This window comes from Dipodomys spectabilis, unplaced genomic scaffold (genome assembly GCF_019054845.1).
Source record: "Dipodomys spectabilis isolate Male_0828 unplaced genomic scaffold, ASM1905484v1 ptg000375l, whole genome shotgun sequence".
NCBI lineage: Eukaryota > Metazoa > Chordata > Mammalia > Rodentia > Heteromyidae > Dipodomys > Dipodomys spectabilis.
In genome coordinates, this window is record NW_024871052.1 from 976,129 (window position 1) to 1,077,803 (window position 101,675).

The window sequence follows — 101,675 nt, forward strand, 5'->3', positions numbered from 1 at the left end:
CAACCCAGGGAGACCCAGTGGGCATCCGAGGCTCGGCTGACGATAGTGGTTCCAAAACTGGTTCATGTGCAGGAGAGGATTTTGAGAGGAGCACAAAGGAACGTTAAAATAATAATAATAATAATAGCTGGTGCCCATGGCTCATGCCTGTCATCCTAGCTACTCAGGAGGCTGATATCTGAAGCTCAAGGTTGAAGGCCAGCCTGGGTAGGAAAAGCATCCTAGCTACTCAGGAGGCTGATATCTGAAGCTCAAGGTTGAAGGCCAGCCTGGGTAGGAAAAGCACATGAGACTCGTATCTCCAATTAATCAGCAAAAAGCTGGAAGTGGAGCTGGGGTCCAAGTGGTAGAGCAGCAGCAAAGGGACAGCACCTGAGTTCAAGCCCTACTACACATTGCGTGCACACACACACACACACACACACATAAAGACTTTACAAGGGTCAAGCTCTTGCTTAGCTGTTTCAGTCAATACAGGCTGCTCTACCACTTGAGTCTTACCTTCCACTTTAGCCTCAGTACTGGTAAACAAGCAAACTGATATAATAGCATATACCCATAGTCCCAGATACTCAAAAGGCTAAAACAGGAGGATTACTTGATCCCAAGACTTAAAGGCCACCCAGTGAGACCCTTTCTCAAAGGAAACAAAAAAGTACATTATATATTTATACTTATATATGTGTATGCAAAATAGCAGAATGAACTCATCAAAATTGTAAAAAAAAAAAAAAATGCCATCACTGGAAATGAATTTTTTTGGTGGTTTAAGAGGTCTCAATTCAGGGCTTCACACTTACTAAGCAACAACTCTACCACTTGAGCCACATCTCTGGCCCTGGAAATGATTTTTATTAAAACAACAATGACAGATGTATGTGTTAGCAAGTCAAAAGCTTTGGCCTGGCACAGGGTCAGGTGTGGTGAAGTGTCCTATAATACTAGCACTCAGGAGGCTGAAGCAGTAGGACTACAAGTTTGGGATATATAGCAATACCCTGTCACACTCTTACAAAAGAGAGACAGAGAGACACATACAGAAAACTTTAGGATGGTTAAAACAAGATTTCAATTTTTTTGTCAGTCATGGGGCTTGAACTCTGGGCTTGGGCACTGTCCCTGAGCTCTTCAGCTCAAGGCGAGTACTCTACCATTTGGACTACAGTGTCACTTCTGGTAAATTGGAGATAAGTCCCATGGACTATCCTGCCCAGGCTGGTTTTAAACCACAATCCTCAGATCTCAGCCTCCTGAGTAGCTAGGATTACAGGTGTGAGCCACTGGCACCCAGCTCCATTCATTTTTGAGAGTTAGGGTGTCCCCTGGAAGTTCTTCCCTAGATTGTAGACCAAAGTCAGAAGTTATGTCGTCATGAGTTGAGAGGAAGTTGCTGTCCTTGGTCCTGAATTGTAGTTACTGTTCCATGAACTATAGTAAACAACTCTTGGTGGTGGTTGTTGAAGTTCTCAGTATATTTGTCCCTATGAACCAATAGTTCTGTGAAACACATACAAAGGAAATTAACCATCTTTATCATATAGGTCAATTTTCTCTAAGTTCCAAAAAGTTACTGCTAAATTTTTTCATTCATTCTTTTGATGTTCCTTTCTTTTTTTTTCTCTTTTCTTTTTTTGTGTTGGTCATGGGGCTTGAACTCAGAGTCTGATTGCTGTCCCTGAGCTCCTTTGCTCAAGGCTAGTACTCTATCACTTTGAGCCACAATGCTGCTTTTTTTCTGGTGGTTAATTGGACTTTCCAGCCCACTGGCTTTGACCTATGATCCTCAGATTTCAGCCTCCTGAGTAGCTAGGATTATAGGTGTGTGCCACCAGTGTCCTTTCTTTCATTCTTTTTGGGGGCTAGTAGTGAACTCAGAGTCTAGATACTTAGCTTTTCCATTCAAGTTGGCCCTTTACTACTTGAGCCACAGCTCCACTTCCAGTTTTTGCTGGTTAATTGGAGATAAGAGTCTCAGGTGGCTCAGTGGTAGAGTGCTTGTCTTGCATACAGGAGACCCTGGGTTCAATTCCTCAGCACCACATAAATAGAAAAAGCCGGAAGTGGCACCATGTCTCAAGTGGTAGAGCAGTAACCTTGAGCTGAAGAGCTGAGGGACAGTGCCCAGGCCCAAAGTTCAAGACCCACGACTGACAAAAAAAAAAAAAAAGAGTCATAGATTTTCCTCCTGAGATCCTCATAGCTCAGCTTCCTGATTAGCTGGAATTATAGTCAGAAACCACCAGCTCCACAGCTTTTCAATTTCTGTATTTATCTTATTTCAGACATTAACACACTTCACGGTTCCATGTGCCAGTGGTCAGATTCCTACAAGAATCCTCTAAATGGACAAAAATAGCAAATGCTTAGGGGCTCTAGTGTACCCACGACTTCACAGCAATATTTCCATGCACATTAACTCAGACATTAGGCAGAAATGATATGCATTCTCAAGCTGCAAAAGTATTGAACTAGCCAGGGGCCGGTGGCTCACACCTGTCATCCTAGCTACTCAGGAGACTGAGATCTGAGGATTGCAGTTCAAAGCCAGTTCAGGCAGGAAAGTTTGTGAGACTTTTTTTTTTTTTTTTTGTCGGTCGTGGGGCTTGAACTCTGGGCCTGGGCGCTGTCCTTCAGCTCTTCAGCTCAAGGTGAGCACTCTACCACTTGAGCTACAGCGCCACTTCCGGTTTTCTGGTGGTTTATTGGAGATAGGAGTCTCACGGTCTCTCCTGCCCGGGCTGGCTTTGAACCGCGATCCTCAGATCTCAGCCTCCTGAGTAGCTAGGATTACAGGCGTGAGCCGCCAGCGCCCGGCTCTGTGAGACTTTTATCTCCAATTAAGCACAAAAAAAGTCTGGAAGTGGTGCTCAAGTGGTAGAGTGCTAGCCTTGAGCAACAGGAGCTTAGGGACAGCCCACAGTACCCAAAACCAGCAAAAAAAAAAAAAAAATGTACTAATGATAGAACAGCCTCTTTTTTTTTTTTTTTTAATCTCCCCTCACCCCAGTGGTGGGGTGAAACTCATGACTTCACACATACTAGACCATTACACTACACTCAGCTACATATTTCCAACCCTAGAACAGTCTGTTTTTGAGCGATGACAGGGCTGGAAACACAAGAGCAGTGAGCTCATCATACTTGGATTTTCCCAGTTGACAATGATCTCATTCCACAGGTTATAACCAAGACCACTGAAGGGAGCTGCCACTTGTGACATTTGATATTTCCTCATCTGTGGTTCATCCAAGACTCTGGCAGGCCTTGCACTAAATGCTGTGGCTGTTCTGGAAAATTCTCCTTTGGTCTGCCTCTTAGCCACCTGCCTAGGGTCCATTAATATTTTTCTTTGGAGGGGTGCCAGTACTGGCACTTAAACTCAGGGTCTGGTTGCTCTCTGTTAATTGTTTTTTTCTCCCTCAGCTCTTCAGCTCAAAGGCTAGCACTCAGGGCTGGGAAGGTGACTCAGTGGTAGAGCGCTTGCCTTGCATGCTTGAGGCCCTGGGTTTGATTCCTCAGCACCACATAAGCAAAAAGAAAAAAGCCGGAAGTGGCACTGTGGCTCAAGTGGTAGAGCGCTAGCCTTGAGCTGAAGAGCTGAGGGACAGCACCTAGGCCCAGAGTTCAGGCCCCACGACCAGACCCAAAAACAAAAACAAAACAATCAAAGGCTAGCACTCTACCACTTGAGCCACAGCACCACTTCTGGTTTTTTGGTGGTTCATTGGAGATAAGAGTCTCACAGACTTTCCTGCCCAGGCTGGCTTCGAACCATGATCCTCAGATCTCAGCCTCCTGAGTAGCTAGCATGACAGCACCTGGCTTTCCCTTGGTTTTATCACTCAAGGCTGGCAGTCTATCACTTGAACCACAGCTCTACTTCTACCTTTGTGGTTGATTAATTGGCCATAAAACTCTCGTGGTTTTGTCTTCCCAGGTTGGCTTCAAAACACAATCCTCTGATCTCAGCCTCTTGAGTAACTAGGATGACAGGCATGAGCCACCGGCACCCAGCTCTTACCGCACTCTTTTGATGTGGTGTCAGGCCTTCCTCTCATTTTGTATGGAGGTGGCCCTCTGCAGAGTGACAGTAATTCTAGCCTTGCCCTGAAGGAAGTCAGGAGAGGCATGTACAGTGTGTCTTTCATGGGATACTGCCATACCCTGGCACAAGACTTTACGCCGTGTCCAGGCCCTGACCAGTTGTCCTTCTCAGGAACTTGTTTATTCTGGCAGTTGCTCGCCTGGCTCTTATCTGACCTATGTTCTGTTTATTCCTACCAAGACAGCTGCAGGCTATGAGAGACCTGACTGGCAGCTTTTATCGTGGGATATGTTGTGGTTTGGACCACAGGGATGAGGAATAAGCAAACTGTATCATCAGCAACCGTACAGGGAGGGGATATTCTAATTAGGCCAAAGGTGACAAGAATCAACTGGGTTTCATATAGCTTACATCCCAGCTAAAAATAAATGCTGAGGGAATGACTTGATTAAACAACTTGTGACATCTGGTGTGGTTTGTACAAGTGTAGCCCATATTTGACAATTCATAGAAATATAAATGTTTGCACTTGTATGTATGTATTTTATTTAATTAATTTACTTTTTGTTGGTCATGTGGCTTGAACTTGGGACCTGGGTGCTGTCCCTGAGATCTTTTTTCCTCAGAGTTAGAGCTCTACCATTTTTGGGGGGGAGGGGGTCGGTCATGGGGCTTGAACTCTGGGCCTGGGCGCTGTCCCTCAGCTCTTCAGCTCAAGGTGAGCGCTCTACCACTTGAGCCACAGCACCACTTCTGCTTTTCTGGTGGTTCATTGGAGATAAAAGTCTTACAGACTTTCCTGCGTGGGCTGGATTTGAACTGTGATCCTCAGATCTCAGCTTCCTGAGCCTAGGTGCTGTCCCTCAGCTATTCAACTCAAACATTTTTTTTTGGGGGGGTGGGTCTTGGGGCCTGAACTCTGGGCCTGGGCATTGTCCCTCATGTGAAATTACTTTTTATCAAATATAATTTTGTTTTTTGTTATTAAGATGTTGTACAGAGAGGCTATCATTTCATAATGTTTGTGTAATTTTTCAGATTTTTTATTGTTAGTGTTAAAAAAAAAAAAAAAAAAGCTGGGCACTGGTGGCTCATGCCTGTAATCCTAGATACTCAGGAGGCTGAGATCTGAGGATCATGGTTCAAATCCAGCCCAGGCAGGAAAGTCCTTGAGACTCTTTTTTTTTTTTTTGGGGGGGGGTCTGGTCCTGGGGCCTGAACTCTGGGCCTGAGCGCTATCCCTCAGCTCTTCAGCTCAAGGCTAGCGCTCTACAACTTGAGCCACAGTGCCTCTTCCGGCTTTTTGCTTATGTGGTGCTGAGGAATGGAACCCAGGGCCTCAGGCATGTAAGGCAAGCACTCTACCACTGAGCCAACTTCCCAGCCCTCCTTGAGACTTATCTCGAATAAACCACTAGAAAACAGGAAGTGGTCTTTGGTTCAAGTGGTAGAGCGCTCGCCTTGAGCTGAAGAGTTGAGGGACAGCGCCCAGGCCCAGAGTTCAAGCCCCAGGACCAACAACAACAAAAAAGACAACTGACCAGGTGCTGGTAGCTCATACCTATAAACTGAGCTATTCAGGAGACTGAGATCTGAGGATCAAAGTTCAAAGCCAGACCAGTCAAGAAAATATGAGGTTTTTTTTTTTTTTGGTGGGGGGTTGGGTCGTGGGTCCTGACCTCTGGGCCTGGGTGATATCCCTCAACTCTTCAGCTCAAGGCCAGCACTCTATCACTTGAGCCACAGCGCCACTTCCGACTTTTTTTTTTTTTTGCTTATGTGGTGCTGAGGAATCGAACCCAGAGCCTCATGCATGCGAGGCAAGCACTCTACCACTGAGCCGCCACCTTCCCAGCCCCAATATGGGGTTCTTATCTCCAGAAAAAGCTAGAAGTGGGGCTGGGAAGGTGGCTCAGTGGTAGAGTGCTTGCCTCACATGCATGAGGCCCTGGGTTCAATTCCTCAGCACCACAAAAGCAGAAAAAGCTGAAAGTGGTGCTGTGGCTCAAGTGGTAGAGCACTAGACTTATCCACAGATGCCTAGGGACAGTGCCCAGGCCTTGAGTTCAAGCCCCAGGAGTGGCACAAAAAAAAAATTGAGAAAAACAAGTGATTTTTGTGTGTTGAATTTGTGTCTTGCCAGCTGTGTGTGTGTGTGTGTGTGTGTGTGTGTGTGTGTGTGTGTGTGTGTGTGTGTGTGTGTGTGTGTGTGTGTGTGTGTGCTGCTTGGCTGGAGATAGAATCTCAGGGAGTTTTGTGCTAAGGCTGGTTTTAAACATCCATTCTCAAGTGTCAGCTTCCTGAGTAGCTAGGACCTTAGGTATCAGCTACCAGGCTTAGTTGATTTTTTTTTTTATTATGGTAAAATCTTTACATTTCTTCTTCATTTCCTTTGTGTGTATTCATCATGGATTTCCTTTGTGGTTACCATGAGGATTACATTTAACATTCTAAAGTTATCACTCTGTATTAGAAATTGTAACACTTTATACCTCCAATAACAACAAAAACCTGCTCCTTTAATAGCTCTGTCCCCATACCCTACTCTAGTTGCTGTTACAAAATTACACTTCTATGCATTTTGTATAAAGTTAATAGGACCATTTTAAAAAGAGGAATTGGGGCTGGGAGTGTGGCTTAGTTGCCTAGCATGCGGGAAGCCCTGGGTTTGATTCCTCAAGACCACATAAAACAAAAAAGGCTGGAAGTGGCACTATTGCTCAAGTGATACAGCAAAAGAAGCTCAGGCCTTGAGTTCAAGCCCCAGGACTGGCCAAAAAACAAAAAAACCTATTAGCATGGTAGGGGGCTGGTAGTTCATTCTTCATTCCTGTCATCCTAGCTGTTCAGGAGACTGAAATTTGAGGATCATGGTTTGAAGCCAGCCTGGGCAGGAAAGTCCATGAGACGTTTATCTCCTAGTAACTACCAAAAAAGCTAGAAATTGCCGGGCGCCGGTGGCTCATGCCTGTAATCCTAGCTACTCAGGAGGCTGAGATCTAAGATCATGGTTCAAAGCCTGCCTGGGCAGGAAAGTCCCTGAGAGTCTTATCTCCAATAAACCACTAGAAAACTGGAAGTGGCACTGTGGCTCAAGCGGTAGAAAGCTTGCCTTGAACTGAAGAGCTGAGGAACAGCGCCCAAGCCCAGAGTTCAAGCCCCATGACTGACAAAAAAAAAAAAAGAAAAGAAGAGCTAGAAGTGGAGCTGTGGCTCAAGTGGTACGCTAACTTTGGACACAAACGAAAAACAAAAAACTCAAAACAGTGCCCAGACCATGAGCTCAAGCCCCAGAACCAAACACACACAGACACACACACACACACACACACACACACACAGACACACACACACACACACACACACACACACACACACACACACACACACACACACAGAACAGCTAGACTGAAACTCTGCTGAATGGGGGCCGGGGCAGCTAACCCCTAAGGTTACATATTATAGCTTTTCCATTTATGTAACATTGCCGAAAGAACACTAGGGAGGGAGAATACTGAAGACTGCTGGGAGTTAAGGGGGTAGGGGCATGGAAAAGTGGGCGTGGCTACAAAAGAACAATATAAGAAACACAGGATGGATGGACACAGTCTCTGTCTATATTGTATCAATGTGAGCATCTTATCATTGGGAAATACCAGGCAATGGGAACCCTAGATCTCTGCAGTATCTCTGCATTGTTTCTTTCTTTCTTTTGCTTTTTTCTTGCCAATCCTGGGCCTGAGCCACAACTCTACTTCCAGCATTGCTTTTTAGTAGTTTTCTGGAAATAAGAATCTCAGGTTGGGCAGGGCACCAGTGGCTCATGCCCGTAATCCTAGCTACTCAGGAGGCTGAGATCTGAGGATCGCCGTTCAAAGCCAGCCCGGGCAGGAAAGTCCGTGAGACTTTTTTTTTTTTTGCTAGTCGTGGGGCCTGAACTCTGGGCACGGGTGCTGTCCCTTGGCTCTTTAGCTCATGGCTAGCGCTCTACCACTTGAGCCATAGTGCCACTTCTGGCTTTTTCTGCTTATGTGGTGCTGAGGAATCGAACCCAGGGCCTCATGCATGCAAGGCAAGCACTCTACCCCTGAGCCACCTTCCCAGCCCAGTTCGTGAGACTCTTATCTCCAATAAACCACTAGAAAACTGGAAGTGGTGCTGTGGCTCAAGCGGTAGGGTGCTTGCCTTGAGCTGAAAAGTGCAGGGACAGCGCCCAGGCCCAGAGTTCAAGCCCCATAAAAAAAAATAAAAGAATCTCAGGTCGGGCTGAGACTGTGGCTCAGTGGTAGAGTGCTTGCCTTGCATGCATGAGGCCCTGGGTTCGATTCCTCAGCACCACTTAAGCAGAAAAAGCCCGAAGTGGCACTGTGGCTCAAGTGGTAGAACATTAGCCTTGAGCTGAAGAGGTTAGGGACAGCACCAAGGCCCAGAGTTCAAGCCCCATGACCAACCAAAAAAAAAAAAAAAAGAATCTCAGGTCTAGTCAGGCACTGCTAGTGGCTCACGCCTGTAATCCCAGCTACTCAGGAGGCTAAAATCTGAGGATTGTGGTTCAAAGCCAGCCTGAGCAGGAAAGTCCGTGAGTCTCTTATTTACAATCAACCACCCCAGAACCAGAAGTGGCACTGTGGCTCAAGTGGTAAAGCGCTAGACTTGAGGTGAATAGCTCTGAGACAGCACCCAGGACCTAAGTTCAAGCCCCACAACTGACCAAAAAAAAAATAAAAGAATCTCAAGTCTGAGCTGGCTTCAGACTCAATCCTGAAGTCTCAAACTTCTGAGTAGCTAGGATGATAGCCCTGAGCCACCAATGTCTGCCTCCCCCCTGTCTCCCTCCCTCCGTCCCTGCCTCCCTTCCTCCCTCCCTCCCTTCTTTCCTTCCTTCCTTCTTTCTTTCCTTAGTCCTGGGGCTTGTATGAACTCAGGGCCTGGGCACTGTCCCTGAGCTGCTTTTGCTCAAGGCAAGCACTCTACCACTTGAGTCAGAGCACCACTTCTGGCTTTTTCTCTTTATGCGATACTGAAAAATTGAACCCGGGGCTTTGTGTATGCTAGGCTGAAGAGCTAAGGGTTAGCGCCCAGATCCATAGTTCAAGCCACACAACCAACAACAACAACAAACCTAGGTAGAAGGGTTCCTATGACTCATGCCTATAATCCTAGCTACTCAGGAGTCTGAAGCCAGCCCGGGCAGGAGAATCTATGAGACTTAGTCTAATTCAACACCACAAAAGCCAGAAGTGGTGCTGTAGCTCAAGTGGAAGTGTGCCAGCTTTGAGCAGAAAAGCTCAAAGACAGTGCCCAGGCCCCTTAGTTCAAGCCCCAGAAACACACACACACACACACACACACACAAACAAACAAAAATGAGGTAAAGTTTTTCTGTTGAAGGACAACGTAAGAAATTTCTATTAAATTTCCCACCTTAGGACCAAATGAAAACAAAGAAGTCCAAAAATGAAGAAGAAGAAGAAGAAGAAGAAGAAGAAGAAGAAGAAGAAGAAGAAGAAGAAGAAGAAGAAGAAGAAGAAGAAGAAGAGGTGGAGGAGGAGGAGGAGGAGGAGGAAGAGGAGGAAAGAGCCTCCTCCATCTCCTTTTTTCTTTTTTTTCTTTTTTTTTAACTCCAAGACAGGACTCGAACTCAGTACCTACTGATTTTACTCATTGGTTAGTGCTCTACCAACTGAGCCACACCTCCAACCCCTAAGTCTCATTTCTCTCTCTCTCTCTCTTTCTTTCTTTCTTTCTTTCTTTCTTTCTTTCTTTCTTTCTTTCTTTCTTTCTTTTTGCCAGTCCTGGGCCTTGAACTCAGGGCCTGGGCTCTGTCCCTGAGCCTTTTTCTCCTCAATGCTAGCACTCTACCAATTGAGCCACAGCACCATTTCTGGCTTTTTCTGTTTATATGGTACTGAGGAATTGAACTCAGGGCTTCATTCATGTTAGGCAAGCACTCTACCACTAAGCCGCATTCCCAGCCCTAAGTCTCCTTCCTTTATGGTCATAACCATAAAGCACTAACTTAGGCAAACGACCCAAGCGCCTTGCAATTTGAATTAAATCCAGGAAGGATTTAATTAAATTAATTAAATCCAGGAAGGAGAAGAGAGGCAGACCCAGACTCCTGCTGATTCCATGCAAATGCTGAGTTCTCCAAATCTCCGGGTGACCACCTGTCAAAGCTCCGAACTTGTTTGGGATGTAGCCATCGGGGTACTGGACATCGGTCAGAAACAAACCACTAGGGCTGGAGCAGAGTGCATGCTGATGTCTGTGTGGGAGGTAGCCCTGCATGCCAGGGAGAAAATGGATTTGCAAGAGCATGGGAGGGGGGCAAAGGGGGGGCTGGGGGGGGGGGGTTGAAAATCATTAAATGGTGAAGGAAAGCCTTGGCTTTTTGAATCTATGCCACACAGTTATTAAAGGGTTGGGTTGTTGTTTTTTGTTTGTTTGTTTTTAACTGCCTGCTGCCCAGTTGTTGGTGGTTCACGTGTTATCCTAGCTACTTAGGAGACTGAGATTGAGAGGATCTTGTTTTGAGGCCAGCCTGGGCAGCAAAAAAAAAAAAAAAAAAAAAAATCCACTAGACTCCCTCGCAGCCAAGCCACCTGGGTGTGGTGTCACCCCGGCTACACTGGGAAGCAGAAAAACAGGACCACCGGGTGTCCCAGAAAGGAGCTAGATTCTTATCTGCAAAACAGCCAAAACAACAACAACCCAGCAGTAGGTGTGGCTCAGTGACAAGGCCCCGGCCTCAGCCACACAGATCCCGCCAACAGGGAAACCCGGCTACACCATCAATGGGAGATGCTCCTCGGAGACATGTCCAGGTTACTTCTGCCACCTGAAACGATCTGCCTCAGTTTCCCTATCTGGCAACCCACCCTCAAGCGGCCCGCTAAGCTTAACAAAGGAAAGACACTTCCCATTTCGACGGCCCCCAATTTGGTGCCAGGGAGAAGCCGGGCCCCAATCAGGTACTGACGCGCGGTGGCCGCGGGGGCATCCTGGGATTTGTAGTCCACCAAGTAGAACTCGTGTTCCCGGCAGACACAGCGGCGGCGGCGGCGGCGGCGGCGGCGGCGACTGGGCGACGTGGCTCGGCCGGCTGCGCATGCGCGGGGGTAGGAGGCGGCGGGGCAAGATGGCTGCCGAGGAAGGCGTGCGGGTCGTCGGGATCCGACCGGGCACCGGGCTGGGGAAACTGATGCGGGCCCTGACGCTGCTGCTCTGGTTTGCCACCCGCGGCAACGCACTGTACTTCCACATCGGGGAGACGGAGAAGAAGTGCTTTATCGAGGAGATTCCGGACGAGACCATGGTCATCGGTGCGCGGGCGACGGGCAGAGTTGGGGACGGGATCGGGGGGTGGGTGGGCGGGAGGGCCCGGGGGGAGGGCTGGCGGCTCGGGGGGGGGGGGACCCGGGACGATCGGGTCTCTCGGTGCCGTGTCCGTCCGCCGCGCACCCCGCAGCTCCTTCTGATCGGAGCTCCGCCCCGGCCTCGCCCCAGGGAACTACCGGACGCAGCTGTACGACAAGCAGCGCGAGGAGTACCAGCCGGCCACCCCGGGGCTCGGCATGTTCGTGGAGGTGAAGGACCCCGAGGACAAGGTGAGCCCGGCCCCGCCGGCCAGCCAGCCAGCCGGCCCCGCTACTTCCGCCGTGCGTGCGGAAGTGCCAGACACCCCGTCAGTGGGTGGTGTGGGAAGATGCCGGGATTTCCAGTGCAGGCCCCCCCCCCCCCAACTTGTGTGGACGAGGCTCCTCCCGGCCTCCCACCACTTCTGGGGGGTGGACGAGGGGCCAGGGCACGACGAGGAGGAGGAGGAGGCAGTTACTTCCACCTAAGCCGTATCCCTGGGTATTTACGTGTGATGGGATGGGTGGATTCCTGGAGATGGGAGACCTGGAAAGCTGTGGCGGGTCCCACTGCTTTCCGGGAAGGATGAGCAGCTTTTTTCATTTTGACAGATAAGGATAGGAAAAGAAAAATAAAAAAACAAAACCCAGCCTTTGCTGTCACCTGTCACCTTTTTTTTTTCCATCAATGGTTGGAGCTCTACCCCTCAAGGCAAGACTTCCCCTACCAGCTTTCTGCTGGTGGGACAGAAGAGGGTCACTTGATTTCCCTACCCCAGCTGGCTTTAGAACCTCGATCCTCATGTCTCGGGCCTCCTGAGTAGCTAGGATGACAGGCGTGAGCCACCAGTGCCCATTTCATTTCTTTGTTTTTTTTTTTTTTTTTTTTTTTGGGTCTGGTGGTGGGGCCTGAACTCTGGGCCTGGGCGCTGTACCTCAGCTCTTCAGCTCAAGGCTAGCGCTCTACCACTTGAGCCACAGCGCCACTTCCGCCTTTTTTCTTTTTGCTTATGTGGTGCTGAGGAATCGAATCCAGGGCCTCAGGCATGCAAGACAAGTACTCTACCACTGAGCCACCTTCCTAGCCCCTGCCCATTTCATTTCTTAAAACAACTCACATCAAAAAAATTGAAAGTCTTTCTTCCCAAGAGTGGTCTCTTGTCAGCTTCAAGAGCTCCTGATAGTTTTCACTAAGCATTAGCCATTTTTTTTTGCTGGGTATCTTCTTTTAGTGTTGTGAGGTACCTAAGGCTCTTCTGTCAACTTCCGTGGTACTTAGAGACTTAAGCATCCCCCAGTAACATTGAGTGAGGCCTCTCTCCTGTCTCCAGGTCATCCTGGCCCGGCAATATGGCTCTGAGGGCAGGTTCACCTTCACCTCCCACACCCCTGGTGAGCACCAGATCTGTCTTCACTCCAATTCCACCAAGTTCTCCCTCTTCGCTGGAGGCATGCTGGTAAGTGGACCCGTGTGAAACTTGAAGCCTTTGACCTCTCTCCAGGTCAGGACTGGAGACTGTTGTTCCTCTGGTATGAGGTAAATGGTCGTGTCTTCTAAGACCGCTGGCTTTCCAGGATGACTGATTCCTCATATAATTAATTCATTCCAAGTCATCTGTAGATGTTTTATAATCTTAACAACTGGTAAATACTGTGTAAGTAGTTGTAAAGTAGTGTTTAGGGAAAGACAACCAGAAATTATCTGTATATGTTCAGTACAGATATAGGGCTTTACATATAAATGCATGTGCAGGCTGGGAATGTGGCTTAGTGGTAGAGTGCTTGCCTAGCATGCGTGAAGCCCTGGATTCAATTCTTCAGTACCACATACACAGAAGAAAAAGCCAGAGGGCTGGGAAGGTGGCTCAGTGGTAGAGTGCTTGCCTTGCATGCATGAGGCCCTGGGTTCGATTCCTCAGCACCACATAAGCAAAAAGAAAAAAGCCGGAAGTGGCGCTGTGGCTCAAGTGGTAGAGTGCTAGCCTTGAGCTGAAGAGCTGAGGGACAGCGCCCAGGCCCAGAGTTCAGGCCCCACAACTGGACCAAAAAAAGAAAAAACCAGAAGTGGCACTGTGGCTCTTGTGGTAGAGTGCTGGCCTTGAGCAAAAGAAGCTCAGAGACAGTGCCCAGGCCCTGGGTTCAAGCCTCAGGACTAACAAAAAACCAAAACAAAACAACGCATATGTGTGAATATACATGTATACGTGTGTGTACACATATGTATGAAGTTGTGTGAGTGTGTTAGGTGTGGAACCCACAGACTGGAGAACGGTGTATGTGCATCAGGCAGAATATCAGCCAGGCTTGTTGTCCCCTCTTATTTGCCTAGAGCCCCATAGTGCTGGATACTGAGGAGGCCTCAATCTATTGCCTGGATGAGCACATGAAGGGAAGTGGAGAGGTTCTTTGTCAGTCTGTAGTAGGGCGATGGATCAGGGCTACCTGATTCCCATGACTCCTTTTGTCTGTCCCCAGAGAGTTCACCTGGACATCCAGGTGGGCGAGCATGCCAACGACTATGCAGAAATTGCTGCTAAAGACAAGCTGAGTGAGTTACAGCTACGAGTGCGACAGCTGGTGGAACAGGTGGAGCAGATCCAAAAAGAGCAGAACTATCAGCGGGTGAGTGCTCCGGCGAGGTCAGCCAGGAGGTGCCTTGTTCATTTTCTAGACACTCGGGTGGCTTACTTATGCTGCATTGCAGGTGGGGTGGGAATTACTAAGTCCAGTGGTTGATACCAGCACCATGGGTGTCAATTCAAGCGTTCTGGGTAGTGACCCTCCTACATAGGAAGAGCTACTGCTCAGTGTCAGCCCTGGGTTTTCAGCTCCTCTACTTTCGTTTTTCTTTTTTTTTTTGTCGGTCGTGGGGCTTGAACTCTGGGCCTGGGCGCTATCCCTCAGCTCTTCAGCTCAAGGCAAGCGTTCTACTACTTGAGCCACAGTGCCACTTCCAGTTTTCTAGTGGTTTATTGGAGATAAGAGTCTCACGGACCTTCCTGCCTGGGCTGGCTTTGAACCGTGATCCTCAGATCTCAGCCACCTGAGTAGCTAGGATGATAGGTGTGAGCCACTGGTGCCCAGCTTTCCTCTACTTTCTTTGCAAGAAGAGTTAGAGGTAAAAGTAAGGCTCCAAGCCAGGCGCTGGTGGCTCACGCCTGTCATCCTAGTTACTCAGGTGGCTAAGATCTGAGGATCGTAGCTCAAAGCCAGCCTAGGCAGGAAAGTCTATGAGACTCTTATCTCCAATAAACCACTAGAAAACAGGAAGTGGCGTGTAGCTCGCCTTGAGCTGAAGAGCTGAGTGACAGCGCCCAGGCCTGGAGTTCAAGCCCCAAGTCTGACCTCCCCCCCCCCCCCCAAAAAAAAAAAATAAGGCTCTAAGCCACCATATGGTAACCAGTTCCAATTATCTTAGGAGAGATGTGGACAGAGGGCTAAATGTCAGCCTGCTCCTGAGTGCTCCATGGAATGGCTGTCCAGTGGTGATTCCACCGCTACCTTATCCCCGCCAGACATCGGGGAGGCCTGGGTGAAGGCTTTACCTGACACATGAGGAAACAGACTTGGGAGAGATCATCAGGTTGCCTGCAGTCATCTGGCCATTCCCCAGTAGTCTTTGCGGGCACTTGGCTGGAATCCGTGGCAGAGCAGCGTGCCAGGGCTGGGGCATCCTGGTGATTGGGAGCCCAGCAGCCTGAGTCCCATCCAGCTCACCCTCGCTCTCCCTTCTCCCCCACAGTGGCGAGAAGAGCGCTTCCGGCAAACCAGCGAGAGCACAAACCAGCGGGTGCTGTGGTGGTCCATTCTGCAGACCCTCATCCTGGTGGCCATTGGCGTCTGGCAGATGCGGCACCTCAAGAGCTTCTTTGAAGCCAAGAAGCTGGTGTAGCCGTCCCAGGCCTCACAGACCACCTTCCTTCCTAGGCTTGGGAGAAAAAGGCCCTCCTGGAACTGATCACTTCTCTGGAGGGAGGACTGCTTCTCAGCCACGGACGATCTGAAGGGGAGAGGGGCTGCGAGGACCCCCAGGCACAAGCTTGAGAACAGTGGCTGAGCAGGGGGTGGGCAAGCACCAGCCCTCCCCCTCCAGCCTCTGAACCTTTTGCAGTAATCTCTTGGGTTGGTGACACCACTAGGAGCCCCATTGGCACCTTAGAATCTCACTGTTGCTGATTAAGGGATGTAAGGCTGCCTTCTGTCTGGGGTGGATTTTGGGGGGCGGGGGGAGCGGGTGGGTGAGCAAGCCAATCTTCCTTCGGTCTTCCTGTGCTAATATGGTATTTCAAGCAGGGTGGTATGTGGCTGTGATTCTTCGCAGCCCTAAGAACCTTGCTCTTCTTTCCTTTGGCCTAGACCCTGCCTGCTGATCCAGGGTGTCAGGGGAGGGGAGGGTGAAGGGGGTGGCAGTACAGAGAAGCAGCCCCAAGGTTGACCCTGGTTTCCTGATATGGTTGTCTTTCTGGGGCTTGAGGAATTGGTGTCAGGCCAAACAGAGGCCTTGGTGCTGGCTGGGGATGGGGCCTGCAGTCTTAGTTACTGATTTCATTTTCAATGAGTTTGTTACATTGGTTTCCCAATTAAAAAGAAAAAATTGATTTGTGCAGTTACTCTCCAGTGGGCATGACACTGTATGGTACTTCAGAGAATGTCAGTTCTTCCAGTGGGCAAAATAGTTGACATTCCACCGAAGATCTCCACCTAGGAATTGCACCCCTGCATCTTCTCAGTGATTTCTTATTCTTTTTCTTTTTTTGGTCAGTCGTAGGGCTTGAGCTTTGGGCCTCGGCTCTGTCCCTGATCTCTTCAGCTCAAACCACAGTGCCATTTCCAGTTTTCTGTTAGTTAATTGGAGAGTAGAGTCTCACAGCCCTGCCCGGGGACTGGTTGTGAACCTTCATCTTCAGATCTCAGTCTCCTGAGTAGCTAGGATTATAGACGTGTGCCACTGGCACCCGGCTCTCAATGCCTTCTTATAGCAGGGGGTAGTGAATTTGTTTCACGCCATCCAGCAAGCAAATTGTGAGGTGAGGACTCAAGTCAACTCTGGTCTTAGCCAGGCGCCGGTGGCTCACGCCTGTAATCCTAGCTACTCAGGAGACTGAGATCTGAGGATCTCAGTTCAAAGCCAGCCTGGGCAGAAAAGTTCGTGAGACTCTTATCTCCAATAAACCGCTAGAAAATTGGAAGTGGTGCTGTGGCTCAAGCGGTAGAGTGCTCACCTTGAACTGAAGAGCACAAGGACAGCGCCCAAGCCCAGAGTTCAAGCCCTACAACCGACAAAAAAAACCAACAAAACAACTCTGGTCTTCTCTGTCAACTCCCTGTGAAGTGCTCTCCTTTTCCAGAGTAGCTGGGCAAAATTTTCATGGGTGTTGCAAAAGTGGTTGGCATTCCAGAGAGGAGGAGTTCTACAGATGTGGAAAGCAAGTTCCTGGGCTGGTAGAGACAAGCATATTAATGTCTTTAATTGAAAGTGATTTCTCTGAGGACCATTAAGGGGGAAGGATTCTGAGGAAAGGGGAAGCCAGGCCATAAGTGGTTGGGAGAGGAGGCAAACTGCTTGTATGGGCATGGACAGATTTTCTGTTTGGTTTTTTTTTGCTTATGTGGTGCTGAGGAATCGAACCCAGGGCCTCAGGCATGCAAGGCAAGCGCTCTACCACTGAGCCACCTTCCCAGCCCATGGACAGATTTTCTTTTGGTGTTGGTCTGGGGCTTGAACTCAGGGCTTTGAGGTTTGTTGCCCAAGGTTAATGCTCTACCGCTTGAGTCACAGCTCCACTTTTGGCTTTTTCGGTGGCTAATTGATGATAAAGTCTCATGGACTTTCCTGCCTGGGCTGGTTTTGAACCATGATCCTCCGATCTGGGCCTCCTGAATAGCTAGGATTATAGGTGTGAGCCACCAGCGCCCTATCAGATGCTACATTTCAAAATGAGTTGATTTGGATTTTTATGTGAAATGGTTTCTTATGATAGTAAGATCTGACACCATTGGGACGTTTATCTAAAGGGCTGTCCCCTTTAGGTGGCTTCAGCTCTCCATGTCACGTGGTCTCACATCCCAGCTTCCATTCTTAGCCTTTCCTGAGTGGACTTGGCAGGTGGTCGGCTGGATGAGCTAAATTTTGGTGTGTGGTGTGGCCTACACCAAAGAATCAACTGGATGGAGGAGTGCAAACCTCAGAGTTTAAAGGGAAAATTAGTGGGATAGATTGACCACTGAGAACCTCAGTTCACTCATTTGGGGAAAAAAAAATAACCAGTATTAAGGAATTTAGCATAATGACTGGCACAGAGTGGAACTTAGAGATGTCAGATGTTTGTTCAGAAACTAGAACTTGGCCTGAAAGAGCAAAAATAACAAGCCACTTTGCCCAGGTGGAAGGCTGGCCGGAGGGACAGCAAGATGAGAGGGCACAGAGGGAAAAGCCACCCATTCCCATTTGGTTTTCATCTCCCTATTCCCAAGATGTGCCCACATTTACATAGTGTTGAACGGGTTGGGCGCTGGCGGCATTTTCTCCTATGATCCTAATCGAGGGCCCGATCACAGGTCATGACTCTGCTCCCCAACCCTCAATCCGACTGTAGACACGGATATCAAACCTAACCCATCTGAAGAACCGGGGCTCCTAACCGATGTGGGTGGAGGGGAGCCCACGGACCCCCCAACACTGGCTCAGAGCCGGGTGGGCCTTGGCCCTCCAGATGGACCGTGGAGGAGAAATACACCGCTGGTGCCGACGGCGGGGAGGCCGCGACTCCCGGACGGGGAGAGGGATGCCCTTGTCCCCGCGGGCTGTGAGTCCACATCCGGCCCCGCCGCGACTCCCGGAGGCCGTGGGAACGCAGCGCCGCCGCGGCGGAAGCGCCCACGTGTCCCTCCGCACGCGGAACCTTGGCGCCGGCGGCTGCGCGGCGCGGCCGGACCTGGAGGACCGCGGGACCCGGAGGGCGGACCCCAGAGGCCGCCGGACCGGAGGGCGGGGCTGGAGGCGGGGACGCCGCGTAGGCCCCGGAGGCCGGGCCCCGGCGGGCTGCAGCTCGGGCCCCATGCGCCGCCGCCGACGCCCTCACCATGTTCCCGTCGCGGAGGAAAGCGGCGCAGCTGCCCTGGGAGGACGGCAGGTGAGCGGCGGCGGCGGCCGGGCCCGGGCCCGCTCCTCTCCGGGCCGCCCCGCGCAGGGCGCGGCCCGCGGCGCCGTCTCTGCGGGCCCGGGTCGGGCCCGGGCGCTCTGTGGGGACTCAGCCGTCGGTCTCCACCGGTGTCACCCCTCCCGTCCCCCCCCCCCCGGACCTCCTTTTGTGTCTCTGTGCCTCACACGACTGTCTTTTTATTTTGATTTCTTGCGTCTATTTTTCTCCTCCCCCCCCCCCCCCCCCCCCCCATCAGGGCTCGGACTCCTTGCCGGGCATCTCAGTCTTGCAATCGCTAAACCTCTGAGGGTCTTCATTCCCTCTGGGCTCAGTTCTCCCGGCCCCGCGGCACAACCAGGCGTCCTCGAACCCTATACCTTTTTCCTTAGAGTATGCTTCTCCGTAGTTTGCCTCTGACCCAGAAAAACACACCACCCGACCGAAGTTTCCCTATGCTCTGTCTGCTCAGCCACCAGTCTGGCTTGTACCCCGCCCTCCATAAACACCCATTAGTTCATTTCCTAAGGGGCCTGCTGCGTGGGTTAGGAGTGAGCCAGCCTTGAGGTAAGGATTTTTTTTTTTTTTCTAGAGAAGGATGAGCAAAAGCCAGTGCTGGTGGCTCAGGCCAGTAATCCTAGCCACTCACGAGGCTGACATCTGAGGATCAGGGTTCGAAGCCAGCTCGGGCAGGAAAACCAGGGAGACGCTGATCTCCAATTAACCAGCAAATAGCTGGAAGTGGAGCTGTGGTTCGAGTGGTAGTGCACCAGCCTTGAGCGAAGAAACCTGAGAGTGCCCGGGCCCTGAGTTCAAGCCCTCAGCACTGGCACACATGCAAAAGAAAAGTTATTTTCATGACTAGATTTGGTCTTTATAGCTTTTTGTTTTCCCCAGAGCTGAGGACTGAACCCAGGGCCTTGCGCTAGCCAGGTGGGCGCCTTTCCGCTAAGCTAAACCCTCAGCCCCTCATGACTAGATTTGGGAGGACAGCCACCCTTGAGGTCTGAGAGATTTGCAGGGCCCAAATGCTACCTACAGGCCACATGATAGTGGTTCTTTAACCCAGTGAGTGACACATCATTCTTTTTATCTCTTACGTTGGTCAAACCTCTTAAGGGATAGTTCTTTCTTTTAGAGTGTTTTTTTTCAGATGATGTGGAAATGCAAAGACAAATATCTCTAGTGGCTCATGCCTATAATCCTAGCTATTCAGGAGGCTGGGATCTAAGAATTGTTGGTTTGGAGCTAGGAGGAGCTGACAAATCTTAGAGACTCTTTTTTTTTTTTTTTTTGTCGGCTGTGGGGCCTGAACTCTGGGCCTGGGTGCTGGGTGCTGTCCCTCAGCTCTTCAGCTCAAGGCGAGCACTCTACCACTTGCGCTACAGCACCACTTCCGGTTTTCTAGTGGTTTATTGGAGATAGGAGTCTCACGGTCTCTCCTGCCCGGGCTGGCTTTGAACCGCGATCCTCAGATCTCAGCCTCCTGAGTAGCTAGGATTACAGGCGTGAGCCACCAGCGCCCGGCTTTCTTAAAGACTCTTATCTCCAAGTAACCAGCAAGAAGCTGGAAGTGCAGGTGTGGCTTAAGTTGTAGAGCTTAAAAAAAAAAGGAAGGTAGAAATATATTAGACTGTATGGTCTATAGAAATGGAGTCAGGCCTGTACAAGAGTCCTGTTTAATAGCCAGGTAACTGGAAACAGATCACTTAATGTTCTGACCTCAGTCTTCCATCTCTGAAATGGGACTTAGACTACCCAAAGGGGTATTTGGAGATAACAGGAGATCCTATACTAAGATCTTTGGCACTGTGCCTGGCCCAGATAAGGTAACTGGATTCTCAGAAAAGAATGTCCTGCCATCCTAGCTACTCAGGAAGGTTAGATCTGAGGATTGAGGTTCAAAGCAAGCCCCAACAGGAAAGATCATGAGATTCTTATCTCCAGTCAACCACCAGAAAACCAGAAGTGGTGCTGTAGTTCAAGTGGTGGAGTGCTAGCCTTGAGCTGAAGAGCTCAGAGACAGCGCCCAGGCCCAGAGTTCAAGCCCCATGACAGACCAAAAAAAAAAAAGGTCCTGTTATCCATCTGTGGTTTTCACATAGGAATACAAAGATCCATGCAGTAAGTGCAGGCTAGTGTTGTATTTGATTATTGCCTGCTTGGGTTTGAAGCTGCTTCTTACTAGCCTTGGGCTGTGGTTGATGAAGGCCAGAAAGGCTTCTAGATTGCCCCCACTGAGCCAGAGTAGCCAGGGATTTTGGGAGCAGCTGGTACTGCAGTCTGGAACTTGCCACCAGGTAGAACCAAGAACAGTTGTTGTCTGTGTCTGTTGTCCAGAACATTTGAGACTTAGTAGTCTGGGCCGTTAGAGAGAGCACAGAGTGAGCGTGTACATGGAGATACACACTGGTAGGAAGGGCAAATGGGATGGAAGGAACAGCATGGGGAAGAGCATGGACTGGATAGTCCTTGGTTATCCACCACCTAGATAATGCACTGCTTCTTCCCCTAAAGGAGGGATGTGACCCCGGGTCCATTGTCCCAGTCTCTACTCCGCCCCCAGAAAGTACCCAGAGCTCAAGAGAGACTCTGTAGAGGTCCCAGCCTTCCCAGGCCACTCGCAGAGCTGGGCTCCGCCATTCCTCAGCGGAAGCCACCACCACAGGACAGTAGGGGGTAAGTCAGAAGCCCTTCAAGGGTGTCCTCACCTCTCAGCTGTGTGTGGAAACCCGGGCCTGGCTTCAGGGCTGCTGGCTTCTCACTTGGCAGTTGTATCTCTAGAGCAAAGTGTAGGCACTGATCTGGCTTTAGTGTGTGGCTTGAAGCATGCCTTGCCTGCTTTAACCCTTCTTCCCACTGACTACAAGCCCCTGCCTTGTCTGACCTGGGCTGGGGCCACAAATAGGAGTCGGACACGGTCTAACAGGCAGGGTCACCATGGGTCATCCCAAGGAAGGGTTTTAGGGAGGAAGTGCCAGATGACTTAGAAACGCAAAGGAGGAAATGTGGTGAGAAGATTCCAGGAGGGGGAACTGTAGCTGTGGCTTTGGTGTTTGGCTGTGAAGGATCAGCAGGGAACTTTGAGGCAAGTAGAATAAAGCAGGGCGTGTCAGGCGGGTGGAACAATCTGGGTGAGGAAGGGCTACCAGGGGGAGGCGTGTGGGAGGGGAGAGGTCCTGGTCACCCAGGGCGAGGGGAATGGTGGTGGGAAGGGATGGATTGGACCCAGACAGGGAGGGCCTTTAACTGTTAGGACCTGGAGTCTGGCTTTCCATCTTGTAGAGGGAGGAGGATCATCTGTAATATTGAAGCGGTCAGAGTAGGGCAAGGACCAGGTGAGTGGAGATCACTTGGGGACTTAGGAAGAGGGGTCTATAAGACCTGGTAGCAAATCTCAGACTCTTGGAGGCTGTAAAGTTGATGCTTTCTTTTGATTATTATAGAGGAAGCTTTTTTTTTTTTCTTGTCAGTCATGGGGTTTGAACTCGGCCTGGGCGCTGTCCCTCAGCTCTTCAGCTCAAGGCAAGCGCTCTACCACTTGAGCCACAGCGCCACTTCTTGTTTTCTGAGTGGTTTATTGGAGATAAGAGTCTCAGACTTTCCTGCCCAGGCTGGCTTTGAACCTTGAGCCTTACATCTCAGTCTCCTGAGTAGCTAGGATTACAGGTGTGAGCACCTTGAGCTGAAGAGCTGAGGGACAGCGCCCAAGCCCAGAGTTCAAGCCCCACTACGGACCAAAAAAAAAAAAAAAAAAAAAAATCCAGTGGATTTTCCTGGCTTTGAACTATAATTCTTAGCTCTCAGCCTCCTCAATAGCTAGGATGACAGGCATGAGCCACTAGCACTCCACTTGTTTCTTCTTCTTTTTCTTCCTCCTCCTCCTCCTCCTCCTCCTGCTGCTCCTCCTCCTCCTGCTCCTCTTCTTCTTCTTCTTTTTTTTCTTCTTCTCTTCCTCTTCCTCTTCTTCCTCTTCTGCTGCTGCTGCTGCCGCCACCACTGCCGTGTAGCTCAGGCTATCTTCAAACACTCAATCTTCTTACCTTAGCTTCTAAAGTGTTGTGATCATAAGCATGTACCACCAGGCCTGGCTTATAAACCTGTTTCTCATACTTGGTAGCCTAAAGAGCAGTCAGTGCATCTCTGAGCATTGCCCCAATGTATAAGGCATTCAGTGGTTTGTCTAGTTTCTGAAGTGAGCCTGGCTGCTACACCCTGTACTTGTGTCTTTTTCCCTGCCTCCTCTTCTGTCTCTCAACCCAGGTTTCATGGGCTACCTCTGGGACGGAGGTTTGAGACAACCCAGTAAACAGCCACTGTTTGTTTGGGCTTGGCGTTGATCTGGGAGCAGACCCGAGCTCCCCAGATTGAACATGGGTGGTTTCACCTGGAACTCATGGTAGCACTCACCCCTATCTTGAAGGGATTTTCTAGTTACCCCAAGAAGAGAATGAAGCCAAGGATGCTGCATGGGTCAGCCTCTTGGGGTGCAAGTCAGGAAGGCAGTGGGTGGCATTTCTGTAGAGTGGGGCTCCTGCCATTGGCTCAGGACACTGAGCCCCAGTTTCAAGGAGGGGCACGTACAAGAGGCAAGAGGCCCTGACCTGCCGCTCTGAGCAGCTCATTGTCTGAGCAGGATTCACACACACAAGTAAAACAGCCTCAGCCAGGTGCCGGTGGCTCACGCTGATCATCCTAGCTACTCAGGAGGCTGAGACCTGAGGATCGTGGTTCAAAGCCAGCAGGGAAGTCTGTGAGACTGTTTATCACCAGTTAACCACCAAAAAGCCAGAAATGGAGTTATGACTGAAGTGGTAAAATGCTAGCCTTGAGCAAAAAAAACTCAGGGACAATGCTCAGGCCCTGGCTTCAAGCCCCCAGGATTGGCACCAGAAGAAAGAGGGAGGGAGGGAGGGAGAGGGGTGCAAGCAGGAGTCGAACAGATGGTGGTAGCGTGAGAGAAAACAAGTTGCTGTGCACTAATTACCAGGTGCTTGGGGCAGCGGCCTCGTCATGCTGTTGGGGGTGCGGGGCTGGAGAGGAGATGAGTCAGAAGCCCCCACTCGGCCATAGCCTTCTGACCCCATCCCTGCCTCATCCCAGGTCCAGGCTGCTTCCTGGTGGATTTCCCCGGAAATGCTCTGTCTTCCACCTCTTCGTTGCCTGTCTTTTCCTGGGCTTCTTCTCCCTGCTCTGGCTACAGCTCAGCTGCTCTGGTGATGTGGCCCAGCCGGCCAAGGGACAAGGAGGCCAGGAGACCCCCGGGCCACCCCGGGCCTGCCCCCCAGAGCCACCCCCTGAGCACTGGGAAGAAGATGCATCCTGGGGTCCCCACCGCCTGGCCGTGCTGGTGCCTTTCCGCGAACGCTTCGAGGAGCTGCTGGTGTTTGTGCCCCACATGCATCGCTTCCTGAGCCGGAAGAAGATCCAGCACCACATCTACGTGCTCAACCAGGTGGATCACCTCCGGTAGGGACCATGCTCCGTGCTGGCCCTCAGCGCCCAGAGCCAGGCCCTTGGCAGGGGAAGATGGGGAGATGGTGGTGGTATGAATCTTGTCCTTGGGGTGGGCTCTGATCTACTTTCCATCCTAGAAAGATTTATTTTTGGTCGGTTGTGGGACTAGAACTCTGGACCTGGATGCTGTCCCTGAGCATTTCAGCTCAAAGCAAGAGCTCTACCACTTGAGCCACAGCACCACTTCCAGTTTTCTGATAGTTTATTGGAGATAAGAGTGTCATGGACTTTCTTGCCTGGGCTGGCTTTGAGCCACGATCCTCAGATCTCAGCGTCCTGAGTAGCTAGGATTACTGGGCATGGGCTACCGCCCCCCCCCCCCCCCCATTTCTCCCTCAAGCAATCATGTAGGGCTTTGGGCACACCCTAGTGGTGAACAGATTTGCCACCCCTGCCTCCTGAGCCTCACCCACCCTGTACAGGTTCAACCGGGCGGCGCTCATCAACGTGGGCTTCCTGGAGAGCAGCAACAGTACTGACTACATTGCCATGCACGACGTGGACCTGCTCCCTCTCAACGAGGAGTTGGACTATGGCTTCCCCGAGGCCGGCCCCTTTCACGTGGCCTCCCCGGAGCTCCACCCGCTCTACCACTACAAGACCTACGTGGGGGGCATCCTCCTGCTTTCCAAACAGCATTACCAGCTGGTGAGGCCTGGCATGCCCCGGGCCCCGCACCCCATGCCCCGCCATGTGCTGCTCAGAGCAGGCTGCTCCCCAGACCCGGGGAAGACAGCTGGTAGGACAGCAGCCCGTTCAGATTCCCTGCAGATGTAGTTCCACCCTGCCAGTGGAATACAGAAACAAGGGCGAGGAACAGGACGGAGCAGGTCCGCAGCCCACAAGCTGCAGAATGGGATGTGAGCCGGACGCCCATGACTCACGCCTGTAATCCCAGCTACTCAGGAGGCTGACATCTGAGGATCGTGGTTCAGAGCCTGCCCAGGCAGGAAAGTCCTGTGAGACTCTGTCCCCTACTAAGCCCCCAAAAGCTGGAAGTGGAGCTGTGGTTCAAGTGGTAGAGCGCTAGCCTTGAGCAAAAGCTGGCAGACAGCGCACAGGTCCTTGAGTTCAAGTTCCAGGACTGGCACACAGGGAAAAGATTTCAGTGTGGAAGGGGGGAGGAAGGCATGGCCTCAGGTGCACCTCGCCTGGCTCTCGGCATTGTCCCCAGGATCCCCATTTCTCTTTCCATCTCTCAGCTCTGCTTTACCCTTGTTAGGTTGATTTTCAGACGTACCGTTCTGCAAAGAGGTCATCATAACTCCAGCCTGAATAACCCAGTCCCAGTCCTGGGGAAGATGGAGCCTTCCTTCCCCAACAAGTCCATAGAGAAGCCCCAGAACCAAGCCCCCTAAGACAGTCACTGGAGCTTCAAGGCATGATGTGGTTTAGGTCCAGAGCTCCTACTCTACTACTGTGTAGAGGCTGAAGCTCCTTTATAAATAAAAGCCATTGAGGCACATGCAAAAGCAGAAATTATCCCAGAACCCATGCGGCCCTCTCACACTCATACAGGAGAGCCCAGGGCAGAGCCACTTTTAGCATGAATGAAAGCAGAGAGGAGGGCAGATAGTAGTGTCCATGAGTGCTTTTGCTCCCCAGCTCCAAAGGAGGTCCCTGTGGCCAGTCACAGATTTTTTTTTATTGTGCTGTTCCTAGGGCTTGAACTCAGGGCCTGGGCACTGTCCTGGAGCCTTTGTGTTTCACACTAGTGCTCTATCACTTGAGCCTCAGTTCCACTTTGGGCTTTGTGTGGTTTATTAGAGATAAGAGTGTCCCAGACTTTCCTGCCTAGGGCTGGCTTTGAACTGGGGACCTCAGATCTCAGCCTCCTGAGCAGCTAGGATGACAGGTGTAGGTTACGGGCATTTTTGAGATCCTAATTGTCCCAAGTTTAAAGTTCCCCAGACCTGCAAGGACCTGGTGTTCACTGGGAACAGCTGGGGGGGGGGGGGGAGGTAGGGAAGGGGGGGGAAGGGCAGCCTGGCTTGTCCCACACACGCTGCGTTCTTGTGAGTGGAGCGGGTGCGTGACAGACGCTGCCTGTCTGTCTCTATCAGTGTAACGGTATGTCCAACCGCTTCTGGGGCTGGGGCCGCGAGGATGACGAATTCTACAGGCGCATCAAAGGAGCCGGGCTTCAGGTAAGGCTTGTCCCAGGGCGCTGCCACCCCTGCGAAGTTGGGGTTTGGCAGCATCCTCTCTGGTTACTTTTTTTTTTGTCGGTCGTGGGGCCTGAACTCTGGGCCTGGGTGCTGTCCCTCAGCTCTTCAGCTCAAGGCTAGCACCCTACCATTTAACCCACAGCGCCACTTCCAGCTTTTTTCTGCTTATGTGGTGCTGAGGAATCGAACCCAGGGCCTCATGTATGCAAGGCAAGCGATCTACCGCTGAGCCACCTTCCCAGCCCTCCTCTCGGGTTCTAACTCCACCCCTGACCCCAGGTTGCAGTCTTCTCTCCTGGGCCTTAGGCTCCCCTTCCTTAGGATCGGCCTCTAAGAGGCCCCCCGCTTTGGCCTCCAGGCAGGCAGAGGGACCTCACGAGAGCCTCATGGTGGGGCCGAGGCTCTAAGAGGAGCAGCCTGACCACCGCTTCCTTTGGTGTCCCTAGCTTTTCCGCCCCTCGGGAATCACCACTGGGTACAAGACGTTTCGCCATCTGCATGACCCAGCCTGGCGGAAGAGGGACCAGAAGCGCATCGCAGCTCAAAAACAGGTGCTGGCCGCCGTCCTCACCAGGGCTGCCTAGGTGGTGATGTGGGGGAGCTCATGTCACCAAGTCCTCCTTGGGCCCCGCCGTGGCCCCGGCCGCCCAGCTGGGCCCAGGTCAGTGGATGGGCACTGCCTGCTCGTGGTGGCTGCCGTGTGCACTCTGGGCACCGAGTGGGTCAGTGCCGGCCCCCAGGGGCCACGCAGGCTGCGGGCGGGGGGGGGGTGGGGAGAACCCCAGTGAGACCTGGTGCAGGGTCCCCGTCCTTCCCCTGGGCACTTGGCTGAGATCTGTGCACAGAAGCACCTGCTCTCCTGCCCACCAGCCGGGTGCAGCCTCGGGCAGAAGACGAATCTGCCGGGCTTTGGGGCTCTCCTCTGTTCGTGGGGGAGGGATCACGGTACCTTCAGTGACAGGAGTCACGAGAGGTGACTGGACAGCAGGCAGCCTGTGCATCCTAAGCCCGTGCCCTCCGCGTCCTCTCCAGGAGCAATTCAAGGTGGACCGAGAAGGCGGCCTGAGCACTGTGAAGTACCGAGTAGACTCCCGCACCGCCCTGTCGGTGGGCGGGGCCCCCTGCACTGTTCTCAACATCCTATTGGACTGTGACAAGGCTGCCACACCTTGGTGTTCGTTCAGCTAAGTCGGCTAGACAGTAGGGAAGCAATAGGCCACACTGCGGCTCAGGCTCAAGAGCGAACCTCAGGCCTTGGGCCAGGCTCCAGCAGGGTGTGGCGTGGCCTGAAGAAACAGCTGTAATTTGCGGATGCCCGCTCTACCCACCCATGGACGCAGGCCACAGCCAGGACAGACACCCGAGGTGCTGGGGATACTGCTGGCAGTGGACCGTGATCAGAGAGAGGCTGGAAAGGGACTTGGGCTTGGCACTGTCCACCTGCCTTCCTGCCTGCCTGCCTGCCTTCACACGTGGAGGCCCGTCGGCACCAAGGAGCCTAGAACAGGACAGCCTGGAACCAGCCTCGCGTTCCTCAGCTCCCACTGGGCGGCCTCATGATAGTTCAGATGTGAGAGGTGGCGGTGGGAAACGTTCACAAGCCCCACAGAAAGAGGCAGCTGACCAGTAAAGCCTGATGGTCACCGCACAGGACTGTGGGCCGGCGATCGCCAGGTGTCCTGATTTTGCAAGAGAAACAAGAATGCTGGGTTTTTAAGTGTTCTGATTTATTCATTTATTTATTTGGTGCTGGTCCTGGGGCTGGCACTCGGGCGCTGTCCCTGAGCTGCTTTTGCTCTAGGCTAGAACTCTACTGCTTGAGCCACAGCTCCATTTCCAGCTTCTTTTTTTTTTTTTTTTTCCCGGCTGGCTTTTTTGGAGATAAGTGTTTCGTGGACTTTCCTGGCTCAGGCTGGCTTCAAACTGTGATCCTCAGATCTCAGCCACCAGAGTAACTAGAGGAGGTGATCCACTGCGCCTAAGTTAATTTTTTTTTGTACTTATGGAAACTTTAAACAACAAAACAAAACTGTGGCAGGCTTAACAAACGTTATGTGAACCATTGGTTTCTCACCTTCGGCTGAGGGGAGAAGGGAGGGGCCAAACAATGACAACTGGTAAGGAGAGGAGTGGAGTAGGCGGGGTATGGCAGGTCTGAGTGGGCACAGGTTGCTAAGCTACTGGTCCCACCTCTTCCCCCAGGATTCCAGGACGCTCCCTCCGCGCCCATTGGACAGTCTGATCACCTTCAGGCTCCCATGGTTGGGAGCTATGCTTCATTCCGCCTCACCAAGACCAAAACACATCCTGGACTTAGGATAGTTAGGTACAGGTTGAGGCCTGAGGAGGGAAGATCATGTTTTTCAAGGTGGGCGAAGAAGATGGGGGAGGAAAGGAGAATTCCTGTAGTGTTCTCACAGCTAGAGGGGAGATTTCCAGCCATCTGCAAAGATCCTGGTTGAGAGAGGCGAAGGACAGAAGTGTAGGAGACCGGGGAATTGTGTTCAGAGAAGCCTGGGCTGAGGGTGCATGTGAAGGCCCTGTAGGGCACGGCGCTCCTTGAAGGTGTGTCACTGTCACAGGTTTGTGACAGAAGCCAGAGGCGACTGAAACACTTGGACACCTGAAGTTCATCGTAGCTACTACTCAGGAGGCTGAGATTTGAGGATCCCTGTTCAAAGCCTGCCTGGGAAGAAAAGTCCATGACACTCTTATCTCTAGTTAACCACCAAAAAGCCAGAAGTGGAGCTGAGTCTCAAGTGGTAGAGCACCAGCCTGGAGCACAAAAGCTCATAGACAATGCCCAGGCCCTGCTATTTAAGCCCTGGGACCAGCACACCCACACACCAACCAACCCTGCACCCCACATTTCCCCCATGGCTTCTGCCAGTACCTCTATCAACAATCTAATCTCCTGGCCATGGTGGGCCAGGAGAAGAAGCAGAGGGAGGACTTCCTCCTCAGTCCTCAGGTGCTTTGTGGACTGGAATCTGCTAATTTCCCTGCCTTGCTGGCTTGGGTGTGGATAAAACACCAGAATATGGTATTTGCCATGCATGGTGTTTGACACTGTGGTGTTGTAATGGCAACTACTTAATGAGCATGCGTCACAGCAGAGTTCTTCATACTTCATTACTCACAGAGACCTCTACCTAAAAGCTAAGTCCTTTTTGCTTCTTTTCTTTTTTATCTTTTTTTTTTTTTTTTTAACCAGTCCTAGGGCAGGGCCTCGGTGCTTTCCCTGAGTTTTTTGCTCAACGCTAGTTCTACCATGTGAGCCACATCTCCACTTCCAGGGTTTTTTGTTTGTGTTTTGGTCAGTCATGGGTCTTGAACTCTGGGCCTGGGCGCTGTCTCTCAGCTCTTCAGCTCAAGGCGAGTGCTCTACCACTTGAGCCACAGTTCCACTTCTGGTTTTCTAGTGGTTTATTGGAGGTAAGAGTCTTAAGGAGTTTCCTGCCTGGGCTGGCTTTGAACCATGATCCTCAGATCTCAGCCTCCTGAGTAGCTTGGATGACAGGTGTGAGCCACCCACCCCTGACAGTATTTCTAAAAGAAAGACTTAGGGTAGACTGTGGGATGGAGTCTGAGAAGGTGGATCCTAGTCCATAGAAGCCATGAAGCATTGAAGTGGGGAGCACTGTGGAGCCCCCAGAGATGGTAGAACTTTTGCATCTGTCCATGCACAGCCAGAACCAATTGTACTCGTAGAGGTTCACACCGGGTCGGCTTCGCCAGAGCCTGCTCCACCAGAGGCCAAATGGACACAGCCATTTTGCCATCCCAATCTCCATGCCTTGAGAGCATTAAGAGTCAGGACGGGAAGCCAGCACTGGTGGTTCACCCCTGTTATCCTAGCTACTCAGGAGGCTGAGATCTGAGAATCATATATATATATATACCGTATATATATACCAGAAAATTTGGAAGTGGGGTTGTGGCTCAAGTGATAGAGCACTGGCCTTGAGCAAATAGCCCAGGGACAGTGCCCAGGCCCTGAGTTCAAACCACAGTACTGGCACTTGCAAAAAGAAAAGAACATAAAAAGGAATGCTGAGAAGCAAGGAAAAAAAAAAAAAAAAAAGAAAAAAACAGACTGAAGAGGCAAAGCCAACGTCAGAACAGAGTTCAGTATGATACCAATTTTGGAATTACCAGAAAATTTAAAATAACTATGACTAATATGCTAAGAGCTGGTATGGAAAAAGTAGAAAACATGCAAGAACATATGGGTAAAAAAGCAGATGGAAACTCTTAAGAATCACAGGAGATGCTAGAAATAAATGCTGGGTATAACTTAAGTGGTAGAACACCTGCCTAGCAAGAGAACCCCTGAGTTCAAACCCCAGTGCCAGCATAGAAAGAACAAACCTGTAATCCTAGCTACTCATGAGGATGAGATCTGAGGATCATGGTCCAAAGGTAAGTAGCCCACGAAGAAAAGTCCTCATGAGATTCTTATCTCCAATAAACTACTCAAAAAAGCTGGAATTGGTGCTGTGGCTCAAGTGGTAGAGCACTAGCCTTGAGCATAAAGAGGCTTAGGGACAGTGCCCAGGCCCTGAGTTCAAGCCCCAGGACTGGCGGGTGGGGGGGGGGGGGAGAGGTGTTAAAAATAATAAGAGGTAAAAGTTGAATCTAGGAAATTTAGAGGTCATCAAGTAGGATGAAAAATGATGAAAAACAAAACAAAACCCACCCAAATCCAACTTCTAGACATACCCTAAAGATGGCTGAAGATGTACCAGAACGCTCTTTCTATGGCCGCCCATGTCACATGATGAATCTCCATTCTCTGCCCTTCCCATATCTCTATTTGGCAGATACGGGTAAGTGGCTGGACTTGACATGTGGGCATGGGATCTAAAACTCCAGATCCATTTCTGTTCATGAGTACCAGCGGTTGCCATGCTACCCGCCAGCCTTTAATCTGCCTCATTCAAGCTCATTTGCGCCAGTTCCCTTTGTCAGAAGAACCCCTGAGGAAACAGCACCTGTTCCGGGTGGATGGATTCCAGCTTCCTAATTAGCAAAGTGCAGAGTAAGGGAGCCACTGTCCAAATGGCAATTTCCTGCCCACCAGGAACTCCCTGGAGTGGAGCCCAGATCACAGGTCCAATGGTGGGTATTTCTTGGCAAGCTCTTTTGGTAGGACAAACTTAAGAGCAACTCAGAAATGCTTAGCATCTGTAGGGCAGGAGGTCAGGTGAACACACTGTGAAGACTCAGTTTTAAGCAGTTACCAAGCTGAGAGTGCTTACAATCATTTCAGCTATGGCATGGATATGGTTTGTGTGATTAGAGTTAGGTTCCCAGGCTGGGTGTCACTTGTATCATCCTAGCTATTGAGGAGGCTGAGATCTGAGGATCACGGTTCAAAGCCAGCCCAACAGGAAAGTCTGTGAGATTCTTTTCTTCAAATAACTACTAAAAAGCTGGACATGGCCAGCTGCCCACGGCTCATAACTATAATCCTAGCTACTCAGGAGGCTGAGGATTGCGGTTCAAAGCCAGCCCAGGCAGAAGAGTCGGTGAGACTCTTATCTCCAATTAACCTCTTAAAAGCCCGAAGTGGTGCTGTGGCTCAAATGATAGCCTTGAGCAAAAAAGATCAGGGAGAGCGCCCAGGGCCTGATTTCAGGCCCCAGGACTGGCACACACATGTACATACCCACACCCCACCACAGACCCAAAACCCACAACTTACTGAAAGGAATTTCCATGAAGTTCTCTGACTTTTGGCAACCCTTCACCTTCTAGAAGATAGAAGATCCCCAGCATGACCTTCCTCATTTACCTGCCAGTAGTCATGCTGTGCTTTCTCTACTTGGGGACCCTTGGCAATAGCTGAAGCCCCTATAGAGGGATGCTACTGCCATCTAGTGGATATGCTGAAAATGACGCTAAGCGCTCAAATTCTCACTGAGGTCTTGGTAGCGCTGAGACTGAGCAATCTGGCCCTGTGTTCACTATGTAACAAACCTGCTTTCCCTTCACTGAGCTCATGTTTATTTATTTGTAAAGGTAAATAACACAGTTGTAGCTATGAAGTACCTAATACATATAGTAAGTATTCAAATGAGTTAAGCCCTCCCCCCACCCCCCACCCATCTGCTCTGTATCTCAGTCCAGAGTGAAAGGTATTTGGGGACATTTTCATTTGTGGTCAATAGTGCAGATTTTTGTGCTTGTGTATGCTAGTCCTGGGGTCTGGGCTATTAGTTTCTTCACTCAAGGCTGGTGTCTACCACTGGGGCCAAACCTCCAGCCTTTTGCTGCTTAAGTGGAGATGAGTCTCATGGGCTTTCCTTCCAGGCTATTTGTTTTTGGGTTGTTCGTGGGGCTTGAACTCTGGGCCTGGGCGCTGTCCCTCAGCTCTTCAGCTCAAGGCGAGCGCTCTACCACTTGAGCCACAGCACTTTCAGTTTTTGAGTGGTTCATTGGCGATCAGAGTCTCCTGGGAAGCTGGACGCTGGTGGCTCACGCCTGGCATCCTAGCTACTCAGGAGGCTGAGATTTGAGTATCCCAGTTCAAAGCCAGCTCAGGCAGGAAAGTCCGTGAGACCCTTATCTCCAACGAACCACCAGAAAACCGGAAGTGGGGCTGTGGCTCAAGTGGTAGAGCGCTCGCCTTGAGCTGAAGAGCTGAGGGACAGTGCCCAGGCCCATTGTTCAAGACCCATGACTGACCAAAAAAAAAGAAAGAAAGAAAGAAAGAAAGAAAGAAAGAAAGAAAGAAAGAAAGAAAGAAAGAAAGAAAGAAAGGAAGAAAATAGTCTGCTGGCGACTTTCCTGCCCGGGCTGGCTTTGAACCGCGATCCTCGGATCTCAGCCTCCTGAGTAGCTAGGACGCCAGGCGTGAGCCACCGCCGCCCATGAGCCTCGTACTCTCGATTGGTGCTTGTGTTTTAAGTATCTTTTATCGCTGTGACACGGTGGTTCATTGCTCAGCCCTGTACATGAGGGAGCAACCCTTCTGACTTCCAAACCTCCGAGGCTCAGGGACCATGGCAGAAGACGGAGTGGAAGGGAGGGGGGCCGCAGGGAGGATAATCCCAGTTGAGGCCAAAGTAATGCCATTTGATGGCAGGCCCACCGTTTTAGCTCTGTGCACTTGAGGCTACAAGGTCCTTCCCAGGCCTGGTTTGCCTTCGGCCCTCCTTGTTGGCTCACCTTCTTCTGGGAATGGCAGCCGTGAGCAAAACGCAGGGCTTGCATTTAACCTAGTGACAAGCAGACGATACAACGGGCGCATATTAGTAACGAAGGACAAAGAGAAGAAGGGGAAGGAGTGCAGAGTGCTCGCAAGGTAGACAGAAGGGTTATGGAAGGCTCCAGCGGGGGAAAAAAAAAATCTCCTTGGAAAAAGAATGCGAAGCAAGCCTGGGAAGAAGGTACGCAGACTCAGCCCGAGCGGAACTCGGCCAGGGCGCCCGCGGCGTCGCCGCCTAGTGACGCACCTCCCCCGGCCAATGAGCGAAGCCGCAGGAATTACGGAACACCAGCGCCTGTCGCCGCGATCTCCATTTTTCTTTCTGGCATTAGAAGAGGATGCTCCCTCTCACGGGGGCTTCCTTTTACCACTCTTGACGGAGGAGACCGATTTTTTTCTCTTTCTAGAGGACAACGGAGGGGACCGTGCGTCAAAAAGCGGAGCAGTGAGAGCCCATCCGGATAGAGAAGGACCAGGCGTGCAGCTCTGCCCTCATCAATGATGGCGTCCGGGGAGCGGCGCGCGCAACTAGCACGCAGTCTGGGCCCCGCGCCGGGGGGCGTGGCTACCGTGGGCGGGGCTGAGGGGCTGCGGGGGGGGGGGGAGGACGCGCGCTCGGCGCCCGCGCCTGACGTCATCAGCGTCGCCACCGCCGCCGCCACCGCCGCCGCCGCCTTTTCCCGGCTGTGGAGAGAAGGATGGAGTCGGTGACGATGGCCTCCGACGGCGGGGACCGGCCTGGCGCCCCCGCGGGCGCGGGCCTGTCGGCTTCCCAGCGTCGGGCGGAGCTGCGGCGGAGAAAGCTGCTCATGAACTCCGAGCAGCGCATCAACCGGATCATGGGCTTCCACAGGCCCGGGGGCGGCGGCGCCGGTGAGAGCCTGCGGCTTGCCCCGCGGTCGTTTCTCCCTCGCCCGCTCCTCCGACCTTTGGCCTCGACCCCTGACGTCTGACCTCCCCGACCCCGCTTCCCGGCCTCTCCCCCGGTCTTCCCCCGGCTCCCCCGCGTCTATCCCGGCACGGCCCCGCTCGGTTCTCGCAGCTTCTTTCCGGGAGCCTCGCCCCGAGGGTCGCCCCCCGCCCCGGGCCCCGGGCCCCTGTGCCCGTTGTCTGCCTGGGTCCCCGAGCCCTCAGGGAGATTGATCTCCTTTCCACCGGGCCAAGTGCTTTTTCTTTCCAGCACCTTCCTTTGGCGTCTACCTCTGGCCTTTTACTGTCTCACGCCTGTCCGCCCACACCCACTGGTCTTCCCTCAACAGCCGGCCACCCCGGTCCTAGGTGGATCGGGGACCCCGCTAGAGCTGGCTGGGTGTGTCCGTCTCCGCCCCAACCCTGAGACCTGTGGATCTTCCAGAAGGGATAGATAGATGACAGACACATAGAGGGGTTGATATACAGATTCACCGATGAGTGAAGTGTATGTGTGTACGTGTGTGCTGGTCCTGGGGTTTGAACTCAGGGCCTGGGCGCTGTCCCTGAGTTTGTTCAAGGATACTGCGCTACCGCCTGAGCCACAGCTCCACTTCTGGCTGTTTGGTGGTTAATTGGAGCTAGGAGTCTCTCAGACTTTCCTACCCAGACTTTCTCTGGACCATGATCCTCAGATCTCAGCCTCCTACGTAGCTAGGATTACAGGTGTGAGTCACCCGGTGCCCGGCAATTTATTGTTATTATTTGTTTATTTTTGTTTTTAACTCTACAACATCTAAACACTGCTGAGTGCCCATTAATGGCGGCCTGACTACGTAAACAGTAGCAGCAATGCCACACCCTAGGCCGTGGGAGGTCCAGCTTCAGGAATTTAATTTTAAAATACAGGCTTTTAAAGAGCTTTAAGGTTTTCACAGTTTTAATCAAATAAACTAGTGCAAAAAGTGAAATCATACTGCTGGGATATATTTGTGAAAAGTTACTTTCTTAGTGATTGCTCATTCTTAACATCTTTCCCAGTTTGCTCTTAAGTCTTAAGCTCCTACCCCTTAAGTTCGGATTATTCCTCGGTCAGAATACTCTTTGGGGCACTCTATTTGGAGGGTGTAATTCCTGGTTTTCTTTTTGTTGTTGTTATTTTATGCAGGATACTGCATAAAATTAGTTGCATATTTTTAAATATTAATATGTAAGATGAAGCCCGGTGCCAGTGGCTTATGCCTGTAATCCTAGCTGCTCAGGTGGCTACGGTTTGAGGATTATGATTCCATGTCAGCACAGGCAGAAAAGTCTATGAGACTCTTTATCTCCAATTAGCCCTCAAAAAAAAAGCCAGAAGTGGAGCTGTGGCTTAAATAGTAGAGTACTATCCTTGAGCAGAAGAGCTCAGGGATAGCATCCAGGCCCTGAGTTCAAACACACACACACACACACACACACACACACACACACACACACACACACACACACACACACACACACACTAAAGTGCTAGTGTATAACATACAAGGGCTATGTTTTTATCTATTTAATTTTTTTTTTCGTAGAAGAAGACAGTCAAGCAAAATCAAAGCAGCAGGACAGTGACAAACTGAACTCCCTCAGCGTTCCTTCTGTTACAAAGCGAATAGTGCTGGGTGATTCAGTCGGTTCAGGAGCAACTGATGAGCAGGGTGGTATTGCAGAAGCTAAGGGTGCCCAGCTGGGAGAAAAACTGGACTCATTCCTTAAATCCCCCGAGTGCAGTAATGATGCCAACCTTGAACTCCCGCAGCGGAACAGAGGGGACGTGACAGGGGACACAGTCCAGCGGGCTTCCCACCACGGCCTGGAACAGTACCTGTCCAGATTCGAAGAAGCCATGAAGCTTCGGAAACAGCTGATCAGCGAAAAGCCCCACCATGAAGATGGAAACTCCCCAGAGGAATTTGACTCTTTCCGAATATTTAGATTGGTGGGCTGTGCCCTTCTCGCCCTTGGGGTCAGAGCTTTTGTTTGCAAATATTTGGTAAGAAAGATAGGTTAGCTGTTAAACTTATACTTGGGAAAATGCAAGTTGTTTATACTAACGGATACTTTCAATCTGTAGAATTTATTGTGGATATTAATAGCTGCCGGATCTCTTGGACATTTATCAACTTGGTGATTCATCGTAGTTACAGAACAGAGTCTACTAACAGTAATTACTAAAGTCTTGCTATGTATGTAGCTACTGTTAGGGCTTTTACCCTTCATATTTATACCCATTCTTATGAACTTGATGTCATTTGAGCCCATAAGGGAGTGATGACTCAGAGAGATTAAGTCATTTGCCCAATGTCACTTAGCAACTAAGTGACATTATATATTTATACATTTATATATTATTTAAACCTTTTTTTTTTGGTCGGTCATGAGGCCTGAACTCTGGGCCTGGGCGCTGTCCCTCAGCTCTTGAGCTCAAGGTGAGTGCTCTACCACTGGAGCCACAGTGCCACTTCCGGCTTTTTCCGCTTAGGTGGTGCTGAGGAATCAAACCCAGGGCCTCAGGCATGCGAGGCAAGCACTCTACCACTGAACCACTTTCCCAGCCCTTAAACTTCTTTTTTTTGTCGGTTATATGGCTTGAACTCAGATCCTGGGAACTGTCCCTGAGCTCTTTCATGTAAGGCTAGCTCTATACCACTTTGAGCCACAGTGCTGCTACTTCCAGTTTTCTGGTGGTTAATTGGAGATGAGAGTCTCACAGACTTTTTGCCCTGGCTAGCTTTGAACTGCAATCCTCAAATCTTCGCCTGCTGACTAGCTAGGATTACAGTCATGAGGCACCAGCACCTGGGCTATATATATATACATATATATATATATATATATATATACATATATACATATATACATATATATATATATACATATATATACACATATATATATATATATATATATACATATATACATGTATATATGTGTGTATATATATATATATATTTTTTTTTTTTTGGGTCCAGTCAGGGGGCCTGAACTCTGGGCCTGGGCGCTGTCCCTCAGCTCTTCAGCTCAACGCTAGCGCTCTACCACTTGAGCCACAGCGCCACTTCCGGCTTTTTTCTTTTTGCTTATGTGGTGCTGAGGAATCGAACCCAGGGCCTCTGGCTTGCAAGGCAAGCACTCTACCACTGAGCCACCTTCCCAGCCCTATATATATATTTTTTTTTGTCAGTCGTGGGGGGCTTGAACTCAGCCTGGGCGCTGTCCCTCAGCTCTTCAGCTCAAGGCGAGTGCTCTACCACTTGAGCCATAGCACATTTCCAGCTTTTTCTGCTTATGTGGTGCTAAGGAATATAACCCAGGGCCTCATGCATACAAGGCAAGCACTCTACTGGTGAGCCACCTTCCCAGCCCCGATATATTCTTTTCACATAGTTTGAAACCCAGTTTCTGGGGTCTTAAATAAAGGTGATGTTTTGTGTAGTTGGAAAGGTTTTAACAGCATTTTGCAATGCGGCTGCATTGTCTGTTTGCTGTGCCACAATGTCGTCCTCTCGTTTCACAGAATGCAAGAAAGGGTCGCCCACAATTCATTGTCTTGCTCTTCAAAGTAGACATTTTTTTTTTTGGGTCTGGTCTTGGGGCCTGAACTCTGGGCCTGGGCACTGTCCCTCAGCTCTTCAGCTCAAGGCTAGCACTCTACCACTTGAGCCACAGCGCCACTTCCGGCTTTTTTCTTTTTGCTTATGTGATGCTGAGGAATGGGACCCAGGGCCTCAGGCATGCAAGGCAAGCGCTCTACCACTGAGCCACCTTCCCAGCCCTTTTTTTTTTTTTTAAGGGGTCTTGGGGTTTGAACTCTGGGCTTGAGCGCTGCCCCTCAGTTCTTCAGCTCAAGGCGAGCGCTCTACCGTTTGAGCTACAGTACCACTTCCAGTTTTCTGAATGTTTATTGGAGATAAGAGTTTCACGGACTTTCCTGCCCGGGCTGGCTTTGAACCGTGATCCTCAGATCTCAGCCTCCTGAGTAGCTAGGATTATAGGCGTGAGCCACTGGTGCCCGGCCTGAAGTAGACATTTTAAGAATACCAAACATGTGCCCGGCACACAACATTTTCTAGAGAATTAATGTCCATATCATTAAGTAGGATAAGTTTTTAAATCTTTTTTTTTTTTTTTTTTCTTTTTTTTGCACTTCTAGTGTTTGAAGTCTCCTGTCAAGTTTGAACACAGGATCATGGCACTTGCCACACTCCTAGTCCTTTTTGTTTTACTTGTTTTTGGGATCGAGTCTGAAGTTTATACTTTGGCAGAACTGGACAGGACTTTGATCCTTATATTTATGCTGTGTGTGTGTGTGTGTGTGTGTGTGTGTGTGTGTGTGCGCGCGCGCGTGTGTGCGCGCGCGCATGCGTTTGTCCCTGAGCTTTTTTTGCTAGTGCTCTACCACTTGAGCCACAACTTTCAGCTTTTTTTTGGGTGGTTAATTGGAAATAAGGGTTTCACAGACTTTCCTGTCTGGGCTGGCTTTGAACTGGGATCCTCAGATCTCAGTCTCCACTGAGCATGTTGATGCTTTTTGAGTACTGGAATGACAGGCAGGTATCACCACACCAGGCTTTTTATTGGTTGAGACATGGGATCTTATGAGCTTTTTTCCTGGTCTGGCCTTAAGCTGTGGACCCAACCTATCTCAGCTTCCCCAGTAGCTGGGATTATAGGTGTGAACCACTGCACCTAATGTAAAATCTCCTTTTTTCTTTCTTTTTTTTTTTTGGTCGGTCGTGGGGCTTGAACTCTGGGCCTGGGCGCTGTCCCTCAGCTCTTCAGCTCAAGGCTAGCGCTCTACCGCTTGAGCTACAGCGCCACTTCCGGTTTTCTGGTGGTTTATTGGAGATAGGAGTCTCACGGTCTCTCCTGCCCGGGCTGGCTTTGAACCTCGATCCTCAGATCTCAGCCTCCTGAGTAGCTAGGATTACAGGTGTGAGCCACCAGCGCCCGGCAAATCTCCTTTTTTCTATGTATCAATCAGCATGCACTTATTCAATTTGCTTTCATGAATATGTTTTCAAATAGAATTTCTTAAATAGAATGTGGCATTTTTTTGCCCCTGATGATAAATTGTCAACATAGCAAAGATCAATAATTCTTTTTTGGGTGTGTTGGTACTCCGGCTTGAACTCAGGGCCTTTCTATTTTACTTGGCTTTTCTCATAGCAGTGCTATACTATTTGAATCGCACTTCCAGTCATTTGTATTTGCTTGCTTGCTGTTTGTGAGTGCTCTTACTGAGGCTTGAACTCAGGGCTTGTGCGCTCACTCTGCTCACAGTCAGACATGTTACTGATTCATTTGAAGGGGAATCTCTGATTTTTCTGCTTGATTTAGTGGTTTTGAATTGTGATCTCCCAGGTCTTAGCCTCCTGAGTTACTAGGATCACAGGTGTGTGCCATCAGAGCCTTCATACTTATAAAGCTATGCCCAGTAGAAAAAAATACTGCTTTTTTATTGGTTGGTTGTCAGGCTTGACCTCAGGGCCTGGGCGCTGTCCCTGAGCTTTTGTGCTGAAGGCTAGTTTTCTACTACTTTAAGCCACAGCTCTACTTCCATTTTTTTAGGTGGTTAATTAGAGTTAAGAATCTCCTAGACTTTCCTACCTGGGTTGGCTTTGAACCGTGTTTCTCAGATCTCAGTTTCCTGAGTAGTTAGGATTACAGATGTGAGCCATCAACGCCCATCAAGCTATGGCTATCTTTGTGACTTCCATGAGTATGCATGCAGGTGCCTGTGCCAGTCTTGGGGCTTGAACTCCGAGCCTGGGTGCTGTCTCTGAGCTTTTGTGTTCATGGCTAGCCAATTACCATTTCTGGCTTTTTGGATGGTTAATTGGAAATAAGTCTCACGGACTTTCCTGCCCAGTTTGTCTTGGAACTGTGATCTCAGATCTCAGCCTCCTGAGTAACTAGGTTTAGTCACAGCTCCTGGCCCCAACCATTTTATCAGTAGTAGAATAGCTTGTCATTTGAGGACCTGAAAGAGTAGCTGAATGAGTTAAGTCTTTTCCCAAACTGGAGCTCTGGCCCTTTATGTGCTTGAGGTTGTCAGCGCCCTCTTGGGGGAGGGGAATGCTACTGCCTGATTTATTATACACATCTATAACCTGATTTAAAGGAGAGATTTTTTGGATGAATATAGTAGTACACACCTGTCATCCCAGCGCTCAGGAAGCAAAGCAGAAGGAGTCTTGAGTTCAAGGCCAGCCTGGGCTGGGAGCAAGACCCTGTGCCACAAACAACAACAACAACAATAACAATAGAATCCTCCCCAAAACAAAAAACAAGATAAATTTTTATGGAAGAAACATTTTGGGGACATTGAAAGACTTGTTGACTTGAGAAATGTGTTTTACGGTTAGGAATTCCAAATAATTCCCTTTCTTCACTTTTTTGCAGAGCCAAGATTACTTTCAATTGACAAATTAAGCATATTACTATAGTGTCTTGCTTGGGATTTTGTAGCTTTTGTTAGTATGGCTCATCGTGACTTGAATTATTCTGTTGGAAAATTTTAATCCTGTCTTCTGTTTTCACAGTCCATATTTGCTCCATTTCTTACTTTGCAACTTGCGTACATGGGACTGTACAAATATTTTCCCAAGGTAAATAAAAATTCTTTTCTACATTATCTTCTATTTAGATTGATCTGACTAGCTAAATCTAAGAACAGTAACTTAGAAAAAAAATGATTCCTACTTGTTGGCCAGGCAAGGTAATGCACAGTACTAATCTTGTAGAAAGGAGAGGCAGAAGGATTAGAAGTTAAGGGCAGTTTGGTTTTATAGTGTGACAGTTAAAAAACAATAACAAAAAAAGTAATAACCTGGCCAAGCACTGGTGGCTCACACCTGTCATCCTAGCTACTCAGGAAACTGAGATCTCAGGATCGCGGTTCAAAGCCAGCCCAGGCAAGGCAAGTCGGTGAGATTCGTATCTTTAATAAACCATTAGAAAACTGGAAGTGGCGCTGTGGCTCAAGTGGTAGAACGCTGGCCTTGAGCTGAAGAGCTGAGGGACAGCGCCCAGGCCCAGAGTTCAAGCCCCATGACTGACAAAAAAAAAAGTGATAACCTTACTTGTGTGACTCAGTAGTCCAGCTGATTTGGAATTCGTGATTCTCCTGCCTCAGCCTCCAGGATGCTGGGGTTATTGAAGTATGCTACCATATATAACATGGGGTCAAGTTTTTGTTTACGTTTTCCTTGGAAAAAATGGCTCATTGTTTGCTTTGGTCATATGTGTTTATGACTTCGTGTGTGTACCGCAAGCTCTGCATGTGCTGGGCTCAAGTTTGTTTTTGTGCCAGTCCTGGGGCTTGAACTTGGGGCCTGGGCGTTGTCTCTGAGCTTTTGTGCTCAAATCTAGCACTCTACCACTTGAGCCACAGCACCACTTCTGACTTTTTGTAGTAAATTAGAGATGAGAGTCTCATGGCTTTTCCTGGACATACTGGCTTTGAACATTGATTTTGAGTCTCAGCTGCCTGAATAGCTAGGATTTACTGGTGTGAGCCACTGGTACCTGGCCTTGATGATTTTTTTGTTTTGTTTCGTGTTTTTGTTTTGCTTGTTCTGAGGCTTGAACTTTGGGCCTGGGCACTGTCCCTTTGGTTCAAGGCTAGCACTCTACCACTTGAGCCACAGTGCCACTTTCAGCTTTTCTGTGACTAATTAAAGAGTCTAATAGACTTTACTGACTGAGCTGGCTTTGAACTGTGTTCCTTAGATCTGAGCCACCTGAGTAGCTAGGATTACAGATGTGAGCCACCAGCACCTGGCCTTGATCATGTTTTTTTTTTGTTGTTGTTGTTGTCAGCTGTGGGCCTTGAACTCAAAGGGCTGGGTGCTGTTCCTGCACTTTTTCCCTCAAGGCGAGCGCTCTACCACTTGAGTCACAGCACCACTTCCAGTTTTTTGGTGGCTCATTGGAGATAAGTGTCTCATGGACTTTCCTGACCAGGCTGGCTTTGAACCACAATCCTCAGATCTCAAGCCTCCTGAGTAGTTAGGATGACAGGCGTGAGCCACTGCCACCTGGCTTTGATCATGTTTTAAAAAGAGCTTGTGTAGTTTCCTGAGAGCTGTATGATTATTTGACTTTTTCTCTGCAGGGTGAAAAGAAGATAAAGACGACGGTACTAACTGCTGCCCTTCTGTTATCTGGAATTCCTGCTGAAGTGATAAATCGGTCCATGGATACCTACAGCAAAATGGGTGAGGTCTTTACAGACCTCTGCGTCTATTTCTTCACTTTCGTCTTTTGTCATGAACTGCTTAATTACTGGGGCTCTGAAGTACCGTGAGGCCCGAAGAACTGGAAAGGAGAAGCCTGCAAAACAGAACACAACGAATCTTCCCTATTGCAGCGCCTCTAAAGGGGGCAAATTGGTTTACACCTTTAATTCTCTTTACAGACCTTGTAAAACCATTTGATTATAGTCCCAATGACAGATTCCCTGATTTTAAAGGGGTGAGTTTGTGTTAGTACTGGTATGAAGAATAGAATAACAATGTCATTACTGATTTCTCTTGTTTAATTAGAATCCCTAGTCTAAACCTCTCCCCTATCTTTGAGACTTGTAATTCCTCTTTTGGAGACTGAGCTAGTGCTTTTAGGGGAGCAGATACACACGGTGTCAGCCAGCCCCAAGGACTGCTTTCTTGTATTGTGTCGTTCTGTCTTGAGAAATGAAAACCATTCTAAAAATAAAATGATAGAAATTGAACTGATGGTTAGCCAGTACATTTTCACATAGGGGCTACATACATGTGTTATTTGCCTTTTTTGTTTTGTTTTAGTATCTTCATTTTTATTTAAATATTTAAGAGGAAAAATGGTTAACATTCACAGAAGTGGCTGATAGTGTAGGTCAGTGGCAGAGTGCTTGCCGTAGCATGTATGAGGCCTGGGGATGCAAATAGGGCTTATAGAGTCATGGGGCCTGAACTCTGGGCCTGGGCGCTGTCCCTCCCTCAGCTCTTCAGTTCAAGGCTAGCTCTCTACCACTTGAGCCATAGCACCTCTCTCTTCTGGTTGTCGTTCATTAGAGATGATAGTCTCACAGATGGTCCTGCCCGGGCTGGCTTTGAACCATGATCCTCAGATCTCAGCCTCCCTCCTAAGTAGCTAGGATTACAGGCATGAGCCACTAGCACCTGGCTTTTGTGAAGTTTTTAATCAACTGTATACCACACTTGGAAATTTTCCCTTTGACTTTTCAAATATCACAATATGGAATATTTGTTGATTTTGTTGTTGTTGTTGTTGTTTTTTTCTTTGCTGTGCTGATAACAAGCCTATGAAGGTCCTTATGCATGGTGCGTGGTAGACAAGTGCTGTTCCATTGAGTTCCAGTCATACATAATAGCATAATAGCCGGGTGCTGGTGGCTCACGCTTGTCATCCTAGCTACTCAGGAGGCTGAGATCTGAGGATCGCGGTTCAAAGCCACCCTAGGCAGAAAAGTCCATGAGATTCTCAAATGAACTGCCAGAAAACCGGAAATGGCATTGTGGCTCAAATGGTAGAGTGTTTGCGTTGAGCAAAAGAGCTCAGGGACAGCACCCAGGCCCTGAGTTCAAACCCCAGGACCAACAAAAATAAAAAACCCAGGATAAAACTGAAGTGTCTTACGGCTTGTCAAGTCCTTACAGATTTGGTTGATTTTTTTTTTTTAATTCAAAACAATTTTTGATTTATTTTTGGTCAGTCATGGAGCTTGAACTTGGGGCCTGGCCGCTGTCCCTGAGCTCTTTTGCTCAATGCTAATGGTCTACAACTTTGAGCCCCATCTCCACTTCTGATTTTTGAGTGGTTAATTGGAGATGAGTCTCCTGGGGACCTTTCTGCCTGGCTTGGCTTCAAACCACGATCCTCTCATATCTTAGCCTCCTGAGTACCTAGGGTAAGAGGCATGAGCTACCAGTGCTGTAGTTCCTTTTTCATATTTCCTACTTGAGTGTTTGTTTGGACTTGGATCACTTTCTACTGTCTCTGACAGGTGCATTCCACCACACCCAGCTTTCCTTTGCGATGGAATCTTTTTTTTTTTTGCCAGTCCTGGGGCTTGACCTCAGGGCCTGGGCACTGTCCCTGAGCTGCTTTTGCTCAAGGCTAGCACTCTACCACAGTGCCATTTCCGACTTTTTCTGTGTATGTGGTACTGAGGAATTGAACCCAGGGCTTCATGCATGCTAGGTGAGCACTCTACCACTGAGCCACATTGCAATCCGTACTATGGAAGCTTGTGTCCTTTTTAGATCAGGCTAGTCCTGATCTCAGCTTCTTACTTAACTAGGAACCTGCAAACGCATCTAGCTATTGGTTGATAATTATTCCTTCTCCCCTGGGCTGGCCTCAAACCATGACCCTCAGCCTCGTAGGTAGCTAGGATGACAGCTATTGAGCCACTAGCACTTAGCTGCAAGTCTGTTCTTTTGATTTGGGATTCAGATTACAAGCAAACACATTTCCCAAGTTCATAACTAACCCATGTTTAGAGTTGTCATTACTCCCTTAAGCCCTGGGTACACTAATTGTCTGGAATTGCATGTTCACCACTTTTGTCCTCTTAAGAAAAGTCTCAGGGCTGGGAAGGTGGCTCAGTGGTCGAGTGCTTACCTTGCATGCATGAGGCCCTGGGTTTGATTCCTCAGTACCACAGAAGCAGCAAAAGCCGGAAGTGGTGCTGTGGCTTAAGTGGTAGAGCGCTAGCCTTGAGCTGAACTGCTGAGAGACATTGCCCGGGCCCGGAGTTCAGGCCCCACAACTGACCAAAAAAAAAGAAAGAAAAAAGTTTCATTGGGGTAGGGAAGGTGGCTCAGTGGTACAGTGCTTGTCTAGCATGCATGAATTCCTGGGTTCAATTCCTCAGTACCACATAGAAAAAGCCAGAAGTGGCACTGTGGCTCAAGTGGTAGAATGCTAGCCTTGAGCCCCCCCCCAAAAAAAAAAAAGAGTCTCACAGATTTTCCTTGTCTGGGCTGGCTTTGAATCATGATCCTCAGATCTCAGCTTCCTGAGTAGTTAGGATTATAGGCATGAGTCACCAGCGCCCAGCATAGCCTTTATTCTTGAAAAAACTAAAAGACAGTGCCCTGGCTCAGTCAAAATCAAGAGAGGAAACAAAACAAAAGACTACATTATGATGTGTGTGTTTGCAGGAGACCATTCACCCTCATCCTCGACAGCATTTTGTAATCACTGGGAAGCTTAAAATTTCACAGTGCTGAACGAAGACCTCTAGAGAAATTACAGCATCCTTATTCTACCTGAACCTTCCCTGTGCATGCCATGTTGAGAACTGTTACAACCTTTTTAATTTGCTCTTTGTCTTTGCTATTAACTCCTATTGACTCTTCACTGTGTGTGTGTGTGTGTTGGTCTTGGGGCTTGAACTAAGGGCCTAGCCACTGTCCCTGAGCTTTTTTTTGCTCAAGGCCGGTGCTCTACCCACTTGAGCCACAGAGCCACGTCTTGGATTTTTGGTGGTTCATTGGGGGATAAGAATCTCATGGCCTTTCCTCCTCGGGCTGACTTCAAACGGCGATCTTCAGATCTCTGCCTCCAGAGTGGCTGGGATGACAGGTGTGAGCCTGGCAGCTCCTTCCTTGGGAGCTTGGCCCTCTCCCGTGTGGATTGTTCTCGTGCGAAGGCCATCTGCCCGCTGTGTTGTTTTCAGTCCATCACTAGACTGAGCAAATCTCCCAGGCAGGCCTGGCACGAGGGGACGCATGCCCAGATAAAGCTCGTGTGCAGAGACTAGGCAGTGTGATGTAGTGCAGATGAAGGCAGACAGGAGCACACGATCTGTAGCAAGGACTCTGGCAGGGCGAGCCAGGTCCACCATTCCATCCTTGCCACAAACCTGTTGGCCTTTGGGCTTGGCCATCGCTTTAAATGCAGCCTGCGCCCTGCGGCCTCCGACCTACAGGTGGCGCTCTAGGCGAAAGGCAGCGTGGCAGCGCGGACTCCGGCCGCTGGGGGTCGCTGTGGGTGGGGGGGGAAGAAGACAGCTTCCGACTGTCTGTTTCCGGCTTCCGGTGGGCGGGCGGGCGGCCGGCAGCGGCGCTTCCTGTTTTCGTTGGCCGCGCTGGGATGGCGGTCTCCACTGGCGCGGCCTCCGCCGTGGCCTCCGCGGCGTCTTAGGGCCGGGGTCGCTCGGCGCCCTCCCGCTCCCCCCTTGGTCGTGCCGTGCGCGCGCCCTGCTCCCCTCGGGGCCTCGGCAGCATGGGCCGGGAGTCGCGGTGAGTCGGGCGGGGAGGCAGCGGGCGTGAGGAGAGGCGGGAGCGGCGGCGGCGGGCCCGGCCCCACGTGCAGCGGCTCCGTGTGGGGAACGGCTGCTCAGTGCGGCCGGCGGCGCGCCCCACGCGCGGGCCCGGCGCCCCGACGTGTTCCCCCCCCCCCCCCCCGGAGGCGGCGGGAGCCAGGGTCCGGCATGTCGGAGGGAGGGCGCCGGGCCCGCCCCCGCCGGGGAGCCCCCCCCCCCGGGACCCCCGGCCGCGGGCCCGCCGGGGAGCAGCGCCCCGGGCCGCCGGGCCTCCGCGGGCTCCCCGTCCCCGATCTCCCGCCGCCGCCCTCCGCGTCCGAGCGGCTCGGTCCGCAGCCGCGCGTCGCCCTTCCCGCCCGGCGCTGGCGGCGGCCCTCAGCCCCGCGCGCTCGTGGGTTTTTGTTGGCGCGCTCGTGTTCTTCCTCCACTCGTTCGGGACGGTGTGGGCAGACTTTTTAGTTTTGTGCCAAACCCTGGGGTCTGAACTCGGGGGGACCCGGGCGCTGCTGCCTGTGAGCTTTTTCTGCTCAAGACTAGCCAGCTCCATCGTTCGGGTCACTTCGGGCTTTTTTTTTTTTTTTTTTTTGGGTTGATTGGGAGATAAAGAGTCTCGCGGGCTTTTTCTGCCCTTCCTGGCTTTGAACCACGGTCCTTAGATCCCAGCCTCCTGACTTGCTGGGGGTTACAGGCCCGAGTCAGCCGCACCCGGCTTTGCGCGGGTTTTTTTTTTTTTTTTTGTCGTCATGGTTCTTGAACTCTGGGCCTGGGTGCTGTCCCTCAGCTCTTCAGCTCAAGGCGAGCGCTCTACCACTTGAGCCACAGCGCCACTTCTGGTTTTCTGGTGGTTCATTGGAGAGAAGAGTCTCATGGACTTCCCTGCCCAGGCTGGCTTTGAACCTCAATCCTCAGATCTCAACCTCCTGAGTAGCTAGGATGACAGGTGTGAGTTACCATCGCCCAGCTTTTTTTTTTGTCAGTTGTGGGGCCTGAACTCTGGGCCTGGGTGCTGTCCCTGGACTCTTCAGCTCAAGGCTAGTGCTCTACCACTTGAGTCACAGCACCACTTCTGGCTTTTTTCTGCTTATGTGGTGCCGAGGAATCGAACCCAGGGCCTCATGCATGCAAGGCAAGCACTCTACCACTGAGCCACCTTCCCAACCCCTTGTATGGTTCATTTTCAGCATGCTTTCTTTTTAAAACTACACTAGGGACCTTTTTGGAATAATTTTTTTTGTTTGGTCGGTCGGTTGTGGGGCTGGAACTCTGGGCTTGGGCGTTGTCACTGCACTCTTCAGGACAAGGTGAGCTCTACCACTTGAGCCACAGTGCCACTTCCGGTTTTCTAGTGGGTTATTGGAGATAAGAGTCTCACTGCTCCGGTGGGCTTTGAACCGAGATCCTTAGATCTCAGCCTCCTGAGTAGCTAGGATTACAGGCGTGGGCCACTGACACCGGCTCTCTTTCTCTTTCTCTCTTTCTCTTTCTCTCTCTCTCTCTCTCAAATACATTTTTTATTGTGAAAATGTACAGAGGGATTACAGAAACATGGATAAAATTTCTTCAAAACTTTATTTGGATAACTAGGAACAGTCTTTGAGATTTCCTATCTTAAAAATAGATGTTTAGTGGTGTCTGAAAGATACTATAGGATACTATCAAGAGAGAGTAAAGATTTTGCTTTATTATTATTTTTGTGCAGGTTCTCTTGTTTGACTTCAGAGCCTTATGAGTTTTTGCTCAAGGCTGGCACTCTACCAGTTGAGCCATATCTCCATCTCTAGCTTTTTGCTGGTTAAGTGGAGATAAAAGACTCCAGTTTTTGTCTTTTGGGACTGGCTCTGAATTTCTAGCCTCAGATCTCAGTAGCTAGGGCTATAGACGTGAAGCAGCAGCACCCAGCTTTTTGGTATGTTTAATATGGTAACACACTTTATTGAGGTATAACTGTCACTTTTGGACATGAACTTAGTGTAAGAGTAGACTCTGCTGAAATTTAGCAAACATACAAATCATATAATCATCCTCTGGATAAAGAATTTTATCTTAATTATTGAAATTTTCTGTGAAATCTTTTTTGTGTCAGTCATGGGGCTTGAACTCTGGGCGCTGTCCCTCACCTCTTCAGTCAGTGCTCTACTGCTTTGAGCCACAGCCCCGCTTCAGGTTTTCTGAGTGATTTATTGGAGATAAGAGTCTCACAGAATTTCATGCCCAGGCTGGCTTTGAACCTCAGTCATCAGATCTCAGCTTCCTAAGTATCTAGGATTATAGGCATGAGCCACCATTGCCCAGTTCTGTGAACATCTTTTAAATTACCCTAAAGTCACCGCCATTCATCTGGCCACCAGACCAGAAATGTGAAATTGATAGTTATTTTACTCTTTTCTGTTACTATGGACTTCTATTTAGATTCTGCATTCATTTCACCTCTTCCTTAATGAGATACCTATCATTTATTGTCCAAACTCCTACACCTTCCTTGAATTATTCTCCCATTCTTTCTAATCATTAGGTCCCTCCTACTAGGGCCAGAATGACACTTCTGAAGTAAAGATAAGATTACTGTTCCTCCCCAGACATTGATTCCTGTTGCTTCAGAGTCAGCCTTCAAGGTCTTCTACAAGAAGGTTCATTCCAGTTCTTTAGGCTCTGCCATGGCTTTCTGCTATGCTGGTCTGTGCTTTTTTTTTCAGGGAAGGAACAGTGAAAGAATCAGAAGTGGGGAAAAGCAAATGTTAGAGAAAGAGCTAGTGATTCCAGTTTGCCTACATATGTAGTTTTTATGAAGGATTGAAGTGGAAGGATTTAGGGCCTGAAAGGGTCTCAGAAAGTGAATAGGTTTTTAGTTTGATTTTGCAAATAACTGCCTTTGAGGATAATTATATGAGACATGAGAATTAGAATTCTACTTTGGGAAAATTATCCAAGCCAAGACATTTGGGAACAGGGAGTCTGGGAGTCTTAAAAAAATGTCCCATGTAGACAGGTTTGAAGTGGACTGTGGAAATCTGGAGGTGGTACAGTGTGAAATAATCACAAAGGGACAGTTGGTGAAGATTAGTGTTGTTGTTTTTGTTTTTTGGTCATGGGACCTGAACTTAGCCTGGGCTCTGTCCCTTACCTCTTCAGCTCAAGGCTAGTGCTCTACCACTAGAGCCACAGCGCCACTTCTGGCTTTTTCTGTTTATGTGGTGCTGAGGAATCGAACCCAGGGCCTCATGCATGCAAGGCAAGCGCTCTACCACTGAGCCACCTTTCCAGCCCCAAGATTAGTGTTTTATTGGTTGTATAAAATGAGAAAAAGGGCAGGACTGATGATTAGTTTTGAGCCCGCTGGGAGGTGATACATGGTTTGGGGAGGGAAAGGTAACAGCTTTTGCTCTGATGTTGAGATGCTAGAAGGACATGTACTCTCTAGTGGTCTTGTCCAGGTTTGCAGCTTTAAGGTAGCCTTTGTACACTGATTCCTCTGTGTATAGTTTTAGACCACATGTCTTCCTTGGAGCCAGACTTATTTTCAGTTACCTACTATTTATCTTCACTTGGACACTAATACCCTGATTTCCCACTTTTCCCCCTTTCATTCTACCCCTTTGCCTTTCCATCTTCATAATGGGAACATTTGCCTCTTCTTACTAGGGATTGAACGTTTGGTGGGCCTTCTGTGTGCTCAGCCATGCTCTCCTACTAACTCCCCCAACACAATTTCATTTGATTTCTGCTTGGCCCAATCATGTACCTTGTAGAGCCAGAGTTATGTCTTGGAGTCATGCTTAATATTTAACTTATCATTAAATTCAGTCGTGCTACCCCCTCCCCACACTCGGTTTTGATACTTCTCAGCGTCTTTACATGATTAGGCCATTCTGACCCAAGCCATCACCATCTCTCATTGGATGGTTAATATAAGATCCTAACTTTTGGGGCTGGGAATGTGGCTTAGTGGTAGAGTGATTGCCTAGCATGCATGAGGCTCTGGGTTCGATTCCTTGGTACCATATAAGCAAAAAATAAAAAATAAAATAAAGAGCCTAACATTTACTATTTCTCCCCTTGCCTCTCCTCTCTTTGGTGTGTTCTTCACTTAGTAACTAAAATACTACTTTACAGACTATGTGAAGTTAAAAAAATCTGCTTAAAAAAATCTTCCAGTTGGTCTGAGAATGTGGTTTAGAAGTAGAGTGCTTGCCTAGAATGCATGAAGCCCTGGGTTCGATTCTTCAGTATCATATAGAAAAATTTGGGAAGTAGTGCTGTGGCTCAAGTGGTAAAGTGCTAGCCTTGAGCACAGAGAGGCTCAGGGACAGTGCCCAGGCCCTGAGTCAAGCCCCAGGATTGGCAAAAAAAAAAACAACCCCAAAACAACAAAAATCTTCCAGTAGTTGTCTTTTATTAAAAAAAAAATTGTTTATTTTTATGGCACTCCTGGGGCTTCAATCTAAGGCTTAAGGGCTATCCTTGTGCTTTTTTTTTTGTCCGTTGTGGGGCTTAAACTCTGGGCCTGATTGCTGTCCCTCAGCTCTTCAGTTCAAGGCTAGCAGTTCTACTACTTGGGCCACAGCGCCACTTCGTGTTTTCTGGTGGTTCATTGGAAATAAGATTCTCGTGGACTTTCCTTCCCAGGCTGGCTTTGAACCATGATCCTCAGATCTCAGCCTCCTGAGTAGCTAGGATGACAGGTGTGAGCCACCGGGGCCTGGCTTACCTCTCACTTTTCACACCTCCCAATAATGCCTTGTACTGTGGATCTTACCAAGGAATGAATCCATTCATTAGGTCTGGGCCCTTGAAATGTGGTCATTTTTGTAGACACTGCCATTCTCATACCCAGTCACACTGACAATGAGGATTAACATGCACGCTAAGTTTAATCTTCATTAATATGATTCTAGCCACTATCGAAAACGGTCAGCATCACGGGGACGCTCTGGAAGTCGATCTAGAAGTCGTTCGCCCTCGGACAAAAGAAGTAAACGTGGAGATGACAGACGGTCTAGAAGCAGAGATAGAGATAGAAGGAGAGAGAGGTCTCGGAGCAGGGATAAACGAAGATCTCGGTCGAGGGACAGGAAGCGTCTGAGGTAAGACATGAATCTCTGAAGAACTAATGATAGAGTTTTGTCAGCTAATTTGCACTTCTCCCAAAGTGTATTTTCTATTGGATCCTTTGCTTTATTCCCAATGTTGGGTTAGAACCAGAATGATTAGTCTGTGAAGAGATTCAAATGATCTGTCTGTCTTTTTTGTGCTGGTTGTAGGTCTGGAACTCAAGGCCTCGGCACTGTCCCTGAAGTTTTATGCTCAAGGCTGGCACTACCACTTTTGAGCTATAGGACCATTTTCAACTTAACTTTTTAGGGGTGAATTGTAGATAGAAGTCTCACTGACATTACTGCTTGGGCTGTTGAACTATGATCCACAGATCTCAGCCTACTAAATAGCTGGCCAGAAAGTGAATAAAATGGTGTCCCCCCTTCAGGCGTTCCAGAAGTAGAGAGAGAGACCGAAGCCGAGAAAGAAGAAGATCTAGAAGCCGAGATAGGAGACGGTCAAGGAGCAGAAGCCGGGGTCGGCGATCCCGATCCTCCAGTCCTGGCAATAAAAGCAAGAAAGCTGAGAACAGGTAATGTTACAGATGGACTGTTGTGCAGGTTGGGAGTTCCTCCCAGCCCTGTGGCTCCCCCACCCCAAGTTTTAAATTTGTCCTTATAAAGAATTGCTGGATTTGGTTTTACTGTGAACTGTTGGCAGAATTTTTATGAAGTTTGTAATGCAATTGGCTTTAACACTCAGTACATTGCACCCTTGTTTACTGTGCACCGTGCTTACAAGCGGATTTTTGTTAGACATCTTTATGGTAATTGCTTTTTGTTATGGCAGTGATGGGTATTGAACCAAAGACCTTACACATAAATACTAGGCAAGAACTACCACTGCGCTAAACCCCCAGCTTCAATGTTGCTTCTTTTGAAATTGTTTTCTGAAATCACATTTTTAGTAAGTGTTGACAAATTTTTAGGCTCATTATATACATTGCTGAATTGCTATTTAGGATTTTTAGGATTGGTGAGCTTTGCAAACAACACTCAGTTTTTTTTTTTTTTTTACCCCTCTGGTACAGGAGACTTATTTTTGTTCATCTTGTTTGCTCAGTGGGCACTCAGTAGTACTAATTGAGTCCATGCCTCCAGCTCAGTTTTTTTTCCCATTATTTTGGAGATGGTAGATTTTTTCTTCTTTTTTTCTTTCTTTCTTTTTTTTTTTTTTTTGGGTAGACATGGGGCTTGAACTCTGGACCTGGGTGCTGTCCCTCAGCTCTTCGGCTCAAGGCAAGCACTCTACCACTTGAGCCACAGTTCCACTTCGGATTTTCTGGTGGTTTATTGGAGATAAGGGTCTCATGGACTTTCCTGTCCAGGCTGGCTTTAACTGTGATCTTCAGATCTCAGCCTCCTGAGTAGCTAAGATTACAAGTATCAGCCACCAGTGCCTGGCCAATGGTAGACTTTTCTGTGTGGACTTACTTTGAATCTCAATCCTCCAAATCTGAGTAGCTAGGCTTATAGATGTTGAGCTACTAGTTCCTGGCTAACATTTCATTGTTTTTTTTTTTCCTGGTCTTGGGGCTTGAAATCAGGGCCTGAGCACTGTCCTTGAGCTTTATTGCTCATGCTCTATCACTTTGTGCCACAGCTTTACTTCTGGCTTTTGGTTAACTGGAGATAAGAGCCTCAGGGACTTTCCTGCCTGGGCTGGCTTTGAACTGTGATCTATAGAGCTCAGCCTCTTGAGTAGCTAAGGTTATAGGCATGAGCCACCAGTGCCCATGTAAAAGTTTTTTTTTTTTTTGGGTCCGGTCGTGGGGCCTGAACTCTGTGCCTGGGCACTGTCCCTCAGCTCTTCAGCTCAAGGCTAACGCTCTACCACTTGAGCCACAGCGCCACTTCCAGCTTTTTTCTTTTTGCTTATGTGGTGCTGAGGAATCGAACCCAGGGCCTCAGGCATGCAAGGCAAGCGCTCTACCACAGAGCCACCTTCCCAGCCCCCATGTAAAAGTTTTTAAAAATAAAAAGTTTTTAAAGTAAATACTCCTGGGGCTGGGATGGTGGCTCAGTGGTAGAATGCTTGCCTTGCATGCGTGAGGCCCTAGGTTCCATTCCTTGGCACCACATAAACAGAAAAAGCAGGAAGTGGCGCTGTGGCTCAAGTGGTAGAGCGCTAGCCTTGAGCTGAAGAGCTGAGGGACAGCGCCCGGGCCGAGTTCAGGCTGCATGACTGGCAAAAACAAACAAAAAATTAATACTGCTGGCAGACACTAGTGGTTTACACCTATAATGCTAACTACTCAGGAGGCTGAGATCTGAGGATTGCTGTTCAAAGCCAGCCCGGGCAGGAAAGTCCGTGAGACTTACCTCCAATAAAACCACCAGAAAACTGGAAGTGGTGCTGTGGCTCAAGTGGTAGAGTTCTAACCTTGTGCTGAAGAGCTGAAGGACAGCGCCCAGAACCAGATTAAACAGCAAAAGACAGAAATGGTACCTGGGTTCTAGTGTTAGAGCACTAGCCTTGAAAACAGAAGTTCAGGGCTAGAGCTCTACACTTGAGCCACAGTACCACTTCTGGCCTTTTCTGAGTGTTTTATTAGAGATAAGAGTCTCATGGACTTTTTTTTTTGGTTGGGTCATAGGGCTTGAACTCTGGGATTGGGTGCTGTCCTTCAGCCCTTCAGCTCAAGGTGAGCACTCTACCACCTGAGCCACAGTGCCACTTGTGGTTTGCTGATTGTTTATTGGAGATAAACTTACAGATGTTCCTGCCTGGGCTGGCTTTGAACCTCAATTCTTAGATCTCAGCCTCCTGAGTAGCTAGGATTACAGGCATGAGCCACTGGTGCCTGGCTCTGAGAGTATTTTTTTTTTTGGTTGGTTGTGGGGGCTTGAACTCTGGGTCTGGGCGCTGTCCCTCAGCTCTTCAGCTCACGGCTAGCACTCTACCACTTGAGCTACAGCGCCACTTCTGGTTTTCTGGTGGTTTATTGGAGATAAGAGTTTCACGGAGGACTGGGAAGGTGGCTCAGTGGTAGAGCGCTTGCCTTGCATACCTGAGACCCTGGGTTCGATTCATCAGCACGACATAAGCAAAAAGAAAAAAAATCCAGAAGTGGCACTGAGGCTCAAGTGGTAGAGCGCTACCACTTGAGCTGAAGAGCTGAGGGACAGCGCCCAGGCCCAGAGTTCAGGCCCTAAAACCGGACCAAGAAAAAAAAAGAGTTTCATGGACTTTCCTGCCCAGGCTGGCTTTGAACCGTGATCCTCATATCTCAGCCTCCTGAGTAGCTAGGATTACAGGCATGAGCCACTAGCTCCTGGCCTTGAGAGTCTTTTTAAGTGTGTTTTCATGTACAAATAGGCAATTTCTATGTCTCTCTTTTTTTCTTTTTTTTGTAGGTCTAGATCTAAAGAGAAAACAGAAGGTGGAGAGAGTTCGAAAGAGAAGAAAAAAGACAAGGATGACAAAGAGGATGAAAAGGAAAAAGATGCTGGTGTATGTTTACTGACTTAGCTGTCTAGTATCTCTCTGGTGGTTCAGATTATAGTGAATTGTTTAATGTTACATACTATGTAAATAAGAGCATATGTGAGGTAAATGAGAATATTGTCCTTACAAGTCAGTTTTTTACTGTAAACATTTTTTTTTTCCCTTTTTTTCTTTGTCAGTTGTGGGTCTTGAACTCTGGGCTTGGGTGCTGTCTTTCACCTCTTCAGCTCAAGAGGAGCGCTCTACCACTTGAGCCACAGTGCCACTTCCAGTTTTCTGAGTGGTTTATTGGAGATAAGAGTCTCTTGGACTTTCCTGCCCGGGCTGGCTTTGAGCCACCATTCTCAGATCTCAGCCTCCTGAGTAGCTAGGATTATAGACGTGAGCCACCGGCGCCCGGCAACGTGTGTGTGTGTGTGGGGGGGGGGCGGGGGGTGGGTGGGTTTGGGTTTGGGTTGGTCGTGGGGCTTGAACTCTGGACCTCCGGTTTTCCAGTGGTTTATTGAAGATAAGAGTCTCATGGACTTTCTTGCCCGTGATGGCTTTGAACTGCAATCCTCAAATCTCAGCCTCCTGAGTAGTTAGGATTACAGGCGTGAGCCACCGGTGCCCAGCTAACACGTATGTTTTTACACATATTATTTTTACTTATAAAATGTGGTCAACTGTAATATTATCAAACTGACCTATTAAAAAAACTATAAATTTTAAGTTAAGGATTTTTTATACCCATGCAAATGTCTGTTTTCTCATATTCTTGCCAATATAGTGGTGTAAAAATGTAATAGGAAGTAACTGTTTTTGTTTTTGTTGGTCCTGGGGCTTGAATTCAGGACTTGGGTGCTGTACCCAAGACCTTTTACTCAAGGCTAGTGCTGTACCACTTTGAGCTACAACGCCACTTGCAGCTTTTTGGTGGTTAATTGGAGATAAGACTTTCATAGAATTTCCTGCCCAGGCTGGCTTTGCACCATGATCCTCAGATTTCAGCCTCCTGTGTAGCTTGGATGACAGGTGTGAGTCACCAGTGCTAGCTTGTATTGGTTAGTTTTGAGATAGGCTTTGGTTTTTGCCAGGTTGTGCACCTGGACCACAGCCTGCCGATTATTGGCTTCCTGCTGATTATTGGCTTCCTCTTGTAGTTTGGATGATGGGTGTATGCCACGCTAAAACTCCCTGGAGATGGAGTCTTAAGAGACTTTTCTGTGTAGGCTAGGCTGGATCTGTGATTTTCCCAGTCTCAGCCTCACAACCACAGGTCCCTGGCTGATTTTGTTTTATTTTAAAATAAAGAACATAAGGTGCAGCCGGGCGCCAATGGCTCACGCCTATATTCCTAGCTACTCAGGAGGCTGAGATCTGAGGATCGAGGTTCAAAGCCAGCCCGGGCAAGAAAGTCCGTGAGACTCTTATCTCCAATAAACCAGTTGGAAACCGGAAATGTAGCTGTGGCTCAAGTGGTAGAGTGGTCGCCTTGAGCTGAAGAGTGCAGGGACAGTGCCCAAGCCCAGAGTTCAAGCCCCACGACCGACCAAAAACAAAACAAAACAAAAAGAATATAAGGTGCAGAATAAAGCTTTGTTGTTACTGAATAAATTTATATTTTAAAACGTATATCAGCAAAGCATTTGGAAAAGTCTCAATTTCAGAGGCTCAAACATTATTGTTAGAGTTTCATAATTTCATCTGAGTTTTTTATTCATATTTGTAAAATAGCTATACTTCGCATCTCTGTAATGCTTAATGTTACAGGTGAATTGCTTCCCCCTCTTCAGATCGTGACTAGTCGTAAGGAAGATCCCAGAATGGCTTCTTCCACAAACCTGACATAAAACCTAAAAAGAACCAACCACTTAACCTCAAGCATGTTGATTCATAGCTTTCATTTAGTAATTAGTTTGTAATAGAGCCAGGTGCTGGTAGCTCCAGCCTGTAATTTTAGCTACTCAGGAGGCTGAGATCTGAGGGTCACAGTTTGAAGCCAGTCCCAGCAGAAAGCCTGTGAGATTCTTATCTCTAGTGAACCATCAGAAAACTGAAAGTGGCTTTGTATGTAGCTCACGTGGTAGAGCGCTAGTTTTGAGCAAAAGAGCTCAGTGACAGCACCCAGGCCCTTGAGTTCAAGTCCCACAACTGACCCCCCTTCCCCCCCAAATTCTAATTTGTAATTTAAAATTGCTATTTAGAAAGGATAAAAAATTGGAATAAATGCTAGGTGCCTATGGCTCACTCCTGTGAGCCACTTAGGAGGCTGACTTTTCAGGATTGTGGTTCAAAGACAGATCAAGCAGGAAAGTCTGTGTGACTGATCTCCATTAACCACCAAAAAACTGGAATTGGAGCTATAGCTCAAGTGGTAGAGCCCTAGTTTTGAGCAAAATAGCTTGGAGACAGCGTCCATGCCCTGACTTTAAGCCCCAGGGCCAGGATTGTTACTAAAAGAAAAAACAAATAAATGAGAAACTGTGTTTGTTGATAAGAGTTTTAATTCTGAGAAAGAAATCTAACTGAGTGAATATTGCTTGTAACTACAAAGAAAGCTGGGTTCCTGTGGCTCATGCCTGCAATCTAGCTAGCAAGGAGGCTGAGATATGAGAATCGCAGTTCAAAGCCAGCCCAGGCAGAAAAGTCCTCTCGAGACTCCTAATTAACTACTCAAAAACCCATGAGGGGTGCTGTGGTTCAAGCAGTAGAGCGCTAGCCTTTGGCACAGAGGTTCAGGGACAGTACCCAGGACCTGAGTTCAAGTGCCAAAACCAGCAACAACAAAAAAGTGATCTGTTTTACATTTATGAACCTTTTTTTTTTTTTTTTTTTTTTGTCAGCCATAGGGCTTGAACTCTGGGCCTGGGTGCTGTCCCTGGGCTCTTCAGCTCAAGACTACCACTTAAGCCACAGCACCACTTCCGGTTTTCTGGTGGTTTGTTAGAGATAAGAGTCTGAGGCTGGGAAGGTGGCTCAGTGGTAGAGCGCTTGCTTGCCTTGCATGCATGAAGCCCTGGGTTCGATTCCTCAGCACCACATAAGCAGAAAAAGCCAGAAGTGGCGCTGTGGCTCAAGTGGTAGAGCGCTAGCCTTGAGCTGAAGAGCTGAGGGACAGCGCCCAAGCCCAGAGTTCAGGCCCATGACCTGGGGAAAAAAAAAAAGAGTCTAGTGGACTTTCCTTCCCTGGCTGGCTTTGAACTTCCATCCTCAGATCTCAGTCTCCTGAGTAGCTAGAGTTATAGGCATGAGCCACCAGTGCCCGCTATTTTTTTTTTTCTTATGCATTGAAGAACTTATTTGTTGGGATGTCAGGAGTAAAATTGGCAATTATTTTTTCATGTCCTTTTCTCTGTGTTCTTTTCCTTCCCCAAGAATTTTGACCAGAATAAGCTGGAAGAAGAAATGAGAAAGCGAAAGGAAAGAGTTGAAAAGTGGAGAGAAGAACAGCGGAAAAAGGCCATGGAAAACATTGGGGAACTTAAGAAGGAGATTGAAGAGATGAAACAGGGGAAAAAGTGGAGTTTAGAAGATGATGATGGTATCTCTGTCAGCCTAACAGCATAGACCAGTTCATGTAGAATGTTCTAAAGTTATTAGTATTACTTTATATTGGGATTTGGGGAGGCTTTTAGTATGGCTTATATACATAATACAGTATTTCCCATTTTAACCTTTTTCCTTTTCTGTGGACCAGGGCCTTCTGCATTTTATTTCTTTTTCTTTTTGTTTTGCTAGTCCTGGGACTTGAGTATTCAGGCCTGAGTGCTGTCCCTGAGCATTTATTCAAAGCTGGCACTCCACCACTTGAGCCACAGCTCTACTTTTAAACTCTTTGGTCGTTAATTGGAAATAAGAGTCTAATGGGCTTTTCTGCCTTGGCTGACTTTGAACCATGATCCTCAGATCTCAGCCTCCTGAGTAGCTAAGATTACAAGCAAGAGCCACTGTTGACTGTCCCTTCTATATTTTAATCTAGTGTTCTGCTACTGAGCTGCATTTACCTAAACCCCATTTTAACTAAGTTCAAGTGTGTTCAGTGTCATAAAGCATTGCTTTATTGTCTTTTGACAGAAACTGGCCACCAGTCAAACATCTCACACATCTCACCAGCCCACCTCCCCTTTCCCAGCTCCCTGTAATAATAATAATAATAATAATATAGTTATTTTTTGGCCTGAGTCTTGAACTCTGGGCTTGGACGCTGTCCCTTAGCTCTTCAGCTCAAGGTGAGCGCTCTACCACTTGAGCCACAGTGCACTTCTGGTTTTCTGGTGGTTGATTGGAGATAAGAGTCTCATGGACTTTCTTGCCTGGACTGGCTTTGAACCATGATCCTCAGATCTCAGCCTCCTTAGTAGCTAGGATGACAGGCATGAGCCACCGGTGACCGGCCTCTGTAATCTTTATACTGTTCCCTTCATGTAAATGGAATTGTGTGATTTGTCCTTTGGTTTCTGGCTTATTTTGCTTTGCATGATGTATTGAAGGTTTTTGTGTGTATTATGTAGCATGTGTTGATTTTATGTGAATGAATGTATTCCATTTTGTGTATGTGCCACAGTTCTTGTTTCTGAGACAGGGAATCACTATGTAGGACAGTTGGTCATCAAACCTTAGGGTCCTCCTGCCTCAGCCTATAAGTGCTGGGATTCTAAGCTGTGCCACCATGCCCAGCTTATGCCACATTTTATCTCTATTATTAGACATTTGAGTTGTTCCTGTCCTGTGGTTATAATGCCGCTTTGAGCATGGGTATGCACAATTAGGAGCCCTGCTTTCAGTTCTTTGGGATACTTGTATACCTAGAATTAGAATTGCTACATTCATATTGAAAGTTTTGGTTTCATGCCCATGGGATCCCTCTCTGTGCTTGCCTAGACTGACTTAGAACTTTGAGGGCGCAATTACCTTCCCATTTCAATCTCCTAAGTAGCTAGGACTACAGATAGGAGGCCATATTCATTAATTGTTCATGAACTATATGGAATTTCATGTTTTCCTTTTTTTCTTTTGTTTGTTGTGGGGCTTGAACTCTGGGCCTGAGCGCTGTCCCTCAGTTCTTCAGCTCAAGGCTAGCGTTCTACCTACCACCTGAGCCACAGTGCCAAGGAGTACTTGAGCTGTAGCATAGCTGGGCTGGAGTAATTGGAAGGGAGCTCTCTGGGCAGTGTGTGGTCTGTGTGGGCTAATCATTTCAAAGCATCTGTACAGAGAAAGTGTGTTCTGCTGTTTTAGATGATGAAGATGATCCCGCTGAAGCTGAAAAGGAAGGCGCAGAGATGGAGGATGAGGAGTTAGATCCACTAGATGCTTACATGGAAGAAGTGAAAGAGGAAGTAAAGAAGTTCAACATGAGAAGTGTGAAAGGTGGCGGGGGGAACGAAAAGGTAGGGTGTTTTCTTTCATTTTAAATATTTCCATTGCTTCTCAGTGTGAATTTCTCATTGCTTGTTATTACATTATATTGACTTGGATTTGTAGGAAGTGGTGACATTACTTAAAAACTTTTTTTGTGTGTAGTGGTCCTGGGGCTGAATATTCTCCCTTAACCTTTTCAAGTCAAGACTGGCACTTTAGCTGGGTGCTGGTGGCTCACGCCTGTAATCCTAGCTACTCAGGAGGCTGAGATCTGAGGATCGTGGTTCAAAGCCAGTCTGGGCAGAAAAGTTCGTGAGACTCTTATCTTCAATAAACCGCTAGAAAACTGGAAGTGGTGCTGTGGCTCAAGCGGTAGAGCGCTCACCTTGAGCTGAAGAGCACAAGGACAGCGCCCAAGCCCAGAGTTCAAGCCTCATGACCGACCAAAAAAAAAAAAGACTGGCACTTTGTCATTTGAGCCATAGCTTCACTTCTGGCTAGTTGGTGGTTAGTTGGAGATGAGTCTCTTCAACTTTTCTGCTTGCCCTGGGTTCAAAACTGGATCCTTAGATTCCAGCTTCCTGAATAGCTAGTAATAGGCATGAGTCACTGATGCTTGGCTGACTTTTTTTTTCTCTCTCTATATATTATTAATCTCAAGTGCCTAGATTTTTTTTCAGTATTTACCTTACTCTATTCTAGTGTTCCTTTTTTTTGGGGGGGGGCATTTATTGCATTTTCACAAATGGTGTAATGTTGGTATTGTCTGCTGCTCCCCCTCCATAAAATGTGAGCTCCAAAAACATCAGGCCAGTAGTCCTGTATTTTTTTTTCTTTTTTTTTTGGGTTGGTTGTGGAGCTTGAACCTCTGGGCCTAGGCGCTGTCCCTGAGCTCTTCAGTTCAAGGCGAGTGCTCTACTGCTTGAGCCACAGTGCCACTTCTGTATTTTTTTCTTTAAGTTAATTAATTCATCAAAGCTCCAGAACAGCTGCTGCCATGTCTAATGAACAGAAAGTGTCATTTAGTAGTATGAACCTTATATAAATGATTTATACAGTATAAAAGTTGGATATGATTTAATTTATAATATAAATGAGATTTTGGTTCATTTTTTTGAAAATTCCAAATAATTATTTATAGATGCATGGATGGATGTAAGTGTGGCATGATGAATTATGTTAAAAAAAGGATAATGAGGGGCTGGGAAGGTGGCTCAGTGGTAGAGCGCTTGCCTTGCATGCCTGAGGCCCTGGGTTCGATTCCTCAGCATCACATAAGCAGAAAAAGGCAGAAGTGGTGCTATGGATCATGAAGTAGAGTGCTAGCCTTGAGGTGAAAAGCTGAGGGGCAGAGCCCAGACCCAGAGTTCAGGCCCCACGACTGACCAAAAAGAAAAGAAAAAGAAAAGAGGGTAACGACACTAATTGAAAGGTATTTAAATGAAAAATAATGGTCATTTTGTATGTAAAGACATACATATTAAAGAGAAAAGTGAACTTCTGTTGGTCTTTCTGTTAATTAAATTGTTAGGTTGAGTTATAAATTGTGACAATGTTGTACTTCATTTGTCATCTAATTTTTGTTTCACATTTCCAAACTATTTTATATTCTCTTCCTTTTTTTTTACTTGTAGAAGTCTGGGCCAACAGTTACAAAAGTAGTCACTGTTGTAACAACCAAAAAAGCAGTTGCAGATTCAGATAAGAAGAAAGGCGAGCTGATGGAGAATGACCAGGACGCCATGGAGGTGATTGTTAATCCTCACTTTGTTCATGATGCTAACCAACAAGTGGACTGCAGAGCATTCTAGAGATGGGGTAGCAGTTCTGCACGCTGCTGTTGGGAGGGCCTGGTTAATCCTAACAGTGCAGAAGTGGATGAGAGCTATGCATCTTGCTGATTGACTATTCTGGCCTCTTACATTCCTTGCTTATGCTCATGTTTTCTTCTTAATCATCTCCTTCTCCTCCTCCTCCTCCTCCTCCTCTCCCTCTTCCTCCTCCTCCTCCTCTTCCTCCTCCTCTTCCTCTTCCTCTTCCTCCTCCTCCTCTTCCTCCTCCTCCTCTTCCTCCTCCTCCTCTTCCTCCTTCTCCTCTTCCTCCTCCTCCTCCTCTCCCTCCTCCTCCTCCTCTCCTCTTCTTCTTCCTCCTCCTCCTCCTCCTCCTCCTCCTCCTCCTCCTCCTCTTCCTCCTTTTCCTCTTCTTTCTCCTCTCAAGACCAGTGGAGAAATGTGTCAGAATGAATTAAATTCCTTTATTGTGGTTTATGAACATTTATACAGTGAGAACAGTAACAAAATTTCATCAGTATCAGAATTATTTTAGCTTAGCTTTATACCGATAAAGGTAGGGAAAAAAGAAATTAATTTCTTAGAAGCTGATATGTATCTGTTCAGAATCATGGACATTTCAGGGGATTTTGAAATTATGGGATTTTAAATCCTTGAGTAGGGGCTGGGAAGGTGGCTCAGCAGTAGAGTGCTTGCCTTGCATGCATGAGGCTCTGGGTTTAATTCCTCAGCACCACACAAACAAAAGAATGGAAGTGGCGCTGTGGCTCAAGTGGTAGAGCGCTAGCCTTGAGCTGAAGAGCTGAGGGACAGCGCCCAGGCCTAGAGTTCAAGCCTGATGACTGACGTCCCCCTCCCCCCACCCCCCAAAAAAAATCTTCGTGTAGCACATAAAATGTGGGTCAAATGGTCTATTTGAGGGTTTTTGGGCTTGAACTCTGGGCCTGGGCACTGTCCCTCAGGTCTTCAACTCAAGGCTAGCGCTCTACCACTTAAGCCACATCCCCACTTCCTGCTTTTTCTGTTTTTTTCTGAGGAACCGAACCCAGGGCCTCATGCATGCAAGGCAAGCATTCTACCACTGAGCCACCTTCCCAGTCCCCTATTTGAGAATGTTTAAAAAATTGCTAAGCAGCTGGGCACCGGTAGCCCACGCCTGTAATTTAGCTACTCAGGAGGCTGAGATCTGAGGATCATGGTTCAAAGCCAGCCCAGGCAGGAAAGTCTGTGAGACTCTTATCTCCAATAAACCGCTAGAGAAAACCAGAAGTGGTGCTGTGGCTCGAGCGGTAGAGTGCTCACCTTGATCTGAAGAGCTGAGGGACAGCGCCCAAGCCCAGAGTTCAAGCCCCACGATCTGACCAAAAAAAGCCAAACAATAGTTTGTAGGAATTTGAACATTGAGACTATTGCTTTCCATAGTGGAAATAACACATTCCATTTTTTTTTTTTGCACTCAAGTATTCTTCCGAAGAGGAAGAAGTTGATCTTCAGACGGCCCTTACAGGATATCAGACAAAACAGAGAAAACTTCTGGAACCAGTTGATCATGGAAAAATTGAATATGAACCATTCAGGAAAAACTTTTATGTTGAAGTTCCGGAACTAGCAAAAATGTCCCAAGAGGGTAAAGTTATTCCTTTACTAGTCATAGTGGATTAAAATAGGATATACTTTACTTTGCCTAGGGGAAGTATGGAGAGGTCTCTGAGCTAGGGAATGCTTTATCAAGTATTGAAAAAAAATAGGGCTGGGAAGGTGGCTTAGAGGTAGAGTGCTTGACTAGCATGCATGAGGCCCTGGGTTCGATTGCTTAGTACTACATAAACAAGCAAAATTTAAAAAAAACAAAACAAAAACATTGGAGCCGGGCGCTGGTGGCTCATGCCTGTCATCCTAGCTACTCAGGCTGAGATCTGAGGATCACAGTTCAAAGCCAGCCCGGGCAGAAAAGTGCGTTGAGACTCTTAACTCCAATAAACCACTAGAAAACTGGAAGTGGTGCAGTAGCTCAAGAGGTAGAGCGCTCGCCTTGAACTGAAGAGCTGAGGGACAATGCTCAGGCCCACAGTTCAAGCCCCATGACGGACCAAAAAAAGAAATTGAACTTATGTAGTTGGTGTTTTTAGGGTTGAAAACACCCTTTGTGTGAGGTGACAAGTAATGCATTTGTCTAGCCCTTAACTGGTATTTGAGAGTTAGGAACCAGTGGGTATTGTTGGTTGGAAAAAGGTAATTTGCAGAACTCATACCAGAACAAGTGGTTGTATTACTTGTTAATCACTTCTAACAATTTGTTGATTAATTTTACTCTGTTAATGCAGTTAATGCAATTAAGAAAAGTGGGACACCAAGTGTTCTCAGTTGATTGGAAAACTGCTCTTAACTGTCTCTGAGCTACTCAGTGCTTTATCCTGGTATTCTCCTGTAATGTTATCTCTGATAGAATCACAATTACAGTTCTTACTTGGAAGGTAGAAGTCACTGTTAAAGAGTTTTTAATCTAGGTTTTGTTTTGTAGAGGTGAATGTATTTCGATTGGAAATGGAAGGCATTACAGTTAAAGGAAAAGGTTGCCCCAAACCAATTAAGTCCTGGGTCCAGTGTGGGATTTCCATGAAGATCTTAAATTCCCTGAAAAAGTAAGTGGTTGTCCATATTTTCCCATGTCTTTCTATTCAAAATTGCGTTTTACACAAATATTTCTTTGGATTATATATGTATGTATATGTGTATATGTATGTATGTGTATATGTGTGTGTGTGTGTGTTTGTTTGTTTGTTTGTGCAGCTTGAACTTTGGTGCCTGGGCACTGTTCCTTAGCTCTTTAGCTCAAGACCAGCACTCTACTACTTGAGCCACAGCGCCACTTCTGGTTTTCTGGTGATTTATTGGAGTTAAGAGCCTCATGGACTTTCCTGCCTGGGCTGGCTGGCTTTGAACTGTGATCCTCAGATCTCAGCCTCCTAAGTATCTAGCATTATAGGCGTGAGCCACTGGTGCCTGGTTCCTCCTTCCTTTTTATTGCTAGATAATATTTTATAGTGTTGCTGTATCACATTTTGGATCTGTTTGTCTTTATGATACTCTGAGAGGTTCAGAGATGTCAGTTCTTACCTTGTCTTCCTTTTGTTTCTTTTAAGGCATGGATATGAAAAGCCAACACCAATTCAGACCCAAGCGATTCCTGCTATAATGTCTGGACGAGATTTGATTGGCATTGCCAAGACGGGAAGTGGAAAGACCATTGCTTTTCTCTTGCCCATGTTCAGACACATCATGGATCAGAGATCATTAGAAGAAGGCGAGGGGCCAATAGGTACAGTTCTTCTCACTACCCTATTTTTTCAAGATCTACTTGGCTCAGTTAACCAGAAAGATCTGAGACTAAAGAAAAAACTGACACTAAAGATGTCTTTATGTACATTTCCTTTATCAATTTGGCACTTTGGGGCTCATTTCCCCTTACCAGCAGGTGGAGTGACAATCTTCAGACCTCTGGAGTGACATCTCAGAAGTACAAAAAACCGCTTCTCCTGACCCAGCTCAGTTTTTATACTCTGACCTGGCAGGTAGACCCCTCATGCATCTATCTGGTTTTTTTGTTATTATTATTAATTATTTTTTATGTTGAGGTTGTTCTTAGTTCAATATTGCTAGATTTATAAACTCAACATGAAAGAGCAGGGAAACGGATTCTTCCCCTAGGCTGTTTTTGGTTTTGGCTGTACAAGGCTATTATGTGAGCAGTTCATGCAGGATTAGTCTTCAGACTCAGATTTCTTGGTTCATTTTGGCAGAGATCTTCTGTGAATTTGAGTAGGGTTTTGGACTTTGTTTAGCTCTGGGAAATGCAGGGTACAGTGGATCTGTGTCGCTCAGCCCAGGGTTTTGAGAAGCAGTGGTGTGGCTTCTGCAGCACAGTGAGTCACTAGATTTTCTTTGTTCTGAGATTTGCAGTTGAGCACTGCTAAGCATTCCTTCTGAGGGTCAAGTATGGCCGTTAACCCTGGTTAATTTTCCTGGAGCATACCTCTCACCGCAATCTCTGCTGTTACAAAGCTTTCGAAATAGAATCTTGCAGTTATGTTTTAAGAAAAAAATCCAAACAGTATTGCAAAGGTTAAATTTTAACATTTTTAAGCAGTGACTTGAGAATTTTGGTGGTTAGGCTCTTGACATATTTATCTTTTCAGCTGTCATCATGACTCCAACTCGAGAACTGGCTTTACAGATTACTAAGGAATGTAAGAAGTTTTCCAAGACTTTAGGACTTAGAGTGGTCTGTGTTTATGGAGGAACAGGAATCAGTGAGCAGGTAATTATAGAACAAATATCCCATTTTTCTTTTTTTTGGATCTGGTCGTGGGGCCTGAACTCTGGGCCTGGGTGCTGTCCCTCAGCTCTTCAGCTCAAGGCTAGCACTCTACCACTTGAGCCACAGCGCCACTTCCGGCTTTTTTTTCCTGCTTATGTGGTGCTGAGGAATCGAACCCAGGGCCTCAAGCATGCAAGGCAAGTGCTCTACCACTGAGCCACCTTCCCAGCCCAAACATCCCATTTTTCTATCTTTCCTCAGATTGATTCATTAGAGAAGCAGATTTTCTTTTTCGCGTTTTAAAGAGTAACTTGCTAAAATAATTTTAAGAATGAATTAAAGTCCTTCCCCCACAGTATAACCCCTGCTTTCACTGTATTTGATGTCGGTATAATTTGTGGAGGGGAAGGGGAAAAACAAGTCGTTTAAATAAGGGTACAGGTGGACCCGTTGCAACAATGAGAAGTATAAGTTGTTATGTCGAAAACGAACTTTACAACTTTGGTGGGGGGGGGGGGGGGCGGGGAGGCTGGGAAGGGATGGGAAAGGTAAACAAAGGAGGAAGCTACAATGCTTGGTAAGAAATGTACTCACTATCTTGCCCATGTAATTGTAACCCCTCTGTACAGTATTTTCACAATAAAAAAAAAGAATAAAGGACTGGGAATGTGGCTTAGTGGTTGCCTAGCATGCATGAAGCCCTGGGTTCGATTCCTCAGTACCACCTAAATAGAAAAACCAGAAGTAGCACTGTGGCTCAAGTGGTAGAGTGCTAGCCTTGAGCAAAAGCAGTTCAAAGACAGTGTCCAGGTCCAGAGTTCAAGCCCCAAGACTGGCACCATTTCCAGTTTTCTGGTACATAATTGGAGATACGAATCTCACAGATTTTCCTGCCTGGGCTGACTTGTGGTCATCTGATATTAGCCGGGTAGTTAGTATTACAGGAGTGAGCCACCACTGTCACCTGACTTTTTTCCATTTTGTAAGAGAAAATGTTCAGAAAAGATGAGTAAAATTAACCAGTTAGGTTGATAAAAGCTAGAGTTTGCTCAAACATAGCTCTTCTGGTTCTCAGTCCTGTGTTTATTGTCTTTAATGCATGCTCAGGCCTTTAAAAAGTTGTAATGTATAATACAGTTATGTGTAATAAGGTTTCCTCTGAATTCTTTAGTGATTTCAACAATTATTATTTAAATCAACTTTTTTTTAAAATTTTTTTTAATTTTTTTTAACTTTTTTTTTTTTGCCGGTCATGAGGCCTGAACTCTGGGTCTGGGCACTGTCCCTCAGCTCTTCAGCTCAAGGCTAGCGCTCTACCACTGGAGCCACAGCGCCACTTCCGGCTTTTTCTGTTTATGTGGTGCTGAGGAATCAAACCCAGGGCCTCATGCTTGCAAGGCATGCACTCTACCGCTGAGCCACCTTCCCAGCCCCAAATTGACTTTTTTTTTCCCGGTGCCAGTCCTGGAGTTTGAATTCAGGGCTTGGGCGCTTTCTTCGAAAGCTTTTTCACTCAAGGCTGACACACTACCACTTGAGCTGTAGCTCTACTTCAGCCTTTTTTGGTGCTTAATTGGAGATGAGAGTCTCATAGATTTCCCTGCTTGGGCTGGCTTTGAACCACAGTCCTCAGATCTCATCCTCCTGATTAGCTAGGATTATAGGTGTGAGCCACCAGTGCCCAGCTAGTGATCGATTTTTAAAATTAAAATAAACCAGCAAGGCCCAACAGTGTTTACAGTATAACCTATGTACCTACATACTACATAACTGCATATTATTTATATAGAGGTCAGATAAAAGTTTCATCTCATCCAGGCACTGTTGGCTCACCTAGCTACTCAGGAGGCTGAGATCTGAGGATCACTGTTCAAAGTCAGCCTGGGCAGGGGCAAGAAAGTCTTTGAGACTTTTTTTTTCCCCCCCCCCCGGGTCCAGTTATGGGGCTTGAACTCTGGGCCTGGGTGCTGTCCCTTAGCTCTTCAGCTCAAGGCTAGCGTTCTACCACTTGAGCCACAGTGACACTTCTGACTTTTTTTTTCTGCTTATGTGGTGCTGAGGAATTGAACCCAGGGCCTCAAGCATGCAAGGCAAGCTCTACCACTGAGCCACCTTCCCAGCCCTCTTGGAGACTCATCTCCAATTAACCAACATAAAACCGGAAGAGGCACTGTAGCTCAAGTGATAGAGCTCTAGTCTTGAGCTGAAGAGCTCAGGGGACAGCCCAGGTCCAGAATTCAAGCCTCATGACCAACGCCGCTCCCCCGCTCCCCCCCCAAAAAAGTTTTATCTCTAGGGCACTATTGTATTTTTCATTCTATTTCATTTAAAAAAATGTTGGTTGTAATCATCTGTGAAGTTGATTTCATGATTACTCACAGTGGCAACCCTAAATCTGCAAAGCATTGATCTGTCTATATGTTTTACTGCTCGTACCTTCCTGTCTCGGTGCTGTGGGATGGTGGCTGGTTCAAGTTTGGTAACCAGTTTCTTCGGTTTCTTCTGTGGCACCATGTGGTGGTGCTGCTGTCACTTTTTCCAGTAGTGGTGCTCTAGTTACTCCACAGAATTGAGCAGGAGAGTGATGTCTTCTAATTAGACTTTATTTTTGCCTGATGAAGCCTTACAAGTGCCACATGCATCATGTTTAAATCTGTTTAAGCATTTGTGGTGAATAAACTATAAAATTTCATCTTTTTATTAGATTGCTGAGCTGAAAAGAGGTGCTGAAATTATTGTTTGCACACCTGGTCGAATGATTGACATGCTAGCAGCTAACAGTGGTAAGTCGGGGGTAATTTTTTTGTCCTTTTTTGTTTTTGTCCTCTTACACTTTTTTTTTTTTTTTTTGTTAAAGCAGATACAAGACAGCAACAAACATTTCTTCTTAAAGCTGTAATATCTTAAAATTTGTATTGTAACAAGCTTATAGTCAAAAGCATTAATTGCTTTGCCATTCAATTTAAAATTACAGAGTTAATGCTGTTTGATCTTCTAGCATGTTTTTTTAGTTTCTTTTTGCTTAGCTTTGTTTTTTCAAGGGTGGTATTCTAGTCTTTTCCTTTTCCCCCTTGGTGCTAGGTATACAATTCAAGGCCCAGGTAAGCACTCTACCACTGAGCTATATCCCTTGCCTACTCTTTTCTTTATTGCAAAATTCTGGATTTTTTTTCTCATGAGCTAATATTTTACAATACTAGATTAAATTAAGGTATTGCAGCTTCAAGAAATTTTGTCTTTAGTAAATACCGCATGTTTTTAAGCTCAAATGTGATGCTTTGTTAAATGATTCCCTATGAAAACTGTTACTAAACTGTTGACATTATTTAACTTCTGTGGAGAAAGGCCCTTCAAGATTTATAGAACTGGGCTTCCGAGACTTAAACCATCAAAGGTAGGTCGATTTAATGCTGTTCCCGACCTTGCAAAACTAATGGGGGCTGCAAACGTTAGCGTGGAATACTTAGGTGTTAGCACTCTTTTCGGCTCATTTTTGTTTTTGGTTTTGCTTTTTAAAATTTTTTTTGAAGAAAAATGCTTTTAAATGTTTCATTGCAGTATCCAATATATAAGCAACAGACTATTAAAAATATAGTAATGCATGTTGCTAATGAATGGCATTGTGCTTGAGTTTCTGTATAGACTGAAATCTAATTCTTCAAGAAGCTGGCAAAGTAATAAAGAAGTTGTTTGCTAAGTGATTGTGCTTGGATATTACAGAGGAAGTTTGAGATGAATGCTGATTAAATAATCCCTTGTTTTTTCTCAATGCTTCATTGATTAAATCTCCTGAGATTCATAATTAATGTTACCTTTTTCCTTTGTCCTTTTGGTTTAATAACTTACTTTGTACAAGTTTTTGCCAGGTGGTTGATTCAACATTTATACCAATGCTTATATTAATCCATTAGAAAGAGTTTCTCTGTATTTAGTTTTCACTAGTTAAGAAGCTGGAAATATTTATTTAAATAAATGGGAGCACTTAAACGTATGTTTGCATAGAAAATGTGTTTATTTATAATGCATTTGGCATTGTAAAGTTTTGTGTACTATGTTAGTTACTTAATATGTTAAATGGTTTGACATGCCACTTAAGGAACTTGGAAAAACTTGATAGAAGTAGGTTAGAAAGTAATATCAAAGAGACGTTTTCTGCGTCGGAAGTAGTTTAGTGCTGGAACTGCTTTCCACACATACGCTGTAATCTCTAATATGTTTTTTTCTAGGTGATGCTGTCAGATAATGGCTGATGTGGCTCGATGCTTCATCTCAGTCTTAGTTTTATGATGTGTTTTGGAGAGGGCTGTTTTCTGAATTTTACAGGTTCTTCAGGCCCTATGATGGTATGCAAGAGACGAGTTTGACACAATAAAGGGCCTCATGTATCCATTGTCAGTACTGCCACTAGTTTAAGACATTGTAGATCAGAATTTCTTTTCACTGTTAAAGATACCTAACCTACCCCTGTGGTTAAGTCAGGCATTTTAGTTCCCTTACAGTATTTTAAAGTTTCTTGGTAGTCATAAAACGAATTGTGTCTGTTTTTTAGTTGTCTTTTTTTTGTCTTTTTTTTTTTTTCTTCTCATCTTAGGTCGGGTCACGAATCTTCGAAGAGTGACGTATGTTGTTTTAGATGAAGCAGATAGAATGTTTGACATGGGCTTTGAACCACAGGTAAGCATTATATGTCTTAAGATGTTTTGTTGTTTTTTGGGACAGGGTCTTACTATATCGCTGGGAAAAACTCAACTTTGCTTTACAAGTAAGGCCTACGTTGTCCTCAAACTTATGGTCTTTAAAGAAGTATGTTTAGAACCAAATGCACTTGAAGAGTAGACTGGGATTCCAATTGTTGCTGCATCTGAAATTGGAAATCCTTCAAGTAATCACCATGACAGTGTTAACAGTAGTTTTCCATGAGAAATTGCTCCCTTGTTTATCCTTCTTATTTTTATGGGGACCAGGGGTCTCACTATGTCTTTCGAGATGTCCTCCAACTTTGGAGTGAAGTTATCCTCCTGCCTCAGCCCCCCACATAACTGAGACTGTACAACACCTTCGTGGCTTGAAGTCAGGAAGTTGTGTTCTTGCTTTGGCTTTTTCACTCAAGTGTAGTCATCTCTACTACTTGAGCCATACCTCCCCTTCCTTGAGCTACCATCTGTTTAGCTTGGCTTTTTGCTGGTTAATTGGAGATAGAGTTTTGTGGACTTTTTTTTTTTTTCCTTTTTTGTCCGTTGTGGGGCATGAACTCTGGGCCTGGGCACTGTCCCTCAGATTTTCAGCTCAAGGCTAGTGCTCTACCACTTGAGCCACAGCACCACTTCCAGCCTTTTCTGCTTATGTGGTACTGAGGAATCAAACCCAGGGCCTCATGCATGCAAGGCAAGCACTCTACCACTGAGCCACCTTCCAGCCCCTATTGGGGAGTTTTCTGCCCAGGCTTTCATCCATTAGTTCTTTATCTACTGTGTAGCTAGGAACCAGGCCCTGGCCTTTTTGAGCATCTTTAATACTGAACTGTTTGTTTGTTTGTTCAGGCTTGAACCCAGGTGCCACCCAAGTGGTCTACCACTGAGGCACACCTCACCCCACCCTGTTTTTGAGATTATCTCACAAAGTTGCTCAGTCTGGGGTCTTGCCTCAGCTCCCTTTGTAGCTGGGAGCACAGGGGTGTGTCACTGTACCTGTCAAGAACAGTCATTTTGAAGCTTTTATCCTGTAGATTTGCCACTAGATCCTTTTCACAAATAGTTTGTTGATTATTATTTATTTATATATTTTCTTTTCTTTTTTTGGGGGAGGGGGTCTGGTCGTGGGGCCTGAACTCTGGGCCTGGGCGCTGTCCCTCAGCTCTTCAGCTCAAGGCTAGCACTCTACCACTTGAGCCACAGCGCCACTTCTGGCTTTTTTTCTTTTTGCTTGTGTGGTGCTGAGGAATCGAACCCAGGGCCTCAGGCATGCAAGGCAAGCGCTCTACCACTGAGCCATCTTCCCAGCCTTATATTTTCTTTTTCCCTTTGGCTGGGCCTACTTTGTATATCTGGTGAGGGATATTAAAAACTAGACATTTGAGTCTAGAAACACTGCAAATTGGATTTTTCCCTTCCCTAAGGTCTGCTGTTTTTGTTGTTTAGATTGTTATTGGTTGTTTCTGTGCCAAGGGTCAGACTAAATTATAAACTCAAGGGCTTCTTATGTCTCTTGTTTTATTATTATTATTACTATTATTATTATTATTTTTAAAGCTGATCCTGGGCTTGTACTCAGGGTGTGGGTGCTGTTTCTTTCTGAAGCTTTTTTACTCAGGCTAGCACTCTACCACTTGAGACATGGCTCCACTTCTGGATTTTTTTGGTGGTTATTTGGAGATGAGGGTCTCATGGACTTTTTTTCCCAGGCTAGCTTTGAGCTCTGACCTTAGTTCTCAGCCTCCTGAGTAGCTAGGATTACAGACATGAGCTGTCAGTGCCCTGCCTCCATTAATTTAATCGTACAAAGTTGGATTTCTTGTGATTTCCCATGTCTTTCTTTAGCCCGGGTACGTGTGGTCGCTTTCTCATTTTCCTTGTATATCTTCTGTGTGTGTGGGGGGGGAGTGCGTGCGTATGTGCATGTGTACGTGAGTGCGTGTGTGCGTGCATGGGCATATGTGTGTGTGTGCTCGTGCCTGTACTGGGATTTTAACTCAGGTCCTGGATGCTGCTTGATCAAGGCTAACTAATGCTCTACCACTTGAGCCAGCTATACTTCTGACTTCTTGGTTGTTAGTTGGAGGTAAGAGTCTCACGGACTTTGCTGCCTGGGCTGGCTTTGAACTGTGATTCTCGTATTTTAAGCTCCTCAGGAGCTAGGATTATATGCATCAGCAACTAGTACTTTGCTTGGTGTTTTTGTTTTGTTTTTGGTGGTATTGGGGTTTGAATTCAGCTTTGTGCTTGCTAGGCAGGCACTCTTTTGCTTGACCTGTGCCTCTTCCGTTATTTATTTATGTTGTTGTTGGTGCTTGGGGCTTGAACTCAGTCCCTGAGCTTTTTTTTTTTTTAAGGGTAGTGTTCTACCACTTGAGCTACAGCTCCATTTCACACTGTTTTCTGAGTAGTTTATTGGAGGAAAGAGTCTCAAGGACTTTCCTGTCAGGGATGGCTTTAAAGTATGATCCTCAAATCTCAGCTTTCTGAGTAGCTTGGATTATAGGCATGAGCCACTGGTGCCCAGCTATCTAGTTATTTTTAATGTTTTGTTCTCCAAAATAGGAAGAAAAGAGAGGTACTGGCCTTTATATTTTGGAAGTGAGTTCAGCTGTACCTTTAGCAGGTTTTGAGATGGATAACAACACAATGACCCCTGTCTCTGTCTATACCTCAGTGGTGAGATGAAGTGGACAGTACAGGTCTTTCATACTTGGAGTTCACGGTTCGGTTTGCGCACCCAGGCTCCCCGAAGCAGGCTGTTGCAGCCTGCTATTGGAGCATGTTGCAGCCTGCTATTGGAGCATGCCGTTTGTCCTGCTGTGGGAGGACAGATGGCACCACGTGGGTAGTTGCTGCTGTGGTAACAGCTCAAATTGGCGGGAATGAACACAATTTACCTTCTGCTTCTTCCGCTAGTAGTTGTAATCAGTTCCAGCGTTCCAAAATGGTTATATCAGACAGAATCTGCTGCTGCAGACAGATTCCTGATGTTTCGAACTCTACTGCCTTTCCACAATAACCTTTTTCTTATTTCTACACTTAACAATATCTGGCTTATAATGAGTGCCCAATACAAATGTGTTGAGTCAAAGGAAGGAAAGCAGTGTTAGAAGTAGACAGTTGTGTCCTAAGTATAGTTTGAAGACAGAAACTACTAAGCTTGTTTATAGACTGTGACTTGAGTGACAGGTTAGTGAACGAAGGCATCTAGACTTTGGGCCTATACTTGAGGAGTTGTCTTCTTGATAGTGAACTAAGGGTATAAAGTAAGTCTTAATATTCTAAGGTAACAAAATTACAGTAACTGAAGTAGTTACTCCCAAAAGTTCCTTCCACTTGATTTTAACTTGGTATATTAAGTTTGGGAGACAACGCCGCTACATGGATCTTGTTTGTTTTCTTAGGTCATGCGCATCGTGGACAATGTCCGTCCTGATCGGCAGACAGTTATGTTTTCAGCTACTTTTCCCAGGGCTATGGAGGCCTTGGCCCGCAGAATCCTTAGTAAACCCATTGAAGTACAGGTTGGGGGTCGAAGCGTGGTTTGCTCGGATGTGGAGCAGCAAGTGGTGAGTACTTTAGGGAAGTTCCCATAGTGGTTAGGCAGTGGGAGTGATCCTTGTGGTATCACTGTTTGTGATACCACAATTAAGTATGCATCAATTTCATTGGCCAGAAGCACTGGATGTGTGGTCAGTGGAACTAATGGGGTTTAAAATGCTCTCTGTGTTTCTCCCACCACAGGAGGGAGGCTGACAAAGGTACACATCTGTTGTATTCTTGGGATATTCCATATGAAGCGAAGGGAGCAGTGTTCATCTGTCCACATTTGTAAATGTATTCTTCTCTGAAAGTTTGCAGTTTTTTCCCAATTGTTGGCTTGATATTTAAAAAAAGAAAAAAAAAAATCAGCCAGGTGCCTGGTGGCTCATGCCTATAATCCTAGCTACTCAGGAAGCTAAGGTCTGAGCATCAAGGTTCAAAGCCAGCCCAGGGCTGAAAGTCTGTGCCACTTTTTTTTTTTCCCCAGTTGTGGTGGTACTTGAACTCAGGGTCTGGGAGCTGTCTCTGAGCTCTTTTACTCAAGGCTAGCCGCTCTGCCATGTTGAGCCACAGTGTCGTGTCGTCCCCCCCCCCCCCCCCCCCCCCCCCACCTTTTTGTGGTTTTTCTGGTAGTTGGAGATGCGAGTCTTATAGTCTTTCCTGCCTGCTTGTTTGTTTGTTTTTTGTGAGTCCTGGGGCTTGAACTCAGGGCCTGGTCACTGACTTTGAGTCTCTCTCTGCTCAAGACTAGTGCTCTGGGGGAGGGGGGAGGCTGGGAAGGGATGTGAAGGGTAAACAAAGGAGGAGGCTGCAATGCTTGGTAAGAAATGTACGCATTATCCTGCCCATGTAATTGTAACCCCTCTGTACAGTATGTTCACAAATAAAATAAAATAAATTAAAAAAAAAAAAAAGACTAGTGCTCTATCTACCATTTGAGCAGAGTACCACTTGCTTATGTGGTACTGAGGAATTGAACCCAGGGCTTCATACATGCTAGGCAAGCACTCTACAACTAAGCCACATTCCAGCTCCCTGGGTTTGTTTTGAACCACAATGCTCAGATTTTAGCCTCATGAGTTGCTATGATTATAGGTGTGAGCCACTAGCACCCAATAAACTACTCAGAAAGTGGTACTGTGTGGCTCAGGTGGTAGAGAGCTCTAGCTTTGAGCGGAAAGAGGCTCAGGAACAGCACCCAGGCTCTGAGTTCGAGCCCTAGGACTGGTGAAAAAAAAAATCAACATTTTTTTCCCCCAGCCCTTCCTTAAAATATAGGAATGTTTTTTTATTCATTTACAATTTAAATATTTCTGGTCAAGGGACACATTTTGCATTTTTTACTCATTGATGTAATATGGCACTTTTCAGATTGTGATTGAAGAAGAAAAGAAATTCTTGAAGTTACTTGAGCTTCTGGGCCATTATCAAGAATCAGGATCTGTCATTATATTTGTGGATAAGCAGGAACATGCTGATGGTCTTCTGAAGGATTTAATGAGAGCATCTTATCCTTGCATGTCTCTTCATGGAGGTAAGGTTTAACAGAATGCCTTTCATGAACTTGACTTGCCCTGTTCTGTGTTCTGAATAATTGCTTTGCTCTCTTTTTCATTCAGTGGAGAGAGTGCAAGGCTCTCATTACTGGCACACACATGTGTATGTACATATATATACACATGTCCTTGGTTATTGTTACTGTAGGTGCTTTGACATATATTTTGTTTAGTGCTGGTGCTAGAACTCAGGGCCGGGGTCCAGTCCCTTAGCTTGTTTTTTGCTCAAGGCTAGTGCTATGCACTTGAGCCAAACCTCTAGTTTCACTTTTTTGCAAGTCTCATGGGACTTTTCTGCCCAGGCTGATTTTGAACTGAGATCCTCAGATCTTAGCCTCCTGAGTAGCTAGGGAGCCATCATCACCTGGCTAAGTATAAATTTATAAATATAAATTTATATTGATATTGGTTCCATCAATTTTTCCCATGAAAAATTTAGGTCCCAATTTCTTTTTTTTTTTTTTTTTTGGGTCCGGTTGTGGGGGCTGAACTCTGGGCCTGGGCGCTGTCCCTCAGCTCTTCAGCTCAAGACAAGCGCCCTACTACTTGAGCCACAGCGCCACTTCCGGCTTTTTTCTTTTTGCTTATGTGGTGCTAAGGAATCGAACCCAGGGCCTCATGCATGCAAGGCAAGCGCTCTACCACTGAACCACCTTCCCAGCCCTAGGTCCCAATTTCTTCAGTGTAAGATTGAACTGATTTATTTAAATATTAGTCTGTGAAGGTTACATTTAGAATTTGAGATGGGCCAGGTGCCAGTGGCTCACGCCTGTAATCCTAGCTACTCAGGTGGCTGAAATCTGAGGGTCAAGGTTCAAAGCCAGCCTGGGTAGGAAAGTCTGTGAAACTCTTATTTCCAATAAACCACCAGAAAATCGGGAGTGGCACTTTGGCTTAAGTGGTAGAGTGCTTGCCTTGAGCTGAAGAGCTGAGGGGCAGCGCCCACGCCCAGAGTTCAAGCCCCATGACTGACAAAAAACAACAACAACAAAAAAAAAACAACTAAAATTTGAGATGGTGAAACAAATGAATATTGATAAATATTTAAATGTGCAGGCTGGGCTTGTCCAGTATGTACAGGCCCTGGGTCTGATCTCCAACACCACAAGGAAGAAAGGTACTAATGATTCTTCTGTATGTATATCTGTTATAAACATGAGTTTTTAGGTTTGTGAATTTATCCTATTTCATTCTCTACTGTAAACAGAGGTACCTGGGCTTTTGTGATCTAACATTTTGATATGTTATACATGTGCCGCCTAGTTACTTATCCTGAGACTCTTGGGTTACATATTTCAAGAGAGATCCAATTAGGTATTTTTAAACTAGTGCTCCTTTTTGTGTATGTGGTAATTAATCATTTAATGGATTTATAAATGTAGATTTTGATTCAGTAGTCTAGGGAGAGACTAATATTTTGCATTTTTTAAAATTTTTTTTTTTAATTTTTGGGTCCGGTCGTGGAGCCTGAACTCTGGGCCTGGGTGCTGTCCCTCAGCTTTAATATTTTGCATTTCTAAGTGAGTAGCAGCACTCTAAGTAACCCACAAAAGAAAGAAGGAGCTGAAGCTGGGCGCCGGTGGCTCATGCCTGTAATCCTACCCAGGAGGCTGAGATCTGAGGATCGCGGTTCGAAGCCAGCCCGGGCAGGAGAGACGTGAGACTCCTATCTCCAATAAACCACTAGAAAACCGGAAGTGGCGCTGTAGCTCAAGTGGTAGAGCGCTCGCCTTGAGCTGAAGAGCTGAGGGACAGCGCCCAGGCCCAGAGTTCAAGCCCCACAACCGCAAAAAAAAAAAAGAAGGAGCTGAGTCTTTTTAATGTGAGCTGAATATTCTTGCCTTTCCCCTTCTCCCTCTTTGTTCTTGAAACAAGTTTAAATTGGTGATTCTGAAATTGGAGCTTCAGCAATTTTAGCCTTTTATTTTGCTAGATTGTAGAACTTGAAAGTGTGGATTGTTTTTATTCCATGTTTAAGTTTTTTTTTTTTTTTTCTGTCAGAAGAAATGAAAGATCCTAACAGCCATGTCTCTAATTTACTCACAGGGATCGATCAATATGACAGAGATAGCATAATAAATGACTTTAAGAATGGAACCTGCAAGCTTCTCGTAGCCACCTCTGTTGCTGCCCGAGGTCTGGATGTGAAACATCTCATTCTTGTCGTCAATTACAGTTGCCCCAACCATTATGAGGATTATGTGCACAGAGCAGGACGGACTGGGAGAGCAGGCAACAAAGTAAAGAAAATTTTAAAATAATTCCTTCCTTTTATAACAATATAGAAACATTTTTTTTTTTTTTTTTTTTTTTTTTTTGGTCAGTTGTGGGGCTTGAACTCTAGGCCTGGGTGCTGTCCCTCGCTTTTCAACTCAATGCTCGTGCTCTTCCACTTGAGCCACAGCGCCTCTTCTGGTTTTCTGGTGGTTCATTGGAGATAAGAATCTCACGGATTTTGTTCCTGGGCTGGCTTTGAACCATGATCTTCAGTTCTGAGCTTCCTGAGTTGTTGGATTATAAGTGTGAGATATGGAAGTGGCGCTGTAGCTCAAGTGGTAGAGCGCTCGCCTTGAGTTGAAGAGCTGAGGGACAACGCCCAGGCCCAGAGTTCAAGCCCCACGACCGACAAAAAAAAAACAAATACTATATAAAAAAAACAAATACTATATAAAGCGTGAGACACTGGCACCCAGCAGCGGCAAAACCAGAGGTTTTGTCAAGACAGAGATCTGAGTGTGTTTTTTTGCCATTTGACTTCCACTGCAATCTTTCTCTTTTGAGTGTGCCCACGGTTACTGGGGCATGTGAAAGCCTGACATCTAGAGCAATCCCAGGAAGTTGATGAAGTGAAGCTCACTCTTGCAAAATAGTTACAAACGTAGACAGCTTACTTATGTGTGTAATTAAATACATATGCATGCATACATTTTTTAATCTTAAAAAATAAGAAAAGCTACATGCTAAGAAATGAATGTTAATGTGGGATACAAGCTAAAAAGAGAAAGAGGAAACCAGTACAAGCCACTCACAGTGGCTCACACTTGTTATTCCTAGCTTTGCAGAAGGTTGAGATTGGGAGGATTTCATTTCTACTCTGTCCCTGGCAAAAAAGTTAATGAGACCCTCATTTCAGTCAATAGACCAGTAGGCTGGAGGTGTGGCTCAAGTAAAGAACTGTCTTAGCAAGTGGTAGGCCCCATCCCAGTACTATATGAATGAATAAATGAATGAATGAATGAATGAGCTGGGCATGCTGGTGTGAACCTGTGGTCCCAACCTGTGTAGGAGGATCACTACCGCAGGTTGACCCAGAGAAAAACACAGACTGTATTGGAAAAATACATGAAAGTAAAAAATGAGTGGGGGCTTAAGTGGTAGAGTGCCTACTTAGCAAGTGTTGAGGCCCTGAGTACAAACCCAGCATCCCACAGATACAAAGACAGTTAATGCACATGACAATGCAAGTTCTGTAAAATCTCATGTGTATCTACTTATATATACAGAATTTTCTTACTTTTAAAAATTGTATATATGTATGTACACATGTATGCATGCATGCTTGCATACATGCATGTGTGCAGTATTTTGCAGTGCTGGGGAATGAATCCAGGATCTTGGCACATACTAGGCAAGTGCTCTGCCACTGAGCTACAACTCTGACCCCCCTCATTTTAAATATTAAATATTTTTCTTTGAAAAATTATTATTTAAAATTATTATTAAAATGATTATTGAAGGGCTGGGAAGGTGGCTCAGTGGTAGAGCGCTTGCCTTGCATGCATGAGGCCCTGGGTTCGATTCCTCAGCACCACATAAGCAAAAAGAAAAAAGCCGGAAAGTGGCTCTGTGGCTCAAGTGGTAGAGTGCTAGCCTTGAGCTGAAGAGCTGAGGGACAGTGTCCAGGCCCAGAGTTCAGGCCCCACGACCGGGCCAAAAAAAAAAAAAAAAAAAAAAACTCCAGAAAATTCACCCTTCAGAAAGAAGAGAGCAACTTAGCTTTCCTAATATGATCTAGTGATTGGGTGCAATTATCCACATGTATCTTTAAGCATTGGCTTGAGACTTGAGCATGATTTCAAAATAGAGCTTCATCCTTTGATCCAATTAATATATACTACAAAACAAAAATGAATGACCAGAGAATAAAACAGACTGGGGGGGGGGGGGAGGGGGCGGTCCCATCTGGAGGAGGAAATGCCACCAGTGGGTATGAAGGAGGGTGAACAGTTTATCTGCACATACCAAAACAGAACAATGAAGTCTGTCGAAATGGTTTTAAGCAAGAAGTGAGTCAGCATAAGGCTGACTGATAGAGCAGGCTAAGGTTGATGGGGTACTTTGTATGTACAGAAACGTCACAATAATTCCACCTTGTACAACTAATGTATGCTAATAAATCATTTAAAAAAAAAAATGATTATTGAAGAATAATTCTTTAGCAATGGCATCCGTTGTAGAGCTTTATTCCCTGGCTTATATTTTATGCTATATGTGATTGTAAGTTGAATTTATCTTGGTGTCTAATAATTCCACATTTTTGTTATTCGTTAGGGCTATGCATATACTTTTATCACAGAAGACCAAGCTCGCTATGCTGGTGACATAATTAAAGCTCTTGAACTATCTGGGACTGCAGTGCCTCCTGATCTAGAGAAACTTTGGAGTGATTTCAAAGATCAACAGAAAGCTGTGAGTTTTTAAATGCCTGTTACTTTCATTCAAGTTACTAATGTCATTCTTTATTCTTGGGCATCTTGATAGAACTAGAGAAGGAAATAAGTGAAAACAGGATGTTCTCTTATGCTTGAACTTAGTATTTTGTGAAGTTATATAGAGCTCTTGTATTTTTATTGCATGCAAGGGGAAATACTTTTTGTTACATTGGCATACGCCCCCTTAAAAATACTTACTATGTTTTTACTATGAAATTAATTTTTTAAAAAATTTTTCTTTGAAAGGAAGGAAAAATAATTAAAAAGAGTAGTGGGTTCTCTGGTAAGGGATTCAAGTTTGATGAAACAGAACAAGCTTTGGCGAATGAGAGGAAGAAGTTGCAGAAGGCAGCTCTTGGTCTGCAGGATTCAGATGATGAGGATGCTGCGGTTGATGTAAGTATAGCTACAATTTTCCTTGATTCTTTCTTCTCTACTGCAGGTCTTAGATGTAGGCTTGTTGAGCTAGTCCTGGGAAACCTTGTTGTATACTGCTTCAAGCATTTTTCTGTTTGTGGATGCACATATAGGTTCATTTGTGTGTGTGTGTGTGTGTATTTATAACCTTTTTACAACAGTGTGTGAAAAGTCTTTCCATTTAATAAATTCACACTAACTGTATGGCTGCATAATATTTATTTCTTTCTTTTTTTTTTTTTTTGGTTGGTTGTGGGGCCTGAACTCTGGGCCTAGGCGCTGTCCCTCAGTTCTTTAGCTCAAGGCGAACGCCCTATCACTTGAGCCACAGTGCCACTTCTGGCTTTTTTCTGCTCATGTGGTGCTGAGGAATCGAACCCAGGACCTCATGCGTACAAGGCAAACACTGTGCCACTGAGCCAACTTCCCAGCCCAGATGTGGTTGTTTTAAAGTTGAAGGGTCATACTGATATTTTTCAATGTATTCTTATCAGATTCCATGTTCTTACAGCACATTGAAATTTTCAGACTATTACTCAGATTCCTTATCCAGGAGCTTTATTTTATTTGCTTGTCTATCTTAGGCTGCTCCTGGTCTTGAAGTTAGGGCCTGAGTCCTGTCCCTGAGCTTTTTAGCTAAAGGCTGTTCTACTACTTGAGCCACAGCATTTTGGTTGTTGATTGGAGATCAGAATTTTTTTTTTTTTTTTGAATTGGTCATTGGACTTGGACTTGGTGATTTTTCCATTTTAAGCTACAGTGCCACTTCCAGTTTTCTGGTGGTTAATTTGAGATATGAATCTCATGGACTTTGCTGCTTGGGCTGGCTTTTAAGTGTGATCCTCAGATCTTTGCCTCCTAAATAGCTAGAATTACAGGTGTGAGCCACCCATACACAGTTTTAACTTACATACATTTAACTCTCTGCTGATTCTAGTCTTTTGGTAGAATAATTTCTTGTTTTTGTAGACAATAAGTAAGCTAATAATTACACTTTAGTTTCACTACTCCTTGATTTTTCTAGATTGATGAACAAATTGAAAGCATGTTTAATTCAAAGAAGAGAGTGAAAGATATGGCTGCTCCTGGAACGTCCAGTGTTCCTGCTCCAACTGCAGGAAATGCTGAGAAATTGGAAATCGCTAAGAGACTGGCTCTTAGAATCAATGCTCAGAAGAATTTGGGCATCGAGTCTCAGGTATTAAGTAATTTGTTCCACGTCTCAGTCATTACTTTTAATTTAGATATTTTCCAGGAATTTTATCGTGCCTAACTCAGCAAGTTTTCCTATAAGTTGAGTCTAAGATGTTAGCATGCTTAGCAGGGCTTCTTTGATTCTTGCACTAGTATGAGGGCTGTGTGCCTCTTCTGGAATGCTTTGTAGGCAGTTTAGCCAGAGATAGTTTTTATAGAGCAGTTGAGCATTCCTAATACGAAAATCTAAAATAACTGTGTAGTCTGAAATGTTTTCATTGGTGTTTGATGTTTTATAGTATTTTGTATTTGGGATATTCTGATTACAGATACCCAGTCAATAAAGCCCTATGCAAGTACTCTAGAATTCAGCAGAGTAAAATCTGAAATACTTCTGTTCCTAACTTATGAATAATAGAAAATTTAGCCTGTACGGTTGTTTGATTTGTTTTACCAAAATCTGAAGAAGAAATTCTTTTTCGTTTTCTTTTCTTTTTCTTTTTTTGGTTGTTTGTGGGCCTAGGTGTTGTCCCTGAGCAATTCAGCTCAAGGCTAGCACTCTACCACTTGAGCCACAGTGCCACTTCCAGCTTTTTCTGCTTATGTGGTACTGAGGAATCAAACCCAGGGCCTCATGCATGCAATAGGCAAGCACTCTACCACTGAGCCACCTTCCCAGCCCCTCTTTTTGGTTTTCTTAATCTGCTCTCACTGGTGTGTTATTGAGCACAGAACCAGTTTCCTAGATGCATGAACATTTGGTTCTTTCTGACTCACTATGTTTAATCATTGGAGCATTATTATGTTCTTTTAACTGTTTCATATGGCATATCTGTTTTGTGAAAGCTTTTGTATTAACTTTTAACTAAGTGAATTTTCATAACATCCTTAAAGAATGGCTTAGTAATTTCAACAGTAATTTGGAGATTTTGAGTAAGTCATTTACTGTATTTTATTGACTATTGGGTGGGGCAGTGAAGTCAGTGGTACAGAGATTCCAATTCATAGGAAACATCTGGGAGTCATAAAAGATATACATGGCTTTAGAAGTACTGTATTGTATATGCTACCAAGAGGTGGATAATTTTCAACTGTGTATCTGTGCTCTGATATTTTCAATACGTTAGTTGAATGTTCTTTAGTTTTCTCATTAAGAATAAAGGAGATCCATTGGACTATTAAGTACAAACATATATTGCTGAATTTAAGCAGAATGAAGTAAAATAGAAGGCATGAATAATCCGTGGGTAGGTCCATGGCCCTGCCTCTGCTTTGCTTTGAGATTTGACTGTTAGTCTTTTTTTTTTTTTTTTTTTGTTGGTCCTGGGGCTTGAACTCTGGGCCTGGGTGCTGTCCCTCAGCTCTTCAGCTCAAGGCGAGCGCTCTACCACTTGAGCTACAGCGCCACTTCCGGTTTTCTGGTGGTTTATTGGAGATAGGAGTCTCAAGGTCTCTCTTGCCCGGGCTGGCTTTGAACCGCGATTCTCAGATCTCAGCCTCCTGAGTAGCTAGGATTACAGGCGTGAGCCACCAGCGCCCGGCTTTGACTGTTAGTCTTTTAACTACAGGATGTGATGCAGCAGGCCACCAATGCGATCCTAAGAGGTGGCACCATCCTGGCTCCTACTGTGTCCGCCAAAACCATTGCAGAGCAACTTGCCGAGAAGATCAATGCCAAGCTCAATTATGTGCCTTTAGAGAAACAAGAAGAAGAGCGGCAGGATGGAGGACAGAATGAATCTTTCAAGAGATATGAGGAAGAATTAGAGATCAATGACTTCCCACAGGCAAGTAACAGATTTAACCCTTTTTAAAATTTTTTTTGGTAGATCATGGGGCTTGACCTCAGAGCTTGGATGCTGTCCCTGAGCTCTTTTACTTAAGGCTAGTGCTCAGCCGCTTTGAGCCACAGAGCCACTTCTGGTTTTCTGATTATTAATTGGAGATAAGAGTCCTATGGACTTTCCTGCCTGGGCTGACTTTAAACCGTGATCCTCAGATCTCATCCTCCTGAGTAACTAGGATGACAGATTGGAGCCACTGGTGCCGGGAAGATTTAACCATCTTTATATTTAGTAGAAACTTCTTTTGTTTTTGTTTTTGTTTCTGTGTTGGTCCTGGGGGGTGAATTGGGTCTGGGTGATGCTCTTGAGCTTTTTTGCTCAGGGTTAGCATGCTTGAGCCTCAGCTCCACTTGTGGCTTTTTGGTGGTTAATTTTAAGGAGATAAAGTTTTCATGGACTTGCCTGCCATGGCTGGCTTTGAACCACTACCCTCAGATCTTAACCTTAGCAGTTAGCGTTATAGATGTAAGCCGCCAGCACCCAACTAAAAATTGTTTTCTTAGGAACAAAAATCCTTTCTTTAAAATGTAAGAACAGTTAATTGTGCTTATTTATTTACTTTTGCATTGCTGAGGATCAAACCCAGGGTTTGATGGGAGTCTAGACTTTACCACTGAGCTACATGTTCATCCCTCTAAACACATAAACATGTTATTTTAATTTAAATTTTTTTTTTTTGGCAGTAGTGTGGGTTCGATTTAGGACTTCTTGCTTATGAAAATCTCTTTTACTTGAGCCACACCCCTCGTCTAATGTGCCTTAGCTTCGGCTTTTGTGTGTATGGGTGCCTTTCTTGTGCATTGAACTTGGCCTTGTCCCTGGGGTGTTTTGTTTTGGTTTTTTTGCTCAAAGTTATTGCTATACCTCAGCTCCACTTTTGGCTTTTTGCTGGTTAGTTGGAATTAAGAATCACATGGAAAGCCAGGCACCAGTGGCTCACGCCTGTCATCCTAGCTCTCAGGAGCCTGAGATCTGAGGATCGTGGTTCAAAGCCAGCCCGAGCAGTTAAGTCTTGAGACTCTTACCTCCAATAAACCATTCACTAAACCGGAAGTGGCATTGTGGCTCAAGTGGTAGAGCGCTTGCCTTCAGCTGAAGAGCTGAGGGACAAGCGCCCAGGCCCAGAGTTCAAGCCCCAGGACCTACCAAAAAAAAAAAAAATCTCACGGACTTTCCTGCCCAAGCTGACTTTGAACTGTGATCCTTTGATCTCAGTCTCCTGAGTAGCTAGGATTCAGGCATGAGACACTGGCTTCTGGCTAGCTGCTTCATTTTTTTACCTTTAGTTAGCAGTAGAAATTCAGTATTTATGAATATTTTCTAGATTATTAAGATCTAGATGAACTGCAGATATATTATGTTCTTAACATCGACCTAATACAGTAAACCAGTCTATTTTCTCTTGCAGCATGCTTGTTTATTTTAATGAAGTGATTTCCCCCCTCCCCCTTCAACTCTCTTTTTTAGACGGCTCGGTGGAAAGTTACCTCCAAGGAAGCTCTACAGAGAATCAGTGAATATTCCGAAGCTGCAATCACAATCCGAGGCACATACTTCCCTCCTGGCAAGGAGCCCAAGGAAGGAGAGCGGAAAATTTACCTGGCAATTGAAAGTACGAGTCTTGTTCTGTTTCAGGCTGGAGTCGGCTCAGAGTTGATGTGGATGTAATAGGTACCGAGTGAGTGTGGAGGCCCTTCTGGGAAGGACCAAAATAAGCAACACCATGAGAAAAACATAGGTTCTTTATTTAGCAGTTCAGTAAATATACAAAGTGGTGTGACGTACTTGTGGGACTTACATTTGAAAATCACTCTGAAAGTATGAATTTTAAGGTCCAATTCGACTATGCTTCTACTAAATGAAATAGTCTGGCCAAAGTTTAATTTAGAAACTAAATTAACTCTAGTAGCCCATTTAATGAATGTGTAAGCAGATCTGGCCACTGAAATTGTGCTCAGTGAAGTTCATCCATATCTTTGACAAAATAATAAGTGGATATAACCTCGAGGATATAGATAATGTAATTTCTGTCTTTTTTTTTGGTTCTGATACTGGGGCTTGAACTCAAGGGCTTCCCTCTCTTACTTGGCTTTTTTGCTCTCATCTAGTGCTCTACTTCTTGACTACCTCTACTTCTGGCATTTTTTGGTTATTCAGAGATAAACATCTCACTGTTCTGTCTGCCTGGACTGTCTTCAAACCAGGACCTTCAGATCTCCTGAATAGCTAGGATTACAGATGTGAGCCAACAGAGCCTGGCCTCTCTTATCATTTTATTTTGACATAGTTCTTAGACCTAAATCCATGTTGTTTTTAGTACTTAGAGTATAGGCAGTTGTCTTAATGCTGTGGGCAGGGCATGAGTGAAGTTGGTGAGGAGGAGGAGTCAGGATAAAACACTGGAAAGCTCTGTTACTGAGGTTGTGGTTTTTGTTGTTGTTTTCCTTGAGCGTTTGCCTGGTTGCCTCAAAACTTGTGGTTATTACCTCAGTAAAAGTTTTATTTTTGACAGGTATTACACACTTATACCCTGTTTTGTAGAGAGGGAAAGTTTTAGAGTTCCCTGCTCTGACATCTTTTTTTTTTTTTGTCCGTTGTGGGGCTTGAACTCTGGGCACTGTCCTCAGCTGTTCAGCTCAAGGCTAGCGCTCTACCACTTGAGCCATACCGCCATTTCTGGTGTTCCGGTGGTTTATTGGAGATACGAGTTTCGAGGTCCTGCCAGGGCTGGCTTTGAACTGTGATCCTCAGATCTCAGCCTCCTGAGTAGCTAGGATTATAGGCTTCTGACATTTTTTAATCACCATACAGGTTTTGAATCAGGTGGATTGTGTCGGGATTTGTTTTGCTATTACTGTTGCTGAATTTATTTTTGTCGGTACTGAGGATTGAATGCAGGGCCTCATCCTTTATAGGAAGACACTATACCAGTGAGTCATATTCTAATCCTGTTTTATATATATATTTTTTTCCTTTTTTTTTCCCCCAGTCATGAGGCTTGAACTCTGGGCCTGGGCACTGTCCCTCAGTTCTTTAGGTCAAGGCTAGCGCTATACCACTTGAGCCACAGCACCACTTCTGGCTTTTTCTGCTTATGTGGTGCTGAGGAATCAAATCCAGGGCCTCATGCATGCAAGGCAAGCATTCTACCACTGAGCCACCTTCCCAGCCCCCCCCCCCATAAATATTTTTAAGTATGTTCCAAGGCTCTGCATCCAGAACTGAGCAAATTGCTTTTTTTGTTGTTGCTATTTAAATTTGTGACTCTGAGAAACTGACATCTATTTCAAGTCAGGGTTTTTGTTTTGTTTTGTTTTTTGCCAGTCCTGGGGCTTAAACTCAGCCTGGGCCCTGTCCCTAAAGTCTTTGTGCTCAAGGCTAGTACTCTACCACTTGAGCCACAGCCCTACTTCTGGCTTTTGTTGGCTAATTGGAGATGCATCTCATGGGCTTTCCTGCTCCTGCTCTGGCTGGCTTCAAACCACGATCCTCACATCTCAGCCTTCTGAGTAGCTAGGATTATAGTGGGAGCTACTGGAACTTAGCCTAAAGTCAGGTTTTAAGATACAATCCTTTCGTATCCTAAATGAATTTTGGTCTGTTAATAGCTCAGTATGTTTTTCTGTTTATTATTTATTTATTTACTTATTTACCAGTTCTGGGGCTTGAACTCAGGGCCTTTGTGTTGTCCTGAGCCTCTTTGTATTCAAGGCTAGCTCTATACCACTTGAACCACAGTACCACTTCCAGCTTTTCCTGAGTAGTTTATTGGAGATAGGAGTCTCATGGACTTTCCTGCCTGGGTTGGCTTTGAACTATATTCCTGAGTAGCTAGAATTATAGGCGTAAGCCTGGCTTGCTGGTTATTTTTGTTTTGTTTTCTATTTTAGTGAGGCCAGTCAGGGAACCAAACCCAGAGGGTCTTGCATACTAAGCTTGCACTCTTCCACTGAGCTACATCCCCAGCCCTCTGTTTCTAGATCCTGTGACACTTCCTTACTATATAGTTAAATAAGGGTGGCTGGCACCTGAATCTTTAGAGAAAATCAACATCTTTCTGCATTTGAACTGGATAATTCCTTGCTGCTGTGTTCTTTAGACATAGAATGAGGATACAAGATGTGCAAAGGAATCTGGTGATAAAACTGTGGGTACACATAGAGCCAGACTTTAATTCTCTGCTTGACTATCCTAGGTATTTTAAGCAAAATCCGTATTTTAACCGTCTACTTGTTAAGAGGTAAATCAGAGACAGTTCTTTCCTTTGAAAAAAGATCTTTTTGGTATTTAATGCTTGTCTGGGATAGTACTTATTCATATGTCAAAATTCATATAAAGTTTATATACAACTCTGAGACCACATCTGTGTCACCGGGTGGTGTGCAGTAAGGCACTTGTGGTCTAGTTTCCTTCCGCGGAGTGTGGTGCCAGTCACTTTCCTCTACTGTCAGTTGTACTTAGGGAACAGCATGTAACTTTTATAGTAATCTAAGCAAAACCCCTCCCCCCTTCCATAAAAAGGTTAATTTGTTGAAAACAAGCCTTAAGGAGAAGTATTCTGAAGAGATACCAGTTCTAAGAGTCAGAGTTGATAATTAAAATGAGAGAGAGCCTGTAGAATTTTGGGAGATGAGATTCTGAAAGGACTTGTTCAGTTTTTAGAACTCCATCCGGTTCAGCTGAATACTTATTTAACAGGATGAAAGCAGGGCCTGCTAGTGTGGAAGGAGCCCGGTGTCATCTGTTTCTAGTTCTGTAATTGAAGGGACCCCAACCTGGCTCCTGGAAGGATCTGTGTGGCTCAGCACCCCAGGCCTCCCACCAGGCAGAGGGGAGGAGAACAGGAAGGAGGACTTAGGTGCCTCAGGCAGCCTGTGTAATTTATATAGCTTGTTCGGTGACCCTCTCTTTTTACTAGTGGAGAATCCGAAAGCAGCCAGAGTTATTTTAGGACCAATGAAGGGAAATGCCCCCTTTTCATGACTACCTAGAAACATGTGTAACCCATTACGTGAACTACATTAGTCAAAAAGTTAAGCTGGTTCAAACGGTCAAGCTCTAGCTAAAGAAGGCTTATGGGAGAGTGTGATTTTTCTTCATTTTAAAATAGTACAAAATATCAACAAGCTTAACATTTTTTTTTTTCTTTGTGTGATACTGGGAATCAGATCTCAGGGTCTCACACTTTCCAGGTGGGCTCTTTACCACTTGAGCAATGCCTCCAGCTTCCTTTTGCCTTGGTGGTTTTCTAGGTAGGGTGTCGCTTTATGCCCAGGTCTGATAAAAGACCTGAAGCTTTTATCTTCCTACTTGGGCTTCTGGTCACTGGTTGTGACGGTAGCTAGCCACTGAGCCCCGCCATTCTGCTTCCCCTCTAGCTGAGATAAGGGGCTTGGCACCAGTCCACCAGCCACGAGTGAACTTGTATCAGCTGTGTGCCCAGGTTACCCTTGAGCCACAGTTCCTCAATTTCCATCTCCCAGGCCACTAGGATTATGGTTATAAACCTGGCCGTTTCACACCAGCTCTTGTCCAGTAGCATATTTTCCTACCAATTTTCATTTTCAGTTGTGTTTACTCGTTTGTAATTTCCAGACTGACGAGGCTCTTGGATCTGCCCTCTGTTTTCTTTTATCCACTTTTCTTCTAACACTCAACTTCCCTACACACCTTAAAATTTTTCTGGTTGTAGTTGGTGGGAGTTTAGAGTGTAAATATATTGCTATGATTTCATGTCCATGCCCTTGGTCTTTTCCTTCTGCTAAGCTGTTTCTGCCTGCCCATCTTCCTTCTCTCTTCCCATTTGTTAGTCATTCAGTCTGTCAATCAATTGGGTAAGCAGTCAATCTTTCCCTTTTCCCCTTATTGAAAAGGTTAGTCACTTCTAGTAAGGGGAAAAATTTCCCTCATTCCTTGCCAGTTCCTTTCCGCGTTATTTTATACTTGTATGTATATACTGATTCATTTGTACTCTCTACAGGTACAACCCAGCTTCCTTTTATTTTTTGACATTTCAGTCTCTTGTCTACTTTGGTCCAGCTCCTTTCCTCTTAGAAGTGTGCCTCCCATTGCATACCTGCTTACACACTGCCTCTTGTTGTCCTCCATCTCATATCTCACTCTACCTGTCTTTGTTCTCAAATCCTCATCTCTCTTAAATTTTTGGTTCACATTTCCCATCAGCAAAAATAGCCATTTGGCTCCAGAAGTACGTTTTCATGGTGCCATGAACACAGTACTGTGAGTACACCAAGGGGAAAAATACTGGACATGGAGATGCCATGGAAAGCATCTTAAATGTGATTTCTGAAAGGTTTTTACAGCTCTGGTGTTGCTTAATAGTAGAATGCTTGTTTAGCATGTGAGACTCTTTCTGGGTTTGATCCCTTGAACCACAGATAGAATGACAGATAGAGCTACATAGATAATATATACATAGAAATAGATACAGAAGAGATAGCTAGACACAGCTAACTAGCTACATACCTAGGAAACCTTTTCTATTATTGTTGCAATGGTTTTACAAGTTTTCTTTTCTAGTGGTCTGTGCAGCCTTTTTTTTCCCCCTTGTCCTTGGGCCTGAACTCAGGGCCTCTCTGTGCTCAAGGCTAGCACTCTACCACTTGACCCACAGTGGCACTTCTGGCTTTTTCTGAGTAGTTTATTGGAGATCAGAATCTCGTGGACTTTGCTGCTGGGACTGGCTTCAAACTGTGATCCTCAGATCTCAGCCTTTTGAGTAGCAAGGATTACCAGCATGAGCCACCAGAGCCTGGCTGGTCTATGCAATCCCCCCCTACCCCCCACCCTCCCCTGTCATGGGGTTTGAACTCTAGGCCAGGGCTTGAGCTCTTCAGCTCAAGGCCAGTGCTCTACTACTTGAGCCACAGAGCCACTTCAGTTGTTCTTAGTGGTTTATTGGAGATAAGAGTCTCATGGACTTTGCTGCCCTCTCTTTTTTTCCCTAGCCATGCTACATTTCTCCTACTCTTCCTTTTGGTGGTTGTTTTTTTGAGACAGTCTCCCCATGTAGTCCAGGTTGGCCTTAAACTTGGTATCCTCCTGCCTCTGTTTGTTATGGGCTAGGATTGCAGGTGTGAACCACTACACCTAGTGAAGCATTCTTTTGTTGCTGTTGTTTGTTTTTGTCGGTTGTGGGGCTTGAACTCTGGGCTTGGACTCTGTCCCTGTGCTCTTCAGCTCAAGGTGAGTGCTCTACCGCTTGAGCCACAGTGCCACTTCCAGTTTTTTCTATTGGTTTATTGGAGATAAAAGTCTCATGGACTTTCGTGCCCAGACTGGCTTTGAACTGTGATCTTCAGATCTCAGCCTCCTGAGTAGCTGGGATGACAGGCGTGAGCCACTGAAGGCCCGAGCGAAGCATTCTTTTATTAATCTTGTGCCCTTGCACATATGGTTCCTTGTTGTGACATCCTCTCCCTGTCAGCCTCCCTCCAAAACTTGGACAGTCTTCATTCTTTTTTTTTTTTTGCCAGTCTCGGGGCTTGAACTCAGGGCACTCTACCACTTGAGCACAATGCTACCTCTGGCCTTTGTTTATGTGTTACTGAGGAATCGAACCCAGGGCTTCATGCACTATACCACTAAGGCACATTCCTATCCTTCATTCATCTTTAAGATATTCACATGGTGTCTTTTTCACACACTTTCAGACCTCAGAAAATTCAATAAATAATAAATATTTGTAAAGTAAATCAAGTTGTATTTCCATTTAGCCCTTTCCTACTCTCTTCTGGCTTCCTAGTCTTTCTTTGCTCTTTTTAATCAACATACCAGAACCATTTGTTTATGTGCATATGTGCTCCTAGGGTTTGAACTTAGGGCCTTGTACCTGCTAAGCAGGTACTATTTCACCTCTGGCCTGACATCACCAGAACTGTTAAGACTAATGTCACACAGTCTACAGTGGTTACATTTGAAACTCAAAAAGCAATCGGAATAATAAGCAGCCCTTTGTTAATATGGGCAATGTTCTCAGGCAGTGAACAGTTGTTTTTGGCAGGCAGTGGTTCTCTAAAAGTTACCTACAGTGTTTCCTCCTGGACCTCCATGACGTGGATAAACATCCAGTGTAATTCTAGTAATTGAATATTTTCTACTCAATCACCAGGTGCCAATGAACTGGCTGTGCAGAAAGCAAAGGCAGAAATCACCAGGCTCATAAAAGAAGAACTGATCCGACTGGTGAGTACAAACCTCAAGGACTCTTTTTTTTTTTTTTTTTCTTTTTGAACTCTAATTAACGCAGACGAGTGTATAGATCATTAAGTAGACACATCCATGTAATCACTACACAAATCAGGAAAATAGAGAACATCACTACCCTTTTCCCTGTCACTGTTGATCTGTCAAATGCAACTATATTGTGACTTTCAAAATCATAAATTAGTTTTGCCTGTCTTTGAACTCCATATAAATGTAATTACATGCTGTGTACTCCTTTTGTATCGCAGCATTATTTTGAAGGGATCAATCTGTGTTATTGCAGGTAGCAATAACCCATTCATTTTCGTGATTGTGTAATAGTTGTGAATATAAGTAATATACATATCGGGCTTTGGGTTATTCTAGATTTTGGCTTTATTGAATAATGCTTTTTAATATTCTGTATCTTTTTGGTACATATCACTGGTTTTGTTTTTGGATATATACCTGGGGGTATAATTACTACTTACAGAATATGTATAGGTTAACTATTTTAATTTTCCAGAAGTGTTAAACCAATTTGCACTCATTGCAGTGCATAAAGATTCCAGTTATTGCAATCTTTACCAACACATGGGCTTCTTCCTGTTTTTCCTGTTGGTTTATCTGTGTTAATGAGGATTACGCTCAGGCCCTCCACATGCGAGGCAAGTGCTCTATCACTGGAGCTATGCCCTCAGCCCTGTGAGTGTTTTTAAATTTAGGCAGCAAGTTAATTTGGTTTTGGAAGAAGGAGCTCTTCCAGACTGCCTTTCCAAAGCGGGCACAAATGCCCTTAAATCATCTGTGCTAGTTAAAGTTTATACATTCTTCCTACAACAGACACATTGGGATGAAGGTACTTTGAAGGGAAAATTTTCTTTCTCTTTTAAAAATGTGTATTGGAGAATTTTCTAAAATTCTGCTTTCAGGGAAAGAGATTATTAAAAAAAAAAAAAAGATTCACAAGAGAAAAGTAGCTTTTAAATCAAGAGCTTTAAGATTGTTTGACCTAGGAGTCATAGAAAAAACAACAACAAAACCCTTATGCTTGTAGGTTCTGCCCCATTAAGTTGATTCAAAACATAGTTGGTCAGGAGCACTGAACAGAGAGGTGATTAGCTATCAAAAAGTTCCTACTACCTCAGATGTTATAATGTTAATGACACTTTATCTTTACTCCATTAGTAAGGAAATAATCTTAGTACTTTGTTTTGCTTGGTTTCTGACCATGTATATTTTGTTTTCTGTCACAGCAAAATTCATACCAACCAACAAATAAAGGAAGATACAAAGTCTTATGAAGACCTAGTAAATACTTTTTACCCATGCTGTTCTGTGATACACTCATGTGGCCGTTGTCTGAAGTTTACAATATATTGTAAATTAAGACTTTTAAAATTCTGTCTTGCTGATTTTTTAAATACAAGAAACCAGTATTTGCTAAAGAAATCTTCTGACAGTAAGTACCCCCAAATAGTTATACTATATTTAAATCAGTCTGTTTTCAGAGTGCAATCATGTCCTTTAATGTAAAACTTAAATACTAATATTTTAAACATCTGGATAGTATTCCACTGGTTTAAAAATGGATACATTTAGACTTTGTGTTGAAGGTAATAAAGTCTGAGTCACTAAGGGGCTACTCCATTATCCGCTTTCAAAGAAATTGTGATCATCTCCTGAGAAAAGGTAAAATTCTTTGTTCTATACTGTTCACTTCACCTTGAACTTAAATCTTAATTCACTGGAACATATGGGCTGGATATAAAAATTTTGTAATAGAAATTTTACAAATAGTTGGTCTACTTTTGATCTGGGTAAAATTAAAAGATTTGTAGCAGAAGGTTTTTTCTTTTCCCCCTCCATTCCTTTACACTGCAAAGAATTTTAGTATTTCACTGCTTTCAAGTTCTCCTTACAGCCTCTGGCTCTGTCCTTAGGTACTAATTATTTTTTCGTTTTCTTTGAAAGGAAAGTGACTGTAGCCTGTAAGTATTAAATACAATTCCCTTTTCCCACTGGAAGTGTTTGTTTAGGTATCTGTACATATGATATGTATTCAAACACCCTACTACTTATAATCTGATTTTCTTCTGAGTTATTGTTTATGCTGTGAATTTTTTTCCCCTTAATTTGTTTTGGCTGAGGGCAAGGTTTAAGTAGCAGTGCACTTGACTAGTAAGCTTGATTCCTTAGATATTGAAGCCCCAGCATCACCAAAAAGAAAATAAAAATTAGCTACTTAGGAGGCTGAGATCTGTAGAATGATGGTTTGAAGCTAGCCTAGGCAGAAAAATCTGAAAGATTCCATCTACAATTAATCAGTAAAATGCCAGACTGGAAGCATAGCTCAAGTGGTAGAATGCCAGCTGTGAGCAAGCCAGCCAAATAAGAGCCCAAGCCCTAGTACTGGTGTGTACCGCATGTGCACACATGCACATTAGAAAGTGAAGTATAGTGCCACAAGCCTATAATCCCAGCCTGAGAAGGCTTTTGCAGGAGGATCATGAATTCAGGCTCACCTGGGCTACAAAGTAAGATTCTGTCCTGGAAAACAAAATTAAAAAAAATTTTTTTGGGGGGGAGAGGTGGCTAGAGATGTGGCTCAGGAGTAGTCCTGAGTTCAAATTCTAGTACTATCAAAAAATAATAACTAAATAGACCATTACCCAAGTTTCAGACTGGCTTTAAGGTCTCTTGGTGCAATTTATTTTTATTTTATTTTTTTTGGGGGGGTCCAGTTGTGGGGCCTGAACTCTGGGCCTGGGCACTGTCCCTCAGCTCTTCAGCTCAAGGTGAGTGCTCTACCACCTGAGCCACAGCGCCACTTCTGGCCTTTTTTTTTCTGCTTATGTGGTGCTGAGGAATCGAACCTAGGGCCTCATGTATGCAAGGCAAGTGCTCTACCACTGAGCCACCTTCCCAGCCCTCTTGGTGCAATTTAATACACAAGGAATCACAAATTATATCTTAGAGCCCCAAGATCTGATTCCTGAATGGCTGTTCCTGTATTATCAAATGTTCTCAAGATTCCTGGTATATTAGAATTTCATATTGTAATATGAGAAAACTTTTGGGGGGAGGGAAGCCCAAGATTAGATACATTTCCTAAATTAAGAGGAAAAAAAAATCTCTAAATATCCTTCAGTTAGTTTTTGAAAAATGAAGTGAAGCATACTCTAGTTGTCAAAATGATAATTTTAATGTTACAGTGACAAGGGACTACCAGACATTATTTCTTCAATATAAAGTTATCCTTAGTAAGAAAAGTGAGCTCTCCCTGGGACTTGACCTTATAGCGCCCTCATACATCCATATATCTAACTGACCAGGAAGCAGGCAAAACATATGCAACAGGAGAACAAATAAACCATGTACTTCACAATTCCAGGCGTGGTGGGCTCTTTGGTTTTCACCTTGGTTTATTTATTTATTTACATCAGTCACCAAGAGTTAAGTCTGTTTTCTTTGATAGGATGAGTGACAGTCCCACATTGGTGTGACATTGGTGCTGCTTCCAGCTTACTGGATTCCTTGGAGATCCAGAGATTTAGATTACTCTTGCGTTTTCCTCATGTGTATGTCGAATTGTGATGAGCCACTGATGGTATTTTGTCCTAAGGTGAAACATTGCTGTTAGTACATTTTTAAAATATCACACTGGTTTCTAAAATTTGAATGATGTATAGACTTTGTTTTTTTTTAATGCAATATCAATTATTTGCTTATGTTTTCTAAATTCCTCATAAAATAAAGTTAATTCAATCTACATTTTCCTAAAATTATCTTTCCTCATTTTCTAGAGCTTCTATAGTTTTGTTTATATTTATAGACATTGAAAAGAAAAATTGCTATCTATCTATCTATCTATCTATCTATCTATCTATCTATCTATCTATCTATCTATCTATCTATCTATCTATCTATCTATCTATCTATCTATCTATCTATCTATCTATCTATCTATCTATCTATCTATCTATCTATCTATCTATCTATCTATCTATCTATCTATCTATCTATCTATCTATCTATCTATCTATCTATCTATCTATCTATCTATCTATCTATCTCAGTCATGGGGCCTGAAATCTTGGCCTGGGCACTGTCCCTGAGCTTTTTAGCTCAGGCAAGCGCTCTACCACTTGAGCCATACCTCCACTTCTGGCTTTTTCTGCTTATGTGGTGTTGAGGAATCAAACCCAGGGCCTCATGCATGCAAGGCAAGCATTCTACCACTGAAGCACCTTCCCAGCCCATATATATTTTTTTAAAAAAGTTCACCAGGCTCTGGTAGCTCACTCCAGTAATCCTAAACTCAGGAGACTGAGATCTGAGGATTGTAGTTTGAAGCCAGCCTGGGGAAAGTTTGTGAGACTCTTCTCTCCAATGAACTGCCAGAAAACTGGAAGTGGTAATGTGGTTCACGTGGTAGAGCGCTAGCCTTGAGCTGAAGAGCTGAGGGACAGCGCCCAGGCCCAGAGTTCAAGCCCTACAACTGATACCCCCCCCCCCGCTCCCTCCCCCCCCAAAAAAAACAAAACTAAACAGAGTAGTAGTGGTTTATGCCTGTAATCCTGGCTACTCAGGAGGTTGAGATATGAGGATCTTGGTTCAAAGCCAGCCCAGGCAGGAAAGTTCCTGAGACTCTTACCTCCAATTAACTGCCAAAAGCTGGAGGTGAAGCTGTAGCTCAAGTGGCAAGAGTGCTAGCCTTGAGCACAAAAGTGCAGGGATGGATAGCACCTTGGGCCAGAGTTCGAGCCCTAGGAGTGATACCCCGCCCCCCCCCAAACAACAACAACAACAGAACTATTTGAAATATAGGTCTCTTCTAAACATTTCTTCCCAAAAAAGCTTGTCTGTCATCAATGTCTTTTGTATTTGCATGAGGTAAATGCAGATGAATTAATAGGTTAATCTTCCAATCACAAGTTTAACCCAGTGGCACTTATTCCTACACCTCTTTCTCCTACAGCTTGATCCCTAGCTCTACAGAAAAACAAAATAGAATAGGGCTTTGGATTGAAGGACAGCCAGGGGGCTGGCTCCTTAAATAGTTTGTCATGTGATGTCATTCATATCTCACTGCCTTTGTGGATATGCATAGGAGTTCCACTCATACTTGCAGTGTATCTGTGACTTCTGATCTTATGGCAGCAGTACCAAGGTATTAAGAGCTAGTTCTGTCCATTTTAATGGAGAGCCACTTTCAAAATGGAGGATTTATAAGTCTCATTAAAGCAATTGGAGGAGTGGGGAAGGTGGCTCAATGGTAGAGTGTTGGTCTTGCATGCATGAGACCCTGGGTTTGATTCCTCAGCACCACATAAGCAGAAAAGGCTGGAAGTGGTGCTGTGGCTCAAGTGGTAGAGCATTAGCCTTGAGCTGAAGAGCTGAGGGACAATTTCCAGGCCCAGAGTTCAAGCCCCATGACCAACCAAAAAAAAAAAAAAAGCTTATCAGCATCTTGGGAATTGCAGTCTAGAAAGCAAACCTCCAAAATGAACTCAGTTATGTCAGAGCTCTTTGCTTTATGGATGCCTTGCTTTGCTTTAACAGCCAGGGTCCTTTAGTGACAGATTTATGTAGTGCTTCTGTGAGCTAGACGCTACGTGGAGAATGTAGCAGAAATGAAGTGTAGGTTCAATAGTTAAAAGTTTGATTAATAAACCACATTTTCCGCTGCCGGACCTCCCCCCCCCCCCCCCCCCCCCATGCTTGAACTTATGGTATAGGTGCTGTCCTTGAGCCTTTTCTCAACTTGCTCCACAGCTCCACTCCCGTGTTTTTTGTTTGTTTTGGCTGTATGATGGAGATAAGAGTCTTATGGATTTCCTACCTTGGGCTGGCTTCAAACCCCTATCCTCAGATTTCAGTCGGCTGAGTGGCTGGATTACAGACATGAGCCCCCTGTGCCTGGCTTCAATTTTCTATTCAAAAGTTCTTAGAAACCACGCGCTGATGACTCATGCCTTTAATCCTAGCTTCTCTGGAGGCTGAGATCTGAGGGTGGTGGTTGAAAGCCAGACCAGGCAGGAAAATCCATGAGATTCTTACTTCCAATTAACTGCCAGAAAAATGGAAATGTCCCTGTAGCTTAAAGTGGGAGACCACTAACTAGCCTTGAGTGAAAAGAGCTCCGGGACAGAGCCCAGGCCCCAAGTTCAAGCCCCATGACTAACAAAAAAAGAAAAAGGTTGTTAGAGTAGGGAAGGATTCTAAGTTGTGTTTGCCCAGTGCAATACTCTTCCATGTAGTAGGTGTTCTTGGGAGGCAGATGAGGAAGGATTGCTTGAGCCCAAGACTTTGAAACCAGCCTGGCTAAAAGTTTCTGTCCCTGTCAGTCAGTTGATCTGAGTGGAGCCATCAGATCTTCACATTTTGGTGCATAGTTTTGTGTGACAGTGGTAACTGTCAGAGACCCTTAAAGAACACTTATCTTTCTGTAGGGGAACATGTGGCTTGAGTATAACCACTGCTTGAGGAAATGTCTGTTCTACTCATAGGCCAGCTCTAATAGCTAACTTTACCAGGCCACATTCCCTCATATTTTGATATTTACCATTTTTTCTATATTTTCTGCAGCTATAAGTCCAAGTGGCAATATGATGATGAAGTATGAACAAACATATTCACAAAATCCCTGTGGGTGATTTTTTTTCCCCCCATCGGCCGTGGGTCTTGAACTTATGGCCTGGGTGCTGTCCCTGAGCTTTTTCCCCAAAGCTAGCACTCTGCCACTTTGAGCCACAGAGCCACTTCTTGTTTTCTGGTGGTTCATTCGAGATAAGAGTCTCACAGCTGGGTGCTGGTGGCTCACACCTATAATCTAGCTACTCAGGAGGCTGAGATCTGAGGATCACAGTTCAAAGCCAGCCTGGGCAGGAAAGTCTGTGAGACTCTTATCTCCAGTAAACCACTCAGAAAACTGGAAGTGTCACTGTGGTTCAAGTGGTAGAGTGTTCACCTTGAGCTGAAGAGGTGAGGGACATTGCCCAGGCCCAGAGTTCAAGCCCCAAGACCGACAAAAAAAGCCCCCAAACAAACAAAAAAAACTTACTATCCCCTCAAATTGGTTTATATATTTTTACTTTCCAACATTGATAGTTTCTTTTATATTTCCCTTTAACATATGAGTAGTAATAGCATAATTAGGTTTTCTTTTTGGGGGAGAAGTTTGTTGTAGGGCTTGACCTTAGGGCCTGGCCTCTGTCCCTGAGCTTTTGCTCCAGGCTAGCGATCTCCCACTTTTGAGTACAGCACCACTTCTCATTTTCTGGTCGTTTATTGGAGATACAAGTCTCAAGAGACTTGCCTGCCTGGGCTTCTTTGAAATGTGATCCTCAGATCTCAGCCTCCTGAGTACCTAGGATTACAGGTGAGACCCACCAGAGCCACCCAGCACAATGAGGTATTTTTATTATAGAGATAATGAGAATAATGTTTAGAATGGTGTTGTGAAATGCTTCCTGTCAAAGAATCCTGCCAGGGATGCACACATGAGCCTTGGTTCCAGACTGTTTATTGGAGGTGAGCTAGTAGATGTGATTGAAGATGGTGTGGCTAATTGGCAGACCACATGGCTGACCCTGACTTTCAGGTCATCAGGAGGGTGAATGAATGGGTTTGTCTGTTTCATGTGTTGTTCCTCATTCCAAAGCAGGGCACAGGACTTGGCAGAGGGTCATGCTTGAAGTAGAGCTTAACCCCGTGTTGTCCCTCTTGACTCTTAACTGCACGGGGGTTGGACAAGCCATCCCTTGCATCTTCCCATTGCTTAGTGAAGTGCCTTGTCTGTAGCACTTCTGGACCCTCTCCTTTGACGTCTTGACATTTATGGGAGGAAGCACTACGGAAGTTAATCCCTTCTGCCATGTGGATTTATATCTAGTGAATAACCACCAAAAATCTTAATAATACTTAAAATGAATAGTTTAAACAAACTGGTGTTTTCACATATTCGGTTTTCTGATGGTGGAATCATTTGTTAATGGAGTTTAGGGCCTGAGACCCAGCTCAGTGTCTTGAAGGACAAGGCGTGGCCCACTCTTTCCAATTCCGGCCTGAAAAGAGTTGTAATCCATGTGGATACATAGGGAAAAATAGATTGAGTTTCGGCGATCCTAGATCTGTCTTCTAGGAGCTGATAGGAACTTTTGAGATTTTACAGAAAGAGGGGAACAAAGGAATGGGTTAGGCTTTTGCATAGAGAAGAGGGGAAGGGCTTATAAAGCTGACAGCAAGTAATCTTGGTCAGGCCTTGGTCTTGGGTCTTTATTTGGAGATTGCTTCTAGGAAGCTCATTGAGGCTCTGGGAAATCAATACTTGTTGGGTGCGAGTGGACTTGTTCTGTCTTGGGATGATCTGTTCTGAGGCTTGCATTTCCTGCGTGGCATAGTTTCAGTCGCTGTTTTAAAAATATGGAATAACTGCAGAACAGTGGCTTAGAAGAAAAAGCAAAAGAGTCAGAATAGGGTCAGAGGGATGAAATGGAGTTAGTTCTGTGACTGGACCCTACAGAACGAGGAAAATTGTGATTCTAAAGAAGATACAACATGTAAAACCTTTTAACTTGGATGTTCCATCACGTAAGGCTTTTTATTATCATATGAACTTAGGTCTGAGTCCTCAGCACCCACTATGATTTGAATAACCCTCTTTTGTTTGCAGGTGAAAAATCTCAATTACAAGTGCTTTAAAGAATATGCTTCTGTTAGCCGGGCGCCCGTGGCTCACACCTGTCATCCTAGCTACTCAGGAGGCTGAGATCTGAGGATCACAGTTCAAAGCCAGCTCGGGCAGGAAGTCCGTGAGACTTATCTCCAATAAACCACCAGAAAACGAGGTGGCGC

At 45.9% G+C, this 101,675-nt stretch overlaps 4 protein-coding genes across 6 annotated transcripts; all 4 read left to right on the forward strand.

Annotated features, from left to right (window-relative positions):
* Window positions 1-11,139: 11,139 nt before the first annotated feature.
* Window positions 11,140-16,001, forward strand: Tmed9 (transmembrane p24 trafficking protein 9). Its single transcript, XM_042667114.1, has 5 exons — window positions 11,140-11,370; window positions 11,555-11,655; window positions 12,735-12,860; window positions 13,879-14,025; window positions 15,146-16,001. The coding sequence occupies exons 1-5, from the start codon at window positions 11,157-11,159 to the stop codon at window positions 15,293-15,295; spliced, it is 738 nt and encodes a 245-aa protein (XP_042523048.1). The 5' UTR covers window positions 11,140-11,156; the 3' UTR covers window positions 15,296-16,001.
* Window positions 16,002-18,355: 2,354 nt separating this feature from the next.
* B4galt7 (beta-1,4-galactosyltransferase 7) lies at window positions 18,356-27,949 on the forward strand. Of its 2 annotated transcripts, none has more exons than XR_006145328.1 (6): window positions 18,356-18,536; window positions 23,646-24,011; window positions 24,482-24,707; window positions 26,123-26,206; window positions 26,674-26,888; window positions 27,260-27,349. XR_006145328.1 is itself a non-coding variant. In XM_042667113.1 (6 exons), the coding sequence occupies exons 1-6, from the start codon at window positions 18,487-18,489 to the stop codon at window positions 27,413-27,415; spliced, it is 987 nt and encodes a 328-aa protein (XP_042523047.1). In that variant the 5' UTR covers window positions 18,412-18,486; the 3' UTR covers window positions 27,416-27,949. The 2 variants fall into 2 exon arrangements, 1 of the variants encoding a protein (XP_042523047.1); XM_042667113.1 differs by having other exon boundaries at window positions 18,412-18,536; window positions 26,674-26,778; window positions 27,260-27,949.
* A 6,159-nt stretch (window positions 27,950-34,108) lies between these two features.
* Window positions 34,109-43,119, forward strand: Camlg (calcium modulating ligand). The gene is made up of 4 exons (XM_042667047.1): window positions 34,109-34,313; window positions 35,918-36,378; window positions 40,931-40,996; window positions 42,505-43,119. Exons 1-4 carry the CDS (start codon window positions 34,139-34,141, stop codon window positions 42,694-42,696), a joined length of 894 nt encoding a protein of 297 aa, XP_042522981.1. The 5' UTR covers window positions 34,109-34,138; the 3' UTR covers window positions 42,697-43,119.
* Window positions 43,120-46,474: 3,355 nt separating this feature from the next.
* Ddx46 (DEAD-box helicase 46) lies at window positions 46,475-94,614 on the forward strand. 2 transcript variants are annotated; one of them, XM_042667045.1, is made up of 23 exons: window positions 46,475-46,639; window positions 51,555-51,743; window positions 52,142-52,285; window positions 55,110-55,206; window positions 58,558-58,723; window positions 60,421-60,572; window positions 62,178-62,291; window positions 63,795-63,960; window positions 64,855-64,975; window positions 65,477-65,652; window positions 66,530-66,651; window positions 69,356-69,434; window positions 71,243-71,325; window positions 74,750-74,914; window positions 76,260-76,422; window positions 78,491-78,684; window positions 80,996-81,133; window positions 81,403-81,552; window positions 82,598-82,774; window positions 84,336-84,554; window positions 86,079-86,223; window positions 92,743-92,816; window positions 94,073-94,614. In XM_042667045.1, the coding sequence occupies exons 1-23, from the start codon at window positions 46,623-46,625 to the stop codon at window positions 94,118-94,120; spliced, it is 3,099 nt and encodes a 1,032-aa protein (XP_042522979.1). In that variant the 5' UTR covers window positions 46,475-46,622; the 3' UTR covers window positions 94,121-94,614. The 2 variants fall into 2 exon arrangements, with proteins under 2 accessions (XP_042522979.1, XP_042522980.1); XM_042667046.1 differs by having other exon boundaries at window positions 82,598-82,771.
* The last annotated feature ends 7,061 nt before the right edge of the window (window positions 94,615-101,675 follow it).

Coding starts and splice junctions, on each gene's coding strand:
- Tmed9 (XM_042667114.1), top strand. CDS start 11,157: ATGCGCGGGGGTAGGAGGCGGCGGGGCAAGATGGCTGCCGAGGAAGGC. Junction 11,371..11,554: donor GGACGAGACCATGGTCATCG/GTGCGCGGGCGA, acceptor GCCTCGCCCCAG/GGAACTACCGGACGCAGCTG. Junction 14,026..15,145: donor AAGAGCAGAACTATCAGCGG/GTGAGTGCTCCG, acceptor TCTCCCCCACAG/TGGCGAGAAGAGCGCTTCCG.
- B4galt7 (XM_042667113.1), top strand. CDS start 18,487: ATGTTCCCGTCGCGGAGGAAAGCGGCGCAGCTGCCCTGGGAGGACGGC. Junction 18,537..23,645: donor CTGCCCTGGGAGGACGGCAG/GTGAGCGGCGGC, acceptor GCCTCATCCCAG/GTCCAGGCTGCTTCCTGGTG. Junction 26,779..27,259: donor GCATCGCAGCTCAAAAACAG/GTGCTGGCCGCC, acceptor CGTCCTCTCCAG/GAGCAATTCAAGGTGGACCG.
- Camlg (XM_042667047.1), top strand. CDS start 34,139: ATGGAGTCGGTGACGATGGCCTCCGACGGCGGGGACCGGCCTGGCGCC. Junction 34,314..35,917: donor GCCCGGGGGCGGCGGCGCCG/GTGAGAGCCTGC, acceptor TTTTTTTCGTAG/AAGAAGACAGTCAAGCAAAA. Junction 36,379..40,930: donor CTTTTGTTTGCAAATATTTG/GTAAGAAAGATA, acceptor CTGTTTTCACAG/TCCATATTTGCTCCATTTCT.
- Ddx46 (XM_042667045.1), top strand. Junction 84,555..86,078: donor AGATCAATGACTTCCCACAG/GCAAGTAACAGA, acceptor TCTCTTTTTTAG/ACGGCTCGGTGGAAAGTTAC. Junction 92,817..94,072: donor AAGAAGAACTGATCCGACTG/GTGAGTACAAAC, acceptor TTTCTGTCACAG/CAAAATTCATACCAACCAAC.